Here is a 122,193-nt window from a genome sequence, read left to right as displayed (position 1 = left end):
TGGGTCAAATGGTAGTTCTATTTTTAGTTTTTTGAGATGTCTACATACTGTGTTCCACAGAGTTTAAAATAATTTATATTTTCATCTAAAGTATGTAAACGTTCTCTTTTCTCCATATCCTTAGGCATTTCTGAAGCCTGAAAGAAATGGGAAGGCTTCAGGAGGACTTCTAATATGAGAAAATAAGAGTTTCAAAGGGATAGATCTCTGAACACCCTTAATGCAAAATGAAATCTGAAGATCAAATTATACAGAGAAATGCATAACTATTTGGTAGTAGTGGATAGATGGGGCTGACAGAAGTATTCTGGCTTTCTTTAGCCCCATCTCAGCATCACCTTCTGGTTTAGAATTTTAGATCTAGTTTTGAAGCCTCAGTGAGATAGGTCTGGTTTTCATTTACCTCCTGTCCATCAGGATATAACTTAAGTAACCCAAAGATTAGTTTACTTGATATTTAGTGAAGCTATTTGTTACCATTTTGACACAGATTCCATTTTATATACACTCCTAATTTGTATACACCCCAAAATAAATCAACTTTTAGCTTTTTAAATCACAAGCAATGTGTTCTACACATTCACTCTCTTAACCCCAATCCTTGAGCCTCACAGTATTTTCTACTTTATTTTCCTTGGTCATGTTCTATTCCTGACCTCTGCACCCACCCTGCCCTCCACCTTTGATTCTTACTCCTGAGGTCACTGCGCTTCTCCTCATTTCCTTGTCTCATCCCATTCCAGACTATTATATCCTCTACCCCACTCTATCCCTAAGCCAAACTCTTTCTCTGTACTCGGAGTGATTACCAAGAATTGGTTAAGTCTTAAGGACAGGATAAGTATGTCTTTTGAGTATATTAATAATAATAAAATAAATATAAAGGGTTTGTGCTTATATTTTAATCAAATATTCAAAATGACGTAACAAAACACCTTCTCAGAAAAACATATGTTTTAGCCAGAAAAAGAGTTTTTCTGGATTTCCTATAAGTGAACAAGAAGAAGATAAAATCTCATATGTCATGGGCACTCTGAACCCATCCTGTACATCCCGAAATTGCCAAATAATAATAATAATTCAACAGGAATTACTCCGAATTTCTCATGCTTGAAAAAATTACTTATTGGCCCTTCTTCTTTTTTTCTTAATGTAACATAGAAAAGAATGCAGCATAAGGGATAATTTATTTTCACTCAGTTACAAAGGAAAAATAGGATTTGGTGATATTTTTCAACAATCTTCCTGTCATTCATCCTAGAAGAGAAGATGGGTAGGTTAGATCTCTAGAACCCAGAGATATTTTAATTGAGCTAGTAGAGACTTAAAAAAAAAGAGGAGAAAAATAACAAATTAACTTCCCAAATCCAAGTAAGTCCATCCCATCAGGCTAGTTCTTCTGGAGCTGAGAACATCTTGCAGCAAAATGGATTTTCCATATAATTTCTCCCTATGGAGTGTTTTCAGAACTAGCCCAGAATTTTCAAGTGAACAAAGCGGCTAGGTAGAGTAGGGATTTACAGAGTTTCAGCATAGAGGAAGGTGCTTACAAGCATTTCATCCACCCCTACCTAGTGTCTGCATTCCTCCTCTGATTTCCCATGTCCATTAGCTCATGGCAGCACTGCGTTGCCTAATATGGTGACCTCTCTCCACGTGTATCTCTTGAGTACTTGAAATGTGGCTGGTCCACATTGAGATGTGCTGTAAGTGTAAAATATACACCAAAATCAAAGACTTAGTAAATTTAAAAGTTTATATTGATTACATTAATAGTTTTGATATCTTAAGCTAAATGAAATATATTATTAAAATTAATATTTTTATAATTATTAATTATTTGTAGCCTCTAGAAAATTTAAAATTGCATATATGGCTTAAATTACATTTCTATTGGAGAGTGCCACTTTAGAGGCTTACACAAATTGGTAATTAATTTTCTTAGTTCTTCCCAGATGATGGGTACAAGGAAATTGTCAAGAGGTAACTTAATGAATAGACATGAAAACTTACTGGTTTATGTGTTCAGATGGGACCTAAATAACTGAGAGGCAGTTATCCCATTCATGAAAATGTAGAAAGGGGAGCTGGTATGGTAATGAATAGTTAAGATGAAGCTGATTTATAGCTAGTTTAACTTTGTATAGCTGTTGGCTGATGGGAACCCATATCTCCCCACCTCTCTTCTAGACAGTCCTTCTCAGCTATGACAGCAACTTAAGCAGGAAAAAAGTGAACATTCTCTGTCCACCAATGGGTTTCGCAACACAAAAAGACAAAAGGGTAGAGTTTATTCAGTTTCTTTAAAAGCAAATATCTATTATCCAGATAGTGACAAAGAAATCCCAGAAAGGGTGTTCTGCTGAGTTTACTTTTATTGAACAGGCAGTTGGACAGACAGCATTGTAATCAGGACATTTTGAGGGCTCAGACTTGGTGGAGATGTCTTTATACCCTCAGATCACAGAGTCTAGGAGGAAAGAGATGGAGAAGACTGAAAATCAGTGAGTCCATTCCCAACAGCTCTGTATTGTTTTCTACAGCAAATAAGACAAGCTCCGAAGAATTCTTTGTATATATAGATGGTGAAGGTAGGTGATTCAGAATTGGGGTTTATTTTTTCCCTCATGGCTTTCAACAATCTTCCTGTCATTCGTCCTAGAAGAGAAGATGGGTAGGTTAGATGCTAGAACCCAGAGATATTGCAGAAATGTGGGCTGTATATTTATAGCAGCATCTTAATCAAAGAAATCCATAGATTCTGCATTCTGCAAAGAAGTAGCAATTTAAAATCACTTTCACATTTTATCCAGTTTGATACAACAAATATTGAGCACCTAGTATGTACTACGTGTTGAGGTGGACACAAATATGAACATGGCTTAATTCTGCCTTTGATTATATGCAGACTTCATGCTGATAAAAAAGAAGTAGGTGTCATTAGCACCATTTTGCAGATGAGGAAATTGAGCTTCAGAGAAGTTGAGTAACTTGCCACTGTCATGTTAGGTCATAACTTGAATTCAATTCCTGTAATACGAATGTTTTTCTACTATAGTTTGTTGTAGACCACTAGAATGTAATCAGCTGTCTTCCTTTGCCTGACTCATCCATATATTTGAAATCAGCCTTTAAAACATTAAATGAATATTTAAAAACAATCTTAAAGGGGGTGAGGGCCTCAGGAAGTTTTCCTTCACATAACTGCACATCTTCAACTAGTACCACCTGGGGCACGAGCAGCACTGTCATTCCAAACTCAAATCTCCACTTCATTGCCTATATCAACTCCAGGAGGTTTTCTTTGGTTTGAAAGTAGCAAGCTTCGGTTTTCCTGAATCCTTGAAAATCTGTCATGAAATTGACAGATATAGATAAGAATAGTCATTTATCTCACAAAATAATATTTGTATTTTTCTTAATATAGAAATTTCCTTCCAATATAGCAAATCATCTTTTAATTGAGATAACGCCTTCTCAAGAGCACTTAGTTTTCAGAATCTCCTGACAGCTAAGGAATGGTAGTAGAGCACTGGAATTGAAGTCAGGATATCTACATTGAACCCAAGATATTATACTGAGGGACTTTAATAAGTGACAGTTTCCCCCAGGATGATTTTCTGTAAAATGGGAAAGACAGTGATCCCTGCCCTAATCAAATGACTATTGTAAGAGTACAAACAGAAAATGTACATAAAACTCTAAAGACCTATGTAAATCTTAGTAGTTACTGTATAATAGTTATTGCATAATAGAAAGTATTATGTACTTAGTAACAAAAGAGTGGGTTCCAAGATACTCAACCTACTTTTCCAAGAAACTTGTGACTGCCTGGACTCTTATTCTATTCTTGAGATTCCAGACTTTCTTAGAGAAACTTCCACCCAGAAATAAAGTTCAAACAACAGGCTTCCACCCCAATATATACATCCTTACTAGTCATCAGAACAATGCTAGGCCATGACCAGTCTGTACCAACTGTACCCGAGATCACACACTTGAATCTTACACAGGGACTGAAGTTCCACCTGTGTCCAGGACACTTTAATTTTTGTTTCATTAACTAACAGCATAATAATTTCTGTCATTATTAATGCCTGCTATGCAACTCCAGTAGAAAGCATACACTCAGAAATGGAAGAACGGCACTCTTTTACAACACCCTGTGTGATGAGCCCTGGCAACATTCTTCATTATTTAAAGAAATACATCTTGTCAGTATAAACCTATGGCAAGTTCTTTATAAAGCAGTTTTTCCAAGTTGCCTACACAGGATGAGAGTTACAGGGAAGTGTGGTCTAAGGTGTGGTCTATTGGACTGGCATAAAGCTATTTTGACCTTTCTCGCCTGAGATATATGTAAAGGTGAGTTTGTGAGGACGGGGAACAGTATATTCTGTCAATAAAATGGGAGCAAACTACTAAGAATTTCTATATAATAAGACAGCAAACACAATATAGGGACTAGAGTTAAAGTTTAAACTCTCTTTTTATGGATCCTGGTAAAGAACCAGAGTAGAGGTCTTTAAATGGGTGGTAAATAACTTTGTCAAGCCCACATGAGAAAGATAAGGTCTTCTCATTTCATTCCAGTCCTCGGCTTCCTCTACATTGCTTTCAGCTGCTAATGTGAAACTAGGAAGACTCTAGCTTATGATTCTTGTTTTCACAGTTTCCCTTAACAAAGATTGTTGGGCAGATGTTTTTAGTATGGCCTTATCTAGTATTGCTTGACTAAGATTTTCAAATCTGGCTGAATAGTTTCTGATTCCATTATTGCCAAAGCTTTTTGTGGCAGTGGAATGGAGCAAAGAGAATGTGAATAATAATAAATAGCTTTATTAAATATAATGCATTAAAATATTGTTTATTACATATAATTTTATCAAACTACAATTGACAATAATTTATTAAAAATAAATAAGCACTATACCATGGTCTGTTTTTCTAAGTTCATACTTTCGACTCGTCTCTTTTTCTAAATTCATCTTTTGGTCTTGGGCATAATAATAATAGTGACATTAATTTTTCAGACACTGTGCCAAATGTATAAAAGTCAGTATTTATTGAATATTTTCATAGGTCATAGGGATATTTGGTTTAGAGTATTTATGTGATTTGCCAAGAGTGTCATATAAGCACAGCAAAAACTGAAATCTGCACTCATATTTATCCCATAACAAAACATTTTTCTCTTATTTGAAAATTCCTATTTTTTCATGTTACATACCATCTCCCTGAGGATGACTATTCAAATAGCCACCAGGGAGAATGTTAAATTCAGTAACGTACGTTGAAACATCCTTTCAGGAGTTTAAATGAAATTGGTCAACTTTTAATGCTGGGAAATAATTTAATACAATGTAAAGTTCAAGAATATGGGCATTATATAGAAATTGTTTAAATCCAACTCTGTCACTCTCTGACCTCTCTTGGTCTCTGTCTCATCTTTTTATTATAGATCACAGAAAACAAAACCTATCCTGAAATAAGTAACGTTATGTTGGAGACATTGCTCATAAACAATCTATTAATGGACCCATTAAATATTTTAAAATATTAACTGCTACATTATTTCCACTTATTTCAGTAATTACTTAATTATCCTTATAGTGAAAATGTGAACAATTCTGGGTCACCTGACCTAGTGTCACCTCTCTGGCCAGATAAATGTCCATTACTCAGTGGAAGAGAGCAAAACCAGAACCCACTGCTCCTCACAACGTAACCATGGAGGCCAGTCTACTTATGTACTTACAGACGGGGGCATGCTGGCTGCGGTGGTTCCTGGGGTGCTGCTCTCCTCACACTTCCCTGTACTGCGGATGTGCGTATTTGTTTGGCGTATCCTAAAACAGATCAGAGGATGCTTCAACAACGAGGAAGTTCTCAGTTATAATAAGAAAATAAATAAGGACCAACATGCAGGACACTTGGGTATCAAACTAAAATGTATTTAGAGGGAGGATCTGGGATCTGCATTCAACTACTTTCATTTTCAGTAGGTATCATCCAGGCTGTCTCTCTTCTGCTCCAGATTCATCCCCTAGCCCTGGACCTATCCTGTCACATTTCATTCACTGATATATTCATAGAGAATGTTGGAAATAAACTTGGAGATCATCTGGTCTAAAGGTGATCTCGCATTTATAGATGCGAGAATCAGATCCCAGAGAGATGTTTGACTATATTGAGTACCAATAATACGACTTGGGGAAAAATATAACAAGACACAAATGATACAGTCTGAGTTTTGTAGTTGGAATGAATCTTAAGGAGTATGAATTTTAATGCCTCTCACTGGAGAAATATTATGAATCAGACATGTACTTGTTTGCCTCTGGTAATGGGAAACTCATTATCTATCAAGGCAGTGCGATTTGTCTTTTGGCATTGCTTAAATTGAAATTGCTCTCATATAACTTTCTCTAAAACCTTAGAAATGAATATTGTTTCCTTTTGCCTCAGATAACCTGATCCTTCTTTATAATATCTACTCCCAGCTCCCTTAGCTAAACAAACTATCCTGAGGTATGCTTTCTTAATATTTTCATCATTTCAGTTTCTTACGCTAAATTTCCCTTAAATAGATCACTTGTTATGGGTCTATAAAGTTGATGAAAATGTTGAAGAAAATTATATGGATAATTTAGGCCCTGACATTTATAAGAAAGAGGAATTAAAGGATTTCTGGGCTGGAGATAAGGTACATATAGTAATGGAATTCCTGGACAGTTATATTTATTCCTTAAACGGGAATTTCTTAATTCTTAAAAACCTATAAGGTCTACGGATGAATTTCAAGTACTCCACGAGCCTATGAATATTATGTGTGTGGATTGTTCATATCACATTTTTTTTTAATTTTCTTGAAATGGGTAGCTTTCTTCATATTATCTAAGGAATCTTTGGTCTTTGACAATTTAAGGAACTACTGTCTTAGAAATAACAGTAGGATAGTGGAGAAAAAAGAAAACTGCATTTAGATCCAAATCAATAAGGTCAAAATCCTGTCTGATTTACTCCCTAGCTTTGTAACTTTAAACAAATTAACTGGACTCTCTGAGCCTCAGATTAACCTTCTGAACAATAAAGATAATAACATTCCGTAGCAGGTTGCAGGGATTCAGTGACTGAAATCTGAAAGTGCCTTATCTACCATACCTTACCTACAGATGAAGTATACCTACCATACCATACCTACCATACCTTACCTATATCTACCATACCTTACCTAAAAGATGAATTCTTTTAAATATTTTTCCAGGATTAAAAAGCAGGATACCAGGGAGTCCTATCCTCATGTTCTGGGCCTTGCTTACAGTGTCCTAAGAAGGATAAAGTAGTACTACAATGTAGGTCTGGGGTCAGGTGAGATGGAAAAACCAAGGTTTGTCACCATTCTCTCCTTGAAAGCTGGCCAAATGGTGGCCAGGAGAAGGGAAGGGATGCATATAGAGGCAAGGGGAAATTATTTAAAAATTATTTAAAAATTCAGACAGCATTTGAGCAGCATTTGAACGACAAAACTAAAGCCAATAATAAGAGTATTAAAATGAATCCCTTGTATTTAACTTAAGATAAAAATATTTTCATATCTAGCAGTTCTTTTCAATCATCTGTGAAGTCAGCAGCTCAGAGAACTGTCTCCATTTCTCCAGTGAAGGGAGTGAGATTCAGAATCATGAAATAATATGCCTCCAGATACCCAGATGGTCATAAATATGAGAGCAGACATCAGATCAGCCATTTATTTATTGGGCTTTCTTTTGTACAGTGCACTTTCCTTTTGCAAGGTACTACTTCTTTCAAGAGGCAGGGTTAAAGAAATGGGGAATATGTAGCTATATTATAGTCACAGGACCTTTTAGATATAATACACTGGGCTGGGTTTATATAGCAGTAGTTCTCTACTGTTTTTCTCCACTACACACAGAATGAATGATGTTCACACTCCCATGACTGTACACAGGATTATACCAATATTCTGCAATTGTAACCCCACTATATTTTTTCTTTCTCTTCTTCTCAGTAGAGCATATAACAATGTAGGTAAGCAATTTACCAAAGGAATAGCCTTAAATCTTTTCTATTTTACATATAAGAAAGATAATTCACAAATTTTGAATTTTTAACTTCTATGATGAATAAATTACTTGCAACACATTTCGAATTTATATCAGTGCATTACTATGGGTTAACACTCTAGCTGAGAAATTCTAAACTGGAAGATATGATGGGGCAACTTGAATACTTACAGGTTTTCATGACAGAGCATGCAAGGATTGTTGTAGGTTTGGCCATCGTCACCACAGACAGGCTTTAAATCCTTTGGACAAAGATAACCTATCCTGGGCAATACTCGGTAGTCTTTGCACATCTCAGAATCCTGAAGAAGCAAAAAATAAAGCAGACATACTTTATGGCATTCAAGGAGAGGGGTGGGCTTAAGAAAACCTCTTGAGTTCCTTAATCCAACTTGAATAAATGGTTGTAAAAGGAGTGTGATATATGTTATTCAAACTCAAAGACTGATTTTGCACCATATGAGGTGGATTTAACTTCCTGTATTTGGCAATTTTTGACAAGGTAAGTAAACAAAGAAACAAGGAGTAGCAAAGCAATAAGAAAGCAAATATCCTTTATAATATGTGACACAATTACCTGCCCATAAGAAGAAATCTAGAATGATAGGCATGCTAGAAATAATATTCGCCTTTTTAAGTGAAGGTATTGGTTATATACAGCCTAGAAAGGAAAGACTCAGAGGTAAATACTCATAAATTGCATGAGTTTTTGAGTCCTAGCTCTACCACTAACTATAGAAGTAACTTATCTAACTTTTCTCAGCCTTAATTTTCTCACCAGAAAATCATAAATAATAGTAGTCCTTACTTTATATTACTGCTTGAAGGGATTAAAACAGATAATGCATGTAAGTTTATGCTTAACGCAGTATCTGTCACATACTAAGTGTTCAGTAAATTTTAGTTGTTAGTATGTTTTCCACAGTAAAAAACATGTATATTTTCCATGTAAAAGAAGAAACATATTTGCTCTTTGTAGTGTTTCGGAAGTATGAGTTTAATAATTAATGATAATTCCAAGAACTTGATTAGTTTTTTAAAAAGGCAAAAAGTAGAGCCAAAATATAAAAAAAGTATGCAAAAGCAAATAAGATGATGGAAGGCTTAAATCCAATGGTATCAATAATTACATAGAATATTAACAAGTAAGTACTCCAGTTAAAAGACAGAAATTATCTAACTGGAAGAACAAAAAGAATCAACTATATAATATTTATAAGAAATATATTTATAAGTAAAAGGATGAGTTCTAAATAACTCATGACTCAAAGTAATCATAGAATTTAGAAATGAAATGAATCACAAAGAAAATACAACCTATCAAATCCCAGCAGCCAAAGCAGTAATTTGGGGGAAAATTATAACTTTAATACATATATTAGAAAAGAAGGAGGTTCTGAAATGGATGATCTAAGCTTTCATCTGAAGGAGCTAGCCAATGATGAGCATAGAAATTTTTTTAAAATAAGTAATAAAGAGGAGAAATTGATGAAATAGAAAACAGAACAAAGCCAAAAGTTAGCTGCTTGAAAAGAATGAGTTGATAAGCTATTTGCAAAATTGACCAGAGTCAAGAAAACATATATTACCAATATTCGAGATAAAAGGTCATCACTATATGAGCTGTAGATACTAAAAGAATAATTTAGAAATGTTATAAATAACTACATGCCAAAAAATTTGACAACATAGATGAAATTAATAAATTCCTTGAAAACTACTTACTGAAAACAGATACAAAGATGACATAGAAAATTTAATAGTATTATATCTGCTAATACTCATTTTGGAGGAGTCAAGCAGTATTTGTGTACTTGTTCCTTTGTTTTGATAAATGATTCAAACACCTAAATGAATTGCTTTAGATTGTGGTGAGTTCCATATTGGTACAAATATTCACGGAGAATTTAGATAAGTAACTTATATGAAACCCTGGCAAAGGTTAGACTCAACCAGGTATATCAATCGTATTTTTTCAGGTAACTGGTGCTATAATGTTCAAAAGGTACTACAATGTTCCTTACTCTCTCTCTCTTTTTATTTTTTTAACATAGTACATCAACTCAAAAAATTCTGTTGACTCCACCTTCAAAACAGACCCAGTATCTTATCACCTCTCAAGAGCTCCACCACTACTAACATGGTATAAACCAGCATCATCTCTTTTGTAGACAACTGCAGTAGCTAACTAGCTGTCCAGCCCTTGCCTCCCTGCAGTGTTTTCAATAGGTATCAGGCAAAGTTATTCCTTTAAAACATAAATCAAATCATATTAGTCTACTCAAAACCTTCATTCAGAATATTAGGCAAAGTCTTTAAAATTGTCTACAAAACCCTTTATAACATGGCCTCCCATTAGCTTCCTGACTTCCTCTTCTACAGCTGAGGTAGCTCTATTTCAACAACACTAAACGCTTTGCTATGTTTTCTCCCTGGAATATGTTCTCCTCAGATATACCTACAGAATCAATACCCTTAGGTCTTGATGTAAATGTCACCTTCTGAGAGAGTTATTCTCCGTATATGTCACTTAAAATTGTATCCCCTCCCCTCCCCATCTCAGAATTTACTGTACCATTTTTTTCTGCCTTATTTCCTCCTTGGCATTATTTTTTCATTTATTCATATTATTTATTGTATCTGCTTTTCCAATATACTATGAACTTCATGTAGTGAGCGCTATCTGTTTTGTTTATGGCTATTAACCTAGCATACATAAATAATGCCTGGAGGCCAGGCGCGGTGGCTCACGCCTATAATCCCAGCACTTTGGGAGGCCGAGGCGGGCGGATCACGAGGTCAGGAGATCGAGACCATCCTGGCTGACACAGTGAAACCCCGTCTCTACTAAAAATACAAAAACTTAGCGTGGTGGCGGGCACCTGTAGTCCCAGCTACTCGGGAGGCTGAGACAGGAGAATGGCGTGAACTGCGGAGGCGGAGCTTGCAGTGAGCCGAGATGGCGCCACTGCACTCCGGCCTGGGCAAAAGAGCGAGACTCCCTCTCAAAAAATAAATAAGTAAATAAATAATGCCTGGAAAAATAGCAGGTGCTCAGTAAGTATTTGTAGACTGACAAAAGGACTGCCGGCTTGATGAAAAAAATGAATAATGAAAGATTTATTTCTCCAAAAGAAATAGCTCCAAAACAGACTGTAGCTTATGAGGGAGAATGAGGGGGCTACTGGTCTGCTGATGATATCTTATTTCTTGCTGCTATCACAGGTATAATCACTTTGTGATATTTCATTTAGCTATTTACTTTCATATGTACATTTCTTCTATGTAACTATTATACTTTAGTATTTAAAAAAAAACATATTTTGTTAATAGCTCTTCTCCACACCTTTGGATCCCTGATGTGGAGCTCAATTTACCAGAAATATGTAATTAATGCATATTTCATGTATGTAACTCATCTATTACCCTAGTTGAACTGGGTGAATAATGAAGTAAAATTCATGTTTGATACCTTTCTTTCTCCTTTTCTGGGTCATCAGCCTAGGTGCTAAAATCTTCCTTTTAGGGCCCAATCTGAGAATCTGCTTGATGATCTCATATCCTCTTTGCTCCTTTCTACTCCTCATCTTGCGAAGGCTCTACAAAGTAAATCTTATCATGCTAATGTAGACTAATACTTACATTACTGGTGACCATCAGCTACGAGAGAGAGGAAGAGAGAGGGGTGGGGTCCTGCTCTGTCACCCAGGCTGGAGTGCAGTGGCACTATCACGGCTCATGGTAGCCTCGACCTCCTGGGCTCAAGCCATCCTTCCACCTCAGCCTCCCAAGTAGCTGGAACTACAGGCACAAGGCACCATGCCCAGCTAATTTTTTTTTTGTATGTTTTCTAGAGACAGAGTTTCACCACGTTGCCCACAGTGGTCTCAAACTCCTGGGGCCAAGGGATCTGCCCGCTTGGTCTCCCACAGTGCTGGGGTTATAGTCATGAGCCACCGCACCCAGCTCAGCCTATATTTTAAACAAGAAGTTTTAGCTACTGCGAATTGCTAATTTGCGGAAATTTATACCTGTGAGCATGCTTGGCATAGAGTTCCAGGATGTAGAAACGGATTTGGTTGGAGGAGGGAAATAAGCGGAAGCTAGGTGAGGAAGCTAAGAATACCAAGAGGTATGCTAAAATTACAGAATTGAGGCACCTGACTATCTATGTATTTCACCATATGTGAGATTAGTCACAATTATTCCACACACACATTGTAAATTTCAAAATGTACTAAATTGAAGCAGGGCAAATAATCTCAAAGGGCACAGGATAAGGCACTAATGAGAAATCCCAGGACTCTCACCAAGCATAAACTGCATATAGTCCTCAAAGGACTTCAGGCTGCACTGAATCAGCAAACCTCAGACCCTTCTATGAAAATAGCAAATAGCAACAGGTCAAAAAAAATCAAGAAACTTAAATTATAAGTAGCTTTTCAGAAATAGTCCTCCTTACCAGAGAACTGAAAGAGTCTGGGCTGTCTTCCTCTTGAGAAGCTCTAACATGGGATGGCTTTTCTTGAAGTTTTGCCCTTTCCAAAGCTTCTGTTAGACTAGAGAAGAAAATAAAAAATAATTTAAAATAAGAAACAGTTCCTATAACTTCCAGTGAGAAGTTAAGCAATCCTCATAAAATGTGACAGAGGCCAGGCATGGTAGTTCACGCCTGTAACCCCAGCATTTTGGAAGGCCCAGGCTGGCGAATCACCTGAGGTCAGGAGTTGGAGACCAGCCTGGCCAACATGGTGAAACTCCATCTCTACTAAAAATACAAAAATTAGCTGGGCATGGTGGTGCACACCTATTATCCCAGCTACTCGAAAGGCTGAGGCAGGAGAATCTCTTGAACCCGGGAGGCAGAGGTTGCAGTGAACTGAGATCGCACCATTGCACTCCAACCTAGGCAACAGAGTGAGACTCTGTCTCAATCAATCAATCAATCAATCAATCAATCAATAAACAAATAAATAAATAAAACAGAATCACAGAACACTGAGATAGTGACCAGGATGACATATTAAGAAAAGTACACAATTAGGAGCTGGTTTAGAACTTTCATCACTTAACAGATGACAAGTGGGTTAATGTTCTTAAGTTTTGATTTTCTAGAACATAAAATGAGAATAGTATTTGGTAATTCCCCCCTCAAAGAACACTCACTATGAAAAGCTAAAGAAATTTGATTATTGTTGGGTTCACAGTGTGCTTTACAACCATCATCATCATCATCATCATCATCATTTATAATGTCCATTGGTCTCCATTTCTATTTGCTTTTTAGAATAACCTAGAAACTCTTTCTAAAAAACAAATTCCATAGCCCCAAGATTCTGATATAATATATTTTGGGGTGTAAAAATTTGTATTTATTTTTAAAGGCATCTCAGTTGAGTCTGATCTAGTTGTGGAATAAAGATCTTGAAGAATTTCTTCTAATTATGATGCTGAAAGTTGAAAACAAATTGTTTAATGACACAGCTAGTATACATCTTGGTTAGAACTTAACATATGGAATTTCTGTCTCCAAGTCTCAGTGTTCTTTCTACTATATCAGGTGTTCTCAATTTGAGGGCTTTAATTCTAAAGACTTATTTTTAAAATCCCATGGGGTTCATAAATATACAAACTTATTCAAGCAGCAGTTTCTAAAAATGCAGTTCCCCTGCTAGCTACAGGGGGAGCAGAATCCTCTTACTCACAAGACAGCTCTGCACATGTGGCACTTGTTTGTGTAGAACTTTCCATCAGCACCGTGCACTGGGTCATTCTCTCTAGGGCAGATGAGTTCATTGTTCCTTATATAGTTTCGAAATTCACTGCACTCATCCTAGAAAATGAGAAAGGGAAAGTGAACATGGCTTTGTCCCTTTTTGGCTTAGTGATTTTTTCAAACTTGGTTTTAGGAAGTCCTCTCTTAGCTCTGGGCTCAGACTCACTGTACTCATCCTGGCAACAGAGGCCAAGGAACGCACAGGTTGTCTAAATTTTGCATCCTCCGCTTCATTCTGAACCTGTCTGCACTGGTCCTGAAAAATGTAGGGAAACATAAAACAACACTTGATAGACCTTCCTGTTTTTTTCTCCTGTTCATCCATCCTTCCTTTCCCCATTTTCCCCATGAAGCATGCTTTTGACAAAAGGACAATTGCTCAGGGATCTAACTCTACAAATGTGATTGTTACTGTTAAAGAATTGAATAAAGATGTCTTCTTTGTAGTCTTGAAAAATAAATAGAAAAGAAAGCATCACGCATGCACACTGCTGATTCTTTAATGCTGATAGAATCATCCGGTGAAAACAGAAGGGAAGCTAAAAGGGAGACTTAGATTGGTTTATATTGCCTGAATTATTAAAATAAACATCAGCAAGCTACCCAAAGCCTTATTTCACACTTAAAGTGTCAAAGATAAGCATGCAGTTGAGTTGGTAAAGAATGTTACCCTCTACTTTTCAATCCATATTTCTCCCAAGGAGGAAAGACTAAAACAATAATTGACACACACTCTCAGAGAATTTTCTACAAAATCAAAAAAGGTATCAAACCCCCAAACCCCCAAAAATCTTGTTATGATCCAAAGTGACAAGACAAGAAAAATCAATTTTCTTTGAAGAGATTAATATATTTATTATTCCCAAAACTGGAGAAGAATGCAAAATTCTGAGGGTGAAAAGTAAAATGGTTATTTTGGTATCCTTTAATAAATAACCTTTGCATTATTTGAGGGCTTGCTACTTGATTTCTCTTCATCTTTCTTTTTTCTTTCATTAGCTTCTCGATCACTGCAGAATAATAAAAAAAAAAAGGGTAATTTTTCAAGGGTTGTTACTGAATTGTCTTTAACCAAGTATTTCTGCGATTCTAAACATTAGCAAATCTAACACTGTTTTCTTATACCTAAAAAATATCTAAGAATATTTTTATAAGCTAATCAGTTCTGATTGTTGGAATTTTCATGATAATATATTTGTGGCAATGCTATCAACTTTCATAGATGCTGTTACTATACTCTTATCCAGAAAAATATGATCCTGGAAGGTCTTTATTTTTCCTTAATATAATAGACTTAAGACTCTCATCTAGAAAGTTGCTATAATTCTCATTTTTACTTTTCCAATTAAATTATAACCAAACTCACAATTTTGATTGTTATTTACATAGGTATAATGCTTTGAAGTTCATAAACATTTTTAAAATGTCCTTGAATGTTATTTACGTAGGTATAATGCTGTGAAGTTCATTAACATTTTAAAAATGTCCTTGAATCTCCACAAAACTATATTGTGCAGTCATTTTTCCCTCAGGAGGAACTGAGCCTCCGCACAATGAACTGGTCTGTCCCAGGTTACTTAGCTGATAAGCTACCTCTTCCTACCCCAGAGGTTCTGGGTATGATTATGCTTTTCAACATCAAAATAAAAAAATTATTGTGAAAGTGCTTTGGAAATTGTCTCTTCAAAAGAGAGGAGGTATCATATCATTAATGTGTGATGCCAAGTATCTTAGGTTTTAAAAGTAACAAGAACTAATTTCTGGCAAACAGGCACAACTATCAAATTTATTGATAAACCTTTTTACGTACAAGATGCTCTGACACATAGCACATTTATTGATGTGCATCTTGCCATATGGGCCTCGAACAGGGTTATTTTCTCTGGTGCAGATAAGCTTCCCATTTCTCTGCATGCTTCGAAATTCACGACACGGATCCTACCAACAGTAGCAGAAAAAGTTGTTACTGTCATGGTATAATCTTTCAAACCCGACAACATGATTGACCAATTAGATATAAACTCATAACACAGGAAAAAAACAGAGAAGTGAAATTTCAGAGAAGAAATATGTTTTAAAGGCACTTTATTCAATCTCTACCTAAGAAGTTTGAATCTTCTCCATTGCATCTCTATCAAATGATTGTCTTGCCCTAATGGAATTTCACTAAAGCAGCCCATTCCTTTAAAAACTATATATATATATATGCAAGCAAGATCATATATATATATATATGCAAGCAAGATCATATATATATATGCAAGCAAGATCATATATATATAACAAGATTTTATATATATAATATATATCTCTATATATTTTATATATATATATATAATCTTGTTATGTATATAATATAATCTTGTTATATATATATAATCTTGTTCTGTTGTCCAGCCTGGAGTGCAGTGGTGCAATCATAGCTCATTGCAGCCTCCAACTTCTGGGCTCAAGCAACACTTCCACCTCAGTCTGCTAAGTAGCTAGAACTACAGGCATGTGCCACCATGCCTGGCTAATATTTTAAAATTTTTTGTAGAGATGGGAGTCTCTCTGTGTTGCCTGGGCTGGTCTTAAACTCTTGGCCTCAAGTGATCCTCTCACATTGGCCTCCCAAAGCACTGAGATTACAGGCATGAGCCCCCAGTGCCCTGCCACATCTCATTTTAATACCATTTTCTATGAGGCAGAGCCCCAAACCTGTCTCCCTATGAGTGCACTCAGTATTCCACACATAAGTCTACTTCAAAAGCCCTGGAATGAACTAAACGACACTCTTCTGGCAAAACATAAAAACATGTAAACTTTCAGCTTCATTTCTCAACCACAATTTACCAAAAAAAAAAAAAAAATTATTGTGTGATGTGCTTTATGGTGTGGTTTAATAGATTTGCTTTAGTGGTTGTAAAAATCTTTTATAAAAGATAAATATGCATCATCCCCATTCTACAGATGAGAAAAATAAATCTCAGCGATATTAAATAAAGTCAGTGTTGAATTTGTGATCAGAAACCTGCTAACCACCAGGTTATACCTTTTTACTTATTTGCTTTTACAAGTCAGAGAATAAAACTCCTATGTGTGGATAAGTATATGGAGCTGCCTTTTGTGTTCATTGAAACATAATGATCATAAAAAGAAGCCAATAGAACCGAGTCTACAGACAGGATCTAGAATGTACTAAAATCTTCAGAGAGCTACAGAAGTCTCTGGAACTTCCTGTAAGCCCAAAGAGCCAAAGTGGTAATATGGAAACGTTACCTTAAAAAATAACACGGTAACCTAGATTGTACTTACCCTTCTTTCTTTAAATTGTGATGTCCGTAAACAAACAATTCCAGGCCTTACTTTTAATTGCAGCATTTTAAGAAATTCTCTGGAATTAAATACCTACCAACATATTAAATGTCTCACAACCACCATTTTCACAAATTGCTGGAAGTATTTTCTTTTCCAGGTGCTCACAATACCACATATTTTTATAATAGCACTCCTCTGACTGTATTGAAACCCTGCAATTCAGTCTTTGGCTCTTCTATTCATTAATTATGTGTAGTTCACTTCTCTTAAGTTTTCCTGAATTCTAAAAAATTGGAACAATATCACCACTGAATAGAATTTGGGGAGGTTTAAATATAATTATTGGTAAACCTTATTTAACTTTGCATGTGTAGATAAAACTGTAGTTCTCTATTTGACACACACACACACACACACACACTCACACACAATTTCAATATTTTTATTTTTTTTTTTAAGACAAGTTCTTACTCTGTTGCCCAGGCTGGAGTGCAATAATGCTATCATAGCTCACTGCTGCCTTGAACTCATGGGCTCAAGTGATCCTCCCACCTTAAACTCCCAAGTAGCTAGAGTTTCAGGTGTGCACCATCATGCCTGGCTTTTTTTTTTAATTATTATTATTTTGTAGAGACAGGGTCTCACTATGTTGCCCAGGCTGGTTTTGAACTCCTGGGCTCAAGCAATTCTCTTGCTCTGGTCTCCCAAAACACTGGGATTAAAAGAGTGAGTTACCACACCCTGCCTCCATATTTTCTTTATTTTTTTTTTTACTCAGTATTTCCCATATATATATAGCATTTTTCTGTTCGAAATTTTTAAAATAAGGATCATAAAATTAAAAATTTACCAAGATTTTAAATAGATGTCCTTTAGAGATCATGTGAAGTTGTGCAATAAAGTTATTTTCTCAAAGCCATTCGTCTACCATAACGCACAACAGATATTCCCAAAATATTTTTAAATAATGATAATTACTAATAAGGTTTCATTTTCTTTAGCCACTACAGGCTTAATGAAAAGTTGCCCTACTAACAGGAAAAAATCTTCCCAGGGAAATTTCACTATTTATCTTTTCTAATTGGAGTCCGTCGGTGCATTAAAAGAGATTGTGCTGTGTAATATTCTACGTGTTGGTGTTGTAGTGTTGAATACTATTTATAAAGACCAAAACTGAACACTAGGTGGCAATGAAATGCCAGATCAAAAATTTATTATCTCAAACTCCAACTTTTCTTCTTTTTCTTTTCCCGTTTTTTTTTTTTTTTTTGAGACAGAGTCTCGCTCTGTCGCCCAGGCTGGTGTGCAGTGGCGCGATCTCAGCTCACTGCAAGCTCCGCCTCCCGGGTTCACGCCATTCTCCTGCCTCAGCCTCCCAAGTAGCTGGGACTATAGGCGCCCGCCACTGTGCCCGGCTAATTTTTTTGTACTTTTAGTAGAGACGGGGTTTCACCGTGCTAGCCAGGATGGTCTCGATTTCCTGACCTCGTGATCTGCCCGCCTCAGCTTCTCAAAGTGCTGGGATTACAGGCCTGAGCCACCGTGCCTGGCCTCAAACTCCAAACTTTTGATACTGATTTTCTTTGTAATTTTTGGCATCTGATTGCTTGATATTTATTTGTTTAAAAAATTCAGAAACACCAGAGTGCGATGGCTCATGTAATCCCAGCACTTTGGGAGGCTGAGACTTGAGCTCCGGCAGATTGCTTGAGCTCAGGAGTTCGAGACCATCCTGAGCAACAGCAAGACCCTGTCTCAAAGGAAAGAAAAAATTCAAAAATGAAATTCACTGGCTAACTACAATAATTTGACAATTGTCACTGGTTCTACAATTGCATCAGAGTCACTCCTGGGGAACTGAAGAGCATGCTATTTATTTTCAAGATCTGGCCATGACTTCATTGTTTACCGTTATATCACCAATGATTGGGACAGAGTCACCATTTCACAAATATTTGTTGAATAAATATACCATACAATGAACTAACTGAATTCAGGTATTAGCATGTCTAACATCTATTACCTCTTTGTCATTGCTCCTTTCTCCTGTATTGCTCCTGTCTTCATCCTCTTTCTTTTTTTTTTCAGCTGCTTCCCTTTCCCTGGGGGGAAAACAATGAAACATTTCAATCAAAGTGAACAAACGCCTCATTAATTACCAGATCTGCTTCCAAAACAATTGTCATTTTCCCAAACTGGTAAGAAACGATTATTGTACTTTAAGACTCACAGTCAAAAGCTCATTTTGAAACATACTCACAGTTTTTCCTTACACATAGTACACTTATTGCCATGTGTCTTGCCATCTGGACCCCGGACAGGGTCACTTTCTCGAGTGCAGATAAGTTTTCCATTTTTCATTTGGCTTCTAAACTCATCACATGTATCCTGAAAAGATGGGGAGATTATATTGGAAGTGCTGTTTTTACATAATATTTGATTGGATTTGAGAATCAGAGGATTTCTTTCCAAGAGTCAGGCAGCCATGTAACCTTGCTGTGGTAGGCAAAATAATGGCCCACAGAGAGAGACGTCTATGTTCTAATTCCTGGAACCTCCAAATATGTTGCTTTACGTGGCAGGGAGGAATTATGGTTGAATATGGAATTAAGATTGCTAATCAGTTGAATTTAAAATGCGGAAGTTACCCTGGATTATCCAAGTGGGGCCCATGTAATCACAAAGGTTCTTACTCATTAAAGAGAGAGGCAGCGGCAGGACAGTCAGTGTGAGAATGATAAAGCATAAGAAGGACTTGACTGGCCATCACTGGCTTAAGGGTGGCCACAAGCCAAGGAATACAGGTAGCTTCTCGAAGTTAGAGAAAGCAAAGAAACAGATCCTCACCTAGAGCCTCCACAAAGGAATGCAGCATTACCGACATCTTGGTTTTAGCACGATCAGACCATTTAAAACTTATGGAATCCAGAAATATAAGATAATAAATTTGTCTTACTTTAAGCATCTGCTTATAGTAACTTACACTAGCAGCAAAATAATGCAAAAACAAAAATAAATCCCAGTATACTTGCAAAACCTCATTTTACCTATCTATGAAATAAGGTTAAAAGGCCAAATTTGACCAGGCTGTTAAAATAATTAAATAAACTATAATTTATAAAAATGCCTTGTAAAGTGTCAGACTTAAAGATGTCCACTTGGCATTAGGTTTCTTCACTGAACAAGTTATCAGTGATAGTCACTGATAACTTGGTAACTCCTGACCTTCTAAGGGCAAGCTCTAGCTTGATCATGTTGACACCTTCTTCTATAGTTTTGATCGCCAATTGTTGACTCACAGAAAGACCATTCTTGCCAAAACCCAAATAATAACTCACCTTCCCTGATTCTGATCCAGTCCCATTTGATCTGGAGCGAGAATACTCATTTTTTCTCTCTGCTTCTCTTTCCCTGGAGGAGAAAAAAGTGAATATTCGTCTTGTTAACAAATATTGACCCTGGATTATGCACTAAGTGTGTCCCGTGCAAATGACAAGAAGTCAGCTTTCTTCAACTGTGCTGGTCAATGATTCCAAATGGCCGTGACAAAGTCTTCCTAGGATTCTGGCACAATAAAGAACAAGGGTCTATCATGATAGCACTTAGAGTTCACAGAATTGTAATAGAAAATACAATAGAAATCAGCCACTTGGTTAGCTGCCCTTGCTAAGGCTCATTGTTCCTTAGAGAACGCAAGAGAAAAAAATAGAATATTTGGAAATTAGCAAAAAGAATAATTTGCATGGAAGGAGCCATAGCAAATGAGAAATAGCCATTCATTCAAGAGGAATGTGACTATATTTTAGACATGCCTGTTGAGAGAAATACTTACAATTTTGCTTTACACATGGTACACTGATTATTGTACGATTTGCCATCAGCATCACGTACAGGATCACTCTCCCGAGTACAGCTGAGTCTTCCATTTTTCATTTGTTCCCGATACTCAGCACATTCGTCCTGAAAACAGAGAAGAATGAAGAGCCCCTGGATTACTTAGTCTACTGTATTCTTAGTAAATGTTTTTAACAATCTGAGTAAGAGAAGTTCTTTCACCTCTCTTTATAAGAAACATAACATTGCCGGGTGCGGTGGCTCATGCCTGTGATCCCAGCACTTTGGGAGGCCAAGATGGGTGGATCATGAGGTCAGGAGTTCAAGACCAGCCTGGACAGCATGGTGAAACCCTGTCTCTACTAAAAATACAAAAATTAGCTGGGCATGGTGGTGAGTGCCTGTAATCCCAGCTACTTGGGAGGCTGAGGCAGGAGAATCGTTTGAACCCAGGAGGCAGAAGTTGCGGTGAGCCAAGATTGCTCCATTGCACTCCAGCCTGGGTGACAGGGTGAGACTCCATCTCAAACAAACAAACAAAAAAACCCCTAACATCTAGGTCTGGTATCTGCAGAGAAAAGGGGACCAGAATCACCCATGTTCTAATTGTAAGAGATGAGTTGTCATGGCTACTAATGTTGCTTTTAAGGATCTACACAAGGAAATTATAAATATGAGTGAATTTAATAGCATATATTAAATGTCAGCAAACTACAGTTTCCCCTTGGTACACTTGGGGGATTGGTTCCAGGATCAAAATCCATGTATACTGAAGTCTGTCAGTTGGCCCTGTACAACTCACCTATACAAAAAGTTAGCCCTCCATATATGCGGGTTTCACATCCCACAAATCCTGTATTTTTTATCTAAGTTTGGTTGAAAAAAAATTAAGTACAAGTGGACCTGGGAAATTCAAACCCATGTTGTTCAAGGGTCAATTGTATAGCCCACAGGGAAGATCTTTCCTGCTGCCTGTTCTTACACATAAAGTTTTACTGAAACACATCCTCACTCATTTATTCAGATATTATTTTTGTGCTTCTTTCCCACAACAATGGCAGAGTAAAATAGTTGCAGCAGACATCATATGACCCACAAGGCCCACATTGCTTAAAATATTTAACTGGCCTCATACAGAAAAAAATGTGCAGGTCTCTAGTGCAGATAGAAGAGAGAGAAAAATGCTGGAGGAAAACCCAAAGTTATGCAAAATGTCAAGGAAGGTAGGTTTGACCAAGTTATGAACAAAACACACAAAATGTCTATCAGACAATTCTAATCAACAGGGCTATTCCTTAAAAGGGAGAACTCAGCCTCCTAAAGCAAAAAAGATGGGAAAAAAACAGAATAGCCAGAGTTTATCAAAGGTAAATATTGGGCCTTTGTCAGATCTGGAAGTGAAGACATGGTTTTGATATTCCAAGGTTGTAAAAAGATAAATAAGGCGACTGCAATTTTATGAAACTGTGTTCAGAGACCCAAGGAGTGACCTTATGTGCAACATTGCCATGCTGACACTTAAAAATGCCTCAAGAAACATGCTAAACCTTTGCCTAAATTATTTTCTTTTATCCCTGGAAGAGTACTGCTAAATCAGGGAAAGTAGAATTCAGTGAGAGGAAGTAATTTACTCAATGTCTCACAAGTCCAGGTAGTAGGAGCAGAATCATAACCCAGTCTGACTCCAAAGCCTGTGCTCTTTTGTCCTATCATGCTGCCTTGGATCAACAGAAAAGACACCTAAAAAAAGTGGCTCTGTCCAAGGCAAGAAAGAATAATGAAAGAAAATGAAGAGCATGTGATACTGATGAGAGCGATTATTGATATGAGGTCTAGATTACCATAAAGAGGGCTCAGGAGACTGGGATAAGGTCATTACATATTGTTAATTATTTCAAGGTGTAAAGAAATCCAAATGAACCCCAGAGCAATGAAAATGTGCTGATATCTTACCCTGCAACCTTAAGGAGAAACTTCTCTGTTCTCTCAAGGACGTAGCACTGCCTTTACCATAGACTATATACGCTATGTCACAGTCCTATCGTCAAGGAGTTGAACCCGCCCCAGTTATTGAAATTAGAGGTTGCTCTCACCTGAGTGTTTCCTCCTCCACCACCACTGGAACCATGTCCTGCAGCATTTCTCTGATCTTCCTCTTCTTTCCTCTTTCTTTCCTCATCTTCTTTCTGGCTGGAAATTAGAAAGTGGGAGGTAGGGAACAATAGATTACAGAGAGTGGTGTGCATTTCTTTGAGTTTCTCATTATATGAACAAATCACATATGTACAGAATTATTGAGCATTGAGTTAACATCTACTATGCTGCAGGCCTTCTCTAAAAATAAAAATATAAATTATATGGAGTCCTTTGCCAGGAAGGGGTCTCATTAAAATAAAAGAACACCACATATATATCACCATAAACAAGACAAGGTGAGTAAAGCTGGGTGTGTTGGCTTACACCTGTAATCTCAGCACTTTGGAAGGCTGAGGTGAGTGGATCCCTGAGGTCAGGAGTTCGAGACCAGTCTGGCCAACATGGCGAAACCCTGTCTCTACTAAAAATACAAGAATTAGCCAGGCGTGGTGGTACATGCCTGTAATCCCAGCTACTAGGGAGGCTGGGGCAGGAGAATCACTTGAACCCAGGAGGCGGAAGTTACAATGAGCTGAGATCACACCACTGCACTTCAGTGTGGATGACAGAGTGAGACTCCATAAGAAAAAAAAAAAAAAAAGACAAGGTGAGCAATTAACTAACACTTCATAAATGTTCACTGGGGATCTCCAGCTGTGTTTATCGCCAATACCTAATGTTCAAGAGACCCCAAAATCATTATCTTCTCTACCAAATGTATTCTTTCTCCTGGATTTTCTACCTTTCACAAAAAAACAAACACAAAACAGTGGAATCATCTCTAATTGCTTACTGTCCTTCAGCTTGCATAGCTGTCGCTACATGACATTGACTTCACCTTCACAGCATCCCCCACTTTGATCCACTCGCCTTCTAGCCTACCTCCTTGCTCTGCGTAGCTGCCTCTTCCTGGGTTATTTATTGCAGCTCCTCCGTCTACATGAGTAGCAATTCTTAAGTTTAGTACTTTCTTTCTCTTTTTCTCCTGTTTACTGCTAACAAATGAATCTTCCTAAAGGAACAATATTTATGCCACTTACTGTCCTATCTGAACAATTTTTGCAGCTTCCCATTACATGTAGAATTGACCTCGAAATCTCTGGTGTGCATTCAAGGTTGATAAAGTTGGTAAGTTCTGACTAAACTAAATGACTTGCTTTTTTCCTAATTTTAGATCCTTACTCTTGCTGTTCCCCTCTTCTCCTCTCATTACTTTCTGTCATGTCCACATTTTATCCAAATTATAAGGTCTAGTTTTATCCCACCATAAAACTTTCTATTAATTATCCCTTTCTTGAAGTACCGTAACATACTACAGACAAATTTTTCATTCAACAGTTCCTCCTTTGTATTATATTACCTTACGTCTGTGACTAATCTCAGTGGACTATATGATTTCTGGGAAGATTATCTATTTCATTCACCTTCGTATAATCATTATACACATTATACACATTGTACATTGTAGATGTTTGGTAAATGCTATTGAATGACCTAAATATTCTAGGTGTACTTCCAAACTTTGTGTAAAGACCTACTTTTCATTTTCTGAAAATGTGTTATTTTCAACAATGTAGGTAAGGACTTTGACATTAAAATCTGTGTGTTTTCTTTCCAACGTGAATTGCGAGATAATCCAGAGAAAGGATCCACTTGATAGCAAATAACTTAAGAATTTTATCAAGGAAGTGTGATCTACTGGCAGGGTCTACCCCAGAACTAACAGAGAATGTAATAGCTTAGTTGTATTTATTTTATTTCTAGAACTGTGAATCTTGGCCATTATAAAGAAAAGATTTATTTCAAATGCTTTACAGATAACCTTCTGTTTATATTACATGTAAGGAAAGGACAAACACAATACATATTATTTGCCTGGCTCATTGCTTCCCCAATTACACCATCCCACAGTAGTGGTTTTCTTTGTGCACTCACAAGACTGCCTTACACATGGCACACTTGTTGCCATGGGTCTTGCCATCTGGGCCACGCACAGGATCATTTTCTCTTGTGCAGAAAAGTTTTCCATTTTGCAAAAGACTCCGAAATTCATCGCATGTCTCCTAAAAGGAAAAGAAAAGGAGAAAGCTTGAGTATCTTCTGGGAAATTAGTTTATTGGGTTCCTACTAAGTGCTTTATAGAAAAAAAAAAAAAGACAGAAAATGACCTGAGAATTTTTTTTTCTGGCAGTTATAGTGTTCAATTTCTATTAAACACAAAGGACTTAAGAAGGTGGCTGTATTTCTTTTTCCTTGATAGCCCCAAAATCCAGACTAAACCTGCAACCATACACAAGACTCTCAATAAACTTAGTTCTCTGATGACTGGGCACACTCCTTGTTTAGGGTTACATGAGAAATTGAGACAGAATAAGCAATCACTGAAGATCAAAGAGTTAATTACAAATGGCAATTACAATTGATTTTGTATTTTATTCTGAATTCTGTAGTTCAAGTTGAAATTCAATGAGGATGAAAGAGGAAATTTTTCTCCTAGCTCTGCTTAAAGGTTCATTGCCAGATCCCCTAACTAGTTATATTTAGCAAAAGAAAAATAATATGAGAGGAGAGTTTGTCTGTAGTAGTAATGTGAAATCAGAAATTAGCTCATACGAAGAATTTTCTTTTGTAGATGTTGAAGAGTGAATCTATTTTTCATATGAACTGCTATTATTTTTAAATTTAGAATTACAACTGTGCAATACAACTGTAAACAAGCCAAACATTTGTATATTTGTATTATTCCTGCAGACTATGCCTTAGGTCCTCATTATTCTTTTCTTTTGTCCTTTTGTGATTTAGAAGAGCTCATTTCTACTGCTCTTACTTTGCTCTCTACAATCTACTCTCAACTCTTAAGCCAAAGTAATTATTTAAAACCATAAGGCAGGTCGTGCTACCCAGCACTGTGAAAGATACAGAGAAGAAAAATGTATGGCCTCTTAAATTGGTAAAGGAATCTGTGGTATACAGAATAATACCGTTCCACCAAATACGTCTAAGTCTTAATACTTGAGACCTGAGAATATGCTGCCTTACATGGCAAAAAGGGCTTTTCAGATATAATTAAGTTAATAACCTTGAAATGAAGAGATTATCCTATATTGCCATAATGGGCTCAGTGTAAGGCTCAATCACAAGGATCAGTCCTTAAAACTGCAAGAGCGAGATGGAAGACAGAGTGAGAGGGAAATGTAACCACAGAAGAACAGTCAGAGAGATATAACATTGCTGGCTTTGTAGATAGAGAAGGGGGGTCCAAGAACCAAGGAACATGGATGGCCTCTAGATTTGGAGAAAAAGAGATGGATTGTCGCCTGCAAACTCCAGAAAAGGAATACAGCTCTGCCAACCCTTTGATTTTAGCCCAGTGAGATCCTTTTTAGCCTTCTAACCTATGAAATAAGATAAGAAGTTTATGTTATTGTTGTTGTTTTCATTGTTTTTTATTTTATTTTGTTTTATTTTACTTTAAGTTCTGGGATACATGTTCAGAGCATGCAGGTTTGTTACATAGGTATACATGTGCCATGGTGGTTTGCTGCACCTATCAACCCGTCACCTAGGTTTTTAGCCCCCTCATGCATTAGATATTTGCATGAGGGGGCTAATAATATTAGATATTTGCATGCTCTAATGAGGGGGCTAATAATATTAGATATTTGCATGCATTAGATATTTGCATGAGGGGGCTAATATTAGATATTTGCATGCTCTCCCTCCCCTTTCCCCCAGTCCCCAAACAGGCCCCAGTGTGTGATGTTCCCCTCCCTGTGTCCATGTGTTCTCATAAGTGGGAGTTGAACAATGAGAAGTTTATGTTGTTTTAAGCCACTAAAGTGTGCTAATTTGTTATCGCAGCCATAGAAAACTAGTACAGAGTTTTTAATTTCTTTGAAGAAAACACATAGAGGCAACTATAAATTATACTAAAATGAATAATATAACTAAAATATTTTTTAAATTGTTGGCATAACAAGTGATAGAGTTATTAAGTATATTGCACAAATGGGAAAATCTTTAGGGAGCAGTTAACACACAGTCTGAGCCATGAAAAGTGGCCAGAATTTTGGTAGACAAGAGGGATATTCTGACTGTGAGTAATGGCATATACAAGGTAAAGTTCATTGTATGTTGAAGAATTGGTGAACTCTCCAGTGTGGAACACCCCACTGGACAATGAGATTAGACCAATAATGACATTAACAGCAGTAAATATAATATTACAGAGTGACTACTTAAGATATGTGTGACACTGTGCTGTTATACATTAATAAGTTTCTTGGGACTTCATAAAAATAACATACATAATAAAAATGTCCTTATCTTATCTTATAAGTGAGAAAGCTAATATATAAAGATGTTAACTGTAGGACCTTACTGGTAGGGAAATGAAGCAAGGATTTGAACCCTGACAGTCTGAGCCTAGAGTCCAGTTTTTTAACCACATTGTTTTTGTGACCACATGATAGAAAGCCATGAATCTATGCTTGGGATGTCCCAGAAACCAAAAGGTGGCCAGTATAATTGGTGCATGGAGAACAATGTAGAATAATAGGAAATGTGACCTAGGAAAAGTGGCAGGGATCAGACCATGTATGGCACTTCCAGACACTACAAGGACCTTGATTTTTACTTTGAGTGAGGTGAGAAGCCACTGGGTAGCACGACCTGCCTTATGGTTTTAAATAATTACTTTGGCTTAAGAGTTGAGAGTAGATTGTAGAGAGCAAAGGTAAGAGCAGTAGAAATGAGCTCTTCTAAATCACAAAAGGACAAAAGAAAAGAATAATGAGGACCTAAGGCATAGTCTGCAGGAATAATACAAATGGCAGAAGCGTGTAAAATCTAAAGTGCATCGTGGGCCTTAAAGCCAGAACTTTTGGTTCAATTCTTGGTTCTCAAGTTACTAACTACATATAATTATAATTATATATGATATTATTTGTATCATATAATGTTTATGTTAATATATAGTAAATAATATATCAGTATATAATTGTATTATATGTAACTAATTAAATATATTTCTTAACTTCTTATGTCAGCTTCCGAGTCCTCTTCTATAAAATACAGATAACAGTATGTCCCTTCAATGGCTACTATAAATATCAGTCATAAAACTTTATGCCATGATGCATACAGTAGCAACGAATGTACAATTATCATTGTTATCACCATCATGTGAGATGTTAAAGAATGCAAACTCAAGACTCAGAGATGCTTTTATCTCCTCAAAATCTCACAGATAATTAAGTGGGATCCCTAGTTGTTGCTGTTTTTAAGGTAAATATTCATATTCAAAAATGTACTTGAGAAAAATCTGAACATCTGTCTCTATTAGTCTGCATTCAGACAGTAAGATAACAATCTATATATACTTCTTTCTTAGGTAATATAATTGACACAATAGGGGAGAAAATGGTGATTGATCTCTCTACTGCACGAGCAATTAATAGATTTAGTGTGAATAAATTGAATAAGGAAAGGGGAGTACTCTTGTATATGGGGATCCAAACACATTTTCCCAGTTTGCAAAGAAACTAAGAATACTGGAATGAGGAGGAGGGACTAGGAGCCCTCCCTAGGGAGAGTGATCGTTGAATATTTATGTGGCTCTGATGATCTCAAACAACTACCTGAACTGCTTCTCTCTTAACTTTTTCAGCCTCAACTTTCCCTTTTTCTTCTTTATTATTTTTCTTCTCTTCTTCTTCAAGTTTGCTGTAATAGAAAAAGAAGATATAGGCTGAATATGATTCCCTACTCTTTTTGGTAGTACATTTTTAAAAGGAATGAGGATCTTCCAAACCAATAGTCAGATTCAGTCTTCAATACAAATTTATCTAGTCTGAGAGGTGCTTTTGCTTTAACCAATAGTACAGATAAATTTAGCTGTTTACATTCCCCCTCTAAAGAAGAATAATTACAAAACAAGCATGCATCTTTATCAGTCTGTGGCCCTCAGGTGATCTTATTTTTTGTAGGTCGCTAATTTTAATTAACATTCTGAATAAAGCTACAATTGTCTTGATTTTATTTCACTGGTTAAACTTTTCCTCTCCAAGTAACTACCATATCCATGATAAAGGCAAAGGGTGATGCTAAGTCAGATGATGGGCTTAAAATCATAATAAACCATGTTTTACTTTAAATTAAAAATTTTAAATATTATTTCAATGGAGCTAATATTGAAGTTGAAATTCAAGGTTTAGATTGCAGTAGTGATTTAAGTCCAGTTAGATTCAACTGCTAATCTTTGGGGGTTGAACACAAGCCTAATATTCTGGTATTCTTGCCATTTTCTACTGACATATAGCATGTTAATGCTGGCAAATCCTTAGCATTTACTACATTTAGTCATTACCACAACAGCAGCAAACTGAACGGGTGAGAGAAAAACCCTGGCTTCTTGAATTTCAGGCCACTTTTCTTCTAGTGCTCTACTCTGTCAACCTCTCCTTTTAGGGAACTGTATGCATCCACTTAAGGTTGGATCAAGACATGTGAAAGTTAGGAGACATTAACTTTGCACCTCAGCAGGTATTATTTCAATAAGTATTTTTCTCGGCATTTATTTTAGGATTAAGTTCAGGAGCAGATTAAGAGCCTAAAAAGGAGAATTAGAAGTGATAATAATTAACTTCTATATTGTCCCACACGATGGAGCTGTAGTCACAGGCTTACCAACAACACTCAGCAAAACAAAGGCCTTAGAAGGCCATGAACCTGGCTTAACAAGGAGACATTTTAATAAACATTTAGGGTATGAGCCTGTTTCCTAAAGGTTTTACTCCACACTAAACCACTTATGAATGTTTGCATTATATGGTAATGTCCTTGGAAGGATAAATAACAATCCTCCCTATTCCATTTATTGTTCAGGCTATTTTAATAGTCTTTATGTACTGACCCCACAGACCTCCATCCAGCTGGCTTCTCCTTAGCTCCTATCTGAATAGACTAACAAATCATAAAATGTCAGGAGTGGGAAAGACATCAAAAAGATCATCCAATCCAAATCATGAAATTTCTGCTCTCTCTTTTTCACAAATGAAGATTATCAAGTGTTAAAAAAAAAAACCATTAAATTGAGCTTTTTCCCTTGACTTAATTGGAAAATAGAAGGATAATGGAATAAATAATAGTATTGTCACTATATGATTCAATATTACTTAATGTCTTATCCATCTGCTTGTAAACCTTTCTAACATATAACTCATGGTCTATACTCTACACATGCATGAAGGATCTGAGACTCAGGGGCGATCATGGATGAAGAAATTCAGTGGGAGAGATGGGGTGGACACTCACAACACACTGGCACACATGGCACACTTGTTTCCATGCATTTTGCCATCTGGGCCACGGACAGGATTATGTTCCCTGGTGCATATAAGTGTTCCATTCCTCACTTGGTCCCGAAATTCACTGCAGATTTCCTGGGAAATGAAGAAAATATTTTCTCAGAGTAGTTTTCTATCCTTCCTGCATCTTTTCCTATTATGAGGAATATGTAACGTAGAGTAAAAGGTAAAAAGAAAAGTGATAACACGTAGTAGTAAATCAGTAAGTATTTACAAAGCTTCCGTCATCAACTCAGAATTGTCCCATCATTATAGCAGATCTGAAAATATTTACCATCAAAAACATACATGTGTGTGTTGTGTTGCATACCATGGTCTATAAAAGCTAGGAAAGATCAGAGGTGGGAAGATTCCATAGGCAGGCTTAGATGAGAAGCCTTCCTGGAGGAAATGAGAATATTTCTTAACTGTGATTTGTCTTTAGGGGTCTGAGAAAGAAGAGAAAAAACATGCTTAACCTAAGAAATAAATATATATTTTGTCCAGGTATGGCGGCTCACACCTGTAATTCCAACACTTTAGGAGGCCACCGCAAGAGTGCTTGAGCCCAGGAGTTCAAGACAAGCCTGGACACAATAGCAAAACTCTGTGTCTACAGAAAAATTCAAGATAAAAAAATAAAATAAATTGCCAGGCATGGTGGTGTGTGCCTGTAGTCCCAGCTACTTGGGAGGCTTAGGTGGGAGGATCACTTGAGCCCAGGAGTTCGAAGTTGTAGCGAGCTTTGATCACACCACTACACTAGCCTGGGCAACAAAGTAAGACCTGACTCAAAAATAAATAAATAAATAAATTTAAAAGACATATCTTTATACATAGAGAAGAGAATAAGTCTGATCCCTGGAGAAACTAACATATTTCTGGGAGTAAATTGATTTAAAAAAATTAAAAACCAGGAATATGAGATGAGATGTGGATTTGAAGCAAGAGGATAAGAATAGGAGTGGAGAGAAGGAGGAATATGTTAATACCACTGGAAATATCTAAGAGGATTTGGCAGCTGATCAAACATAATGGATGAAAACACATTTTCAATTCTAAATGATCAATGAAAAGATAGTTTCACCTAGTAGAAACACTTATTTTAAAAAAAATGAGTCAGTAAGAAGGTAAATTTTAAACTGTGTCAACTTTTCCCCAAGTAATGATGAGGTTTGTACTGTTGTGGCTATTGTTAAGAAATAGAATAAACAGGCCGGCGGGTGCAGTGGCTCACACCTGTAATCCCAGCACTTTGGGAGGCCAAGGTGAGTGAATCACTTGAGGTCAGGAGTTTGAGACCAGCCTGGTCAACATGGTGAAACCCCATTTCTACTAAAAAAAAAAAAAAAAAAAAAATTAGCTGGGCATTGTGGCACGTGCCTGTAATCCCAGCTATTAGAGAGGCTGAGGCAGGAGAATCACTTGAACCTGGGAGGCAGAGGTTGCAGTGAGCCCAGATCTGCACCACTGCACTCTAGCCTGGGCAACAGAGCGAGACTCCATCTCAAAAAAACAGAAAAAAAGAAAGAAAGATAAATCTTGTATGTAGCTATTATATGAGAATAATTCAACATCTCCACACAGATAAATTTGACTCTGCTGTGTATAAAATTATAAAAGCATGGAGAGTGGAATAAAAATAACTGGAAAGTCAGAGGCCCTACTTAATAATCTTAATTGGGTGCAAGAAAACCACCACTTGCTCCATAGCTGGGTGGTGACAAAGCTCAAATATGATAATATATTTTTGTAAATTGGAATGATTGAGATCTTATACTCTCTATTTGAAATAACAGAGATATGAATAATGTAAATTGAAATTAGTAAATGGCATAAGTTAATACTCTAACAACAGAAATCTAATAAAAGCCAAATACGGGGAAAATTCCTTACAAAAAGTTAACATTCCACTTTTTATGAAATAAACCTCAAAATTTGAATAATTGTGAAATAAAATTGGTATTCTGGACACTTCTGATCAAGACCCTTTTTGTTCAGGTTAAAAATGTTCTTCATTTATTTCAGGCATGAAAATTAAACAGAAAACATTTATTCTAATAGGATAAGTAAAGAATTATAAAGAAATGAAAAATGTCAGGGCACAGCATCAGCATTCCTGAGAATATTACCTTTGCAGCTTCTCTTTTAGCCTTTGCTCTTGCTCTTTCTTCTTGTTGACTGTAAGAAACCGAAAAGAAAAAGAGAGAAGAAATGGATTTTTTTCTTTTCTTTTTTGAGACGGAGTCTCTCTCTGTCACCCAGGCTGGAGAGCAGTGGCGCGATCTCGGCTCACTGCAACCTCCACCTCCCGGGTTCAAGCAATTCTCCTGCCTCAGCCTCCCGAGTAGCTAGGATTACAGACACATGCCACCACACCCGGATAAGTTTTCTGTATTTTTAGTAGAGATGGGGTTTCACCATGCTGGCCAGGCTGGTCTCGAACTCCTGACCTCATGATCCGCCCGCTTCAGCCTCCAAAAGTGCTGGGATTACAGGTGTGAGCCACCGTGCCCGGCCAGAAATGGATCTTAATATAGTAGACTAGATCCTTAACTTTCATAGCTTGATCATTTATTGTTTTGACTATTCTCAAACACTGCCAAATATCCACCCATAGTAGTTTATACTTTTATTAGACAATAAACAATTATGATTCACTCTACCTCAAGAGAGTGGTGTGCAAGAGAAAGCCCCTGAATTAGGGAGTAAACCTATTTAACTTCCCAGTATATGTACTGCAATAGTACTTTCTTATTTGCTGATTCTTTTGCATGTGTGATTACTCTTTATGGAGAGGTAATATTTATCTTCTGAGAGGCAGTATAGCATGGTGGTTAAGAGGAAAGACTCTGGAGCCAAATTGTGTAAGGAAGACAAGAAGTACCTTAACCCCTCTGTGCCTTCCTCATCTTTAAGTGTGTGTTTAGGAGGAATAGAAGAGGTAATAAAAGTACCTTTCTTATTGGAATGTTAAGAGCATTAAATGAGTTGCTACATGTAAAGCAATTAGAACAGTACCTGGTACAAAATAAAATAATTGATATAATTGTTATAAGAGATTGACATAATCATTATTGTCATTATTGAAAGGAAACTTTCCTTCCAAAACCAGGCATATGATGGAAATGAAGTGAAAGTGATAGCTGTTACATTTTGGATAACTAACAGTGTTGCAAATTGAGCTTGGTGGATTGGATCTACAGCATAATTGGATATATAACACAAATAGTTCAAAATGTAGAAAAAAATTACATAATTTGTGAAAATGTTTTAATGTGTCCCAATCAACAAAATACTTGCACATAGATCAAACTAAAACTTTTTTAAAAATTGAAAAGACTGTTTTCACATGGTATGAAAGTGTGCAAAAACTTACTATGGAGGGTAGAATAATTCTCAAAAAAAATCAATCACCTTTGTTAACATATCTATAAAACATGAGGTGATAAAGGTTATTTCTTTTCAATAAAGAATTTATATACTTATGAAATAAACTGACTAAAATAGATCTAAAATTATGGGATTGTTCATACATCTTTATATGAAAACCAATCTAACCTTTATCACGAGTCTAAGTTGACTAAAACATTTAAGCAGCATTTTCTTTCCCCAATGGAAAATTGTCTGAGGAGGCAGCAAAGATGACCACTAAGTGGCAGAATTAGTTTCTTGCTACTGAAAAATTAATGTAAGGGAGAACAAAAAACAGGTTGAAAGACTTCACTAAGTGATTATACCCCACAACAAGAAATACATTAACTTTTTCTTCATCTATAAGTCCCATATCCTGTCCTGACTTTTCCATCATTCTCAACTATTCTGGGCCTTAGTTTTGTTTTTTGTTTTTGCTTTTTATCTGGTTTCATCTATTTCATATGGTTGTTGTGAAGATTAAATGAGATTAGGTAACAAATCTCTTAGCAAGTGTCACATAATTATGTGCATTCAACAGACGTTTGTTGTGATGATTATATGGTCATGATCTTAACTTTCCTTCTAATAGATTTTTAGTGCTCCAAGCCTCAAATGCTATGGGAAAATATGCTGGATTATATTGCTTTCTATATGGGAAGACTAAATAAATTAAGTCCTTTCTAAGATTCTTGGCACATGGGAAATAAAATGGGGTTTTTTTTAGTCAAAAATCAAGAGTTTAAGAAAAGCCTATTCACGTTTTTGAAGGGCCGGCCATACCATGACATTCATCCTAAAGACCTATTTTAGGCACCCTATAAATAGGCTCCCAACTCCTACATAATAAAATCTCCATTCTTGTCTTTTTCTGCTTTATTACAAAGTTAATCTTCATCATGAGCCCAAATCTTTCTTCCTATAGCTCTTTTCCATTTTAATTATATTCCTTAAAATCACATAGAATAAGTAGGAAGAAAGATAGTGAACAAAAAAATTCCATAAATTTTCCATGCATTGTAATATTTTATGTGTAATCATATGTATTTCCTATTTCATCTGATAATGTTTTCATAAAACTAAAAGCAATTAGTATAATTATCATGAAGTATTCTCTTCTCTGGGTGAATGATTCTAGGTTACTTTTTAAATGTCATAGAAGAAATTATTCTGCACCTCACTTTTTTAAATTGTGTTCTTACTTGACATATAATAATTGTACATATTAATTGAATTCAGTGTGATTTTCGGTATATGTATACATCGTGATGATTAAATCAAGCAATTTACATAGTTGTCTCATGATACTTATCTTTTTTGGGAAGGTGTAAGGACATTTATGATTTACTTTTTTAATGTTTTTGAAATATATGATACATTATTATTAACTGTAGTCACCATGCTGTCCAATACATCCCATAAACTTATTCCTTCTGCTTAACTAAAACTTTGCACGCTTTGATTAACATTTCCTCATTCCCAACCCTCACCCTTCCCTACTCCCATTCTCTTGTAAGCACCATCCTACTCTCTACTATGAGTTAGCTTTTTTTAGATCCCACATATAAGAGACATCACACATTATATGTTTTTCTGTGTCTGGCTTATTCTTCATCTCTTTATATCATAATAGAAAGCCCTCCACTTGTTTTATTGTTGCTGTTGTTTGTTTTTAGTCCATTTAAATATGACACCCAAGACTGAATGCTACACTGAAGAAGAAAATGCATTATTCACAATGGTTTGAAAACTTCCCGTGGAAATTCCCACTGCTCAATCCTCAGACGCTATGGGGCTACTGCTCTACTCACAAGAAGGCCTCACACATGGAGCAGGTGTTGCCATGCATTTTCCCATCTGGGCCCTGGATGGGGTCATTCTCTCTGGTGCAAAAAAGCCGTCCGTTTTTCCTGGATTTGCGGTATTCACTACACAACTCCTGTGAAATTGAGGCAGGAGGTTGAAAGTGTTGAACATAGGCTGAATCAGATTGCAAAAATAGCTAAAGCTTGTACTTTTTTCTTAAATGAGGATTAGCAATTGGCTTATTTTAGAATGATTAACTTTGAAGGCATGGATTTTTTAAGTGATAAAAACAATGAACCCAACAACCAAGAAATAGTCACATAGCACATGTATAACTGCACACATGCAAACACATATGAAAACACAAACTGTACAATTGTTTCATATAGTTTTAAGGAATGCACGTGTTCCCTGAACATGATCTGTGGATCCTCAGGGCCATATCCCTCTGAGTTGTTGGAGGATATACACTCACCTCAAAGGAAGCTGTACTCTTAGATTGTCTTTTGTTTCTTGATTCACCTTCCTTCTTTTTCTTTTCTTCTTCTTCTGCTTGGCTAAAAAAGGATGGTTAAGAAGAGATAAGTAAAAATCATAGAATCGCCATATTAGAAGTGATCTCAAATATAATTTAATTTTACACTTAACAACGATTAAATTCTTTGAATGTGATGTGCCTAACCCTGTGCTTACACTGTGAAATCCTCACAATTGCATTACAAAACTATTATTATAACCCCAACATACAAATAAACTGACAGACGGAATGCATAACGCACCTGAAGATGTAGAAATAATAAGTACAGACTTGGGATTTAAACCCTAGTCCAGAGGTGCTTTTCTAAATTTCCAGTGCTCATTACTGTATCTCTAATGACTCCCAAGCCTTTGCTTTAATCTGCCTGTAAAGTCTGTACTTATATCATCCTTGGAATTCAATGGTAAATCATCCATCTTTGAAATCCTCAAACTGTTAGGAAGTTCTTCCTGGCATCCACTTGGAACCTGTCTTCCAGAGCTTTCATCCTTTGTGGCCTTACTTGTATTCACGGAGATAAGCTAGAACTTGTCCTGTTTCCACACTTAGAAGACAAAACTACTTGAATATTTCAAGATTATGACTTTCTCCTTGCTTAAGTGTGAAGTCTTGACAATCTTCGAAGGACATGGATTTTCAAATACATGTCTCCAATCAGACAGTTTCTCTAAATATGCTTTAATTCTTTCATTTTTATGTTGAAGTGGCCCTCCCATAATTGAACATGGAAATGAAATAGAAAGAACAAAATCATTCCTCCATGTTCCCAGCTGCAGGGCTACTCACAAGAAGACCTCACACATGGAGCAGGTGTTGCCATGCACTTTCCCATCTGGGCCCTGGATAGGATCGTTCTCTCTGGTGCAAGCAAGTTTTCCATTCCTCACAAGCTTTCGATATTCACTGCAAAGCTCCTGCCGAGACAGAAGTAAGTTGGCCATATATTTCATTTCTACTTAAAGCAGAAGGTTCAAACATCTATATTGGCAGAAACTAATGTTACATCTCTTTGAGCTGAGGATTTTAATTGTGTTTTTCTCCAATGTAAAATTCAATTCAACAACAAGAAAAACATCATATGCTAAGAGATAGGAAAAAATAAAACATAGCACAATGTCCCCATATAATACAAGCAATATATAAGCAAATTCCACTATAATCTAAACAGAATAAAATAAGTACGAACATACAGGGTACAAGAAAATCTGAGAACTCAAAGGAAACCAGGGAAGGTGTCAGGGAGCAAGAACAATTTAGGTGAGACTGTGGAAGTGTAAATAGGATTTGACTGGGCAAAAAAAAGTGAATTGGGAAATACGCACACAGGTTTATGAAAATAAAACTAGCTGAAAAACACAGGTAGGAAAAGACATGGCACATAGCAGAGCATGATTTTCTGAATGGAGATAAGGATACAAATAAGAGGAGAGATAACGAGATTAAAGCATATCCTGTGTATGATGATGAGCTGCTTGTGGGTTTTAAGCAGAGCAATATTATGATCTTATTTACATTTTGAAACATTACTCCAACTATGTTAGGGAGACTGGTTGGGCAAGGGAAAGGATAGAATCCAGAGTGAAAATTAGGAGACTTTTATCATCAAAACCATTGGTGATGATAACTGAGCTAAGGCTTTGGAAACTAATATTGTAATATTTCAGGGATAAAAATCATGCTTTGGTGGGGGAATCAAGGTATTTTTTATCTCAAATTAGATGTGAAATATCAGAAACTCATATGTAGAAAGCACACATGTAGAATTTCTCTGGAAAGTAGTTAGCAAAAGCTAACAGTCTATAAGTGATAAAACTAGCAGTAGAACTCAGTTTTTCAGCTTTTAAACAATTTTTTTTGGTTTTTTTTTTTTTTTTTTTTTTTGGCAGAGTTCGTTTTCAATCAGCAAGAACGGATCAATCTTCCCATATAATTCATCTCAATACCATCCCCAGATTGAAGAGTTAAGATATTCTGGGGATTTCTGCAGGGCAAAATCTCACCCTTTACGCTCTTAAAATTTGTTCAAATTATAGCACCAAATAGGATTTATTGGATGGATTCCACTCACTGCATATGAGGTTGCTTTTCCAGATTCTCTTTTGTTTCTAGCTTGTGCTTCAGCCTTTTTCTTTTCTTCATTTTCTGCTTGGCTGAATAAGAGGGAAAAAGAAGCAGATCCATTAGGAACAAACACATGCCATGATTTCTCCACATCCTTGCACTGTTAACTGTTCTCCCTCCTTAGAGTGGAACAATTTTGTCCCTTTATCACTGCATATCAATGAGAAGCAACAAAATATCCTCCAGGATAGTATGGTGCTATGATTTCTTCATAATGTCTGTTTAATGTTGAAAGAAAGACGGCAATAGTGGATCTGGGATACTTGCTTTCTGTAAATTAGTTTTCTTGCCCATAGTAAGAAAAGGAGCATGATCAATGTTCATAACAGAGGCACCAAAACTAAAATCATGGTGGCATAACCTGAAGGCTGAAAGTGGCCTTAACAAAGCACATCTACTCATCCCCTTGTTAATCAGAGAAGATGAGAGGTAGAGGGGGTCTTTGCTACATCTCAGGATATGACTACAACCAAGGTCTCCTCCCTCAAGACCATGGTCTATCTACCAAACCATGTGTACCCTAGCTTTGCTTTAAACTTAAATATTTTGCTTACTCATAGCTGTTTCATCTAAAGGACAAGATGTGAAAAAAAAAACCACAATAATTTCCATATACTGATAAAATAAATAAGCCTAAATTTGCTTTGTACAATGGAATTGCACAGTATGTACAGTTAACTGATGATATTTCAACCATATGTAGTTGTCAATCAAAACAAAGAAAGCCATAGATTCTAAATATAAGTTAAATACTTAATTTGAGCTCAGCCAAATAAAGTAAGAGCTATCGTAAATCTTGAAAGAAAACTGTCCATTCTAACTTATTGAGAAATATTGCATTACATAAAATAATACCCATTGTAATTTTATAGGAGTTTAGTGTTGTTTCATGCGAATTTTGACTTTATTCCATTTCTACATTAAGCATCACCTTTGGATTCTTAACTCCCATGGAAGATGAGATACCTATAAATTGCTAAAACAGGCTAACGTGTGAAGTTTCAGGAGCAAGGGGGCATCTACTACTTGTACAAGTTCATGTTTGTCAGGACATTCCAGTGCTAAAAGAGGGAGTGTCAGAGGAACAAGGCATCTTAAAACAAATAACTCTAGGTACTTACTCCCAGCTCTATCACTGATATTTTCCATGTAATGTTTTCAACTCACTTCCCTGTCTTGAGCCACAGTTTCCCCATCTATGAAAGAAGCTGTTTCTATTAAATTACCTGCAAGATCCCTTCTTTCTTTGACATTCTAAAACTCTATACTCACAAGTAGGCTTGACACATGGAACACAAGTTGCCATGCATTTTCCCATCTGGACCACGAATAGGGTCATTTTCTCTGGTACAGAAAAGTATTCCATTCTTTGCCTGATTTTGATATTGACTGCAGAGTTTCTGAATAATGAATAAGAAAAAGTTGAGATATAGTTCTGTTTTCTATGTATGAATGTTAAATGTTATTTTACAAAGAAATTGAAAAAGAGAAATTAAGGATGAAAAATAAAACTTTTAAGATTTAGGACCATCCAAAAATTGTGATATTTCTCTCCTTGTAATATCCATTTACATCTTCAATGAATGCTTAAGTTAGGAATATATAAATAGAAATATGATTTATTTATATTTATGTTCTTTATCAGTCAAATGGAAAAGATAAGTAATTGCAATATAAAAAGCTAAGAAATATAACACTAGTCTGAATTAAGTGTGTACAAGTACAATGAAAAGAATAATTCATGGAAGTTCAGGGAACTTATGTCTAAGTTCTATCTTGAGAATATATTCAGGAACATAATGTGGAAAAAGGCCATCCAAGAGGAATTAAATGGACAAACACACACGGGTGTGAAAGAACATGCTATTTTGAGGTAATCTAACTTATTTATGAATATAGTGGCTAAATAATTAGTTGGATAAAGAGAAGAATATTTGGGAAATGGTCAAAAGGAGACCTTGAAAATCAAAGACCACTAAACTTTGAAAGGAATTTGGATATTACTTTTAGGCAATGGGAAAATTATAAATGTTTATAGCAGAAAATGGCAAAATCAAATCTTTGTTTTACAAAGGTTATCAACCAGATGTGTGGAGGATTTGATTGACTAGGGACTGAAGTTAGAACAGTAATTGTATTATAAAAAAAGAGAGAAAGAGAGAGAGGGAGGAAAAGAGAGAAAAGAATAGAGAGAAGAAAAAGAAAAAGGAGAAAGGAAAGGAAGAAAGGGAAGGAAGGAGAAAAATTGGAAATAAATGATAAAATAGTAGTTGACAGATATTTGAGTATCAAAATTAAAAGGACTTGGTAACCTAGGACCGAGGGGAAGAAAGCAGTTCAAAATGAGGCTTAAGCTAGGTGTAGTGGCTCATGCCTGTAATCTTAGCACTTTGGAAAGCTGAGGTGTGAGGATAGCTTGAGAGTGGGAAGTCAAGGCTGCAGTGAGCCATGATCCCCCACTACACTCCAGCCTGGGTGACAGAGAAAAAAAAAAAAAGAAAGAAATTGTCTTAAAAAAAAAAAGAAAGAAAGAAAAAGAAAAAGAAAAAAAAAGAAAGAAAGAAAATGGAGTTACACTGGCAGAGGGTGGCCTGATGGAGTGGCTTACTTAGGAGAACTGTTAACTGCACATCATAGAAGTCTGGAAAACTGTCTGTAAGAAATAAGTTAGGGTTTCTATAAGAAGTGAAATGGTCCGAATATACTCTAGAATATCTTCAAACATTGGAATTTTATAGCATCGCTGACTCATGGAACCATAGTTTTTGTTCTCATATTCTATGAAATATGAAAACAACATGGAGGATGAATTAAATCTTGAAGATTGAGAAAGATGGAGACCAACAGTGTACAGACCAGGTACGATGCCAATACATCAATGCAAAAGAAAACTATTAAGTGTCTGAGCTAAGAGGGTAGCAGTAGAAAAACAGGTGACTAGTTAAAAGATACTTAGAAAGCAGAGAACAGTATAATTTAAAAGGAAGCACATTAAAATTCAACATTGATATTGTTTTTGAAGTAAATACCTTCACAATAGCTACCACACATCGAAGACTACATATCACACTTTGAATTCAGACAATGTTTTGATATTTCGCCTTCATTTAGGAGTACAAAACTATATTATTAATGTGACTTGATTAATTGCCTCCATATACAGCTAGAAATTGTAATGCCATAATTTTTTAATCTAAGTTTCATAAAATAATAACTAGAAATTAGTTTCCAGTAAACCTACTAGTAGTGTGGAAAATATTAAACAATATTGAAAGTGCATACTATGTAATATGCACTCTCTTACACACCCCCCCCCACACACAAGTTGTAACTAGATTGATCAAACTGATTCTCACCACAATTTCTCTTTTAACTTTAGTTTTTTCTTCAGCTTTTCCCAAATTTTGATCTGTTTTACTGTTTTCCTCTGAAAAACGCCGCTTGCTGGAAAAAGTAAAATAAATGAGTAGAGATGCTTCCGATCTTCATGTTACAAAACAGTCATTAGGTACAAATGGAAAAATATCTAAGTTGTCCTGAGTTTTAGTACAAACACTTTAAAAACACCTCAAATCCCCAAACAGACCCTTTAATTTCACCTTTATACCATTTCCTTCCACTAAATGATCTTTTTTCTCATCTCCCTTTCTTAAAAGAAATTTAAAACTCTTCCACTTAAATTCTACCTTTTTGAAGAAGACATTCCAGTTCCCAAATACAAATGAGCTCTATGTCTATTGCTGTGTTTTTGTATCTGAATAGTCTTCTCTTATACAGCAGTTTTTATTCTATTTTGCAATATATAAATATGTGCACATGTCCATGGCTTATTTCTGCTACTGAACTTAAGCTTCTTGAGAGTGGGAGATCTTCATTCATATCTTCATTCATTCATTTAGTGAGTAATTATGGTTTTTTGGGCAAGTGTTGGCTGGGCCCTGGGCATGCAGGAGTATATAATACAAACACATACCCTGCCCTCTTGTAGTTCTTGAGGCTGGTAGAAAAGACTGAAAGTCAACAAATACTTGGAGAAATAATTGTATAATTGCCAACTGTGATGGTGGTTAGAAAAGACAATTACTAAGGATTATGAGAATTTAATTTCAATTAGGGAAGGACTTTAGGAGTTCTTATCCAAGGAAAGATAATCTGAAATGTAATCTACAAGAGCAGGGGACATCAGCTGGCCAAGACTGGGAGGAACTGGCATAGGACAGGACACAGGAAAGGGCTTGTAGAGCTATAGAAGCCAAAAGTGTCATGAGATGTCATCTAAGACATTTTCATAAATGTGATAATTTGTATGTTGTGAGATTTGCCCTTCTCCCAAGGTCATATGTCCCAGATAAAAAGATAAGAGTAATCCAATTAATGTATAAACCTGACGTATCTAAGAGTGTTCCATCAACACTGTTACCATGGGATAATTACTGAAGAAAAACAATCGAAGTTGTGGTACCTGCTTTTACCCCTATTCTATACTAGAATTAGTTCACAAAGAGGTTCACATAGGTCACGGTCACAGGGAAATGTTAAGAAGTGTGCTATGCTGTAAGTCAATATTTCAACTGGAAAATGGAATCCATTTCTCTTCAGAAATAGACAAACATCAGTAGTGCCTGCTCACTAGGTGGCATTATGATTTGTGGAGGACACAAAACTGCTCAGATGGTTCTCAACAACAAAGCTTCCTTTCAAAGTTATTTTTACTCATCAATCCAATCAATCTCCACTCCCAACCTTTGAATCACTCTGAAAAAACCACTTCTATACTCACAAAATTTCAGCACACAGGGCACATTTGTTGCCATGCATCCTGCCGTCAGGGCCACGGACTGGATCACTCTCCCGTGTACAGAAAAGCCTTCCATTTCTCACTTGTTTTTCATATTCCTTGCAAAAATCCTTTGAAAGACAATTATATTTATTTTCATTTATCTTTTCAGATATCCTTCATTTCATTTCAAGATATTTTATTTTTTGAGACAGGATTTTGCTGCATTGCGCAGGGTGGATTGCAGGGGAATGATCATAGCTCACTGAAGCCTCTAACCTCTAGGCTCAGAGATCCTTCCACCTCAGCTTCCTAACGAAATGGGACTACAGACATGCACCACCACACCCGGCTAAATTTTTTCCTTTTTGGTAGAGACTGGATCTCATCATGTTGCCCGGGCTGGTCTTGAATTCCTTGGCTCAAGTAATCTTCCTGCCTTGGCCTCCCAAAGTGTTGAAATCATAGGCGTGAACCAACACATTCAGCCAACAAGTAATTTTATTTACCGTTTTTCTACTTTTTAATCTAGAAACTTTATAATAGACTTATTACCACAAAACATCAGGTCTAGAAGTTGGCAAATACACACAACATATTAATGAGGATTACTAAGAAATAGTAATTATATTGTCAACTACTTGGCACTTGTATCTGTTATGTGGTATGTTTATTAAAAGATAAAAAAGAGCCTCGGAAAAAATAAGGCTGACCAAGAGTTTTCTTTGATTAAAACTAGGTATTTCTTTTTAACTTTCAAATCAATAGGGGTCAGGGGATATCTTTCATGAGGTTCCAGCACAAACACAAAAAAATGCAGCAGCCAAATCACAAAAAAAAAAAAGAAAAAATGTTGTGAGAAGATGAGATGTCTAAAAGTGACTTAATATGGATCAAGAATAATCCAACTAAGTTTGTAAGTATAAAGAAACAAGATGTTATCCAACAGTGTTATGCTTACTTTAGTTGATTTTCTCTATGGATCTGTGGATAATTTTTGTGTATTCTGCCTTCTTTATCCATAACTTCTGACATTGTAGACAGAGAGTAGATCTAATTTCCTTTCAACCTCACCTTAGACAGATAGATCATCAAGACTGATACTGATTTAGAAAAGCTAAAAAGGAGTGACCTCCCCCCACCAAAAAAAAATCCAAGAAAGATTTGTTTTCAGATTTCCTGATGCTTTGGTTCAGTACTTTCAGGCTACTTTCTATGTTTTGAAAACTCTACTATGTGATGAGGGCTAAACTTTACAAAAAAAATGATACTCTAAGCTACTCTAGGCTTGGGGATCTCTATGTCATTAAACATTTTGTGGTGAGATATAGTACTATAATATGACCTACAAAAAATCCTGGTCTATAACTTTCTTTTCAACTGTGTGACCTTCGTCATTCAATTTCAGGCAAGAAAACATGGGCATAAAGAGCATGGCTAGGAGTCAAATGACCTCGGCCACTAGATTGTGCCTCTCACCCAACTGGGAGACCACAGCAAAGTCCCTTCTCCTTTGGAACCACAGTTACTACTTCTATAATGAGGTTTTTGGAACAGATGCTCTGTAGGACCTTTTCTAGATCTAGCATTCTTTGTTTTTTTAAAAAATAATTCAAATTCCATTGGGATGCTTTAACAGAGAATCCTAACTGCTTCCTATTAAGAAGATATTTATTTTTGGAGGAGCAATGGATGTGCTCCAAACCTCATGGTTGTAACAACCTAGAAATAGAGAAGCAGAAGACAGTCACCTGATAATCATAGCATGGTATAAAAAATTAATGCTCAATGATTCTTGTAAAAGAAACAATGATAATTTCACTTTATAAGTTGTGATTCATCCAAGGAGATTCTGAAGAAACACTGTGTATGCAACCTAGTGACAAGTTAATTATAGGGAACATATTGAGCCATCACAATAAAGCAGTCCTATTCACACCATCATGCCCGGTGACCCCACCAAAACAATGACCCTAGCCACAGAGAGGAAGAGGGAAGTACAGAGACCTAATGAAAAACAAAGGAAAATAACTCTCTGTGTTTATGAAGTAATAAAATGTTAACTACTATCACAGGATGACCCAAAGTTTTAGACTGAAATTTAACAACCACCACAAAAGAATTCCTTTTCTATCCTTGGCAAGTGTTGCATAAACTGTAGATGGTTCTGAATACTTAGTTTTCCTAAATGTAAACCTTTAATACCCTATTTAGGTTGAGAGCTTTGCTTCATTAAATAAGCATTACGAACTGAAGGGCTAGCTAGCTCTTGACTACCAAAAGGTGGGCTTGTTTCTTCCTTTAGGAAAACATAAGCCCTACGATCTGCAAAAAGGAGTGCACTTGTATTAGTACAAAAGTGTGCAGGATGTAGAATCACAGTCCAACAGGAAGGTAAAATTCAGGTCATTTATCCAACCTCTTTACTTTGCTGACAAGAAAATTAAGGCCCAGGATGATTATTTACTTAGTCTCCCACACCCAGAGCATGGCAAAACCAAGGCTAAAACTCAGGCGTTCTGACTTCTCAACAAAAGGTTAGCCATTTAGCAAAGAAACTGCTATCCCTCTCATTGAAAGTAGGTGATTCAAGAAATCCAGGCTGCATTACCTAAAGTGCTTATTCAAAACTTTTTATACTAGATTGAATAATTAAATTATCAAGTAATTTCAAAAAAATAATTTTAAGGATTTTTTTAAAACACAATCTAAAAATTTGTCTTTTTTTTTTTTTAAAGCAGAACCAAGACCTTTATAAATGCAGGTTTTTCTGAACAGAATAATCACAATGGCAAAGTGAATAACTTCAACTTGTGTCAATTTAATTGCACATAAAATGCACTAGTGGATATAGTGTTTAAAACACTCTCACTATTTTAAAATTATTCCTGTTTAATTTATATTTCATTGCCAATTTTAAACAATTTATTCAGAGTAAAATGGGTTTACACTAAACCAAAAAGAAGGCTGCTAGAAATTAAGCAGAATTTGGTTTATACAAACTTTCTATCTTATATCTTCTTTTGGGGGCTAGAGGACTGGAGAAACACAGGTGGAAATTGCACATTTTGGGCCTTAGGTAGGAAATGCTGTTTTAAATCTGAATCTAATGATTAATATTCTAGGAATAGTCAATTTGGGGAATTTTGATATTAAGAAAAATATCTATATAATAATAAAAGACAATGACTTTATTTCATTACTCAAAGGTTTAGGCATACATTTGTTAATAAATATGGCCACAAGAACAAAATTGTGTTGGTGAGTCATTTTACCTTTTCAGCATTTCGTCGAATTCTAGTTTTACCCTCTTGCTTGGCATTTTCAGCTTCTTTTAAACTGTTAAGAAAAGTAAACAGTTGGTCAGTTTATGACTCAATCATATTTTCAGTATCCTCAGTCCTGTGCTAAACACTTTCATATCCTCTGCTACGAGTTGCTGAAAATGATCCTCTTACAAGAGACAAGCATTTCCGTCTTCAATGCCTGAGCCAGAAAAATTGCCAAAGATAAGGAAAGAAAGAAAGACGGCAATAGCTTATCTGGGAAACTTGCTTTCTGTAAATTAGCTTTCTTGCCTATAGTAAGAAAGGGTGTGAAACTGACTCACTGACAGTCAATTAGAAGCTTTGTTCTGTAAAACTGAATGGGTGTGACACCTTGATTGACAAACAGAAGGTTGTCAGGAAAATTCCCTTTAACAGGCAGAACGAAGAGCTTTAAAATAATGCTGTGACAAGGGTGAAACCAAACTGAGCATTTGAGACATTGCCATCCACACCCTTAAGTATAACTTTGTATACCTTGTAAAGTATTTGTTTGCTTTCATGTAAAAGTACTAAGTTGTTAATGAAAGCTACATTTGAATTGAGCTTTAAACCCTTTCACATCTATCATTTGATTAGCGTCTCATTCCGGAGATAGGTGTGGCTATCTCAGTTCCACAGAGTAAGAAACCAGGAGTTAGAGAGGTCAAATTCCCCTTTTCACATAATGCATAAAAAGAAAAAAAAAACCCTACAGAATTAGGGCAGATTTGAACATTGAGAGAACATGTCTCCTAGATAAGAAAGTGGAAATCAGGCTGATTTCCTGTCTGGAAACCAGTTACCATCACCGTTTTGTAAACCTGATTGGACATGTCCTTGAATTCTACAAGGACTAACTGTAATTTTCAAAGGCAGGTGTGACCTTTGCTAATCAGTTAAATCTCTGTCCTGATTTTAAAGTTCCAGTGATGTAAATATAGCAATTTAAGGTTTGCTGGCACATGAATTAGAGAGTCTAAACCTTGTTTAACAGCCAGAATATGAAAGACTAATTAGATCTTATCCACATCTGCGTCTTTAATGCCCAGGCACTGCCAGACACTCAGATAAAGATTAACCCAATAGTCCTTCCTTTTGTAATGATCCGCATTCCACTCTTTAAGCTAATACATAGATTCAGACACATGGCATTATTACTATTATTATTTTAATTAGCCTCACATTACTCAGGAAGGGTCTCTACATATGCCCAAATGAAGCAATGGATGTCAGACGACTGACCTAGATCATTCCATATGAAAGTGCTTTCTAAATTTTAAAATATTGTGCCTTATAAAACACTATGCATTTTCAAATTACTGTAATTTAAAAGAAATAAGAGTCTTGAATTTAATAACTAACATGACCACCTTATTCTCTTCTTTTAAGAAACTTCAATCTATGATAAGAAGAAAAAGAAAAGAAGCCTTTCTGTGAGAAAGGCTATTTCACAGTGTAAAGACAAAGAATTGCATGCTTCATGAAAAGGATTTTATCTCTCTGCAGAGTGATTCTCGGGACAGCAACCAAGTGCATCGTCATCAAGTCCACCTGGGGATGATGCTACTTACAACAGCTCAGCACACATCGCACACTTATTGCCATGCGTCTTCCCATCAGGACCAAGAACAGGATCATTTTCCCTTGTGCATCCAAGTCTTCCATCTTTAACAAAGGGCCGAAAAGCACTGCATACATCCTGAAGAACAGGGAAAAGAACTTGAAACTTACCAAGATTGTAATGCTGACAACACTGTTTTCAGAAATTTTATTGAACTCAGTCCCTCTGACATTGCTATGGGCCACTTAGAGCAGTACCAGCTGTGTAGATGTAGCTCAGTAAGTACTCTATAATCCATGTGGTTAAATATAAAACTTTTTTACTTGTTTATTCATTTATTTAGTAAACAGATAACCTACTATGTGCCAGAACTCAGACAGAGCACAGTCCTTGCCATCAACTTGCTCCCAATCTCCTAGGTGATAAAAAGAGACATTTAAAATTGCATGATGCTAAATGACTTGGTGCAAGTCACCTCAGGTGCTCTGGAAGCTTATAAAAAGGGCATCAGACCTTGAAAATTAGGAAAATCATTCACCTGGAAAAAGACAAGTGTGACATGTATGAGATCCTTTCTTCCTTCCCCTTCCCCTACCATCACAGGCTCACAAAACTGTATCATAGAAAAAAAATCTATTTAGTTCAAATCTCATTTTAGGTTAAGTAGTTTGTCCAAGGTCTCCAAACAGCAAGTGACACTGCTGGGGTTTTAACTCAGGCTAAGTGACTGAAGTGTTGTGCCCTTTCTACTACACATGTAGTTTCCTTTTTATTTCTTCTTCTTCTTTTTTTTTTTTTATACAAAGCAGCAATAGATTGAAAGATCTAACCACCAAAGTAATCTGATCCAGTTTCAGAGACTATAATTAGCTTTTTCATATTAGTGGGCAGTACTGGGTATTCCATTTCACATAACGCAAGAATTAATTCCTTCCAAGGCTCCCACCTAAGAAGGAAGAGGAGAGCACCTACTTACTATTTGAAGTTAGCCTCCCAGTATTTCCCATCATGCTGACAATTGACCTCACCTGCTCTGGATTACTGCTCTTACATTCCCCTTCACTTTTTACACCAATTTGGGACCCGGTTTTCCTAGAATCAAAAGTTAGTAGACACAGCAGTTTAATATCACAGAACTTCCCACCATTCAAACCTAACTGCTCTACATTGCATTGTCATTCTCCTTCACTCCCGAAAACAGCTGCCACATAGTATTATTTTATTACTTTTTCTAATAAAAGTCACTGTTTATAACTTCAAGTCAAAGAAATGCAGTTAACATGGAAGAGATGGTAAAGATTCAGACTTGTAAATATTATTTATAGAAATCTTTTTTTAACCTTTGTTTAGAGGAGGGATCCACATCAGAAGATGGGGAAAAGTAAAGCTTGTAACTGGATAATAGATAACACTCAGCACCCAAGGAACTTTGTTGTTTTAAATAAACAAAGTCAAATTTGTATTATCTAACATCCCACTATACTACTCTTTATTTGGGTTATGAAGACTAGTATTTTATTTTTCATAGAAAGTATATAAAGTCTTGATAATTAATTTTGTTCAGTCTCGTAGACCTTTAAAGTATATCTGAAAACACAGAACTGCAAATGTAAGACATATTTCCTAATTTGTAAAAAGTTAAAGCAGATTACAATGATAACATCTGTAAAACAATAAAAATTTAGTAAAAACAATATAAAGAAAAAAACTAAGTATTTAAAAGTGATAAGAAAAAAGTTATTTCAAAGGATATCAGCTGAGGGGCACTATAAAAATAAAATTTGCAATTTTATTGTAGAGCCTCCTAGCAGCTAGAGCTGCAAGGGAAACAACACAAGGAGAAGTATGATTCTCATCGCATAGTACAAAGTACATAGTACAAAGAAATATACCAGAAATTAGGGGAGAGAAACTTTCACCTGGACCAGAGATTTAAAGATTTATAATGGGATTCCCCACATAAGACACAGTAAGAATTAAATATATAGCATGCTCATACTTGTGCTACACAATATATATCTGATAAAAATCTGTGTGTTCTTCATATATCTATGTTTGTTTTCTGTTTCTCTCTGTTGACCCTTGGTGAGAGTTGAGGACATAATTTTAAAGTGAATTTCTGAAAATACCATCCTGCAAAGGATGAGAGTGTTTTAATGCAGTTTTATTTTGCTGAAAATATTTATTGCAAGGAGAGCTAAAGCTTGCAGGATCTCAAAAAGTGAATAATTATAATACCCCTCATTAGCCTGTACACACCTTGGTTTTCATATTTGCAAAACCTTAAGACCAGACAATTCAAGATTGAGATCACAAGCCAGAACCCGCCAAGCAGGTATGTCATCTTGTTGGTGAAGACAATTGATAACCAAATCTAGCATTGAAGGTAGAGAAAGAACAAAACAGGGACAAGATATAGGACAGTAAGATGCCTTAGCTATTTGGTAAATGTTGAGAGATGGGAAGAAATTTAATATTGAAAGTCTCAATTATCTACTCTAATATTACAAATTATTAAGCACTTAATAAACATAATTTGCTGATGAAATAATTCTCTGTGAAAAAGGGTATACACATAGATAAACAAATAGATATAGATGATGGATAGATAGAAGATAGATGTGTGTATGTATATATATGTATATATGTATGTATGTGTGTCTAAATAAATATATTCCATAATCTGTTATATATGATAATCATATAATCTATATCTTATAGATTATAAAATCATAAATCTGTATTTTATTAAAATATTAAATCTGTTTTATTACATTAAAGCTATATTTTATTATACATTTTAAATATAAAATATATAACATTTTATAGATTATGAACATATAATCTATAATCTCCCTATTCTGTCTACTTCATAAAGTGATAACCATCTGATAAATCATACATAATAGTGCTTTGTAAAATATAAAGTGTTATGCTGTACACCTTTATTTGTCTTAAGAGTAGTAAAAGAAGTGGTACTAATAATTTAGGAATGGCTAACTCCCACATAATGAATTGTTAGCTTAAAGACTGTAGGGAAAACTGTGTCATGTAATTATAGACAGAACACGTTTTAGGGAGAAAGCCTACTTCAGAGAATACTCACGCATTCTCAGCACACAGTGCACATCTGTTGTCATATGTTTTCCCATCTGTGCCACAAACAGCTTCATAAAAATCAGGACAGATAAAATCCCCATCTCTTTCTCCTTTTTTAAAATCATCACAATTCAGCTGCAAAAGACATGATCAAGGAACGTCAAAATATAAGAAACAAAATAGTCCTTAGATGTATAAATAGATTAACATTTTAAGCCCACAATAATGTAAATTGCTGGAGAAGAAAAACATATCATGAAGGCTACAGTGAGCTAATAAATTTATGGGCAATAAAACATGATCCAAGAACAGATAAAATTAGATTTCAAAAGAATTTCAGTATTACTTCAGCCACTTGCTGTCTGGGTGAAGTAGGCCAAGTCACCACTCTGAAACTTGGCATGTTGTTCGTCTGTCCAATCCTGCCTGCCTTCTCCACGGAGTAGTAGTGAGGCCCAGTAGATTATGGATATGAAAACTCTAAGTAAACTATAAACTACAGTAAAGTTTCTATTATTATAGATTAGAATAGTAATTAAGAGCAGGATTGCTTGTTTCATATTTCTAAGTCTGCCAACTTAAGCTATGGGACTTGGACAAGTTATTTAATACCTCTATGCTTTAGTGTCCTCATGTGCAAAATGGTTATAATTTTGTCAAACTCTCAGGACTATATAGGGATTTACATATGTTAATTCGTGTATAGCACTTGGAACAGTGCCTGACACAGAACCATTTGTTGTTGTTGTTGTTATTTTCAATGTTTTCTCTACTGACAAGCCAAGTAAACTAAACATCTTTTAGGTACGGCAGGAGAAAGCCCAAATCTCTATTCTAATAATGTGACATACACTTAGGAACAAACCTGACGGTAAAGAAAAACAAATGCACAAAGCAATAACTGAAGACTAGTGTTCAAGTCTCAGACCTGCCACCCACTCACTTCACCTCTTTGCACCTCACTTTCCTCATCAGAAAAATGGAAATTCACATCGTACCTACATTCCAGATTTGCAATAAGGATCAAGTGAATTCTTATGAAACATTATTTGGCAACTTATTATTGTGACATAACCTAGCTAAAAAAGATATAGAGTTAACTTGACTTTAACTTTTACCTAAAACCAAATAATAAAACTGGATAATTTTTCTTTAGAATATCACATTGCAAAATACAACTTCATGTTATCATTGTCAAAATAAAGACATTTTAATGATAAATATGAAACACTTAGTATGTAGACCTATGATGTATCAGTATGTCACATAATATAAAGAATAAAAGTAGGATACAGAAGATCAGGTTGAGAAACTCTTATCTAGAAGGAAAAGAACTGAAAATAGAAAAGAAAAGCTAAAGAACATACTCCACTATACTTATGTTTAGAAAGAAGTTAAAAATACATTGAAAATAAGATAAGCAGTGGCCATATAAGTTATTTCATTCATTTGTTCATTTATTCCACAAAATTTATTACATATTAACTACATTTTAGCACTCTTCTGGACTGTGAAGCTGCCACAGAAAATATAAAATAAAAAAGAGAGAGAGAAAAAAATGGAATACATATTCTAAGGAGCTTACATTCTGATAGAAAGAGACAGATATGCACAACAACTATAAATTATAGTAAGTGCTCTCACAAATAAACAGAAAAATACAATAGTGACCAGAATGGGGACTATTTTAGATATAGTGGCAAAAACATTTGAGGGAAGAACATTCTGGGCATAGAGAATGGCAATTGCAAAGGATTTGTGGTGGAAACTAGACTGTCCTTTTTAAGGAATGGACAGAAAGAAGGGAAATCTGACCGAAGCATAAAGAAAACGCAGGATGGCTCTTGGTTTTCTCTCAAAAATCATTCCTGAAGAAACTACAGAAGCATAGGGAAATTATAGATCAAAGTAATTAACTCAAAACAATCACTACTATCCCCATTCACCAGAAAATCAACGGCAACATACTAACTAGGTCACAGGTGGAATGGGTAGAAAAATATTTTATCAAGTCTAATTATGTTATGGAGAGATAAGAGAAGATATCTGCATAAACAAATGTAAAACAATAACAAGAAAGAAGTTATAAAGGAAGAACAAAGTGGAAATTTTGTATATGGAAAATATTCAAATGATAATAAATCTAGCAATATAAAGAATAAAGATGGGATAGGTACAAATAAATAATGAACTTGTGAACCAGATGATCAGATCAAGGAATTCTCCTAGAAGGCAATGGAAATAAGAAACAATTTTTCTAAAAAAGGAAAAGCTAAAGAACATTTAAAATAGAATTAGAAGTCTCCAAAAGAAGGAAATAAATATAGAAAGAAATATCTGAAGAAAAGAACAATTTCTATAATTAACAAAAAAGGAATAAAAGAGAAAAGCAATAAGAATTTTAAGGTAAAATCAAGTTAATAACAAACTTGTATTTACAGAAAATATATGGAGAGTGGATTAACATACATTTGGAGAGAAGACAAAGAAACTGACAATAGACACAGATATTAGCAATAGAATAAATAATCAAAAGTATGGCTATTTGTTTAGGGATAGTCATAATAAGAACAAAAATAAATCACCACCCAAAAAAAGCTAGAAAGAAGAAACTACTAAATATAGTAACCGAAAATATTTTAAAAATGAAAGAACCAAGTCTCACTATAACAGAAATAACAATAAATATAAATGTGCTAAACCTACAAATTAAGAGACAATTGGTAATTTGATGTTTAAAAAAGAACCCATGTATTGAGAAAAATTAAAATGAAAAGGCATGCAAGTATCAAACCAGTAAGATAATAAAAATATACAAGACAGAAATGAAAAAGGAGAGCATATGCAGCAATATTAACACTTAAAAATTAGAATTGAGTCCAAAAATGTATCATAAGTGACAAAGAAGGACAATATATGAAGTAAAAAATGAGAAGAACAAGAACAAGAAAGTATAACAATCATGAGCGTATATTCACCTAATAATATAGACTTTAAATATGTCAAACAATAACAAATAGAATGTAATAGACTTGAATAAATCAATAACTGGAGTTAGAGATTTAAGCAAACACTTCTCAGAAATTTATATATTAAGTAAAAAAAAAAAGAATATTAAGCCATTAGATTTTTATAGACAACTACAACCAAGAAACAGAAAATAAAAATTTTTTTAAGAATATATAAAACATTCATAAAAGCAGAATATTTGTGAGGTCACGAAGTCTTAAGAAATAACAAATAATCAATACTACATCATTTATATTCTCTGACCAAAATTTAATAAAATTAAAAGCTAATATAAAATATTTAAAAGTTCCACATATTTGAAAATTAGATAATCTATTACTAAATAACATTAGGGGTAGAGAAATTAAGAAGTGTTTGGAAAATAATGATAAATAGAAATACTTAAAGTATAAATCCTGAGATGTATAATTATTAATATCTTCAAAAATATTTGTCATAAAATTTTTAAAAATTAAATTTAAAGAATAAAGTATTCCTCAACCCCATTGTAAAATGAACAGGAACAAACATAAAGAAACAGGAATTAACACCATAGAAAACAGAAACAACAGAGTATATTATCAAACAACCTGATATAAAAGATTTCTAGTAGGACTGACCAAAGAGACAAGTAATATGAAAAGTAAAAATATATGGAATGATAATTAAAAACTACCATATAAATATTGAGACATTAATACGATGAAAGCATTTCATCACTATCGGTATGCTAATACATTTGAAAACCAAATTGCATATATTACTACGAAAACGTATAAGATAACTACATTTGTTACATAGGTCAATAAACATTAATCCAATTGATATATTTGTCTGAGATATTCCCACCCCAAAATAACTCAGTCCCAATAGCTTTATAATCTATTTTTCTGAAGGTCTAGGAAATTTTGTATTAAATAATAGTAATGTACAAATCATTCCAAAGCAGTCACAATCATATGAACTGAAAAATAAAATTCTAAACAGCTTTATTGAGGTATTAGTTATATACTATAAAATTCACCCATTGAAAGTGATTCAGTGATTTTTAGTAAATGGAAAGAGTTGTACAGCCATCGTCAGAATCTGGTCTTAAAATATTTTCATCACCCTACGAGATTCCCCTGTGCTTGTGTACAGTATATCCAGCTCCCACCTTCAGCTTCAAGCAATCATTAAACTTTTTTCTGACTCTGTAAATTTGCCCTTTTTGGACATTTCATATAAATGGAATTATAAATATGTAATTGTTTAATTCTAGCTTCTTTCACTTTGCATAGTGTTTTTGAAGTTCATCCATATTGCAAAATTGTCAGTAGCACATCCCTTCTTATTGTTGAATAGTATTTCATTGTATAAATATACTCCTTTTGTTTATCAATTCACCAGTGGACATTTGGACATTTGGATTGTTTTTAGTTTAGAACTATTAAAAACATTGTTGCTATAAATATTCACATGCCTGACTTTCTATGGACCTGTATTTTCACTTCACTGAATTCCTAGGACTGAATTTTCTGGATCACATGGTCAATCTGTTTAAAATTTTAAGACGTTCTCAAACTGTGTTCCAATATGGCTGTAACCTTGTATATTACCCCGATCTGACTATATGTGTTCCAGTTTCTCCACACCCTTAACATTTTGCATTTTCTGTCTTTGTGATTATAGTCATTCTAGTGGGTATGTGTAGTGATACCCCATTGTGGTTTTAATTAGCATTTGCCTAAATAATAATGGTGTTGCGCATCTTGTTATATGCCTATTAGCCATTCGTATATCTTTGGTGTAATATCTATACTTAATTGAATTGTCTCCTTATAATAAGGTTGTAAGAGGTTTTTATGTTTTGTGGATTTAAGTCCTTACCTGCTGTATAAGTTGTGACTATTTTTCTCCCAGTCTATGACTTGCTTTTTCATTGACTTCTTGTTGTCATTTGAAGCACACAAATTTGCAATTTTTATAAATTTCAGTTTATTAATTTTGTGTTCATGGATTATGCTTTTAGTTTTATGTCTAAAGTCACTCTACCTACCCAAGTTCATGAATTTTTTCCTCCTATATTTTACATGAGAAGTTTTATATATTTAGCTTTTACATTTAGTACCAAAATAAAATTTAAGTTAACTTTTGTGTATGGTATAAGATAAAACTGTTTTTTAAAATTAATTATATTCAATTTTCTCAGCATTACCTTGACATGTTGGTTAAACATTAACTGACCATAAAAGTAAGTAATCCCTATTCTATTCCCCTAATCTTTATGCCTATCTTGAAATAACGGCACGCTGTTATGATCACTATTGCATTATAACAAAATTTAAATTCAGTTACTGTTAAATGTCTCAATATTTTTTATATAACTAGTAGGATCAACTGCTCTATTTCTACCAAAAACAAAGACTGACAAGATTTTGACTGGGAATATGTTTAATTTATCGATTAATATTGGGAGAATTGCCATCTCAACAATATTGAGTTTTCTCATCTATGAACATGGACTATTTATCTCACTAGTTATTTGGATCTTTCATTTTTCTCAGTACCATTTTATAGTTTTTAGTGTATAAGTCTTGCACTCATTTTGTTAAATTCATTTCCACATTTTTTATGGTATCGTGAATGAAATTAATATTTTAATTTTCAAATTGTTCATTGCTAGTATATAGAAATACAATTTTGTATTATTAATCTTGCACACCGAAATCTTACTAAACTCATTTATTAGTTCTAGTAATTTTTCTTTTTGTAGATCCCTAGAACTTTTCATATATGGTATCATGTTTTGGAATTAAAGACAGTTGCTTCATTTCCAATAAAAAGTGTCTTTAATTAATTAATTAATTAATTTTGCCTTATACTGGCTAAGAACCTCCAGTACAATGTTGAATAGGAGTGGTGACAGTAAACCACCCTTTGCTTTCTTCTCAATCCTAAGGGCAAAGCATTCATTCTCTAACCATTAATTATAATGTTAGTTATAGGTTTTTCACAGATGTTCTTTATCAGACTGAAAAAGCTTACTTCTATTGATAATATTTTGTGTGAGTTTTCATCTTGAATGAGTGCTGGATTTTAATAAGTGATTTTTCAACATCTATTAAGATAATCATGTGGTTTTGCCCTTTATTCTGTTAATATTGTGTATTAGACTAATAGATTTTCTGTTCCCAAACCAACATTGCTTTCTTGGGATAATTCTTATTTGGTAATGATTTATTTTTTTCATATTGCAGATTCATTTGCCAGCCAGTGTCTTGTTAAGGATTTTTCTGTCTATGTTTATGAGGAATGTTTGTCAGTAGTTTTCTGCTTTTGTGATATCTTCTACATTTTGTATCAGAATAATGCTGGACTGATATAATGAGCTGTAAAGTGTCTCTTCTTCCTGAATGAATCTGTAAAGAATTCATATTATTTCTCCTTTCAGTATATAATGGAAATTGCCAATGAAGTCATCTGCTCTTGGGCATTTTTTTAAATTTAATTACTGATTCAATGTCTTTACTTATGCTGTAAGTCTATTATGATTTTCCATTTCTTCTTGGGTCAATTTTCAATAATTTGGTTATTTCTAGGAATTTTTCTATTTCATCTAAGTTATTTAATGTGGTGGCATAATATTTTTCATAATATTCATCATAAGCCTTGTAGTTTCTCCAGGGCACATACTGATGTCTCCTATTTCACTCTTGATTTGGGTAATGTTTGTCTTCTGTTCTTTTCTTGAAGGGAAAATAAAACTAAGGGTTTGTCAGGTTTGTTGATCTTTTCAAAGAACCAACATTGGTTTTATTAATTTTTTCTATTATTTGTATGTTTTGTGTTTTATTAATTTCTGCTCCAATCCTTATATGTTTCTTCTTCTGCTTGCTTTGGGTTTAGTTTGCTAAACTTTGTTTTCTAATATTCTCAAGGTAGAGGATTAAATTATTGAATCCTATCTCTTATTTCTGATTAAGCCATTTAAATCTCTAGAAAGTGCTTTAGACAAGTCCAGTAAGTCTTAAATTGTTGTCTTTTTGTTTTCATTCGATTCAAATTATTTTCCAATTTCTCTCAAGATTGTTTCTTTAACCCACCAATTATCCACAAGTGTGTTGCCTAATTTCTAAAGATTTGGGGATTTTCACTATTCATTTTCCTTGTTGGGTTTGAATTCAACTCTGTTGTGGTAAAAAAAAAATACTATATATGATTTTAATATATTAAAATTTATTATGTTTGTACCTTAGTATATAGTGTATCCTGAAAACGTTCCTCTGTTGCTTTAAAATAATACATATTCTACAATCAACGGAGAAGCACTGTCTATATTTCAGTTTAGGTTGAATTAGTTGATAGTATTCTTCAAGTATTCTATTTGGTCATATTTAGTCTAGCTGTTCTATCAGTATTTTAAGTGGAGTATTGAAATTCCTAACGATTATTTTGGAATTCTTCATTTCATTTCTTTTAATTATAGCATTTTTTGTTATATAAATTTGGAGCCTCTATTAGGTGTGTATACATTTATCATTGTTATATTTCTTAACGTATTGACACTTTTAAAGTTATGAAATATCCCTATATGTCTCTAATAATGTCTTAATGTCTATTTTATCACATATTAATATAGCCAATCCTGCTCTCTTACGGTTAAACTTAGCATGGTACCGATCTTTTATCATTTCAACTATTTGTGTCTTTGAATCTAAGGAGCACCTACTGGAGATAGCTTATAGTTCCTTTGTTATCATTTGACAATTTCTGCATTTTGATTGAGATGTTTAAACCATTTATGTTTAATATAATCACTTATATGGTTGTATTTACATTTCTACTTTTCTGTTTGTTTTCAATATGCTTTTGTCTTTTTTTGCTTCTCTGTTGTTCTACTACCATCTTGTTTTGGGTTAAATATTTCTAGTACACCTTTATAATTCCTTTGTTGATGTTATATATTTATTATATATGCTATTTTCTTAGTAGCTACTCTAGTAATTACAATATGCACCTTAATTTATTACAAACCACTTCAGAATAATACTTAATCCTGGTAAAATATAGGAACTTTGCCTTAATAAAGCTTTATTTTCTCCATCACCCTTTAAGCTATTGTTGTCATATATATATATATATATATATATATATATATATATATACCTGATAAAACAGCATTATAATTGTTGCCTTATATATTAAGATTATTTCTTTTAAAAAGGCTAAGAGATTAACTCAATTTTCACTATTTCTGGTGCTTTTCATTTCTGTCTGTAGGTCCAAGCTACCATCTGGTAGTTATTTCCTTTCGGCTAAATGACCTCCTTCATTACTATTTTTAAGGTAGTTGTGTTAACAACAAAGTCTCTCAGATTTCTTTAGTACAGTAATATCTTTATTTTGTTTTAATTTTTGTAGGATAGCTTTTGAGAATATAGAATATTGCTTAATCTTTTTTTTCTTTCAGCATTCCAAACATGTCATTTTACTGCCTTCCAGCCCTCATTATTTTAGATGAGGGGCCAGCTTTTAATTGTATACAGCCTGTATATAGGATGTGTCATTTTTCTCTTGCCACTTTCTAAATTTTCTCTTTGTTTTTTTTTTATTTCAACATTTTAATCATGATGAGCCACATGTGGATCTCTTCATATTTATCCTATTTGGGGTATATTGAGTTTCTTAAATGTTAAAATTAATTTTTTCCATCAAATTTAAGGCATCTTAGGCCATTGTTTCTACAAGTAATTTTTGTATTCCTTTTTCTCTCACCTCTATTTCTGGTATTCCCATTATGCATATGTTGGCTTTCTTGCTGCTGTCTCAAAAAGTGTATAATTTTGTTCATTTTTCTTCTCTGTTGTCTGTCTCTGTATTTCCATTGTTAGTTTTTATTAAGCTTTCCTCAAGTTTGGTAATTCCCTTTTTTAAGGATTCACAAATCTGCTTTTGAGCCTCTCTATTGAACTTTTCATTTCAGTTATTGTGCCCTTCAACTCCAGAATTTTCATTGGGTCTTTTTAAAAATTATTTCTATCTTTTCATTGAAAGTTTTTATTGGCTTATTCATTGTTATTATACTTTCTTGTGAACCCTCAAACATGATTTTTTTTAGTATCCTGAATACATTTTTAATAGTTGCTTCAAGTCTTTGTCTGCCACATCTAACATCTGTACACAGTTAAAGACAAATTCCATTAATTTTTTTTCTTGAGTATGGGTTGTATATTCTTGTTACTTTGAAAATTTTATAACTTTTGGTGAAAACTGACTTTTTTTAACCTCACTAACCTGGATTATAAAAACTGAACATTTTGATTATAAAAACAACGTTTTAGATAATATAGGTACTCAGGTTTACAATTTTTTCTTTAAAGATTATTTTCACTGCTTTTTTATTCTTTTTTTGCTTCTGTGGCTGGATTAAATCTTTGAAATCTTCCTCTCTCATAATTGCAGCTGCTGATGTGCAGCTAAGAAAATGATAGTTTCTATCATGGCTATTTTTTAAGCCTGGCTTCCTATGTTTTTCCCCTATGTTTTTGTAGTTTAATGGTCAGCTAAGGATTTAACACAGTTTGTGTTCAAATACTTCAAGCTAACAATGCTTTCACCCTCTCAGATAGACCTTTGTGTACAGGGGAGGGCATGCAAAGTTCAGGCCACTTTTGCATCTACTCCAGCATTTGCTTCTCACTGGCACATTTTGTGTTTATTAAGCGGATATGTGCAGCTTTATAGTCAGTTAGGAGTTTGCGAATCTCTTGACCCTCTTTGGGCTCTTTCAACTACGTGTGAAGGCTCAGCCAGGAATACACTTGCTTCAATTATGACTGCAACCTCAGACCATTTTCCTTACCCTTGGTGAAGATTATCACTTACACTGAAAACACCTCTGGGTATGACTTTTGCTTGTTACTCCAAATTAGGTTAGCCTTCTTCAACAATGGCAATGCCTTTGCTGACCTTTGTACCCTGTATAGAACCTCCATGCCAACCAAGCCAGGGGATGAAATGGGAATATCCCTGAGCAAGAACATCACAGACCTCTCGTTTTATTCCTAAAGTCAGCAGTTTTTCAAGATAAATGCTTCTCAGATTGGTATAGACTGCTGATCAATTTTCAGATTGCTAAAATAGTTTTTGGTCAATTTTGTCTGGCTTTATAGTTGCTTTCTGAGGAGAGGATCTGCTGACCACCTCATTTAGTCAGAGCCTAAAGTGTCACACCTTAGGATGATTTTATGTAAATTCCCAAGCCAGATAAGAATTATTTAAAAGATAAAAGTGGAGATTCACTTTACTTAAGAACATAATTGCAAATTTTCTAATTAAGATATTAGTATCCAAATTCATAAATTTATTTTAAATATATTATAAAGTATGATTTACTCTAAGAAAACAATAATAGTTTAATATTAAGAAATATATCCAGAAATTTATTTGTTAATAGACTAAAAAATCAAATTATTTTAATAGTTGCAAAGAAGACTTTTAATAATAAGCAACACATATTCAGCAAACTAAAAATAGAAAGGAATTTTCCAAACTTGCTAAAGTGTATAGGTAAAAACCGCTATGATAAATATTACATTCAATGGAGAAACTTTAGAGGTATTCCTTTTAATATGAAGAGACAAGGGGATTATTTGATGTTCATTACCATCACTAGTGTTTAACTATTGAAGTCTGGATCCTTTACCAATTATATAAGAAAAGAAAGAAAGATGTGCTAAGATTGAAAGGAATATTATAAAAGTCTTGTTATATGTAAGTAATATAATCAACTACCAAGAAAAAAAACAAAAGTTGTCTGACATAAGATTAACCTGAAGAAATCAATAGAATTTGTCTATATCAACAATAAACAGATAAAATACAATAAAAAACAAAATATATTCAAAATAGTAATAAATTTACACATTTTAAAAATATTAACAAAAATTATAAAAATCCCTGAATATTTTGCAAATTTTATAAAGTAGATCAAAATTATATGACCTATTAATAAACTATTCTATGCTCATGAGTTTAGAAAATGAATACTGTAAAAAGTCAATTTTACCCAAATTAATTTACAAATTCTTTGTATCCATAAACACACTGGATTACCAAATTCAAGATGAAGTTTTTATAAACTCAGTTATTTTTATCTCTAACATGTATATGGAAACCATATATCTATGCATAGGTCCCATCAACTTTTAACAACATGAACTAAGAAGGGGGACTTACCATACTAGTTATTAAAGCAATAAATGAATCTGAAAAAAGAGGGACCTCAGAAACACACACATAGACTCGTGTGAACTTAATATTCTATAAAGTTGGCAACCTAAATCATGATAAACATTGAATGAATGACTTCATCAATTAAAAAAACAAGTCTTTACATGTACCAAAACACCAGAGATCAGAAATTATGGATGACTGGATTGAGATGGTAGGGATGGAAATGGAGAAAAGGAGTTAGACTTTGGAGGCAGTACCAACAAGACTTGTTAATGGAGGGAATACTAGAGTCGGGAAATGAAACGATGACATACTAGTGAAAAGAAAGTTAGTGATGAAAGAGAGAGTGAGAGGATGTCTGTAGAAGGAAACTCCTTGAAATGCAGAGCACCTTATTCTGAGAGGGAGTAGCAGGGTTGATTTTTGATGGGCGAAATCTAAGCAGAAAAAATCAGCACATTGTTCTGTTTTATAGTGGAGAGAAAAACAACAACAACAAAAAAACACATGGTATAATTGGATGAATCCTTTTAAATACAGAGTCAAGGAAAAATTTAGACAGAACTTATTTGAAAGGTACACAGCCAAATGTTAACTGCCTTAACTTAATGTAAGTTACTACTTGGTTATGTAAGTAGCTTCCTAAGTAGTGAACCACATTGCTATTAAGAGTTTTATCTAGAGGGTTTTTTTTTTTTTTACAGTTTTGTGTGTGTGTGTGGGGGGGGGGGGTGTGTGTGTCACTCAGGCATAATATATTAACAAAAAGTAATTTTATTTCTTAAGACTGTAATTTTATTGTTTAAAACTCCTACTTGATTAAAATTCAATAAATTTGTGTCTACATATGGAAACATCTAACTAGCTATATTTTTAAGATAGGTTTGTTAAAATCGGTATGTTTGTGTGTATTTTGCTTTTTTGTCATTTCCTCATATTTTATATTTTTAAACACTATAGATATATCATTTTTTTATGATGAAGACAGAGGAGGAAGAGGAGAGTGGATGTTAGAAAGTGAGCCACTCTTTGAATGTGACAAATAAGACACATATAAAGTTGCCACTAAACCTTTCTGGCCCCCACAGATTTTGTAGAATATAAAAGTAGCTCTCTTTTGCTACAGATAAAGAGTTTTCAATTATGGATCAATTTTGTGGTGTCTGTTATTGTTTTAAAAGTGAGACTGGTTGAGCCCAGGCAAATAATTTAGTAGACTGTGTTTACTGTGGAGGCTGAGGTTCTCAGACGTTCTTGGCTAACACTGCCAAGGAAGATGTCAGCGTTGTTAGACCATGGATGTTATAAGTAATTAAGGTGTACTAACCTTGACTGATTATTTTAATTACATGTTGGGGCCAGCAGAGAAGGAAAAGAAAGAGGAAATTAGTGAAGAAATTGCATAGGAGACCTGGGGTGATGTGAGTAGTGGTTAGAATAGCTGGTGGTAGTCCCAGCTTTGTCAGTAACCCATTTGTGAGATATTGTAGGCTAGATATATATTTCCACCAATCTGGACCCCAAATTTTTATTTTTTAAATTTTATTTTTATAATTTTGTAAAGATTTTAAAAATGTTTCTAAGTGAAAAAAATTATCAAGTGAAATGGTTTATATAGTAGGATAAATTTGCAGTTTCTTTCCTTCCTTCTATCTTACTTCTTAATGTTTTATGACCATTTTTTTTTTTTTACCAGAGAACACTTTTCTTAAACAAAATATTAGCCTGAGTCCCTGTCTGCAAAATAGATATAAACAAGCAACTATAGTTGAATTAGGAGGACCCTCCAGGTACTGGAACATATACAGTAAAAAGCAAAAGAGTAAAAGAAAAAGGAAATAGAATGAGTCAAATGCCTGCTAGAACATGTTAAACCCTGAGACTGGCTTTTAAAACTTAGTTTCTATTCGGTCTAAAACTCATTTTATAGATGAAAACATTGAGATCCAGAGATACATAAATTTTCTAAGTTACACAGGCAATAAGAATTCTAAGATTTGAACTTAGTTCTACAGTCCCAGGAAAGCTCTTCTTTGGGCTAAGACAGGACAAGAGGAATGAGAAATGATGGCCTTGGAAGGCAGACATCACACTGGCTCACTCCACCTCTTAGTTTCTGTCAGTGCCTAAAATGTTTTTAGATTCGGATCATGGGTTGGGCCTATGGACAAGATGTACCAGATATTTAGCCCACCCCTGGACTAACCCATGTTCCCTCCCTCCTAAGTTGTTGGCTTCAAAACAGGTATGACCTAGTAATTAAGGAATAAACAGATAGCTCTAAATAGAGTCAAACATCCTCTCAAAAGTAAACAGGTTGGCTCCAAATAGTCTCACCTCTGTTGGGGCAGTAGCCTTGGCAGCTCTTGCTAAATGCCTGGCCCTCTTCTGTGATTTTGCTTCTTTTTCCCTGGAAAAGGACAAGAAATAGCATAGTTTAAACATTGTTTGCTCAACTTTTAGCAATAACAACTAACATGGTAAACTTAATTTTAACTGCTCTCCTCAGCCTAGCCTGGCATGTCAAAATTGGTAGCATGTTCAGAAATGGACACAGAACCCCAGATCTCCCTTCAACATTGAAAAATATCTCGAACATGGTATTATAGGAAGAATCTCTAACTTTAACTGCATAACAGACTACCTTCCTGGAATACTTCCAACAGCCAGGTGGTCACCAACTCTCAAAGCTATCTGCACCATTCTTTGAATGCAGTTTTTGAAAGAGAATATTCACATTGAACCTGCTTATATTGGTTCTAATTCCAACATCTAGGGACCCAAAGAGCAAATCAATTTTCTCTTCCATAAGCCAGTTCTTTAGGAATCTGATGACAGCTTTTATGCCTTGCACAGCCTCCTTCTTTCCAGGTAAAAAAAAGTTTTATTCCAACATAATTTACATACATCATAAAAATAATAATTGAATAACTTCAAAATGATAAACTGTCTTTAGACTCTTCAGGCATTTCATTTTTGTTTTACATTATTTTTCAGTAAATTTATTATATTCATACTTTCAGTCTCATATTAAAACATCTTATGAAACAAGAAGAAAATTTTATAATAAATAATATACCTGCTGGTTTACATTCAGCTTTCAAAAGAAGAAAGAATTATTCAACCTGCCCTAGGCCTCCCATCCTCTATTAAATCTTGTCCTGGCTTCTTTATAGTCTCACAGTCTCTTCACTAGAAGCAGTGCATGATCAAACGATCTGAGCTTCATTATCCCAATATGATTGTCTACGTCAATCCCCAAATTAAATCCCGTGACACACACCAACCTGACATTTAAAAAGCCAATTGTAACATAATTATCCTAAGTGGGTAAGCTCAGTATTGGCTTGCTACCACTGTTGAAGTTTTGACAGTGCTCAGAAATTGAGGCTAACCTTCCTTTTCAAAAACAAATTAGGACATTCTGGTTTGAGGATTTGCAATTGATAACTCAAGCCTTCTTTTACCTTTGGGGTGACAATGGAGAGAAGAAAACCAAGTTAAGAAGCATTGAATAGAGATTGGTAAACTTCCAAGATACTAATTCTTTCTGAGCTGCAAGGAGTTGGAAACTATAATCTACCCTTTAGTTCATCTCATCCTAGAATAGTGCTAGGTGTCTAAAGACACTGGCAGCTCACAGAATCGGGGTATACCTTGCTTAAGTCCTTCTGCTGGTTGGCTGCCACGGGAGAGTCTGGCATTATGCTTAAGCCGATCTTCTCAGCCCCTAGGCTGCAACAGAATCAGGTCTTAACAGGCCCAAGGAATCTGACTTTCTTTGTCAAATTCATTTTTTTTCCAAAACCAGGAAGTTCAAAGTGGAACTACATCCTCAAAAGACTATAGAGTGCTACAGAAGGTATTGACACTGGGCCCTCTGGAATGCTTTCAGAATCTTGTTTGAGTGATTATTAAAATCTTTCCAGGTGGGTGGCAATTATCCAACTTTATCTGATGGAAGATGTCAGAGTGATCTGCTCAGCACTTTTATTTAACCATTTCGGTTTAGAAAAATGCACTTGAAAGAAAAAGAATACATTTACCAGTTCAGATACTAGCTGTTAACTCAAACATTGGAAAGAAAGAAAGAAACCTTTACTCACAGTATCATTTTGCACGTGGCACATTTATTGATGAACATTATTCCATCAAGACTTTGAAAAAATTTCTTATCCTGGGGACAGAACAGTTTTCCATTTTTCATAAATGCCTGAAATTCATGGCACATTTCCTAAGATAATGCCAAAAAAGTTGTGTTAGCTAAAAGTACATCAAAACAAGCTTTATTTTGATATATATAGGTAGATATATGTATATGTCTGCATATATATACACACACAATTCCAAGGTTTTTTGAAGATTAAGTATGTAAAGCCCTCAAATAATGCCTGATACATAGTAGAAATTCAATTAATAAATTATCCTCCTTCCTTCTTCCTCGTTTTTTATTATTATTATTTTGATGTTGCTGGTGATTGTCAGTATTATTACTGGAATATGCTAAGATGACACATATAAAATACCTAGTACACAGTAGGCCAATAGTAATAGCTGTGAAAGGAATATGAAAATGTTGCTGAAGGACTGAGGCAAGGTGTTTGAGCACTGAACATTATAAAATGTCTGCCTACATTTCCCCATGGCTGTACTGCAACATATCAGTTCCTAGAAATTTTAACAGTGTTAAACGAAAAAAGGATTTCTTGGTTATATTTATCTGGAAAACAAGTTTCTAGACTGGTCTATTTTCTGAAAAGAACTTCATGTTCCTTGATAAATCATTTGACTTATGAGCACAGGCAGACTTACCTTAAAGCTAATAAAGCTTAAGATTCAGGGCCCTTCACTGTCACATCCCCCTTCTGAGGTTCTGGGAGAGGCCTAACCATTTTGCATTTTCAAATTTGTATTATATTTTTTAAAAAGTACCCATACTTCCACCCCCACCACCATCCCCACAAATGTCATCAGCACTATTATCACTACCATCAGAATCAAACCTTGTGAATCTATGGAAGTACTGAGGAAATTTCTCAATAATTGCATAAGCCTTTCTCTCTCTTTCTCTCTCTTTCTCTCTCTCTCTGGTAATTTTTTTTTGGCACATCGTTTGGAACTAAAATCCTACTATATTTGTTTTGGGCTTTTGGTTTTGTAAATACCAATAACTGCGTTATACAAAGTTTAAGGAGGACAGGGGAAACATTTTAAATAATAGAATTGGTGGGGAAAAGGAAAGTAGCATGATCTTCAAAAGTGGTAATTCTTTGATTCATTCAATATTAAATATTAATAAATAATATTAAATATTATTAAAGTACTGCTATACATCACTCATTCTTTTTTAGGAGCTTAAAATATGGTGCATTTCTGCTACCTAGTAAAGTATGATTTTAAAATGTTATATTCCCTTTTAATTTAGAAAATTCACTAGGTATTTATTTATTTTTAGATGGAGTCTTGCTCTATCGCCCAGGCTGGAGTGCAGTGGCGTGATCTTGGCTCACTGCAACCTCTACCTCCCAGGTTCAAGAGGTTCTCCTGCCTGAGCCCCCTGAGTAGCTGGGATTACAGGTGCATGCTACCACATCTGGGTAATTTTTGTATTTTTAGCAGAGATGGGATTTCACCATGTTGGGTAGGCTGATCTCGAACTCCTGACCTCAAATGATACACCTGCCTCAGCCTCCCAAAGTGCTGGAATTACAAGCATGAGCCACTGTACCCAGTGAAAATTCACTAGGTCTTTAGATTAGGCCTTTGGAATCTAATGGGATTTTTGTTGTTTTTTGTTTTGATTTTTTTTAAATCTGCTTCAAGTTGCTTGTATCAGGAAACAAATAAACGAAGCTTTTGCTTCAACTCTGACAAACACAACCTGTTCCAAAAAATTTATTAAAGGTTTCTATTTAGGCTCCTATATCTATATCTGGTGTTTTGTGCTTGTCTTTTCTTTCTTCCTTTCTTTCTTTCTTTTTTTTTTTTTTTTTTTTTTTTTTTTTGGAGAGGCAGGGTCTCACTACATCGCTCAGGCTGGTCTTGAACTCCAGTAGTCTCCTATATCTTTATGATCATCATTGAATGAGCCAGCAATCACTTATTATTAGATTACTATACTTTGCTAGGTGACATAGATACAGCATTAGGTAGAACAGAAGTATACTTGCCTGGATGAATAATGATGTACTTAATCTAGCCTCTTAAAAATGGTAGGCAGTTGGTAGCACTTGCAAAATGATTAATGGTAAAGGAGAATAAACGATATCATAGACCAGCCCTGGGAAATTTAGCTAAGGATGGCATGCTTAAATATCTCTAAGATTATTATAGCTACACAGTGACTCCATCAGAGTAGCAGAGTAGTAATTTCTGGACACAGATTAATAACTGGGCATCTTGAGACCTGTCTGATCTCTGATTCTACAGTATCAAATGCCAACTTTGCAAGTTATGCTTACCTTGATGAATATAATTGATCCTAAAATCCATATAGTAGAATCAGAGAAGAGCCTGGGGTCTTTGTAATGAAAATATATCCCTTATTAAGTAAGTCTTATAGAAAGTATATAGACGACTCATGATAATCCTGGAATAAAGCTCTAAATAATTTTGAAAGTTTATCATAAAAGAGTAGCATCAGGCCAGGTGCAGTGGCTCATGCCTGTAACTCAGCAATTTTGGATGCAAAGGGAGGAGGATTGCTTGCAGCCAGAAGTTCAAGATCCTCCTGGGAAATATAATGAGACCTTGTCTCTACTTATAAAAAAAATTAAAGAGTTGCATCAATAAGAATAATCCCTAAATTGGACTTCTCCAATATCACTGTTAGATGAGAACTAAATTCCTAGAAAGACTCCCTTTCTTACAAACTGAGCATCAGAGGCCCAAATAATAGGTTAAGAAATTTGTTCACAGTGATTAATTAGTTAAGATGAGATTCAATGCTATTTTTCTGAGTTATGAAATTATCCAATGTATTCTCTTGGGAAACAGGAAAAGACCATAAAAATGGAAAGCAGCAGTTGAGTTTTTCTCTGAGCAAAATGGAATACCCTTTCAATGACCATAATAGAGAGGGTTGAAACAGAAGCATATTTAGACCAAAAGTCATCCTGAGTTGAGTAGATGACTTTTCAGCACCTGTTTACTTGCAGTCCCTGGCCTGTTTTTGTTTTGTTTTGTTACTGTTGCTGTTATTCTCTTTTTCTCAGCATGTCCCAGGAAAACTGGAGCCCTCTAGGGCCAAGTTCTTCCTGTTTCCCTCACTGGCTGAGGTCTAATTTGTTGTCTTCTATTGTCCATCTCCAGATATTATAATAAAACCCTCCAGGAGCTGCCATTACCCTATCTCAGTGTTACAGCACTGACCAGCTTGCTTTTGCCTAAAGAATGACTCTTAGGTGATGACAAATCTAAGCATGCTTAAGATCCTTGCAGATTGCTGCAGTGCTTTTCCCTGCTGTTTAGGTTCATGTTTATGATATTTAACATGCTTTTATCATGCTGAAAGGAACCCAAGCTACTAAACTTGGAAAATAACCAAAATCACAGCATCATAAAAAAGACTACATCAATAGTTTTCATTTCTGACACAGTATCCAAAAACTCTGATTAGAAAGGCTTCCAAATAAATAATTACTTCTTTGTGTTCTTGCCTTTAATGCCAAATATAAGAAGTCACTAAATTTGTTTTTAAAATATTTTTCAGTGAAATAGAGGTTAATGCTATGAAAAATATCAGTGTAAAATTCACAGTATCTGCCATAAATCACCAACCATCGTCACGGACTCTGAAAAAGAAAATGATGGTTTTATACACAAGGATATTTATATAATATCCTTCTTTTTTTCCAGTATAAAACTTCCAAGTGAGCATTCTCTCTGCTTCCCAAATGTCTAGCTTATTTTCTACTCTACTGAACTTTCTGGACCTCTCCCTATCAGTAAACTTAGATGAAATAGTAGAGAACATGATAAAATTCTCTAGAACACTCATGTAAGAAGTTTCTTTAAAAAAAATCACTGCAACAAAATACGGCAAGAGAGTATTTTAACCATGGTTCTCAGAGTTTCAACGTAAAGAATAGCTATTTCACATTTTTATTCCTTTAATGTTCATGGCCAGAGATAAAACAAATTTTGCCACATATTCAGCAAAACATTTAAGATTGTGCTTTAAGTGCTGAATTAATAGCATGCATAGCAGTGTGTGTGTATATAAATATATAAAATGTGTGTGTGTGAGTAATTGGTCATCTTATCTTTCAAATAGATAAAAAAATTTAACTTCTAGTAGAAAATGATTTTTTAATTTATCAGACAAAAGAGGTTTAAGAGTTGGTAAAGCACCTTCTTGCATCAGGGCATCTGCGCTCACAGGTGCTTCTGTCCGGCCTGCTGTAAACTGCAAATACCTTCATGGTTCATTCTCTTATGACCTTCAGATTCCTATTCTAATACTGTCTGTCCAGAGAGAACTTCCCTGATTATCCTTATGAGATTGGATACCACCTCCATTCTCAGGGATCCTATTATGCCTCCTGATTTATTTTTCTCCTAGTATTTATCATTATTTAATGTACCATATGTTTTGCTAAGCTACTTATTAATTTGTCTGTTTTCCTACACTAAAATGTAATTTTAAGGGCAGGAATTTCATCTATTTTGTTTACTTAAAAATATCCCCAGCATCTCAAACAGGGTCTGACATCTAAGAGATGCTCAATAAATATTCATTACATGAACTGTATACACTGACTATATACAAGATACAGACCACCCTCTTTTGCATAATGATTACTAGAAAATTTATTTCAGCTTCCTATGTGGTGTATCATGGCTTGTTGAGATGTTAAATGGAACAATAGTAGTTTTCCAGTTGATTTATTTTTTGTTTATGAAATTTTAAAATGGTCCTTTAACATGATAAATTGCCTCTTGCAGACATCCATCATCATTAATATGTTGAGTGTGTGTGTGCGTGTGTGTGTGTGAGAGAGAGGCTCATGTCCTGATTCATAAAAATCTGTTTCTGTGTTTTTAACAAAAGCTATTAGTACCTACCAGTATAATATGTTTGTATTATTAACATGAAGGTGTTGGCCACAAACCATTTTTCTTTGGGAATCTTGGAATGAATTCAATGAACAGAAAAAGCAGGACTAACCTGATCTTCATTCTTACTGGCAGCACCTGGGATGAAAATATAGAAACCAAAGTTAAGGAAATGTAAAATATTTAATAAACAAAACAAATAATCCATTTAATGCAGCATCTTGATTGCTTTAATGACAATATGTTGTAAAACCACAAATGGTTTTTGAACACATTAAGATTTATCATGGCAAATAAAAGAAGGGCACTGGACCAGGAGATTAGTATATATACTCACAAAGGTCTAATCACTCAGAAAGTTACAATTACTTTGGAAAATAATACTCATGTGAATTCTAACCCCATCAAAATAGCTTATCTTCAAAAGGTCCTTTCAGAGTAATAAATGGCAGCCTCCCTTTTAAAATTACAATATAACATACATGCAAAATACTATACCAATTATAATATAATTTTGAAACTATATTATAGTTGAAACTATAATATAGCATTACATTTATAGGATATATACATAAAATTTAATTTTCTGAATTCTGGCAGCTCTACCTCCTTATTACAGCTACAAAAGTTAGAGATCTGACAGAAGGTAAGATTAAGGCCACAGGCTATTATACTCTCTCATTAACATAGGCTCTTTTGTACCTACACACCTATTTTAGGAAAATGGGCATTATTTGTATATGATTTCAGACTATCTATGAGTTTCTCTTTTTAAAAATTTTAATGTTTCAGAGCAACGTAAGTCTAGGCAATTTGTGTTCTCTTAGGGTTAAATAGCAAATATAAAAATCTACCTTCCAGCTCCCACAAAAGTCCCTCACTCTTTGGGAGAAATGCTTTCAACCCATTTAGCATTTGAAAACACAAGACTAAGATAAGCTAGAAGATACTACTGCTTTAAAATAAGAACAGATGATTGAATTTTAAAAAATATTTCATTTATACCTATAACATTAAAATACATATATTATTTACAATTAAGTTTTAAATGTCTATTACATATATAAGAATATGCACTATGAATTGATACATTTAGCAAGAGGAAGATGAAGAAGAATCTATTCAGTTTTCTGAATTAATAAAGAATTAATGGAAGAATTTCTCATGGTTAGAAAATTCAGATTATCTCAAACTACTTGCCATTTCTAAAGATAACAACATAATTATAAAGCCACATATATAAATCTTCAGAACTCTGTGTCTGGCAAGACATTTCAGGATTATACATGCATACGTAAACATTTTTTGGCAGGAGTAGGGGGAGAAAAGTCCCTTCCCCAGGGCTTTGAGATGTGTGGCAAGAGGCTTAGATTACACACAAATTGCTCACCTTGTATGAGGCAAAGAGCCAAGGGCAGAAGCACTGACACTGTGGCTATCTTCATGTTGAAGACGATGCAAATCGTCTACAGGTCCACTCTGTGCATTGCTCAGCTGGTGCAGTATGACTGAACTCGGGGCGATGCAGTTTACTTTTATAAAGCACTGGTGACACCCACATAAAACCAGTTGTTCAAGGTCATGGGATTTATATACCACACCACTTTAGCTTCCATCCTTTAGGATCCTGTCAGGGTGTCAGGTTTGAACAGAGAATATCTATTTCTAAAGTAGGAATGTTCTTTCATGTTACCTCCCCCAGAACGCAATTGATGGAGTCCACAGACCCTACTCAAAGTTGAATATTCTATAATCCTATATAATAACTGAATTCCTCAGAAATACCAGATATACTACCTCATAGACAAACATGTTTCTGACTGGACTCCCTTCATAAGTGGGAGAGGAGAGGAAAGGAAGACAGATTGATTGTCCTACCAGTCAGGTATAGATTTAAAGATTTCCACATCCAGAGAAATCCAGGGTTCCTGTTCTGAAGTGTCTGAGTTCAGTGTCACATATATATGTTAGAGTTGAACGACCCTAAAAGATAACCTGGCAAAATTCTAATGTTGAATATATAGGGAGGCAGGAACTCAGAGGAGCAATGACTTTCTCATAAGCAGACAGTTTAGTTGGAGCAGGCAGAGGAGGCATCCAGCACTTGCAAGCAGACCACACATATAACATTCTTTCCTCTCTGTACACTGCTTCATCCTTAGACATTAGAAAAGGCAGAAACGTTCGAAAAATAAAACTTGTATGTAACTACTTTTAAAACTTCTCAATCTGCAGGATATTTTATATTCTGAAGCCTTATTTTATATTCTAGCCAAACATCATAATCATAAACATTGGAGACTCAGTTTAACTTTCCATAGCCTATGATTACCCATATTACTGTTTGAAAAAGTTGGCTCAATCAGTTTTCTCTAAATCATATTTCTTCCTGTATCATCCCATTATTTAGTCTCCCAAAAAGAAAAGAAGAAAAAAGTTGTTAACAATTATAAATGTGTAAATGTAACATTTTTCTAGAGAAAGTTTCTTCTCTTTAGTTACTTCTTTCATCCTACAAGTAACACCTTTTTTCTACTAGCTTATTTTGCCCTAATAGCTTAAGAAAGCACCTGAAGAAACATGTGAAGATGACTGAAACCAGAGCCAAATTGTTTCATTCCAGTACTTCTCAGGATATTCACATCCACAGAAGAAAAGTTCGAGACTTTATCCAATTAAAGGCCTTTTTATGATGGTTCCAGAAAACTGATCAAAGTTGCCCAACTTAGGGAGTATGCCAATGTTATGAGATTTATCACAGTGAGATAATATGTCCTTTCTTTTTTCTCTCATGAAATAATTTATTTCCTATAAAAATATAATCACTGGGCCAGGCACAGTGGATCATGCCTGTAATCCCAGCACTTTGGGAGGCCGAGGCTGGCGAATCATGAGGTCAGGAGATCGAGACCATCCTGGCCAAGATGGTGAAACCCCGTCTCTATTAAAATACAAAAATTAGATGGGCTTGGTGGTGTGTGCCTGTAGTCCCAGCTATTCTGGAGGCTGAGGCAGGGGAATTGCTTGAACCCGGGAGGTGGAGGGTGTGTGAGTTGAGATGGCGCCACTGCACTCCAGCCTCGGCGACAGAGCAAAACTCCATAAAAAAAAAAGATATATATATATATATATATATATACACACACACACACACACACACACATACACATACATATATATACACACATATATATATACATATAAAATCATTGGTTTCAAGGTCTGCACTATTGTTGTAGCTTGGCTCCTTTCCAATGGAATAGTAAAATTAGTGACCACGGAAAGCAAGTTCAAATTCCGTTATTGTTACAGGTTAGAAAACCAAAGTCCATCATAGCTTAATGGAAAGAGAATGAGACAGGGTTTCAGAAATCTGTTTCTATTCTATGTAGTCTTTTCAACTATGTAGGGATAGAAATGAACCCAGCTTTGAAGCAAGCTAGAAATGGGTCCAAATCTTGAATTGTTAGCCATGTTGCCTTGGACAAGTCACTAATTTTCTCTAAGCCTCAGTTTCCTAATACGTAAAATAAAAATAACACGTACATTGTACTAGTGTTAAGAGGTTTAGAGATAAATCATATATATAATGCGTGTGTGTTTGTGTGTGTGTGAGAGAGAGAGGTGCTTAGAACAATTATCAAGTTTATGTGATAAGCTTGATAGTTAATGATAGCTGGTCTTGCATTTTTACATAATTATAATAACGTGGTTGTACTAGATAATTTCTAAGATACCAAGAAAAGTAAACATCTGTTGACTGTGGATTTCACCAATAGATTTATATTTACTCAGCATAGAATAACTACCCCAACACAATTTGAGGTGAAATTAAACTATAAAGATATATGTTCTCTTTTTCCCTTTTAATTGTATTTTAAACCATAATGCCTAAACAAATCGAAACATCACCTGTTGAAACTTAACGAAAACCATTGCTCTGTTTCAATCAGCATTGATTTCTTGTCTCTTTCTCTAAAAGCCTCTTCTAAATATTCACATATCAATACTAATTTTTTATCTTTCATCTGCCCTGTCAGACCATACGAAATGTGTCCCAACCATATATTCTGTTATTGACGGTAAAACAGTTTGATGCCTTAAAATGGAATCAATGACCGTGTATTATGCTCTAGTGACCCCCTAGCCTAGCCCAAATGGAGAATATTCCCAGGAGTGGAAGTGGTGCTAGGGTGGAACAGAAGAACCAAAAGATGATTGCCTGTCTTAGGAATCTCTACTATGAGGAAACATTGAAGACATTGGTTTCCTTCTTACTGGAAAAGAGCTCCTCAGAGATGCCAGCCTTTTCTGAAATGATGAATAAAAAGTTTGAAACTGATATCTTTTCCAAATGGAGAAAGTAGTAAAAAGAAGATTCAGTGAGCACCCCCAAAATTGGAAGTACTCATCAGCTGGTTCATTTCATTAGGGCTTCTTCTCCATTTCATTTTAGGAATGTTGTAAATCCAGAGGTGATTCATCACATGCTCTGTTAATCACTCCTCATTCCTGAAAATCACCATGAATATTACATTTAAATGAATGGGATTGAAGGTTTGGAGAACTCAGGTTTGGGTCAGAGTTAGGTTATCAAGGTATTCTTCTAACTCAAAATATCATCCTTGTTTTTAACTCTTTCAATTATTCATCAAACATGTAGAAACTTTTTTCCTCTCATTAGAAATGAGTGGGCTTAGACAATAAAAACTATGAACTTTACAACCTTACACATTTATGAGGTTGGCAGAATCTGAAGGATACTGATACAGGGGGAGGAAATGAGAAAATTATAAAGATTGTTGTAGATCAGTAATGTTACTACAAACAAAGGTTATTTCCAAAATATAAAGTTACCATATCATTCCTAAAGTCTTCTGTTTTTCTACACAGAGGGAGCCTTGATGACGATAATAGTTAGTAAATAACTATAGTCTTTTATGATTAGATCACCTTCCACAGCTTTCAAAACAACCTGCCATTCATTAGCTCTTTTGATTTGTTTATGCAGTGTTGTGAGGCAGCCAATTAGGTGTTATTATCTTTTCTTTACCAGCCAAAATTGGTGTCATAAAAGAAACCTGCAGTAGGAACTAGCTGGGATGGTCATCTCAGCCTTGACACTTTCTTACATTTTATACCTTTAATTTCTCTGAGTTTCCCCACGGCCATCTCACAGACTTTTATACCGTTCAAAGAGAATCCAGATCGAGACCATCCTGGCTAACATGGTGAAACCCCGCCTCCACTAAAAATCCGAAAAAATAAAAATTAGCCGGGCGTGGCGGAGGGCGCCTGTAGTCCCAGCTACTCCGGAGGCTGAGGCAGGAGAATGGCGTGAACCCGGGAGGCGGAGCTTGCAGTGAGCCGAGATAGCGCCACTGCACTCCAGCCTGGGAGACAGCGAGACTCCATCTCAAAAAAAAAAAAAAAAAAAAGAGAATCCAGACGTTACAGTGCTTTAAACTAGAGACAACCCAATGCATGCACACACACACAAACACACATACACAATCACTTGGGCAAAAAGAGGTATGTTGTGACCATGAGTAAAATTTATATATTCTAATATATCTTAAAAGATGAAATAATTTATTTATTTTATTTTTTATTTCCTTTTCTATAATTCTAATATTTTTCTCCATCAATTTAACATGTCTATATTCTCCTTTGTTTGTTTTGAGGCGGAGTCTCACTCTGTCCCCCAGGCTGGAGTGTAGTGGTGCAATTTCGGCTTACTGCAAGCTCCGCCTCCAGGGTTCATGCCATTCTCCTGCCTCAGCCTCCCGGAATAGCTGGGACTACAGGCGCCCGCCACCGCGCCCGGCTAATTTTTTTTTTTTTTTTTTTTTTTTTTTGTATTTTTAGTAGAGACAGGGTTTCACTGTGTTAGCCAGGATGGTCTCGTATCTCCTGACCTCGTGATCCACCCGCCTCGGCCTCCCAAAGTGCTGGGATTACAGGCGTGAGCCACCGCGCCCGGCCTATATTCTCCTTTGTAAAAGACACTAACTGGAAAACAGCCTTTACTCATCTTCTTATCTGGTAATGTTCCATTACCAACTAACTTCACTCCCTCTGTAGGAATTCCTTTCTGTTTGTCTGGAAAGACTAAGAAACTAGAGATAAGCCTCTCATTTTATCTAATAATAGAATGGGATGGGCATTGTTTGTTTACTGAGTATATAGACCCTGCTATTTACAGACATAATTACTGCTTTTATTAGATTAGGATTAAGAAGACAGGAGTTTCAATGTCTAATTTTTAATTGTATTAATATTTTCATATGGGTTATATTTTATTTTAGAAACAACAATCAGCTTCTCCCTATAGTTGATATTACTTGAACCCCTGACCCATGGCCCTACACTGTTTATCACTCAAAAATTTAGTGCATTTTAAAGTCTCCTAGGATGTATCCTGACAATAGAAAACAGAGGTTTGAGGAGCTACAGTCTTTCAATAAATCATAACGAATTAATCCTGAAGTACCTGAGAGTCTACTGGCCGGACGTGGTGGCTCATGCCTGTAATCCCAGCACTTTGGGAGGCCGAGATGGGCGGATCACGAGGTCAGGAGATCGAGACCACCCTGGCTAACATGGTGAAACCCCGTCTCTACTAAAAATACAAAAAAATTAGCCAGGCACGGTGGCAGGTGCCTTTAGCCCCAGCTACTTGGGAGGCTGAGGCAGGAGAATGGCGTGAACCTGGGAGGCGGAGCTTGCAGTGAGCTGAGATCACTTCACTGCACTCCCGCCTGGGTGACAGAGTGAGACTCCCTCTCAAAAAAAAAAAAAAAGACTACCTAATTTTAGCAAAAAAGCATTGCAAATTTTATATGTGTAATATGTGTGTGTGTTTGTGTGTGTGTTTACAGTAAGGAAGAATGAAACTGTTAGATTTATAGCAAAGTTAGAAAAAGATTATCTTTATAAAATAATTTGTAGGCCGGGCACCGTGGCTCACTCCTGTAATCCCAGCACTTTGGGAGGCCGAGGCAGGCAGATCACGAGGTCAGGAGATCGAGACCATCCTGCCTAACATGGTGAAACCCCGTCTCTACTAAAAAAAAACCCGTCTCTACTAGCAATAATAAAATTAGCCAGGCGTGGTGGCGGGCACCTGTAGTCCCAGCTACTCAGGAGGCTGAGGCAGGAGAATGGCATGAACCCAGGAGGCGGAGATTGCAGTGAGCCAAGATCACGCCACTGCACTCCAGCCTGGGTGACAGAGAAAGACTCCAACTCAAAAAAAAAAAAAATTGCAAAGAAATAAAATTTGCTAACACATTTCATGCACTTAGGTACAGCAATAAATATAAATATTAAGTATCATTTTATTCTTACAGGTAAAGAAACTGAGGTTTGGTGAGATTCTATAACTTTTCCAAGGTCATACAGCTTGTAAGCAGTGATCTTGCAAATGATCACAGTCAATGTAATAAAGGCATTCAAACTCCAGAGCCCAGCCTCTTAAACACTACACACCGTAGTAACCACATTGCCTACAACTGTAACTAACGTGTCTCAGGTACTCAATGTTAAGAGCTAAACTCTGTCTGCCCAAAATTTACATGTTGAAGCCTTAAACCCCACTACTTCAGGGTGTGCCTATATTTGGAGATAAGTAAAAGTGGTGGTTAAGTTAAAATGAGGTTATAAGGTTAGGCCTTAGACCAAACTGATTGATGTCCTTACTAGAAGAGGAAATTTGGACACACAAAAGAGACACTAGTGTTGCACACACAGAGGAAAAACCACATGAGGACACAGTGGGAACTTGCCCATTACAAACCAAGAAGGAGGCTTCAGAGAAAACCAAACTTGCTGTCACTTTGATCTTGAAATTCTAGCCTCCAGAAATGTGAAAATATAATAAATTTCTGTTGTTTAAGTCACCCAGTCTGTGGTATTTTGTGGCGGCAGCCCTAGCAAACAATACACTCACCATATGTATTGACCCAGTCACATGCAAACTGTGTAAAAATGTATAGACACAGTTATATGGTTGAGAATACAGTCTTATCTGGCTCCTTTCTCTTTAAGTAACCATTACATTAAAGTTATGATCCTGTAGAATAGTGTTAAAGAGAAACAGAGCTGAACATTTATTAAAAGTGGCAAGACTCACTTTATCTGGGCTATTCCAATAGAGAAAAGAAACTCCAGTAGAAACCAAGCTCAATTCCGCTAAAACCAGAGGCAGGATGCTTTTTTAATGCTGAGGTGTGCTGTATTAGTTCATTTTCATGCTGCTGATAAAGACATACCCAACACTGGGAAATTTACAAAAGAAAGAGGTATATTGGACTCATAGTTCCACGTGGCTGGGGAGGCCTCACAATCATGGTGGAAGGCGAGGAGCAAGTCACATCTTATGTGGATGGCAGCAGGCAAAGAGAGATTGTGCAGAGAAACTCCCATTTTTAAAACGATCAGATCTCAAGAGACTCATTCACTATCATGAGAACAGCACAGAAAAGACCCACCTCCATGATTCAGTCATCTCCCACCAGGTCTCTCCCACAACACATGAGAATTATGGGAGCTACAAGATGAGATTTGTGTGGGAACACAGAGCCAAACTACATCATTCTACCCCTGGCTCCTCCCAAATCTCATATCTTCACATTTCAAACCTGATCATGCCTTCCCAACAGTGCTTCAAAGTCTCAACTCATTTCAGCATTAACTTAAAAGTCCACACTCTGAGACAAGGCAAGTCTCTTCCACCTATGATCCTGTAAAATCAAAAGCAAGTTAGTTACTTTCTAGATACAATGGGGGTACAGCCATTGGGTCAATACAGCTGTTCCAAATGGGAGATATTGGCCAAAACAAAGGGGCTACAGATGCCATGCAAGTCCAAAACTCAGTAAGGCAGTCAAATCTTAAAGTTCCAAAATGATATATTTTGAGTCTATGTCTCATATCCAGGTTATGCTGATGCAAGAGGTGGGTTCCCATGGTCTTGGGCAACTCCACCTCTGTGGCTTTGCAGGGTACAGCCTCCCTCCCAGCTGCCTTCACAGGCTGGCACTGAGTGTTTGTGGCTTTCCCAGGCATATGGTGCAAGCTACCTGTGGATCTGCTATTCTGGGGTCTGGAGGATGATGGCTGTCTTCTAACAGCTCCACCAAGTGGTGACCAGTAGGGACTCTGTGTGGGGGCTCCTACTCCACATTTCTCTTCTGTACTTCCCTAGCAGAGGTTCTCCATGAGGACCTCACCCCTACAGAAAACTTCTGCCTGGACATCCAGGCATTTCCATATATCTGAAATCTAGGCAGAGGTTTTCAAACCTCAGTTCTTGACTTCTGTGCACTCACAGGCTCAACACCATGTGGAAGCTGTCAAGGCTTCAGGCTTGCACCCTCGGAAGCCATAGCCCAAGCCATGGCCCCTTTCAGCCACTGGAGTAGCTTCAACGCAGGGCTGCACACAGCAGAGGGACCCTAAGCTTGGCCTAGAGAACCATTTTTTCCTCCTAAACCTCTGGGCATGTAATGGGAGGGGCTGCCACAAAGGTCTCTGATATCCCTTGGAGACATTTTCCCATTGTCTTGGGGATTAACATCAGGCTCCTTGCTACTTATGCAAATTTATACAACTGGCTTGAATTTCTCCTCAGAAAATGGATTTTCTTTTTTTTATCACACTGTCAGCCTGCAAATTTTCCAAACTTTTATGTTCTGCTTCCATTAAAAAGCAGAATGCCTTTAAGAGCACCCAAGTTATCTCTTGAATGCTCTGCTGCTTAGAAATTTCTTCTGCCAGATACCCTAAATCATCTCTCTGAAGTTTAAAGTTCCATAAATCTCTAGGGCAGGGGCAAAATGCCACCAGTCTCTTTGTTAAAACATAAGAAGAGTCATCTTTGCCCCAGTTCCCAACAAGTTCCTCATCTTCATCTGAGACCACCTCAGCCTGAACTTTATCATTCACATCACTATTAGCATTTTTGTCAAGGCCATTTAACAAGTCTCTAGGGAATTCCAAACTTTCCCACATTTTCCTGTCTTCTTCTGGACCATCCAAACTGTTCCAACCTCTGTCTGTTACCAAGTTCCAAAGCTGCTTCCACGGTTTTGGGTATCTTTTCAGAAACACCCCACTCCTGATACCAATTTACTGTATTAGTCCATTTTCATGCTGCTGATAAAGACATACCCAAGACTGGGCATTTACAAAAGAAAGATGTTTATCGGATTTACAGTTCCACGTGCCTGGGGAGGCTTCACAATCATGGTGGAAGGCAAGAAGGAGCAAGTCACATCTTACATGGATGGCAGCAGGCAAAGAGAGCTTGTGCAGGGAAACTCCTACTTCTATAACCATCAGATCCTGTGAGACTTATTCACTATCACAAGAACAGCACTGGAAAGACTCGCCCCCACGATTCAGTCATCTCCCACCAGGTCCCTCCCACAATACATGGGAATTATGGGAGCTACATGAGATGTGGTGGTGACACAGACCCAAACCATATCATGTGCTAAAGGAAAAGTACTAAAGGAGATGTCAGGGAAGGCTGGTCATTGTGGTTAGGCCATTTGTGTTTGCTAATTTATAGATGCAAGTTTTCTAAAGTAAATGCTCTAAGAAATGGGAGGTCATGGGTCTACAGTCAGGTAAATAGTAAATTATTTAGGTAGCATTGAGCTTTTCAGATAGGAACTTAAGCAGGGGCTGGGTCATCAGGAACATGTTCTTGAGGTATTAGAAACCGTGGTAACATTTGTTCAAGCCTCTTAGTACAAAGGGAGGTAGACATCATCATTTGGGCTAAGAATTTGCAGTTCTCATAGGCCAAGGTTAAGGCCTAGTCAAAAAGAGGGTTCAGAGGAATTTGATTAAAGTTTGGTCGAAGAAATAATCTTTTCCATTAGATAAAGTAGAAAGCCAACTGGTTAACAAACTTTCAGGTTGGAGTTCACATATTACATTTGTTATCAGTCTTTTGGCTCCTTTGTATAGATTGTATCTTTTGTACTCTCAAGGGCTTTAATGCACACATTTTGATGTCCTTCAGCAATGTGTGTAACAGAGCTAGACAGACTTCCAGACTTCTCTTGCTTTAACCCAAATACCATCCACCAAAAATGTTTACTTGTTAATGTTTCCTACTTCTAAAGCATTCACATATTGCTTCTTTGTTTTGTAGGATGATCTTTTCCTTCTTTACTTGTATATCTTTGCTTGTAGGATTCAGCTTAGACTGTGTGTTCCCAGAGGCTCCCTTCCTGACCCTTAATAGAGTGTTCTTACTCTTTGCCCCTCAGTACCCAGTGCCATTACTACTTCCACACCTTGCACTCATGACACAGTCTTGCAATTGTCTGTTGACTTGTCTATCTCTCCAATTAGATAAATGATATTTTTAGTGAAATCAATAAATGAATGAGTAAAAAAACCCAAAAAGATGAATTCCACTTTATAATCTACAACAAATTTCCACAATTACTGTTTTATTTCATCTCATTTGCTTTAAGAAAGAAGGCTGGTTTAAAAGGAAGGTAACAAAAACGTAGAGAGGCTTAGTGACTCACAGCAGGCCACATGGCTTGTAAGCGGTCAAGCTGAGACTCAAATCCACGTCGTAAGGTTTAAAAATTAAGAATGTGCCAAGTTAAACAGCACTAACCATTGTGTCACACCACAACCTTGATTCATTAGACAGAAAAAAAAAAGGAAGAAGCGAATGAGTAATAACTCTAAAACCAGGGAATTCTCAGGCATGGGACCAACTTACTAAAATGTGATTTAAAAATTTAAAAATCTAAACCCAAGGTTAAGAAATTATTATGTTATTCCAGATGAGCTCCATAATACTCTCCACATGAATATGACAAATATTAACTAAATGCCTGCATTTGCCTAGCACTGTGTTAGAGCCCAATGTTAAACTTCTAAAAAAACAGATAGGATCTCTGACCTCTGAGAGGTCAAATTTTAATTTTCATATTTCTGAGCAAGAAACTATACATAGTGGACATTTATTTGCCATCCACATAAACAACCCTGGAAAAAGTAATAACTATCTTTTGTCTACAGTATAGGGACTATTTTTTCTGTCTCTTCTAGATAAAAAATACTTGTTATGCTGCTGGGAAAAGTACTTAAAAACTGTATAGAAAATTATTTAAGTACTTCTTAAAGTTATTAGCATTACTAAAGGCATTTGTTTGTTATATTATTATAGAGCAATTTTATGTATAATTTATTATAGAATAGTGCATAGTTATAGAATAACTTGTATAATACCAATTTGCACACAATATGTGTGTATTAATATTTAAATATTTACATTCTGTTTATTTTATATAGCTGATCCTCACCTTTAAGTTAAGGAGAGAAGGTGTTATTTCCATTTCATGGATGAGAAGTTTAAAGATCTGCATGATTGACTAATTTGTCTCAAATCTATTAGCCATAAATGGAAGAGCTGAGACAGGAACTCAGGCCTTGTGACTTATGTTCTGATATATATTTTTTTCATATTCAACAGAGTTTTAAACACCAACTCAGTGACATTAGAATATGAAAGAAAAGGAAAATATGGAATGAGTCCAAAGGAGAGGTATATCTTTAGAAAAATAAAGAGAATTGAAAGACATCAATGGATTGAAAGCAAAAAATGAACTTAAACTAGTCTTGGTGATGAAGGTAAATACTAACACTTGTAAAATGCTTACAAATTATCAGTGTTTTTCTGTATGCATTCTCATTTGTCCTCATGATCAGCCTGTAGAATAGGCTGGACATGTATCATTGTTATCATTCTCAATTTACTGAAACTTAGAGAGATATAGGAGCTTCCCCATAGACACAAATAATAAGTGGTGATAATCAGAATCAGATAGAAGTCTATTAAATCAAGATTCTGTCTTTTCCTTATGTCATTCACCTTTCTTAACAATGTTAAAGCTGCTTGAAGACATAGCTTTTATAATTTTATTAGGAATCAAATAATGTGAAGGCTTTAATTGGGGAAATGAGAATATTAATATGCCACCTTTACATCCTGAAAATAGAAACACAAATTGAGGTGTGGGTTAAGGAATACATCAGTTTATTTTTAAATTATAAATATGATTTCTGCTTCTGGCATAAATGGAATAACAGAAACTATTTTATTCTTTCACCTGAAACAATGAGAAAAAAATAAAAGCAAAAGCAATTGTTTTTGACATTGGACATGATATAATACAGTGCAGTGATTCTTGGGAGGGGGAAAACAAACCAAGTTATCCCTACATTACCACAGTTCACAGCCTGTAGAAAGTTGCCAGGCTGTAGCACGGAGAGGGAGAACACAGGTAGCTAATAGAAGCTTCCCTGAGATCATCATACAAACCTGAGGGTCTGTGAGACCAAAGGAGGTAAAATTCCCGTGGCATGTTAACAAGAAGAGAAAGATTCAAAGAGAAACATTTGGAGATTTGTGGCACATAGTTTATTTAGAATCTTCAATTGAGTACTGACAGGTAAATGTACGTGAGAAAACTACTCCAGGCTGCAGAAAGAATCACTCTAAGGATTAGAAGGAATGATTTCCAGAACTTACATATGGGAGGAGATAACTTGTGTTCCTATAAGTCAGAAAGAAAAACCTTGCCATTCATTTACAGATTAGAGAGATGTGTTGCCCCAGTAGTGGGGCAAAATTAACCTCAAAGCCTATTCTGGTTCCACCTAACAAAGCTTAAAAACAAGCTTGAAATGGGCAAACTATTTCCAAGTAACTTAATTGTGTCCCAGGACAAAGTTCAAAGATATTTACAGGAATACAAAAAATATCCATCACCTAACAAAGTAAATCACAATGTCTAGCAGAAAATTAAAAAATACCAGACATACAAAGAAACAGGAAAATAATCCCATAATAAGAGGCAAAATCAATAGGAAAAAACTGTCTGGATGTCTTCTTCTTCTAGCCAAAATAAAGTAACAGGGACTGGGGTTACCCTCCTGCCTGCAGCAAACAAACAACAACAACAAATACAAATACACAATATATTAAACAATGATTTTCAAGGTTGTGGACATCAGTCTTTTGAAATGAAGAAAAGTCATACACGAGATAGTAAACAAACAAGCTAAACCCTAAAATTGCTCCAGTTTACTGGCCTGAGAAAATGTCTAAGCCATAGAGCACGGAGAAGAAGCTCAGGCACAGGCACACAGACTCTGTGTTGAGGAGACAGCTCTGATTCCCAGAAGACCAGGCTGTGGCTCAGTAGTAGGGGATAATCAGCCATAGATTCTACTTTAAAACATTTAACAGCAAGACCTGAAAAGAGTATATGGTTTCCAAATAACTTATCTGTGTCCCAGGGCAAAATTTATATTTATAGAAATACAAAAAGCATTCACTGCTCAATAATGTAAAATTAGCAATGTCTAGCACTCAGTCTAAAATTACTAGGCATACCAAGAAGCAAGGAAATATGATTCACAAGTAGGATAAATGACTCAAAACTGTTACGGATGTTAGAATTACACTTAAGAACATTAAAACAGTTATTATAACTGTTTCATAAATTCAAAAATGTAAAGCAGAGACAAGGAATAAAAACAAAACATAATCTGAATCTGAGATTAAAAATATACTAAATGTAATTAACAATAATTTGACCTTGTTGAAGAAAAGATTAATAAACTTGAAGGCGTACAATAGTAACTGTCCAAAATAAAACAGAAAAAAAAAGATAAGAGCAACAGCAAGCTGTGGGATAATTGTAAGCAGACTAATATAATTATAGTCCCTGAAAGTGGGCCTTGGGAAGTAAAAAAATATATATTAGAAGTAATAACAGCCAAAATTTGTTCAAACTATAAACTAAGAGGTCCAAGAAACTATAAACTAAGAGGTCCAAGAATTTAAAAGAATCCTAAGCACAATGTGTGTGTGTGTGTGTGTGTGTGTGTGTGTGTGTAAACTATATCAAGGCACACCATTATCGAATTGTTCAAAAATGTTGAGACAAGAAGTCTTAAAATCAGCTGGTAGATGGGTGAGAGAGGTGAGGGAGAAATCCCATTACATACAAAGGAATAAAGAATAAGATAATACCAGAATAAAAAAAAATAAACAATGTTAGGTGAAGAGGAAATGAAACTATATCTTTAAGTGACTGAAGGAAAAAACTACCAGCTAGAATTCTATGTCCCATGAAATCAACTTTTGAAAATGAGGGCGAAATAAAGACAATTTTACATAAAAGAGTTAAAAGAATTCAGCACTTACTGCAGACCTGCACTAGAAGAAATGTTAAAGGAAGATTTTTCAGGCAGGCAGAAGACAAAATATATTAGATAGAAATATGAATCTATGCAAAGGAAAGGAAATCACTAAAAAGAGTAGCTACATGGATAAATATATTTTTTTATTATTTAAATCTCTTTTGAAAATAACCAACTGTTTAAACAACAACAACAACCAAAGATTTATAGTTAGTAAATTAACAAAAGAAGATACAATGATATCATAATACTTGATTCATCCAAGAGAAAGCAGAAAACAAGAAAAGGGGAATTAAAACACAGGTGGTACCAGCCTGGGCATCATGGTGAAATCCCATCTGTACAAAAGATAGAAAAATTAGCCAGGAATGGTGGTGCATGCCTATAGCCCCAGTAACCTGGGAGGCTGAGGTGGGAGGATCACCTGAGCCTAGAGAGGTCAAGGCTACAGTGAGCCAGGATCATGCCACTGCACTACAGCTTGGGCAAAAGAGCAAGATCCTGTCTCAGAAAAAAAAGGTAGTAAAAATAGAAAGCAGGTGATAAAAATAGAAAACAATTGGTAAAGATAATAAGATGGTAGATGCAAATCTGACCATACGGATTATGAAATATGTAAATCTGTTTTATGTAAATTATGTATATATTAAATGTAAGAATATACTTTATGTAAATGTATTATACATAGATATAGGTTATATATGTAAATCAAAAGATAGAGATTGACAGATTAGATTTTTTAAAAAGGAAGCCCAAACTATTTGCTGCCTAAAGAGACATACTTTAAATATAAATACAAAAACAGTTCAAAAGTAAAAGAATGGGATAAAATATATGATACCTACACAAATTAAAAAAAAAGCTTGAGTGCCTATGTTAATATCAGACAAAGTAGATTCCAGAGCAAAGAATATCACCAGGGATAAAGAATCATTTCGTGATGACAAAGAATCATTTCATGGAGAGGACATTCCAATTCTAAGTGGTTTGTACCTAATAAATGAGAGATAGCCACAAATTACAAAAACTGGATGAGAGAATGTTTTCCTTGATGAAAATAAAGTATTCACATAATATATACAGAATTCATAGAATCTGTTTATAATCAACTTTAATCCAGAACTGTTACCCACTGGCACTTTGAACACTTAGGAAAGGCTTGAAATTCTTTAGGATCAGGCAGAAAACAACAACAACAACAGTTAGTTCTACTTCATATAACCCAAGAATGCACAGGTAGAACCTGATTGAAATTAGAGACAGGTATGACTCCATTGAAAGGGACAGCTCTCTAACAGTAAAATCTGACTGGAAATCAAGCAAGTGTTTATCTGGAGATGGCAGAAAAATTACAGCTTATATTTACAGATCCTTTAAATGAGCCGCTACTATCTGGTTCTATGATAGAATAAGTGGATTTTAAACTACACAATTTTTTTTTGAGACAGAGTCTCATTCTGTTGCCCAAGCTGGAGTGCAGTGGCATGTTCTTGGCTCACTGCAACCTCTGCCTCCCAGGTTCAAGTGATTCTCGTGTCTCAGCCTCCTGAGTAGCTGGGATCACAGGTGTGCACCACCACGCCCAGCTAATTTTTGTATTTTTAAAAAAAATTTTATTAAACTTTAAGTTCTGTGATACATGTGCAGAACGTGCGGGTTTGTTACATAGGTATACGCGTGCCATGGTGGTTTGCTGCACCCATCAATCCGTCATCCAGGTTTTAAGCCCCGCATGCAGTAGGTATTTGTACTAATGCTCTCCCTCCCCTTGCCCTCAACACCCCCAACCCGACAAGCCCCAATGTGTGTTGTTCCCCTCCCTGTGTTCATGCGTTCTCATTGTTCAACTCCCACTTATGAGTGAGAACATGTGGTGTTTGGTTTTCTGTTCCTGTGTTCTCATTGTTCAACTCCCACTTATAAGTGAGAACATGCAGTGTTTGCTTTTCTGTTCCTGTGCTAGTTTGCTGAGAATGATGGTTTCCAGCTTCATCCATGTCCCTGGGAAGGACATGAACTCATCCTCTTTTATGGCTGCATAGCATTCCATGGTGTATATTTGCCACATCCTATTTCTCCACATCCTCTCCAGCATCTGTTGTTTCCTGACTTTTTAATGATTGCCATTCTAACTGGCACGAGATGGTATCTCATTGTGGTTTTGATTTGCATTTCTCTAATGACCAGTAATGATGAGCTTTTTTTCATATGTTTGTTGGCCACATAAATGTCTTATTTTGAGAAGTGTTTGTTCATATTCTTCACCCACTGTTGGTGGGAGGGTACTTTAGTTCAACCATTGTAGAAAATGCAGTGTTTGGTTTTCTGTTCCTGTGTTAGTTTACTGAGAATAATGGTTTCCAGCTTCATCCATGTACCTGCAAAGGACATGAACTCATCCTTTCTTGTGGCTGCATAGTATTCCATGGTGTATATGTGTCACATTTTCTTTATCCAATCTGTCATTGATGGGCATTTGGGTTGGTTCGAAGTCTTTCCTATTTTGAATAGCACTGCAATAAACATACATGTGCATGTGTCTTTATAGCAGAATGATTTATAATCCTTTGGTATATACCCAGTAATGGGGTTGCTGCGTCAAATGGTATTTCTGGTTCTAGATCCTTGAGGAATCACCACACTGTCTTCCACAATGGTTGAACTAATTTACACTCCCACCAACAGTGTAAAAGCATTCCTGTTTCTCTACATCCTCACCAGCATCTGTTGTTTCCTGACTTTTTAATGATCACCATTCTAACTGGCATGAGATGGCATCTCATTGTGGTTTTGATTTGAATTTCTCTAATGACCGGTGATGATGAGCTTTTTTTCATGTTTGCTTGTCACATAAATGTCTTTTGAGAAGTGTCTGTTCATATCCTTCACCCACTTTTTGATGGAGTTGTTTGTTTTTTTTCCTTGTAAATTTGTTTAAGTTCCTTGTAGATTCTGGATATTATACCTTTGTCAGATGGATAGATTGGAAAAATTTTCTCATATTCTGTAGGTTGCCTGTTCACACTGATGATAGTTTCTTTTGCTGTGCAGAAGCTTTTTAGCTTAATTAATCACAAATGGGTGTTGGATTGGTCAAACACTCTTTTGTGTCTATTGAAGAGATCTTTTTGTTGTTTTTGTTGTTGTTCTTTATCCTATTAGTTATGTGTATTGCATTGATTGGTTTTTGGAGGCTAAGTCAACATTGCATTCATAAAATAATCCTTTTTGGTCATGGTGTACAGTCATTTTTATATGTTGCTAGACTCATTTCACTAGCATTTTTAAGGATTTCTGTGCATGTGTTTATCAGGGATATTTATTCATACTTGTCTACTTGTGATGCTTTTGTGTGGCTTTAGTATTATGGTAATATTAGCCTCACAGAATCAATTGGTAGGTGTTCCCAACAGTATTCCTCTGTTTTTTGGAAGGGTTTGTGACGAGTTGGCATTAATTCTTCACTAAATATTTAATAGCATTTGTCAGTTAAGCCATGTGGCTGTGGGCTTCTCTTTGTGGAAGATTTTTAATTAATTGACTCTCTATAAATCTTGGTTTTACTTCAGTCATTCATGCCTACCAAGGTATTCATCTTTAATTTGTAGTATTCTACATTTTTAGTATTTTAGGCAGTTGGTACAGAAGATTCTGGAAGTTCAATGTAGGTGAATGAGGTTTTGATGTTATCAATTAATGACCCAAGGTTTCTTCTGTGTAGTGTGAATAATATCACTATAACTGCTGTAGTTAGCACCCATTTATTTTGTGAGTCAAATGAATTAGAAACAAAGAAAATCTAAAGAAAAAAAGACTTAACTACTGGAGGAAACTGGGTAAAGTGTACACAGAACATTGTTGTACCATCTTCCAAATTCCTGTAAATCTTTTTTAAAACAAATATTTTTTTAAATTATGAAACAAAATATTTTTTAAAACAAGTTTTTACAAAAGAGGATTTTAAAATCCTACCTACACTTACTATATGACCTAGCAATCTAACACTAGTTATTTATTCAAGAGAAATTAAAACATATGTCTATACAAAACCCATAAGAGAATATTTATAATGACCTGATTCATAATCACTAAACACTGTAAACAAGCCAAATGTACAACAACTGATGAATAGGTCAACCAACTGGCACATCTACATGATGAATTTCTACTCAAGAATTTTAAAAAAGAAATACTATACCTGCTACAACATGGATGAACTTCAAAAGAATTATTCTAAGTGAAAGAAGCCTGAAACAAAATGTTACATACTTTAGGATTCCATTTATAGGACATTTGTAAATGGACAACATTTTAGGGGCAGAAATCAGAACAGTGATTGCCATTTGCTGGAGATCAGGGGAGGGGACTGACTACAAAGGTACACATGGGAGATTTGGGGGTGACGAAACTACTCTATATCTTCATTCTGCTGGTGGTTGCATAAGTGATTTTGTCTACCAAAAGTCATGTAACTGCACACCCAAACTGTGAATTTTGCTTTTATAAAATGTATCTCAGTAAACCTAATTTTAGAAAAAAAATTCATATTCATTTCATACTATTTTTAAAGCATTATATATGTCTGTGTTAAGGGAGACAGAAACGGGTTTTCAAAAAAATCTTAACATTTGTTATCTCTGATGGGTGGAATTACTTATGACTTTTTAATGTTTCTCTTCCTACTTTTCTTGCCTGATAAATTTTCTGCACAAATTAGGTATTATTTTTAAGAACAAAAATGAATTTTTTTAACTAAGTGAATATATATCTTTTGGGCTGGATAGAATATTGAAATTCATCTAGCACACCTCCTTCCTTTAATTTACAGACGAAGATAGGAGGGCTAAGACAAATAGAGTGCATTTCCTAGTTATTTCAAGTTTAAAAATAAGCAGCCTACACCCTCAATGACATCTTTCCTTGATATGATTCAACTACAAACGTCATGATTTATTTTGATGGAGAGTAAGCGTGATCGTTATCCTTTTAAAATACCCACACCATAATTCCAAAGTAAAGTACAGTTGACTTGTGAACACCCTGGGTTTGAACTGCGCAGGTCCATTTATACATAGAGTTTTTTCACTGAAAGGCATATCCGAAAATACAGTATTTGAAGGATGCAAAACCGCCTATACCAAGGACTCACTTATCACATCAAATTGAGTAGGGTAGCTACAGGACTTAAGAACCTGCAGATTTTGGTATGTGCGGGGGTCCTGGAAATCAATCCTGGTCTATTCTGAGGTATGACTGTATTTCAGGATTTTCCTGGACTGTCTTCTCCAGACTGACCCAGACAGTGCGTCAACAGAGATCACTTCTCCAGTCTGCACCATACATAGACCAGTGACATTTTGGAAATGTGTGACAAGCTAACACTTTGACCTCAGGCAAATCACCATGAGTATCACCCCCTTGATAAGACCATTGAGCAGATTGGGATGATTACATTACAGAGCTGAAGCAACTATTATTGGTAACAGCCAAGCTATACATAGCCAAGCCTTCTTGAGAAGGAAGCATAATTCAGAAGTTCAGTGTTTGGCTTTGGAGCAATGCTACCGGGGTCAAATTCTGCCTTCTTTGCTGTATAAGGATGGGCAATTTGCCTAAACCCTCTATCTCAATTTCTTCACCACTAAACTGAGAGGTGGTAATCATGATTGTCACAAGGATTAAGTTAATTCATTCATGTTGTAAAGCCTTTAGATGATACTTGGCACATGGGGAATGCTCAATGTTAGCTATCACTAGAAGTCTTTTAATTGTTAGCCTGTTGATTACATCGAACTAGAGATCATAGTGGGGCAATTCACCTCTAAGTTTCTTGAAGTGCTGAATATTTTGTGGGAAGTGCCAAAAAACGTGCCTAATTTTAAGGGTACAAATTAGTAACCTCCAGCGTAGAGAAATCATTTACTTGTTAGTGCCCCTTCCTTTGAACAGTTTATTGTATTACAAATGGTGATGTCTTTGGAAGGAATTGGTTCACCTTCAATGAACAATAGCCACACATGGCTGGAAGGATTGACAGGTCACTTGAGTCATGAAAAAATGACACCTTTTCAAATAGTTCAGAAAACCAAACAGCTCATTTTAAGCTCTTAAATGTTCAAACATCTTCTCTTCTTTAAAGAGAATAAATGTCTTATTGAAAAAAAAAAATGTCCTTTCATGCTGTTATCAATCCCTCTTATTTCTCTAACTTTCTAGCAAGGTCATGATTGTATTCAAAATAATATTTGTTATGGAGTTAGGAAGTCTGTGTTTTAATTCCAGCCCTCACATTTAGCTGAAGCAAGACTGTGAGCACAGATTACATTCCTAAATTACTCATGAGGTGAGGCACACTGGGAAATGAAACAAGAAGACAAAAAGAAGGCAGACCAATTAAACCGTACTTGTCGAGTATATCAGCCAATGTAATAAAAATATTGCCTCTGCAGGTAGCAGTACCTGGAACATAATAGCACTCAATATATACAGAATTAATTGATGACATCTTAGACCAGAACATTCCACCATTAAGTTACATAGAAAATAGCTATGAAAAGAGTGACAAAAGAATGAGATTTGGGGTCAAAACTGGGCCCCTCAACTTGTGTGTGATTTTTGACACGTTTATTTATATCTGAGCCCATTTTTCTTATTTATAAAATATAAATAATAATACCACCTATATATCAGTTTTGTCATGAAAATATAATTAAACTGTAAATGAACGTACTCCACAAGCTCTAAGGCGCCAAGCAAAAGCTAGCCCATGTTCCTGATATGCCAAAAGCCTGGGTTAGTCCAAATTGGCATTGTGTGGGTCAAGCCACCTCAACTCCTGCCTTCACCACGTATACTCACCTACATGGCTAGCTCATTGTATCTGTAAATCTCAAAAAAGGTAGAGGATGAGAAGAGGGAAGAAAGAGCTGACACTTTTCTTTTTTGCCTACAGATTAATCAATAACATACAATTTTTCATTAACATGAATCTTTAAAAAATACAATTTGTTGGTGTCTGGGTGTGGTTGCATTTTAAGATGCCACTGCTCTGAGGGTGGCTGGCAGTGGCACCAGGCCAAATCCACTGTGGGTGTGGAAACATCCAGAATATAAGTATCGCTCCACCCTGTTGTCATGTTGCCTAATTAGCTGGTATGCATGAAGCTGAACTGGAAAACAAAGCTTGGGAGTCAAAGTAATCTCTCATCTTAAAGCTGTGATGCAATGGGAAAATGGCAGCCTACTTATGGAGGAAACAGTGAATATCCTCTGATGTCCGTTTTCTAAGAGAGGTGTATGTAGAGACCTAGGCTCTACAATTCCCATGGAAGTTTACTCGATTCCTTGCCCGTTTAGGTTATATTTCTGAGCTCAAAAAAATAGTGCTTACTCCAGAGAAACTGTTTAGCCTAAGGCCTTTTCTCCAAGGGGAAAAATGACTATCATTTTAGGGCAAAATAGCTGCCTTTGCCAGATCACACTTTCTACCTCCATTTCTCTTTAAGTATTGAGGATGGATATAGAAATGAACCTTGTGAGACAAGGAAAAAAGACAGAAAACCTGTTAGTTGGGCTCTGACAAGAAAACACACTCAGCCTTCTTGAAAGTCTAGTTCTAGAGAGAGTTCAGTACCCAAAGAACCAAGTATAGATTTATGAAGAGTCACAAACTTACCATAGCCTTTGACCTAGAATGGGCTGCAGTATATTCTAGTAGAGCGTATTTAAATCCTTTCACTTTATTAAGAAGCTCTGGCAAGGGGAAGTCATTGATTCAAGAATAGCTAGAAAGTGGCAGAACTTGAACTCATTCATATTCTCCTGACTCCCGGTCCTAGGTGGTTTTCCCAAACCACAGCTTCTTTTTCAATCTTCCACCATGTCCGATTTTGGGGATTGACTCGTTTCATCACCCTGAATTCCAGGGGACAAACACACTCATCTCATATACAGCATTTTATATCATGGGTTTAACCTCCAGTTTGCATTTTTCTTAGCTTTGCTCCATTTTATTGCCTCTCAGCTAGCGGCAATTTTGCCCTTCAGGGGACATCTGGCAATGTCTAGAGACATTTTTGGTTGTCACAACTGTGAAGGTGCTATGGGATCTGGTGGATAGTGGCCAGGGATGCTGCTAAACACCCTACAATATTCAGGACAAACCCTTATCCTCGGAAAAAAAAATCATCCCATTTGAAATGTTAATAGAGAAGTGAGGAAAGAAACTCTTTTCTCTGCTTAATAACCAGAATTAGCTTCAAAGCTTTGTTCATTATCTTGGTGATTAGACAGTCAATTCTGTAAGAAGGGACTCTGATATGTTACTTAGAGGGGATATAGGTACTGATAGGAAAAGCTAAGTAACAATTTTTTTTTTTTTTTGAGACGGTGTCTCGCTCTGCGGCCCAGGCTAGAGTGCAGTGGCACCATCTTGGCTCACTGCAACCTCTGCCTCCCGGATTCAAGTGATTCTCCCACCTCAGACTCCTGAGTAGCTGGGACTACAGGCGCTTGCCACCATGCCTGGCTAATTTTTGTATTTTCAGTAGACACAGGGTTTCACTATGTTGGCCAGGCTGGTCACAAACTCCTGACCTCATGATTCGCCCGCCTTGGCCTTCCAAAGTGCTGGGATTTACAGACATGAGCCACTGAGCCCAGCCAACACTTATTTTTGAATAATCTACTAGATTGGCCAGTTTCTCATCTCTGATTTTAAAAATCAAATCCTTACTCTAGTGAGTGCAGAATGCCCCTCAAAAAAAATATTGAATCCATCAATTACCCATTTCAGCCAGAGAAAGGACCATTTCAAATGATGTACAGCACTGGATTTTTCACCTTGGTCTTTCTACCTGTCTCCTTTAAGTTTTCCGATCATTATTATGTCTTCTAGCATCTCTACAGCTGAACTTCTCTGAGATCTAATTTCTAAACCCTTTCTTTTCTTCTTTGAGTGGCTTCCCACCTATGCTAAAACTTTAACAAGCTACTCAGAGACCCATAGTTTGTCACATTTTACAGCTTTATTTGTATTTCTAACTCTTTAGTCTTACAACCATGGTCTATCTCAAACTTGGGTTTCAAGGCTTACATTCCTAACTTGCTCTCTGCTTGCTCATTTAGAACCTTTCTAGTAGTCTTCCGGTCTTTCTCTGAGACTTACAATGTTTCTGCCTTTAATATATCTAACTTATTGTTTAAGCAATAAAATGTGCTCAAATACCACCTTGAATATAACCATAATATACATAATAAATAGAAGTGTTATGTGTTTAAGCAGAGATGAGAACAGGGTGCTTCAGCCAGCCTTCTCCTTTATTGAAAGTTCAAAGAGCATAACTTTTAAAATCATCGGTTTTTATCCAGGATCTAGCACACTAAGGACATGCAAAGAGGTATGTACGTATTTATTGATATATTGATTAACTGGTGAAAAGGAAAAAGGAAAAAGGCATATATAAAGAGTTTGAAAATCACAGTAATGACAATTGTGAACACTTTCTCCCTGCCATGTTTTCTCCTGTATTCAATTGCTCTGAGGTATGTCATATATCAGCTGAATGTTTCTCACGTTATGAAGAATTGTATGTTTCCGCACTGAACATGTTATTCAGACCTGCTGTCCCTTTCTTCATTTTTAAAATCCACTTCTCATTTTTCATTTCCTCTATCAAAAACCTTTACTCATTCATTGATTCAGTAATTTTTTAGTATCAGTTTCAAAGTTCTGTGGGCGTTACTGGCAATGAATCAGATACAAACCTTGCCCTAAAGGAGCTTATAATATAATAAGATGGAGAAGGCATATCCCTAGTGTAACCTACTTTGAAATGAAAAGTTATAACTGCCAAAAAATAAAGTCCCATGGGAATTTGGAATGGGGGAATTTACTCCTAGCTGAAACATAAAAAAAAAAGTATAGGACAAATAAAATTTGACAAAAACCTTAAGAGATGGATGATCTGGACACAGATATATGGGTAAGCCTCAAAGGAGAATAGTTGGGGGGAAAGTGATATTGCAGAGTTTAATTAGACTGTAACAAAGGTGAATAAAAATAATGATAGACATGCTTAGAAAAAAATTTCAGTCCAAAATGCAAAGGAAACAATACATGGATCACAAGGGCTGATCCTGCTTTATTTCTCATGGCTTTTCTATCTGATATTTTCTGTTAGCAAATCTCCTCTTTATAGGAAGTTAATATACTCGGCTAATGTTATATTGAAGCAAACATCTTGGCTAACTATTCTGCTTTGAATATTTACTGAGTGTGGCCAAATTCTTGCATGCCAAATTGAGGAGTAAACTCTTCATAACTTACCTCCATAAGTTAGAAAATATAATCAGTGGAAAGAGTTGTCAATTGTGCATCATCGATATGGATATATCTTTATTAAAAGCTTGGTAAAAGTTAACACAAACTACATTTTAAAATGCAACTGCAGTAAACAATTTTACTGGAAATTAGTCCAGCTGTACAAATAATAATTTGGAAAAAAAGTAAAATGAAAAATTATCAAAGTTGCTTTAAAAGAATACTGCAAGCTTGTGCTTTTTAAACATATCTATAAATCTATATATCTATTTATATCCATCTATACTTATCTTTTTTTATCTACCTACTCAAACATTCATTGATGATAACAGTTGCTATGACAAATGTAATAATAAACTGGTTCTGCTCAGAAAAAGTGTTTGACTCTGGCTAGTTTTGTTTTTGTTTTTATTTTTATTTTTTAACAAGGCTGATTAACATGCTCATAATACCTGGTATAGGAGAAACATTGAAATTGAAAATCCAGAGAACTTGTACTATAAGTTTGGCTGCGAGTCATCTGGTCTTAGACAAATTACATTTCCTCTCATGACAGATATTCTTTATTCACTATAGAAAATCAACCAAAAGACTTCTAATTTCAAGTAATGACAATAATAGTAATTTTCTTCTATGATACCTGACATGACATGTCTATGGGAAATTACCTCACCTGATTTATTTGATGAAAAGCAGCTCTGGGCTTGTTTTGTGAGCATGAGGATGAATAGCCACTAATTGCCCTTGGGTGGATACCTAGTCCAAGGGCAGTCTATCCATAGGCTGAAGATACTGTGCACAAAGCCTTCTCATTAATAGGGCAATGGATATTACTTTAACTATTTTAACTAAACAACACCCCTTTACCCCACTAGAATTTGAGTAGTATAATATGGAGAAAATGAACAAACTGGCAATAAGAAAAAAAAAAAAGACTCAGAAAGATAGCCAAGGGCGCAGTGGCTCACGCCTGTAATCCCAGCACTTTGGGATGCCAAGGCGGGTGGATCACTTGAGGTCAGGAGTTCAAGACCAGCTTGGCCAACATGGTGAAACTCCGTCTATACTAAAAATACAAAACTTAGCCTGGCATGGTGGCGGGTGCCTATAATCCCAGCTATTAGGGAGCTGAAGCAGGGGAATTGCTTGAACCTGGGAGGCAGAAGTTGCAGTGAGCTAAGATCATGCCTCTGCACTCCAGCCTGGGCGACAGAGCAAGACTCAGTCGAAAAGAAAAGGGAACGGAAGGGAAGGGGAGGTTAGGGGAGGGAAGGGAAGATAGCCAAGGCCAGGAGAGTAGTAGAGTCAGAAGAGACAGTAAAAGTTATAGAAAAAAAAATCCATTGCTCCCAGAAAGGAAGCCAGAAATCCTAAGTATTGTGATTATATTGACACACCCCTCTTCAAAATATGGAATTCAAAATTGTGAATTACTAAACACTAAAACATGTGTTCAGCAGCCTAACACACTTGTGTTTTTGCTTTGTGACAATACCCTAATTTTAATGAAATATCAAAACCTCTATAAAAAAATTCTGGTACCTCAGCTTTGTAGGTCCTTAAGCACATTATCAGTCTTCCTATTGGACCATTTATTTGACCTACTTTTGCAAAGCCATCCCAGAGTTGCCCTAGGATTTCTCCCTCTCCTCTTCCTTCTTTACCTCCTCCTCCTCCTCTTCTTCCTCCATCTTTTTATTGTCATAGAAAAAAACATAACATGGGATTTACCTTCTTAACAAAATTTTAAGTATACAGTACAGTATTGTTAACTCTAAACACACTGTTGTACAACTGATCTCTAGAACTTTTTCAGCTTGCATCACTGAAATGCTATACCCAATGAACAGTAACTTTCTATTTCCCAATCCTCTCTGCCCCAGGCAACCACCAAACTGTTTCCCTGAGTTCGACTACTTTATATACCTCACATAAGTAGAATAATGCAATATTTTTCTCTGTGACTGGCTTATTTCACTTAGTATAAAGCCCTCAAAGGTCATTCATGTTGTAGAATGACAGAATTTCCTTCTTAATTATGAATGAATAGTATTCCATTGTATGTATGTATATATCCCATTTTCCCTCTAGGGTTTTTCTTTCTTATTGCCATGTGTTATCTCACAACACATTCCCATTACTAGAAGTAGCTTAGGTGAAATCTCTTCTCCTTGGGACCAACACACTACTAAGTTGGTGCAAAAGTAATTGTGGTGTTTGCCATTACTTTCAATGGCAAAACCTATGAAGTATCATTATCCCCATTTTAACATTAGAAATTGAGGCTCAGAGGGATAAAATTCTTACCCCAAACCATGATACTAAGGAGTAGCACAGACAGCCTTCAATCCTCAAAAGGTTTGCCCACAAAGCCTTGCCATCATGCCCCTTCCAGCTTAAAGTCCTAAATGTCTGTGATTCCCCCATTTCTAACTGAAAACAATAAGGTAATATTTTTCAAAACACTCTGTCTTTAGCCCATTTGGTTAATAAGGCTGCTTCGCTTGTTCCAATGTGAGAAACAGATGAGAAAGTTAGTATCATTACTGTTTATAGATGAGGAAACCTAACATCCCATCCAATCTGGAGCCTGTACAAAGCAAACCAGTGCAGAGGAGGGGATACATGATTTAGAGCCTGCCTTCTCCACTTATGAGTGCATGAACTTCGGCATATCACTGATATGGAAGGAGAAATAATGACATTGCTCTCATAAAATAATTTGAGAATTAAGGTTAAATAGAATTTAGCCCAATAATTGGCAAATAAAAAGTATTCAATAAATGATTGTCTTCTTTCCTCTTCATTCCAGATGCCATCACCTCCTTTTTAAAAATTAAACAACATTGTCCCTAAAATTCATCAAATTCTCCCCAGTCAAATTAAATTGTGAATTGCATGAGGTATGATTCATCCCATAGGATTTCCTTAGATTTAAAGACTGTCATTTTATCCAGGACTACTCATGTGCATTTATGCTCACTTACTAATTTATTTCCACCCCACCTTATTCTAAAAGGCATTTGAAGCAGACAACTCAAACTTTAAATCACACATGGACATAAAATGTGATATAAACATAATACAGCTCACTCTTGGAGCCGTCTTCAAGGGAAACAATTACCTGTAGAAAAGGGAAGAAGTGGTGAGTCACAATGATTTGGAAGTCAGATATATTTAGAATTGAGTACTGATTTTTCATCAAAAAAAGTTACGCTATATGAAAATTGCACTCTCTGAGCCTCAGTTTCCCTATCTGTAGAATGAGGGAGAAAGACTAGTTGATCCATCATTTTCTTCCCAATTTTATGATGCGATATTATTACAAGAGCACAGTATCAGTTGAGGAATCTGCCTACTCCCTTAACGTTGAAGTAGAGCAGTTTCACCTGCTACAAGGAAAGTTCTCTGTCCACCTGGCTTCAGGAACCATTCTCTCCTCAAACCTCCTCTAGGACACATGTGTCAACTAGATCACCCATTTAATACAATATTTTAATTACTAAATTATGAACTGCTTTTTCTTTTCATAGCTATGTATCTAACAGTGCAGACTCAATGTCTTATACATGTCTGTAACCACAATACCTAAAAGAGTATCCAAAGATGACAAATTTTTGTTGACAAGGAATTTTTTTTATTTTCTTGTCTTCCTAACATTTAAAAATTTAAATACCTAGAATGTATTCAAAATTGTGGATGTTGCCTGTTCCAAAAAATTTTGTCATTAATATTAGTCCCAGATACTATAAAATTATTTTCAACTTAATTATTCATAACTCCAACAGCTCTGTGAAATATTTTTACTGGAATTTCGTGGCTGAGAAAAGATGGCTCCAAAGAATTAATTTCAGGACATAATTTCTAGGAAGTGTCATAGTCGAGGCTAAACCACATATATTCTAACTCTTGCCCTAGATTTCTTTCCCCTTCTAAATATCCATATGTGCTAATTAATTACTTTTAAGTCATCAATTTTCTCATCACATCTCATTTAAATGTCTCCTATCTCTCAAGACCCAATTGAAGCTTTAACACCTCTCAATTTTGATGTAGTTTCTTCCCCCAAACACTTAAAAACCATATTTCTTGATCATATGCGAAGCTCACACTGAAAAAAAAAGAAAGATGGGTTCAAGCATTCCAACATATTGCTAGAAAATTCAGGGAATTTCAGAATATACCACCTATAGCCTTTTCAAGGAAAATAAAGAAAAAACCAACCAGAAAAACTCTGAGTTTCTATATGTCCCCTCATGTGAAATGAAATTGATATTGGCTGTTGCTGCCAGCTGCTGTCACATTGCCCAGCCTCCATCACTCTCAAATCTGGCAGTGTTGTCTGATCTACATCCCTATAACATTTATTAGCAAGGAAGGCAAGAACATCAGCTTTCCAATTAGATCAGAATCTTAAGTTCTGAATCCACTCTTTACCAACCATGAAAGCATTAGCAAATTACTTAAAATTTCTGAGCCTCAAGTGAGATTAAACTATTTCATAAAGTTATTATATTAAATATTTGAAAATTCTTAGGATTTCATAGGTATTCAGTAAGTGGTAACTATTAATAGTTCCTTCCAAACACGAATCCTACTTTGTGACTTCTATCCACAAAAATCCTCCAGTGACTCCTTCCTGCCTTAGAATCAAGATCTTTCTATTCATCTCTGCTTTTCAAAGTCCAGATAATTTTGCTATTGCTTACTGTCTAAATATTTATAAACCTATGTGATTCTTTGTCTTTGACACCATCTTGGCTTATGAATCTGTCTCCTTATTCCTTCATTTACCACTTTGGGAAGAGTAAAGATTTTAAAGTTAGACAGAGACAAACTGTGTTTGAATACAGACTCTACCACTTCATACCTATGGGATCTTTTCACTTAATCTAGTCCCTCTTTTAAAAGTGATTGTAGTTCCAGGATTGCCATAATATCTCCAGTGCTTATAGCTAAGGGCCCAGAACATAGCAGGCACTCAGGAGTTGGCAGTGATGGTGATAATGAGGATGACGGTTTTTCTGGCTAAGCTACACATATTCTGATTATGAAGACACCTGAACAGAAAACACAGAGAGTAGAGAAAGTTTTTCCCTTTCAGTATTTCAATCAAATCCTAACTAAATCAATACTGACTTATTCAGCTTGTGTGTATTTTTTCCTAACTACTAGAGTTTCTAATACCTGAACCACATAAACTATCTTACACTGTTTTCTTTGTGTAAATGAAACATTCACCAACCAGATGTCTTGTAGGTTGTCAGTAGCAGATAATGATTAAAAGCACAGATTCTGCAGGTAAATGCCTAGCTTTGCATCTGTCACTGACTGTGTAAACTTGAACAAGTTATTTTACCTCTCCTTGCCTCAGTTTACAGATACATAAATTCTGGATATTAATGATAGCTATGTCATAATTAAATAATTAAAGTTAAGTATATATACACATATGTATGTATAAATAAGGATACTTATTGAGAGTTTATGATTGCCAGGAACCATTCTAAGTATTATATACATATATATACACATGTATATAAGTATATATAAGTATATACATGTGGAAGACAATTTTTCCGTGGACAAGGGTGGGGGGAATGGTTTTGGACGATTCAAGTGTATTACATTTATCATTAGATTCTCATAAGGGGCATGCAACCTAGGTCCTTTGCATGTACAGTTCACAATAGCGTTCATGCTCCTATGAGAATCTAATGACTGATCTGACAGGAGGCAGAGCTCAGCTTCACTTGCTTAACCCCTGCTCACCCTCTGCTGTGCAGCCCAGTTCCTAGCAGGCCATGGGCCAGTACCAGTCTGTGGCCCCGGGGGTTGGGGATCCCTGCTCAAAAGTGTTACACTATTTAGTTTATTCTAAAGAGATTTAGTGCCACAATCAAGGTCATGAAACTTCTCTTGACTAAGGAAGTCGTTAGAACCCAAGGCTTCCATCCTCCAGTCACTGCTCATTGTCATTTAACTGCCCCAGTTCATTCTCTATGGAAAGTTTCCCTCTTCACAGGATTGATTAAAATCCTGTGGCTGTTCACTACTCACTGCTTACACTCACTTTTGTCCCAGCCAGTGTGAACACACAGGACTGGCCCAGAAAGGGAACTTCATTGAGGAATTGCAGGAGCACAAGATACCAGATTTTGCTGAGAAGCTGCAGCACTAACAGCTGTCCTTGACTGAGCAGTACTCAAGTTCAAGGCACTATGAACACTTTGCATGCATTATCTCATTCAGTTCTTTATAACAACACTGTGAGGTAGCTATCATTACCCTCATTTCCAGGTGAGGAAACAGACTCAGTGAATTTAAGCAACTTGCCCACGGTTTCACAGATAGAAGTGAAGCACCAGGATTTGAATATGAGTCTGTCTGATCCCATAGATGACCCCTAAACACTACACACAGAGAGATTGCCAAGACATAATTAGGCAGGAGCTTTGCATAAAGTCTTCTTCTAAGTCTGTTTATCAATGACTTTTAGAAATGTGATATAGACAATTCAATTAATATGTCACATGGGAAGAATGCTAGATGTGGGAGGGTTCAGAAATCATTAAGGGCATCCTGAGCTACAAAAGTTTCTGACCTTACATTACAGAGGTGCATAAAATGTTCCACGCCCAGACATGCAATGTCATCCTCTCACTGGATGACACATTCAAAGCTGTCATTCCCAATATTGTCATGGTATCATGGCAACTGAATCAGGTCAGAATTCCTGCATGTTAATTATTGCAAAACAGTGGAAAGGGCCTCTCATTCTCAGAATTCAAAAAATCTTCAGAGTTCATCTAGCCCAATCCCTTTCATTGTATAGGTTAAGAAACTGAAGTCCTACTGGCATTAAAACACTAGGTAGCAACTTGAATGACTCTCAGCGACATTATATGGAGTGAAAGAAGCCAGACACAAAAGATTATATGGCATATAATTCCCTTTATAAGAACTTCCAGACAGACAAAACAAACCTATAGTAATAGAAGTTCAAACAGCAATGTATGTGTCTGGGGGGAAGAGGCAATGACCATAATGGGGCACAAGGAAAACTTTGAGGCAATAGAAAAGTTTTACACTTGGACCTAAATGGCGATTATACAGACACATGTTTACATAAATATTATCAAATTGTATACTTAAGATCTTCAAATTTTAATGTATATAGAGCATGCATTAATGAAAAGAAAAAAAAACCTGCCTATATTTTAAGAAACCTGTCTGAATTGCATTCTTTATTGAATAATACCTAGAGATGCTTTTCTGGTACATTTAGAATTACGTTTAGAATTGGAGACAAGGAAAATTGAGGTACCGAGCAGAGAGCAAGTTTTCTCAAGATCATATAATATGGAAAGAGCTAGAATTAGATTTTACATTTCCATGCTGTAATGCCTTGGAAATATTTGGTATTATGAATAAGTTTCGATGGAGGCCCCTGTGATAAAGTGGATAAAGCAAAGTAAAACCAATATTGAGTTTGAAGCCAGATAATCTGTACTCAAAGATCAGTAATACCATTATTTGTATAAATTACAATGCCTGGCACATGGCAGGCATTCAATGGATTTTTAAGGTGGTGAATAGGTAGATAGAATTAAATATAAATTATTTATCTTTTCTAAATCTAGGAATGATAAAAATGAAAAACATTTGAATATTTTAAATCAGTAATCCTCAAAATACATTCAATAAAAAATGAGATACTTACAATTGTACCAATAGAAAAAAGCTTTCTAGGCTGGGTGCAGTGTTTTATGCCTATAATTCCAGCACTTTGGGAGGCTGAGGTGGGTGGATCAATTGAGACCTAGAGTTCAAGACCAGCCTGGCCAACGTGGCAAAACCCCATCTCTAATAAAAATACAAAAATCAGCCAGATGTGGTGGCACGTGTCTGTAATCCCAACTACTCAGGAGGCTAAGGCAAGAGAATTGCTTAAACCTGGGAGGTGGAGGTTGCAGTGAGCCAAGATCGCGCCACTGCACTCCAGCCTGGGCGACAGAGCAAGACCTTGTCTCAGGAAAAAAAAAGGAAAAAGCTTTCTAGAGTCCAATGTGTTTGCCAATTTTAGTTTAAGCAAATTAAGTAACTTTGCTTGTCTGCAGAACTTCTGTTTAAGTGCTAAAAAATATTCCTAGACCAAAGAGATTCAGCTAAATGAAATTCCTGCAGGAAAATAAAGTTTGTAGCATTTTCTAAAACCATTTGATCACTAAATCCTCCCAGGTTAGAACGTTTACTAAAATCTCACAAAGTGGAAACATAGAATATATAGAATGTTTCTATATACTTTGGGAACTATGCTGCATTAATAAAATTTCAGTTTGTTAGTCTCACTGGGTTAATAAATCATAAGTTGCCCCCTGAAAGGGGGCATTTCATTCTTCATTGGAATTTTTCCATAGACAGATTTCAAGAAGTATAAATTACATATTGCAGCAATAAATAAAAGTTCATTAATTTATGAAAAGATTTTTGTTGAGGAACACAAATCTTTTTGCAGGTCTCAGTGATCATCTCAACATCTTGCTATAAATAGAAAGGAAGAGATAGCTCTTTTTCAAGGATGTGGGAAAGCATCAAGTTCGGTCAAGGATACCCGGACTAAAAATAAATGAAATGAGATGAGATTCCACTTTTACTAACTCCCAAACTCAAATGTAAACATTATTTTTATTATTAACATGTTTTAAAGATGTGAGGCTCTAAAAAAATAGTTAAATATATTTTGAGATTTATCAAATGGAGGAGTGAAATATATAACAATGGCACAAAGGATGGAAGAAAGTGAAAGTATACTACTGTAAGATTATTACATACTAAATGGAATGGTATAATATTTAATAGTAGACTGTATAAGTTAAAGACATATATCGTAAACACTAAAATAAAACTTACAAATTTTTAAAAGATACATAACTATTAAGCCAATAGTGGGGATAAAATGGAATCATTAAAAAGAAAATCCAACGACAGCAGGAAAGGGACCAAAAAAAGGCAAAAAAAAATTATAAAATGTATGGTAAGATAATAGATCCAAATCCAGTATTATGAATATTTACCTTTAATGTAACTGGTCTAAATACTTCAATTAGGCAGTATTTACTGAATAAAAAGCAGAAATCGACTTAATAAAAAAGCAAAGACCCAACTATATAACATCTATAGCCAACCCACTTTAAACATAAAAACACAGATTAAATGTAAAAAGATGGAAAATATGTACAATGTAAATTTTAATCAAAAGAAAGCTGCAGTGGCTATATTGATGTTAGACAAAACAGATTTCAGAACCAGAAATAGTACCAGGGGTAAAGAAGAATATTTATGCATATATTTATGCAATATAAAAGAAGACATTTATGCAGCCAAAAAACACATGAAAAAATGCTCATCATCACTGGCCATCAGGGAAATGCAAATCAAAACCACAATGAGATACCACCTCACACCAGTTAGAATGGCGATCATTAAAAAGTCACGAACAACAGGTGCTGGAGAGGATGTGGAGCAATAGGAACACTTTTACACTGTTGGTGGGACTGTAAACTAGTTCAACCATTGTGGAAGACAGTGTGGCAACTCCTCAGGAATCTAGAACTAGAAATACCATTTGACCCAGCCATCCCATTACTGGGTATATACCCAAAGGATTATAAATCATGCTGCTATAAAGACACATGCACACGTATGTTTATAGCGGAACTATTCACGATAACAAAGACTTGGAACCAACCTAAATGTCCAACAACGATAGACTGGATTAAGAAAATGTGGCACATATACACCATGGAATACTATGCAGCCATAAAAAATGATGAGTTCATATCCTTTGTAGGGACATGGATGAAACTGGAAACCATCATTCTCAGCAAACTATCACAAGGACAGAAAAACAAACACTGCATGTTCTCATTCATAGGTGGGAATTGAACAATGAGAACACATGGACACAGGAAGGGGAACATCACACACTGGGGACTGTTGTGGGGTGGGGGGAGGGGGGAGGGATAGCATTAGGAGATATACCTAATGCTAAATGTTGAGTTAATGGGTAAAATGCAGCACACCAACATGGTGCATGTACACATATGTAACAAACCTGCATGTTGTGCACATGTACCCTAAAACTTAAAGTATAATAATGATAAAATTAAAAAAAGAAACACGAAATAAAATGAGAATAAAAAAAAGAAAAAGAAATTAAGTCACAGAGAAATTACAATGTTAAATTTGTTTGCATCTAACAACAGTATCAAATAAATGAAACAAAACTTGATAAAACTGAAAAAGCAATAGACAAATCCCAATTAGACTTGGAGATTTTAACAGCCATTTCTTAGTCATAAATAGAACAAGTAAAGGAAAATCAGAAAAGCTACAGAAGACTTTACCACTATTACCAACTTGGCCGTTACATTTTTTACAAGTGCACATGGAACAACATTTAGGTAGATCATATTATGTGCTGTAAAATAAATCTGAACAAATTCAAAAGGATTTCGTTGCGCAAAGCATTTTTCTCTGACCACAAAAACCATTAAATTGATAATCTTTGAAAAGCAGAACTTGATCTCCCTCAGTTTTTGAAGGCCTACACCCAACAGTCTCTCAATCAAAAGTCCAGAAAGACTATAATACAATCCAAGTGTAGAATGGGTTTCACTGAAACTGTTTAGTTTCAGATAACTTTTTGTTTTTTTTTTGAGACAGTTTCATTCTTGTTGCCCAGGCTGGAGTGCAATAGCATGATCTTGGCTCATGGCAACCTCCTCCTCCCAGATTCAAGTGATTCTCCTACCTCAGCCTCCCAAGTAGCTGGCATTACAGGCATGCACCGCCATGCTCAGCTAATTTTTCTTCTTGTATTTAGTAGAGACAGAGTTTCACCATGTTAGTCAGGCTGGTCTCGAACTCCTGACCTCAGGTGATCCACCCGCCTCGGCCTCCCAAAGTGCTGGGATCGCAGGCGTGCGCCATCGTGCCCGGCCCAGTTTTAGATAATTTAACCCCTAATTACATTTATGTGATTAGGCTCTCATCCTGTCTAAAAGAAAAAACTGAAGTGGAGGAATAATTCAACAGTACCGGTGGAAAATGGTATCATCTAGATAGAGACTTTATAATTACATCATATACTATGTCCAAAATACTATTTTACAAAATACTAGATAAGCAACATGGTAACAAAATAAAACCAATTAGCAAGAGAAAAATATGCGAAAGGAGCAGAAGTAAAAATAATCCAGATATTGTAATTAGTAGAAACAGAATTTTGGTTCACTGTGATTAATACATTCGTTATTTGAAAGAAAACATGAACAAAATAAATGAAAGCATGAGGAACTTAAACACATAAATAGAGGATTTAAAATTAATCAAATGACATTCCAGAACTTAAAAAGATAACACATGAAGTTACGAAACTGCTGGACACAATAGAATGAAGAATTGGTAAACTGGAAGATGGCACTATAGGGAATTTCCTAATTCTGATTTTTAGAAAAGATATGTACAAAAAAAAAGAGAGAGAGAAATTGTTGCATTCAATAGTGAAATGCTAGCGCTTGCCCCAAAAGGTCAGAAATACGAAAAGAGCATCAACGGCTGCTATTTCTATGCATCATTATAAAGTAAGTTTTAACCATCCCAATAAGTCAAGAACAGGTTACAATGTTTGGAAAGGAGTGTGTAAAACTGCCTTTTTTTTTCACAGATGACATAATTGTGGGCATACAACATCAAATAAAAAGATAAACTATTGCAATCAATAAATCAATTCATCAAGGTCACTGGACCCAGGTCAATAACAAAAAACAATTGTATCTCTATATACTAGCAATAAATAATTGAAAAATAAGATAAAACAGGAACTATTTACAGCAGCATTTTTAGAAAATCACACATTTATGAGTAAATCTTAAGAAAGTAGTGCAAGTACAATTGCACTACTGAGAGACATTAAAATCTGAATAAGAAGTATTCCATGTTTTTGGGTCAAAAAAATTAAATATTCAATATATCAATTCTCTCAAAACTTATCTATAAGTACAATATACTCCCAATCAAAAAGGTTGACATTTTTTGCATGTGGAAATTGACATGTGATTCCAAAGTTTATGTAGAAATAGCCAGGAAGATGTTAAAGAAGAGGAAGAAATATGGATGATTTAAAATACAAGATTCCAGTGTGTTCTAGAAAGCTACAGTAATTAAAACAGTATGGATTCAGTGCAAAGGTAGAAAAACATATCAACGGAAAAGAATAGTGAAACCAGAAACAGATCACACATAAACAGTCACTTGGTTTAGGTAAAAGCACCGGTTCTCTTCAGTGGCAACCATATGGTCTTTTCAATAAAGACTGAAATAGTTAGATATACATATGAGAAAAAAAGGTGAACTTTGACTCTGAACTTACAGCATAACCAAAATTTATGTGAGGTGGCTCATACCCCAAATGTGAAAGCCAAAGTCAGTAAGCTTCCAGAAGAAAATATGATTAAATACCTTCATGACCTTGGGGTAGGAAAAAAATCTTTATAGAACATAAAAAAGACAAATCACAAAAGAAAAAATCAACAAAGCAAAAGTAAAAATTTCTGTTTGTCAAAAAATATTCTGAAAGTAAATAGATAAGCCACAGCCTGGATAAAAAACCTGCAATACATAAATTCTGACATAGCTAACATATTTAACATATTATATAAGCTCTTCTGCATTTGTTAAAAAAAGAAAAACAATCCATTAATAAATGTGCAAAAGGCTTGACCAAAACTTCAAAAAAGAGAATATCCAAGAGGCCAATATGCATATCAAAAGATACAAAGAATCATAAATAATCAAATCTATGCAAATTAATATTGAAATGAAATAACACACCTACTCAAAGAGCTAAAATTAAAATGACAGACAATGTCAAGTACTGGGGAGTACACTGAGCAACTTGCACTCTCATACCCTCCTGCTGGGAGTATAAATTGACTCAACCACTTTGGAAAACTATTTGACAATATCTCCTAAAGCTAAACACTTGCTTGCCCTATGCTCCAACCGTTATACTCCTAGGTATAAACTCAAGGGAAGTTGGTGTATATGTCCACTAAAATAAAAAAAAAAAAAAGACATGTTCAAAAATCTTCACTAGCAGCTTAGCTCATAACAGCTCAAAACCAGAAAAACCCCAATATCTATCAACAGTAGAGTGGAATAAATTGTGGTATATTCATAGAATGTAATACAGGTGGAATATCCATTATGCAAAATGCATAGAACCAGAAGTATTTATTTTTAGTTTAATTTAAACTATTTTAAAAATAAAAACTGGAGAATATAAAATATTAAGTTGAACTTGTAATCAAATTAACAAAATAAAAATAAATAGGTAATGTGTAACATCTAGAATTACTGTAGTTTATGTGAATGAGACATAATGTTCCAACTTTTAAACTCAGAGTATATAGATGTCATTATTCCATGCTCAGTAATTATTACTAGAAATTTCATGATGGACCTTTATCAGATATATGGATTTAGAGGCACAATTACTATAGAATTATCACAAGAAACTCAATCATCCAGATTTCTAAGTTCAATATGAATCATTAGTGGCTATCCCAAAGCACATGAACTTTGAACACATTTACACATCATTGGAACAAAGGAGGTGATCATTATACTGTGTTCGAATCCACTAAACAGAACACATCTAAAGTATTATGCTCAAGTGTAGATTTCATGTTTTAGAGTTATGATTAATGAAATAAGACCAGGTCCAGAAGAGAGTGACTTCCACAAAACAGCCTGAAAAATATGTCCTGTAAAATAATAATAATAATAGTGACATGGCACACAGAGAAGAGTTCCTGAAAATACTGAAAGGTTGTCTGTGAAAAGTGAGTGCTTATTTATTTAGTCTGTATAGCTGCAGAAGATGGACTAGAACTCATGAATAGAAGTTATATGGAGAACAGTATCAGCTCATTATAAAGAAAAGCAAATAATCCAAGATAAACTAACCTGCCACAAGAGGTAATGTATTGCCTACATCTGCAAAGATACAGATGATGAGATTTTAGCAATAACTGGAAAGTTAAAATCAATGATGCCGATTTATTTTTTCTTCCACTTCTCAGATACATATTTCTATAAAAGGGTGAATCTTCTGGAGTGGTATTTTACTTTAGAAGAACTATGATCTCATAATGGACACCTTTACTTACCAAGAGAAAAGACCTTGAACAAGTCTCTTGACCTCTCTCATCAGTCAGAAAATTGGAAATAATTCAGCTTTATCACATTATTAGAGTGAGAAGAAAAAATGTGCACGTAGAAGCTTTTCAAAACAAGCATTTATATATTTGTTATTGCTCTTATTACTTCAGAAATTTTGCTTGTGTCAGGAAGAAAATAGAAAAGCTAGATGACAAGGAGATATTTATGGAACTATCAAAAAGATCTGAGTAGGAAGGAAGAAGCTAAGATTCTCAGGTGGAATGTGGGTGGGCATTTCCTGAGATGTTATCAGGAGGCAGGCAAAGTTTATCAGACATGGGGAAAGGAAGCTCAATTAGGAGATCACTAAGTAGAGAAGGCTCCTGGGAATCAGGACTTCCGCACCTGCTGGCACCTTACCCAACAGATAATATAGCCAACTTGGCCATGTGTAACAAAAGAATCAGTAAAACAATTGGGATTAACACATTAGGTAAACATAAATGGAGTAGGAATAATTTTAAAGAAAGTGGTATCAGTAAAGCAATATCTTAGATAATATGTTATTTAATATGGTCAAGATTTCTAAATAATTTAGAATTGACATGCTGTATGGCTTACCCATGTTCAGGAGGAAGTCATTCTAAATATCTATACATTCACATTTTGCCTCCCTGAATAAAAAATAATATATATAATTTAATCTATCCTCAAAAACTATACAAAATATAGTTATACCCTCTGGATTTTATTGAGGCACGTGAGATTCTTTGCCATGCACTATATTAGCCCCAAATTGATGTGTTACTTGAGTTCTCCTATAAATTTTCTTTGTTCAGTTTTCTACCTTAGCAGCTTATATGCATAGCCTCACCATCACCGGCATCATTACACAGAATTCCTCAACCCCAAGATACAACACTTTAAGTACACTCTCCGATCATATCACCTTCTTTCTATCCTTCCGGCCTCCAACTCCCACTCAACTTGCTCCTCTTATTAATCACACCCAAGGTCCCTTCTTTACTTCTTATGTTATCTTTTGTGAAATATCCCTTTTTAGCTTTGCTCTCTCTTTGTCCCATAGGTACCTCATGATCGTAACTTCCACAAGTCACTTTGCAAAATTCTAACCCTAGTCAATGAAGGTCAGCCTTTAAAAAAAATAGGCTCTGGATTCATGAACACCTAATTTTGAATTCCATTTTTGCCACTTACCAGCTGTCTACGACCTGAGACCATTGATTCAACTTCTCAGTGACTCAGTTCTGTATGCATGGCATATGCACTGCTGTGTCTTCAGCATAGAATACACTGCCTGAAAAAAACCAGATGCAAGATGAATATTTGTTGAATGAAAATTAACACTAACCTGTTTAACTTCATGGAAAAGGCTATTAATTTCATGTAATGTTCTCTTTTTTCATTTCAAAATATGTTCACAATTTCAGGTAACATTTTCCCCCCATTACAACTCAGGTGAAGAATGACTACAATTCTCCAAAGTGAATCTTCCACCTCTTCTCTACATTCCATGCACTGCCACATCTTCAATGCATTGCCTTATCAAATTTCTTTATTGCATTCTTACCACAACAGGATGTTTTCCCTTCAACCCACAAACATGCTTTATCTTTCTCCTATATTGTATTACCTCAGCTGTCTCCTGCCTGCCTTGCCAAGCTCTTGGCAAGGGTAGCATCTACTTACGGCTTTTACTTCCTTGCCTCTCATTCATTCATTTACCATCCAACAAATTCATTTTAGCTTCTTTCCCACAACTCTACTGAAGGTCACTAGGCATAGCTGTTTAAAGATCAATTCTTTTTTCATCTATTTCATTTCTTATTATGTGCTACTTTCATTCATGCACACTTGGCTCTGATTGCATTAGCTTTCTGTTTCTAACAGAGAAAACTCTTTTCTAACTCAGAGACTTTGCTCTTGCTAGTTCCTTTGCCTGGAAAGCTCTTCTTTTACCTGATTCTTCCCGTAACTTACTTCTTACCTCAAAATAATTGTCGAATCATTTATTTGACAATTTACATCTTAAACATCTACATTAGTTATGACCATGTTCTAAATTATTGAAATACAAAAATTGTTACTTGTTTTCAAGAACTTTGGTCTTGTAGAAAAGTCTACAGATAATTCTAAAACTATATGGGGAGATGCCATTAAAAGGTATTTGGGAAGAGAACAATTGAATCTTTCTAAAAGGAGACAAGGAAGCTTTCATAAAGGAGTTGACATTGGAATTAGATTAGTGATTCACAAATGGGTGTGGTTTTATCCCCCTGGCAATGTCTGTAGACATTTTTAATTGGCACAGTCGTAGGGGACAGATGGCTATTGGCATCAAGTGATAGAGACCAGGGATGATGCTAAACCTCCTCCAATGCACAGAACAACACCCACAAAACAGAGGATTATCCAGCTCAAAATTTCAATGGTTCCAAGACTGAGAAATCCTGAGTTAGATCTTAAAATGTTAATAAGGATTTTCTGCCTACTAGATGACCACAATAGCTTCCTGTCTTTCTGCAAACATCTATTCTATACCCAGTTGCCATTAGCTTTCTAAAATATAAATCTGTTTATGTCACACCCAGTTCACAATTTTTTCTGATACTAATATATAATACTAATGTCAATTATTACATGCCAGGATATTCACAAGTCTGTGAGGAAGGTATTGTCCCAAAATTTTTGAAGAGAAAACTAAGATTCAGATAAAGTAAGTAACCCACGGAATTGTCACAACGATGGTTTCCCTTTACCTATAGAATAAAATCCAAATGCTTTGGCATGTCAACTTACTGTACAGTCTGATTCTAACCTTCATTTCCAGTTTTATTTCCCAATAGTCCTAAATGCTAAACACAAAGGTTTAAGCATTACTAACTGCCATTCCAAAAACACTTTGGGAAACAACACTATCCATCAAAATCAAAGATGTACACACCACCTAAGAAAACAATGCAAATCCTAGGCGTACATCTCAAATATATCCTTGCACCTCTGCACTGAAAGATGTGTACAAAAATATTTAAATAAATTTTTTTCCAATAGAAGAGAAAAAGAAAAAAATTCAATCAATACAAATATTTGTCAGTAAAAGATTTCCATTAGTATATTGTGATTTACTCAAATAGAATAGTACATGGCAATAAAAATGTGATATATATATATAAATAGTCATTATTATATATTTATATATTATATATTTACACAAGTGAAATATTAATAAAAAACACCAGTAGCAGAAATAAAATACATTATTTATATTCCATATAAAATATTATACTTTATATTCCACACAAAAACCTAAACAAATTATTTAGATGACCATATGTAAGAGAAAAGCAAAAAATGCAAAGAAATCACAGACAATTCAGGACAGTGGTTACATTTGGAGATAAAAGACGCTCTGAGATCTAGGAACTTCATTATATTTGGTAATATCTACTTCTTAAGATAGACAGTAAGTATATGAGTCTTAACTATATATTTTTTATCCTACATAAACATGGTCTGTGTATATAGTATTAGTGTTATATTACTATTATTTATATGTAGTAAATACTTAAATTTATAACACATAATTATTTTTGAGTTTATATTTTAGTCCTTGCTACACCTTTTGCCTGAAGTGACCTTCCTTTTTTTTCACCTGATAGAATCTTGCTGTTCTCAAAGTAATGTGGAAGTTTGGAGGGGAATGTTTAATTCAGGCAGAGGAATCAAAGAAGCACATGAAGTGGAAGTGACATTTGAAAGAGGATTTAAGTTTTGAGAAGTGGAAACAGTCAAATGAGGGTCACTCCAAGCAGAAGGAACTGCTGAACTAAAACAATGGACAATCACAAATTCAAGAACTCCACTGTTGCCGAAGAGAGGTGTAAGAGCAGAAAAGGATGAGTTCGAATGTAGAAAGATAATGAGATATTTTGAATGTCATCCCAAAATCCTAATAAGAGGCACTGAAGATTTGAAGAGTTGTGCCATCTGTTTAAAAAAAAAGAAGAAAACTAAAAAGAAATAAAAGAAAAAAAAGACGGTCGGGCGCAATGGCTCACGTCTGTAATCCCAGCACTTTGGGAGGCCAAGGCGGCCTGGTATTTGGTATTATTAAATATGAGTTAGATTACTGAATCCCAGAGCTGTAGATTAACTTGAGATAGAACATGCTTATTTGCTAATAGCATGAGAAAGGCATGGGAGTCTTTTAAGGAGTTACTTCTAAATTTCTAAAAATTACATATTTTATCTTAAGAAATTAACCCACAGTATTCTCCCTTTTGCTACAATTTTATGAGATGAAATTAGTCACACTATTAAATTGTATTAACCACAAGTCAACAGGATGCCAATTTAGCTATGAAATTATAATACTGAAAATTATTTATTTGCTGGAAAAAATAAATGCAGCTTTTCAAGATGCTTAAGGAACTTTCTAGAAGCTATTACTTGTCTCCACAGTAAGTCTAAGAGCTAGAAAGGTCAAAGACAGTCAAAGCTATAAAGAATATTAGAAGTTATTGGCCAGGTGTGGTGGCTAATGCCTGTAATTCCAGCAAATTGGGAGGCTGAGGCAGGTGGATCACTTGAAGTCAGGAATTCGAGAGCAGCCTGGCCAACATAGTGAAACCCTGTCTCTACTAAAAATACAAAAATTAGCCAGGTTTGGTTGCGGGCACCTGTAATCCCAGGTACTTGGGAGGCTGAGGCAGGAGAATCATGTGAACCCGGGAGGCAGAGGGACTCCAGCCTGGGTGACAGAGCGACTCCAGCCTGGGTGACAGAGCAAGACTCTGTCTCAAAAAAGAAAAATTGGAAGTTATCTAGTTCAACTTTTTCATATTACTAATGAAGAGACTGAAGGAAAGAGATGCAAGGTCACAGGACAAGCCATTTCATACGCTCATTAAGACAAATATTTATTTAACTTCTACCTTGTACCAATAATTATGTTGGTATCACAGCCGTATATAAATTCCAGGTTTTCAGACTCCCAGCTTTGAGCCCTTGTGCTACAACACGCGCAGCCAAGCATTAAATAAGCAAACAATTCACCAGGCACAAATTTCTGTAACTGAGATCCATGGCCCACCAGTATTGGAGTCCTGGGCCCTAAATTAGACCTACTACATCAGAATCTCTTGGGAAAGGGCTGTAAGAGTTGCATTTTAACAAGTTCCCTGAGGTAATTACATGTTAATACAAGGTAATTCTCATTAACAAAAAATGTGAGGAGCACAGGTCAAAGAGAATAAACAGGAAAAAGCAAGGATTTAGATTTTTAATGGAATTTAGGAAGGCAAACAGTTAACACCAGCCAATACATTCCCATAACCAGGAAAGAGACTAATCCTCCAGTCAAGATATAGCTCAGAATCTTACCAACCAATTAGTCAGTTACCTATGAATTACACTTCACCATTCACAACTACGTTCACATACAACATCTCATTTGATCAACACAAAAACCCTGAGAATACTGATGCAATTATCTTCTTTTTTCTATGAAAAAAGACTATAGCTCAGGGAGTTTAAGTGGTTCGTAAGAGGTCACACATTAAGAGACGAGGCCAGAACTCCTTTTCATTACGCTACAGGTTCCTCATCTGTTAAATAAAGGAGTTGAATTTGGTGGAAATTGAAATTCTCTTTATGATGTATGAAAAATGGGACACGTGCTTGTCAGTGCCTATGTGGTTTAATTCACTGGAGAGTCAAAGTCAATGTTCCCTTTAAGAAAACAGAAGAAATGAAGGCCAAACATGTCTTATCAGATTGACACGCTGAAACTACCTTAGAGAAGAGTATCACATGATAATCCAATATTTGGTGTCTCAAGAACTTACTCCCACGACTGCTATCTGCCTTTGTGTATTCTTTTTTGAATAGATGCATCCTTGCAGGTGTTTCCATGATGTTACAGGTCAACATTGCCAATGTTCCTCTTTCTCCCGTCTGCATTCCTTCTGCAAACACTAATACCATCTTACATTAGGTTTAGCACTGTGCAGTTCTTAAAGGATCTTCGAAGACTTTTCATCAGATCCCGGCCAGTTATTTGTTGCTATGTTCTTTTAGCTGTTGAGGCTTCTGGGCTCCCGATTTAAATCCTTCTCAGCCTAGTGTCCAGGGCTCCCCATGAGTCACCCTTCTTGAGATTCTGCTTCACCTGTTGTAGCCAGTGCAGCCAACTAGACTTCTGCTTGGTCCCCCGTCTTATTTACCTGAATAAAATCCCAGCCCTTTTGAGCCTGGGGTTTTGCATTACTTCCTCCCCATGTCCCCACAGCCTAGAGTCCTGCCCCGGAACATTAAGCAGAGCCTAATTCCTTGCTAATAGAGTTCTCTGAGGCTGTAAACTTGACTGGGTGCCCAAATACTGTCCTCTCAACCCCCTACCATAATGCTTAAGCTCCTCCATAGGAAGGCACTCCCCCAAAATTTAATGCCAAACTCCTGTAATGCGAACAGCTTAATAATAACAGCAATACAACTGACTGTGTCCAGGAGCTTTCCAAGTGCTTTATATGTATTATCTCACAATAATACTATCAAAAAATATTACTTTCATTTTACAGTTAAGAGAACTGAGGCTCAGGGAGATTATGTATAGGCTGAGTATCTCTTATTCAAAATGCTTGGGACGGGAAGTGTTTCGGATTTCAGATTTTTTCAGATTTGGGGATATTTGCACGTAGACTTACCAGTTGAGCATTCCTAATCTGAAAATCTAAAATGTGAAATGTTCTAGTGAGCGCTTTCTTTGGACATGACCCTTTGAGCATCATGTCGATGCTCAAAAAGTTTCAGATTTTGGAGCATTTCGGATTTCAGATTTTCAGATTAGGGATGCTCAACCCGAACTAACTCAAGTTTACACAGTTAAAAAATGGAAGATTTGAACTCAGATTGGTTAAACTTTAAAATCCATGTTCTTCACTAACAGCTAAACAGGCTAACTTAATCATCACCTGCCTTTCATCATAACCTTCCTATGAATATTGCACTATGTTGGCTGGCCTAAAATTTCGAACAGCATGATCTGTGATTGAGTTCCTGCTTGCCATTGTCTCATCCCAGTGGGTGGATAGAGCCCCATGTTCCAGCCTCTCCGAGTCATTAAATCCCACTGAAGTTAACCAAGCCATGCCTAGAATTATCCCAATATATAACATGTCATCTATTTGATTCTCCCAAAATCTTGGTGGAATTGACACCACATAGATCATAAGCCCCACTCCCTATATGAGAGTGGCCAAGACACAAAAAATTACTTTGAATAGTCCAGGTTAAATATAGCTAGCCAGAAGCAAAGCCATGACCAGACCCAGGTTTCCTGACTCAAACACTAAAGCTTCATGCATTAAATTCACACCAAATACATTTAAGCTAGACAAGGCATATAGAAAACACACACGCAGAGTTCAATACATCACTGTGTTGAAGTGCATACAAATGCAGCTCTGTACAATTGCTTGGGGCTAAGATGTTACCATTCTCTTCACCCTTACTCACCACCTTTTTATACCACATTAGCCCATATGCTAGAACAATGCTAATCCATGCAGTGTAGGAGGCAGTTACATTCAGTGATCCAGAGCCTATGACCTGGTGCATTTGAATGACACGATATAATTAATGGAAGGAAGAGGAACAAAGGAATGAAGTAAGAGTAAAGTGAGTAAGAGCCCTGGGTGGTTCTAGATGGGAATCAGGAAAGGAAAAATTCTGTTAATGGGATTGAAAGTTTACTGTGGTAAAACAGATTTTTTCCAAGGTTAGCCTAGGTTTGTCAAACTATTTTTGGATGAGCCATGTCAACATCTGACCAGGCCCCAGCATAGCAGATGCAATCAACACTGTTGATGAAAACTCAGGAAACACGGAGGTTTCGCCCAACCCTTGGTATTTTTCACTGAAAACTTCTAAGTGGACAAGAAACCTCCATAGACAACTCATTCTGTACCCTTGCTTGGAGACATTGTTCCCTCCACTCGGCTTCTCAGAGTGGTGTAGAAACTAAGTAGGAAGGGCCTCAAGTGGCATCTCTCCCAATGCCTTCATTTTATAGGTGATGCAGCTGAGGCACAGAAAGAATAAGTGACTTGCCCAAGCTCACATAGTGAGTCATTGTCAAAGCTGAGGCACAAGAACCCAATGTACTCTTCCTTCCTCTCAGGAGTTATAATATTCATGTTTTTCTTATTATTATTTTATATTTTATGTTATTAGCATGCTACAAAAGAGTAGTCAATTTGAACTACAGCAAATGAAAGCAAGATACTAGGATGATTATTGTGTTTAGAGCATTGTGAATGTTTCCTTTGGTGAGAAGGAATGGTGAAAAATCGATATATTCAACTGGCTACCATTTTTCTGTTTTCTTTTTTTTTTTTAAGAGTATGAAATGATGAACTGATCAACTAATTAATCAAATGGAGGATTAGTCCTTAAATTAAAGGTAGGTTAGACCAGACCACTTTAAGATCCCTGGAAACATTGAGACTCTACGACCCTGGATAGAGAAGGGCGTGAACCCTGGACTCTGAGTCCAAAATTACATATCAGTTGAAATCCCAACTCAAACTTAACCAGTTTAGATCAAACTCTTTCTGTAAAGAAAAAAAAAAAAAGCAGCATCATACTCTTTTTGTTTAAAGAAAAAAAAAAAAAACCTGACCAGCTCTGCAACCATGGATAAATCAGTTAATCTTTCTGAGCTTCAGTTTCTTTACTCAGATAAAAAGACCAATAAGCCCTATATAAGCCTCAAGGTTATAAGAAACATATGAAGTTGTGTATTTAGCAACAATTTTATTCTGCATTAATATTAGTCTATACAGTAATTATAAAAATTCAGATACTACATATGTATGTATATATTCATATATATGTATGTGTGTATGTCTATATTTATGTATATATATGTGACTATGCATGTACCTATTTATGGACACATACATGTACAAATGTAGGTATGTATATTCATACATATTTCTGCTTTGGCTCTGTGCCCAGCTTAACCAAACTGCACCCTCTTATTATAGCAGCACTCCCATAGGGTGTACCATACCTGTTTCAATTTTACTTCCTATGAACAATCATCTCCTTCCCCTTCTTCCTGCATGTTTCTGCCAAGGTTCACACAGCTGACATTCGTGGAGGTGAAATGGCTCACCTCGTTTGCCTATGGCTATTAAGTCTTAGCATTCTGTTTTTCAGCATTCCATTTTGTGATTTAAGTTTCAAGTGACTTTTTAAAAGAACAAATAAGTTTTGCATATATTTTTGCTTATTTTTTCCAGCGCCTGCCAGAATTTTCTATAGAAAATACATGTGCATTTTTTCCTTATGGGATTTCATTATCAACCCTAGATACGAAACTTTTGAATTAAAGGCCTTTGAACTGAGGATGTGGTCATTTTCCAGTCTTTAATTTACAGATGAGACAGAAATAATCAGCTATAATCCTCTTGGTGTATACAATGTCTAGTAGAAATTAGGGGTTCAAGATTTGTAGAAGTGACATTTTCATGCTGAAGTACTATTAGCATTGAAAGTAAATGAGAAAAAAAAACTGGTAAACTTAGAAAAGGAGAAAGTTCCTCAAATTACTGCCTGGGAAGTGCTTTTCTTATTTACAAAGCCCTTTTACTTACCATATCTCATTTCAGCCTCATAACAACACTCCTAAAGAGGCAAGTCAGGGTGGGATTTTTGTTATTTTACAAACAGGCATCTAAAGTTTAATAAGGTTAAGTATTTTGCCTGAGGACTCCTGTATAGGAACTGGAGAAGTCCAGACCTAATTAAGGACTTTATCTAAAACATAAACTTTATTTTCCAGGACTCAATATCAGCTGTTTCATTACTTTTTGTTCTCAAAGCATCCTATATTAACATTATCAAATAATTTTGAGAATTCCGTAATTAGCCATAATACCTAATGTGCATGCGGACTCCAGCAGCTTGCAAAACCTCAGGGACCCCTTCTTACCGCAGAAATTTGATTCCCTTTATCAGGAACCACTATGTTAACATAGTTTGCAAAGTGATCTATTTGAAGGGAGCCTGTTTCAATTACAAGATCTTAATCAGCAAGAGATTTATTGTCTCACATAACAGGAAGTCCAGAGGTGGAGCAAGCCTCAAGACTGGGTGACTCAGTAGCAAGGTTTGCATCATCCTCAGGCTGGAGGTCAACTGGTTGCAGTAGTTCCAGGCATCAAACCACAGGAAAAAAAAATCATCTCTCCTTCAGGAATTGTAATTCCTAGAAATTTTTACAAAAAGCTTATGGCAGACATCCCATTTACCTGTGTTGAGTTTAGGTAATTCTAAGCTAATCACTGGCAAAGTCAGTAGAATTTCCCTCACATCACTCAGGTCCAGCCTGGAGCTTCTGGTAAGACCAGCTTCTCTGGAAGCACAGGGCTACGAAAGAGATGAATAGAGAACAAAATTAGCATCTGCTAGGTGAAGAGTGATATACATGCCGAGTAAAGAAATAACAGTGCTTACTAGAGGACAACAGGTGGGTGTATCTGCAATGTAGGAACAGGACCCACATGAAAGAATGCTTCAGTGGAAGTCCTCATATTAGACAATAGAAGTTGCTTCATAAATGTCTTTAAAACATATGCCCAGGCCGGGCACGGTGGCTCACGCCTGTAATCCCAGCACTTTGGGAGGCCAAGGAGGGCGGATCACAAGGTCAGGAGATCAAGACCATCCTGGCCAACGTGGTGAAACCCCATCTCTACTAAAAATACAAAAATTAGCTGGGCATGGTGGCACGTGCATGTAATCCCAGCTACTTGAGAGGCTGAGGCAGGAGAATAGCTTGAACTAGGGAGTCAGAGGTTGCAGTGAGCCGAGATTGCTCCACTGCACTCCAGCCTGGCAACAGAGCCTGGTGACAGAGTGAGACGCCATCTCAAAAAATAAACAACAACAACAACAACAACAAAATATGCCAATACCTGAC

At 35.6% G+C, this 122,193-nt stretch overlaps 1 protein-coding gene across 2 annotated transcripts; it reads right to left on the bottom strand.

Moving 5' to 3' along the window:
- Positions 1-1,953: 1,953 nt before the first annotated feature.
- SPINK5 (serine peptidase inhibitor Kazal type 5) lies at positions 1,954-76,688 on the bottom strand. Of its 2 annotated transcripts, XM_063706858.1 has the most exons (33): positions 76,528-76,688; positions 72,777-73,543; positions 71,499-71,524; positions 66,436-66,563; positions 64,667-64,739; positions 51,111-51,238; positions 49,033-49,096; positions 48,015-48,142; positions 46,411-46,474; positions 43,139-43,266; positions 41,715-41,802; positions 39,631-39,758; positions 38,306-38,387; positions 37,024-37,151; positions 36,175-36,256; positions 35,705-35,832; positions 32,612-32,660; positions 30,448-30,575; positions 28,773-28,857; positions 25,069-25,196; positions 23,091-23,187; positions 20,996-21,123; positions 20,502-20,574; positions 19,424-19,551; positions 19,187-19,265; positions 15,674-15,801; positions 14,801-14,873; positions 14,030-14,119; positions 13,793-13,920; positions 12,550-12,646; positions 8,259-8,389; positions 5,759-5,849; positions 1,954-2,658 (listed from the first exon to the last, which is right to left on the bottom strand). In XM_063706858.1, the coding sequence occupies exons 2-33, from the start codon at positions 72,829-72,831 to the stop codon at positions 2,650-2,652; spliced, it is 3,072 nt and encodes a 1,023-aa protein (XP_063562928.1). In that variant the 5' UTR covers positions 72,832-73,543; positions 76,528-76,688; the 3' UTR covers positions 1,954-2,649. The 2 variants fall into 2 exon arrangements, with proteins under 2 accessions (XP_063562928.1, XP_063562929.1); XM_063706859.1 differs by lacking the exons at positions 14,030-14,119; positions 76,528-76,688 and having other exon boundaries at positions 1,957-2,658; positions 72,777-73,538.
- Positions 76,689-122,193: the final 45,505 nt, after the last annotated feature.

This window comes from Gorilla gorilla, chromosome 4 (genome assembly GCF_029281585.2).
Source record: "Gorilla gorilla gorilla isolate KB3781 chromosome 4, NHGRI_mGorGor1-v2.1_pri, whole genome shotgun sequence".
NCBI lineage: Eukaryota > Metazoa > Chordata > Mammalia > Primates > Hominidae > Gorilla > Gorilla gorilla.
Note: the sequence above shows the minus strand (reverse complement) of the source record. Positions and strands in the feature narration are given on the sequence as shown.

Bases quoted from the DNA above. Each gene is read 5' to 3' on its own strand.
- SPINK5 (XM_063706858.1), bottom strand. From the start codon at position 72,831: ATGAAGATAGCCACAGTGTCAGTGCTTCTGCCCTTGGCTCTTTGCCTC. The intron at 41,803-43,138 runs GTGAGTATAGAA...TACTTTTTCCAG, and splicing joins GCCCTGTGTGCTGAAATTTT to CAAGCGGCGTTTTTCAGAGG. The intron at 35,833-36,174 runs GTGAGTGTATAT...TCAATTTCACAG, and splicing joins AGAGTACAGCTTCCTTTGAG to GAGTTGTGTAGTGAATACCG.